Source organism: Miniopterus natalensis, chromosome 13 (assembly GCF_054644295.1).
Source record: "Miniopterus natalensis isolate mMinNat1 chromosome 13, mMinNat1.hap1, whole genome shotgun sequence".
NCBI lineage: Eukaryota > Metazoa > Chordata > Mammalia > Chiroptera > Miniopteridae > Miniopterus > Miniopterus natalensis.
Genome location: NC_142093.1, coordinates 63,281,501 through 63,424,372, shown reverse-complemented (window position 1 = coordinate 63,424,372; position 142,872 = coordinate 63,281,501). Strand labels below are relative to the sequence as shown.

The window sequence follows — 142,872 nt, the reverse complement described above, 5'->3', positions numbered from 1 at the left end:
CGCTGTCTGCTGTTCACTCTGGTCTCTGTCGTGGCAGTGGGATAGCTAGAGACACGTGCTGGCTCTTCCGGGTGTGCGTCTTCCCTGTTCTTTCTAACTTACTTGCAGTGGAAGACTGAGGGCTGCGCCTCATACCCGGCTTTGTCCTAACGCATCGCCTGCGGTTTTAAAAATCCACTTGAGCGTTTTTTATGTTTTTTTGCCCCTTACTGTGTTCTGACTCCCTTTCAAATTTTGAAACATATTCGTACCTGCTTTGTAGTCTATTTTTGATCATTCGATATTTTTATTATTTTTACCAGCCCCATTTTCTCAGTTTTTTTCCGGCGCATGCTTAATAATTGATGTCCTGTGCGTTCTGAAAATTTTGATTGTGAGGTCATGTTTGAAATCTCTCAGCGAACATTTTCGAGAGGGATTTCCTTTGGGGCGCACTCCCCTCTCCCTCAGCCTGGCTGGGCCTTAGGTCCCCTTCCACGGGCGGTGACTTTCCTGAGCACACCCAGCCCGTGGGAGGCGCCCGGAGCCACACGTTCTCATGGAGGCTGCTTCTCTCATGGGGACAGACGGTGGAGAGACAACCATTTCTCTCTGCTATTTGCCTCTGGGGAATTTTTTAAAAATATGGATTTGATAGCAATATACCTTAGTCATTTATTTATTTATTTATTTGTTTATCTTTTAAATATGTTTTTATTGATTTCAGAGAGAGGAAGGGAGAGGGAGAGAGAGATAGAAACATGATGAGAGAATCATTGATAAGCTGCCTCTTATATGCCCCCGACTGGAGATCGAGCCCACAACCCGGGCATGTGCCCTGACCGGTAATCAAAGAACTGTGACCTCCTGGTTCATGAGTTGACACTCAACCACTGAGCCATGCTGGCCGGGCTGGGGATTTTTTTTTCTAGTTCATAGTTCTAGAAAGTTTTAATCCTTTCTGAGTTCTACCTTTACGTGTGAGATGCTTTTACTCTCAGTCTTCATCCTGTGGGGCTCACCGTAGTTCTCCGTCCATTAGCAGATGGGTTCCTGAGTCCATCTGGCAGAAAGACCTGGCTATTGGCTTTTCACATAAAACCATGAAATACATCAATATTTGCATATATATGTATATGATTTCAACCTTCTATCATATAAAATGTGAATGATGACTGTACAAGTAGTCTTTTTTCTTCCCATCCCTCTAGAAGAAAGATTTTTAAGATAAAATTAAGCTCACTGAAGAGATATTCATTGGCTAGTTAAAGAATTAAATGTAAAGAAATAGTGAAAGTAAAAACAATTCTGACTGTAGGTATGGGGTAGGGGGAGCAGTACAGGCAAGTTAAGGGGGAGTTAGTAACTGTGCCTGGCGTTGAGAGTTGAAAGGGAAGTCTGGGTTTGGAGTCACTTTTTTGGGAGCCACAGGGAAGCTCAGACAGCCGACCCCTGCTAACACTGCTCACAGCTCTGGGCCCACATCCTGCTGCCTTGAGCTTTAGTGGGGACACCCTCAGGCTAGGGGAGCGCTAGGCACAGGTTTGCAATACAGTCGTCCCCCTTTATCTGCGAGGGAGATGTTCCCAGACCCCCAGGGGATGCCTGAACCCGAGGATAGTATGAGCCCTATATATACCATGTTTTTCCTACATATATGCATACACACCTTTTTCCTGAAAGGAAGCACTTTACGGCTTCTCTCCGGCATATCTGAATTGCCGGCATCACTATTCCTGTGCTTTGGGGCTGTTGTTAAGTGAAATAAGGGTGAACTGAACACAAGCACTGGCCTAGGCCAGTGAATCCGAGAAAGGGCAAGGCTCCTGGGTGAGGAGCTGAGAGGAGTGCACAGGGGCGAGTCCTGGCCTGGGGGGATGGAGCACCATCTCATCACACTACTCAGAGAGGCGCCCGCTTAAAATTTAAGAATTGTTCATTTCTGAAATTTCATTTAATATTTTCAGACCACAGTTGATCTCGGGTAACTGCAGATAAGGTGGAAGGACTACGGTGGACGAACATTGAAGGACCACGGGGGAGGTGCCCAGGTCTAAGCGTTCACCTCCCCAGAGGGGGTGGAAGTCATGAGCTGGTGAAGCGCCCGACTTGGCAGCTCTGACTCTTGAGAGTCTCAGTGGCTAAAAGTTAGGAGGAGACGAAGAAAGAAAATCAGGGTAGAGAGGGACTGTTTATTGAGTCAAATCCTCTCAAAGAAAAATCTTGTTTTCACTGTGTATATAGTGCATTGTTTTTAAAAAAGAAAACAAAGAGATTTATAGGTAACAGCTAATGTTAATTGTATGTGCCAAGCTTGGTTCTACTTTATATATATCATTTAAAGTTCTACATAACACAATGAAATAAATACAAATATTGTGTCATTTTATAGATCATAAACCAAGGCACAGAGATATTAGGAAACTTGTTAGTGATGCAAGGAGACTTGACTTGGGGTGGTGAACACACAATACGATATAGTATACAGATGGTGTATTGTAGAATTGTATACTTGAAATTTGCATAATCTTATTAACCAATGTCACGCCAACAAATTCAATAAAAAATAAAATAAATTAGGAAATTAGCCAAGGTATGGAAGGAACCTAAGTGTTCATTGATAGACAGCTGGATAAAGAAGAGGTGATACATACATACAAGAGAATAGTACTTGGCTGTACAGAATGACATATTGCCCTTTGAGACACCATGGATAGACCAGGAGGGCATTATGCTGAGTGAAATAAGTTAGACAGAGAAAGACAAGTACCGTATTATTTCACTTATATGTGGAATGTAAAAAATGCAATAAACAAACAAACAAAACAAATAAACTCAGATATGAGTGCCAGGTGGGTACTGGACTTATAAAGGGATCACTTTGTAAGGTATATAAATGTCTAAACACTATGTTGTACACCTGAAACTAATATGACATTGTATGTCCACTGTAATTGAAAACGTAAAACAATTATTTTTAAAATAAAAGAAAAATACCAAGGAAAAAAATAAAAAACTTGCTCAGGGCCACACAGCTGGTAGGAGATGACTTAACTGAACTGTGCCCGAGAGCCTGGCTTCAGGCTAACGAGCTCCCTGAGCTCCATCCTGGGGAGCAAAGGACTCACGGTCTCTGGATTTGCCCCTATTCCTCAGCTTGGAGCTTCCTATGGGTCATTCCCCGCCAGGCCCTGCTTTATGGAAGGGGGCGGTGAGGCGTGGGCAAGGGGACTTGTCCAAGGCTCAGGACCGCTGGGGCTGGACAGCAGTTAGAACTCGGCTCTCCGGCAGGCAAGGGCCGTTCTCTCTTGGCAACAGATAAGGTAGAACAGCAAGAGGATATCTTGTCAAGAATCATCTCAGAAAGGCAGTCTGTGGGAATCAGCAAGAATAATTTTAAAATAAGAATCACTGAGAATACCTGCAGGGACCGTGATTCGTTAGGGCCCCTCCACACTGAGGGAACAGGAGATGAAGTGATGAAATTGAACTTACTTTTTAAGAAGAACCCTTTGTCACAAAATAACAATAGGTTTTGAAGTTGAATAAAGAATTGAGTACAGTCCCACAAGCCTTTTGTTAATTAATAGGTACATTTAGACCTTTGTATTTTTGTGATTTTCATAACTGCAAACACATATGCAGTAAGCTGGAAAGTAAATGTGTTTTTTGTCCATGAAATCTTCCTCTATGAGAACATAGGTATACAAACATTTTTTAAAATCACATTTTCTGGCTCCACACACACCTCTCCAAAGGCACTTGAGGATGGCCCTTCAAGCTGAGCAAGTTGAGCTGACGTGCGGTCCATCCGTCGGCTTCCTCGCACTGGCTCGGCTCCCTCGCAGTGGATCGGGTCCCTCAGACTGATCGGTTCACTTGCAGTGGATTGGATCCCTCAGACTGGATCAGCTCCCTTGCAGTGGATCGGTTCCCTCAGACTGGATCAGTTCCCTTGCAGTGGATCAGGTCCCTCAGACTGGATCAGTTCCCTTGCAGTGGATCGGTTCCCTCAGACTGGATCAGCTCCCTTGCAGTGGATCGGGTCCCTCAGACTGGATCACTTCCCTTGCAGTGGATCGGGTCCCTCAGACTTGGATCAGTTCCCTTGCAGCGGATCGGGTCCCTCAGACTGCATCGGGTCCCTTGCAGTGGATCGGTTCTCTCGCACTGGACCAGGTTCCTCTCACCGGATCAGGTTCCTCACCCTGGACCGGGTCCCTCGCAGCGGGTGCTGGGGTGGGGCGGCCCTTTGGCCCAGAGAGGGCAGGAGCACGAGTGTTCAGTCTGTAGTGACTGAGCCTTCAGTGTCGTGTTCTGCAGATTTTAATGTTTCTATTAGAAGCGATGCATATTCTTGGTAAAATACCTGCAACATATGGAAAAACACAAAGGAGAGGAAACCAAGCCTGGATTACCAGCGATTCCTTCCGTCCCCAGTCGCCACGGCGGTGCCAGGGAAGGGCCTGTCTCTCCAGGCTTTCCCGTGTGGTGTGTGGATAAAACCTTCGTTCTTCTCAAACGTGAAGCAAAAGCCGTAAAGAAAGTGAAGACGGCGGAGCCCGGGAAAGAGTCAGAATAGGAGGTGACAGGCACTACGTGGCACTAAAATGATGATTGTGAAAACCACGTAAGAGCATAGAAAACTACTTGTGACGCAGGTGAAGTCCAAGAGACGTGCATAGAAGAGAAGAGTAGATGAAAATATTGCAAAATGCTCAGAGTGATGGGAGTTAGGTGGCAAGACCATGAAGGACTTTTAAATCTTTTATTTTCCCTATCTTTTGTATTGTGGTTGTCTTTTTATAACAAAAATATTTTTTAAAGTTGTACTAATCAGAACCTTTTGTCCTTTCCTACTGGTTTAGTGACACCAGTTAACTTGTGACAAAGAACAACTGACTTCCACACTGCTCGCCTCACATTTATCAGCACACATCCGACACGCGTATTGACCTGGGACCCTTTAGAAATCGGCACAAACTGAATACAAGCAACATATCAACTTGCCGTATTAAAAACAGTGCCTTCCTTATTTATTGGAAGAACTGAAAAGTGCCCCAAGGTTCACAGAAATGTACAGCCAGGCACTGAGGTGCAGTAAATGAGGAAAGGTGTTGAAGTTTGCGGATCTAAATCCTAGTCTTGGATATGTCCCTACCGTCCCCCGTTTTCTATTTCAAAACGTCAATCATGAGAACATGCCCTGCCTAGCACGCTGACTCGTCACGAGGGTCCAACAAAGAACCCCCAACCTGAACTCAAAGTCACAGGGCCAAGAAGGGGTGGTAGGAGGGGTGCCCTCCCACCAGATGCCATGCCTGCCCCAAGCGGCTTTCTCAGATCCCTCAGGGACAGGGCAAGCACGCCGTCTTTAAACGTGGCCACTTTACTGCCCAGAGCTCTGTCGCTATGAAGGGCTTTCTTAAATCGGGCTCTGGGACTTTACACCCCACTGTCTAGTTCAAACCTGCGGAGGGGGCCTTGGCCTCTAGATTGGCCTGATGACTTCCAGGTGTGCAGACGGCCGGTCCCTCGGCCGAGGGCCGGGGCAGGGGCTGGTGGGCCTCCTCTGGCCACAAGCGGCCTTGTTGTCATTTTCTCTGAGTGTCACGATGGGAGTCGGTTTGGAAAACACTGCTCTGGAGGCAGATCTCAGGAGTGGCCACACTCCCTGGTGTTAGAAGTTACGCTTCTACCAGGGCAGCTGAGCACGCAGTTTCTGATCACACTTAGAATTCACAGAGGGTGTCTTGGTAGTCAGGACCCCCCATCTGTTTGGTTGCGTTTTCCATCAGTGCTTTTGTTTTTTAAAATATATGTATGTGTGTGTGTATATATATATTGATTTCAGAGAGAGGAAGGGAGAGGGAGAGAGATATAGAAACATCAATGATGAGAGAGTCATTGATCGGCTGCCTCTCGCACACCCCCTCCCCGGGGTCGAGCCCACAACCAGGGCATGTACCCTGTCCAGGATTCAAATGGGATCTCCTGGAACCTAGGTCGATGCTCAACCGCTGAGCCACACTGGCCGCGCAGCTTTTGTGTGCCCTGTCTTGTGCTTACAAAATTAGCTTTGGGAAGTAAGAATAGGATTTTAGGTTTGTTTCTGTTACATTTCCTGTTGTTAGACTTGGCCTCTGGTTTCATCCTGATGGGATCTCTTGGGTTCTTGGTTTGCTGAGTCAGTGAATTTGCAGTCCATGTTAACCCCGGGTCTCCCCTCATGAGGAAAGTTGCCGGCTTTGCCCTTATGTTGTGGGAATCTGATCTGAGCCTCCTGGCTCTCTTCCCAACCTCTAGCTTGGCTTGGAGATCCTCTCCTCTCCCGCACCCATGGACCGCGGGAATATCACAGGACCCGCCGATGAAGTTAGAGCAGGCTCTCAGCCAATGTCCTGGGCCCTGGTCAGTGCTTCTTTAATTACAAAATTGCTGGACTTAGTAAAACAGAGGTTTACCACCCTTCCTGAAGGACCCCATAGCATGTAGAGAAAGAGCCCAGGTTAGATTCCGATTATGTACATGCTTGTGCACATGCACACATGCACGCACGCACACGCACACGCAGACACACACATACTGTCCGCTCTTCTTCATGTCCTCCTGCCTCCTCAGTAGTGATGTTTAGGAAACATGGGTTATTCATGGGTCCCAGGGAAAGCCTGGATTTCAACCACATTAAAGATATTCTTAAATGCAAGTCAGTTCTGAATGCGTAAACTCTTCTGTAAAAGTATTCCAGGAAAACACATGAATTTTTTCTGGCCACTAAAGTGTAAATACGGACGTGCTGGAGTTCTGTGAAGACCGCGTCGCTGATGGACGGGGCCCTCGTGACGCTTTCACAGTTGAATATTAACTCGGGGCCTGCCCAGTGCTCTGTGCCCCAGCCCTCACAAGTGACCCTGGGGGTTCGGAGGTTTCCTTAAGGTCTCGCACTGAATGTTCCTTGCTGGCTATACTGTTTTGCCTGAACTCTGTGGGGGACTAAGCAACGGACAGATCCCAGGCAAGTGTTGTGTGCGTGTGTTTGTGTGTGCGTGTGCGTGCGCGTGTGTTTGTGTGTGTGCATGTGTGCGTGCGCTTGTGTGTTAACTGAACTGTGCAGACACCTGACATCTCCTCACTGAGGAGCAGAACAGAGGACGGAAGAAGTTGTGTTGAGTGGAAAAGAGGGTCAGAAAAATCCGTGAAACAAAAGCTCTCCTTCTGTTAGAGGTTCGGAAAGATAATAAGCTGAACGGATTTAAAAATGGGGTCACCGCCCTGGCTGGGTGGCTCAGTTGGCTGCAGCGTTGTCCCAGAGGACCGAAGGTTGCAGGTGAAATCCATGCTTGGGGCGCATACCGGAGGCCGCTGGTGGGTGTCTCCCTCTCACGTCCGTGTCTCTCTCACACCAATGTCTCCCTCTCACGTCCGTGTCTCCCTCTCACCTACCCTTGGGGGAGGGTTTTTTTAAATGGGGTCACAAACACCTGTTTTGGGAGGCGAACACCTGTGATGAGTTCAGCCCTAGGTGAGGCTCCCAGTCCACCTGCACACTTGACAGGAAGCTTCTCAGGGCCAAGGCTTCCTGGTATTTTGTGTTTTTTGTTTTTCTTGCTAAGAGCCCAGAGAAAGTTCCCAGTGGGAGGCCAGAGGGTCTCTCTAGATCAGATGAAACCCCGTTCACCCCCCAGGGGCAGCAGCCCGGGAGGTGCCAGGGTGTTTCAGCCTGGGAGGCCCAAGCCTGGGGACTCAGCAGTGGGCTTTTATTTCTCTACAAGCTGCAAACCTCCGCTGGCTGCAGCTTCTCTCTCCTGCCGGCCTCTTGTGGCTCAAAGCTTCCTGGGCTTTCTCTCTTTCTTTCTTTATGGGAAGAAAGATCCAAAGAGTGCAAAAGGAAAGGAAGAGGAACTGCGGGAGGGTGCGGGGATGAGGGAGGAGCCAGCTGCCTGTCAGAGGACAGGGGCCCCACTCCTGCCCGGGGCCCTCCCTCTGGCCCAGCCGCCACTGCTGTCCGCGGAGGGAGCCTGTGCAAGTGATGCAGACTCCGCTCTCCTGACCCGCACGGAGCAGTTCCGAGGTAATGTGGCTGCATCAGCCTCTAGCACTCTCTCTGTGGTTCTCTGGAAGCCCTCCCCTGTGTGGCGGCTTCTCCCTCAGCCTCCCTGTCCTCAGAAGGGTGCTTCCCAGCTCCGCTGAGCAGAAGCACTGAGCCTCGCTCAGGCCGGGCTCCCCGGCCTCTCGCTATGGCCAGAAGGACCCCACGTGCCGCCTGGTTCTGCCCTGGGCGTACCCATCCTGAGCTCCTTGGAAGGAAGGGTGGGGTGACGGAGGCTGGCTCAGACCAGGGGACCCACCACGGAGCTGCGGGGGGAGCTGGTCTCCCCAGCTTCGAGGCTGCTCCACAGCGGCAGAGGCAGCCAGTTGCCCGGCCTTCCCGGGCCTGCTCAGCTATCCTAGTGAGACCGTCTTCAGCAGCCAGCTGGTTCACCGGGTGGCCCAGGCCTGACGCTCACATTACACGCAGGTCCGCAGTGTCCGCAAACCGCTACAGCAGTGTTGCCCTAAGCTTCCAGAACATTCTGCGTATGCTTATGTTGCTGAAATCTCTGTCCATGGCTGAAGGGGAACATTCTGCCTCTCAATTAAAGCTCATTAATCTACCAATTAGTCACGGGTACTTGGTACGTCCTGGGAATGAGAGACATTCTGAGACCCCTGGAAGGGTGGCCTGGAGGAGGGGGAAACTGCACCGTCCCTGAGCGCAAGCGCCAGTTCCCAGGTAGGACCCGAAGGGCAGGGCCAGGCTGAGCTCCAGCACCGCGGATGGAGGGAGTGCTTACTTTTCCTCTGCCCCAGTTCCTTGCCTGTAAAATGTGTCTGAAGAACTTAACTTTCCTAGGAAACTCTGTGATGCATAGTAAGTGCTCACCTTGCTGTCTCTGTTATTGTTATGGAGAAAAGGCAGGCTCAGAGCAAGGTGAATGCCTGGGGCTGCGTGGGGGGTAATGCCTGAGTGACCCTGGAGAGGACTGGAAGGATGGGGGGGAGTGCTGTGAGTGGGGGCGAGAGGGTAGGACAGAGAGTGACGGGCTGGGGCTTTGAGCCTGCGCAAGCAAAGGCCTGAGCAGGGGCTCCGGCGTCCGTGGGGCTCACCCAGGTTGGGGGAAGGCGCTCCCCAGCGATGAGGGCCTTGGCTGCCTGAGCAGGAGCTTGGCGTGTCCCTCCGGGGCTGCAGGGTTTGGAGTGGCACTGTGATGAGCTGGAGCCTGCGTCCCACTGAGAACGTGACTCTGAATGTGGGACACAGGAGGGGCCCTAGGACAGAAACAGAAAGGTCATGAGACCACACCATCTCTGCTGGCTGGCTTGGGCGTGCTCTCGGGGCGCATGGCCAGGGGGCTCGCGCAGAATTCCCGGTCCTGTGGCATCACGTCCGTAGAAAGACTGGAAGTCAGCAGAAGAGGGAGAGACTGTGAGTCCCAGGCTCGGATGATGGGAGCACAGGCCAGGCCAGGCATGTCGCAAGCCTTGTCCAGGCCGCTGCAAAGTCCTCTGCGCAGAGATGCGGCCAGGGAAGGCGAGAAGGGAGCTTGCCATGCGGAGCGCTGCTGTTTCGCAAGGGCTGGCTCCGCGGAGAGGCCTGGCTGTCTGCCTGGCTCGCAGTTCCCTCGGGTCACTGCTCGGGGCAGAGCCCTCCCAGGCTCTGCCGGCGCCGCCCAGAGCCCCCTTCTTCCGTTTAGCTCTGCAGCCGGGCCGCCTGACAAGATGTCAGGGTCACTCTCGGGCTGCACGAAGCAGAACCAGCCCTTTAGAAGGGAATTAGCCGGAATTAGCCCCTCCCTCAGGGCTGGCTTCAGAGCGCAGGTTTGTTTTTGATCACCATCGTGGGTTCAGCTGGCTCCGTCGGGGAGAGCCTCCTGCAGTCGGCCTTCCCAAAGCCGGGCGTGAACCAAGGAGACGGTAAGACCCTGGGCCCCGGTGGTTGCTCCTGTTTCCTCCTTCCTGTTTACTTGCACATCCACGAAATAGTCAGGGGCACAAAGGGAATCTGATGAAACTGATAATGTCGTGCTGCCTGTTGAAACAAGATTTTTTTTAAAATCTTCACCCGAAGATATTTTTTCCGTTGCTTTTCAGAGAGAGAGAGAGAGAAACATCGATGTGAGAGAGACACACTGATTGGTTGCCTTCCGCACGCGCCCTGACCGGGAGCCGGGGATCAAGCCTGCAACCGAGGTGCGTGCCCTTGGCCGAAATCGAACCCAGGACCCTTCGGTCCGCTGGCCAGCGCTCTAATCACTGAGCCAAATCGGTCAGGGCTGTTGAAACATTTAAAGATTTTCTGAGTTTTGTGTCTGAAAGCCATGTTCAAAGACCACCTCTGATCATGATGTTTGGTTCTGTGGAAGATAAATATATTTTATTACTATCTACTACTTATAAACCATAAATAGTCATGTGGCCTTTGGTAAATCGTGAGGTTTAATTGAAGGGTACTGTAATAAAACCTTTTTTAAATGCTGCTTGTTGCTGATGTTAGAATTAAGATTTAGTCTATCACTTTCCACTCAGCTTCTCCCATCAAGAGGGGCCTGGTCTGGCCGGTGTTTGACTGAGGCGTTGCTTTGCGTTGCGAGCAAACACCCGCTGGTTGCACGTAAAGCTGTGAGGCATTGTGTTAGCAAGACTTGTACCTGCCTCCTTCAATGGGGCCTAAAATGTAACCTTATAAGCAGGAGCCTGCTTTTTCAGAGACTGTACAAACGGGACACCTGTGGCTGTAGGGAAGGCTGTGCCCTCCCCTGGGGGATGAACGCTGTCCTGTATTTCTTATTGGACACCCCGACCTCCGCAGTTTCTATCAATACTATTGTTGTGGGAAAGAAAAAGAAAATGGGACAGAATCTGGCAGACTCAAGGGAGGAAATAAGAAAACAAAATGGAGCGCAAAGTGAGTTTTACCATTAAAATTTTTGTTAGCCCTCACCTGAGGGCATTTCTCCCGTTCCTTTTCAGAGAGAGAGAAACATCGATGTGAGAGAGACAGTGACTGGTTGCCTCCCGCACGCGCCCTGACTGGGAGCGGGGATCGAGCCTGCAGCCGAGGTGCGTGCTCTTGGCTGGAATCGAACCCCAGACCTTCCGTCTGCGAGCCGATGCTCTGACCACTGGGACACACCGGCCAGGGCTGGGGGGATTACCATTTTTTAATTCGACTTAAAACTCTTTGCTCTTACGTAAAATGCTGTGGCTATGAGGGTGGGGAGAGCGGGATAGTGGGGAAGACGTTTGGAAAGATATAGCCAGCGGCCGGCTGGTCTGGGGACGCGCAGGATTCGCCCCAGGTGACTGGGGACCGCGTGGGAGTCAGAGGCCGCGTGCGTTCGCCGTGAATGTGCGGCTCTGTTGGGCACAGAGGGAGGCCAGTGCCGAGGTGGACCTGACCTTCCTGGTCGTGGTGTCGTATTTGAAACGGTGCTAAGGGAGCTTCTCGGATCAGCCCGCAACGGTGACCTCTTAGCCCCCAGACCTCGGGCACCCTCTGCAGCTTCTCAGGAGACGCACTGACTGTGGTCCGGGACGCTGAGACCCGCTTCTACATCACATCCCAGGATTTACACGCACAGCACACGGGCACAGTCAAAACGAAAACCAAAAGAGAATACATGAGGATAAGTTGAAAAGATGGAAAATAACAGCCTGTCATTGTACAGCACAGTGGGACATTTATGTTACTTACAAATTATCCCCCGATAAGCCCAGTACCCACCCGGCACCTGAAAACTGTTCTAAAATAATAGTGAATGTCAATTGTAATAGGAATATTTTCAAAACACAACCCTCCCCCCCCGCTGTGAGGTAACGCTGCTTCCATTTTGGTGGGTGTGTATTTTTCTCTGAACACACTTAGGTTTTGAGAAAACATACCTGTGCTGAACCTGCTGTTTTATCACCTTCTTTCCCTCTCAGCGATTATCGTGAGCTTGCCAGGCTGACAAATCTCTTTCCACAAAAGCTTCTAAATCTCATTATGTAGATAATTTATCATTCTTGTTTGTACGTTTTTTCACTGTTTCCTGTTACTAGCGTTTCCGAGATTAACATCTTGGCAGGAAAACCTTGTGTCCCTCCCGGAGTGTTTCCTTGGGACCAGTTCCCAGAGGTGGAACGTGGGGTGGGTGGGAGAGCACCAGCCTTTCGAAGCCCTTGGTGCTTGCTACTAAATTAACTCGGGAAAACGCTGTGAACCCCCCAGCGTTGCACACCAGCTCCCCGCACTTGACCAGCTCCGGGCTGTAACGTGAGAAAAAGCTCCATCTGATGCCTGGCCGGGCGGCTCTGCTGCTTTAATTGTGTTAAGGAAACCGTGTGTGAGACCTCTGGCCGCTCGTCCTGCGCCTCCGGGCTCAGTGTCTCCTCTTTGCTGCTTGTTTGCAAAGCAGGTGTCTCTTACGGTAACTTGCGCCAACCTAATTTCTGAGCCCTTTGACCTCATTTGTGTCGCTGGGCGAGTCTGCTGAGCGAGGGAATCAGATCAGATGCTTTTGATCTGACTTTTCATGGTTTGAACAACCTAGGGCAAACCTCAGTATTTGCGATTTTATCTCCTTTTTATCTTTAAAATTTAGAGATAAAAACTGACTCTCCACCTCACTCCATGATCGCATTGGGAGCATAAAGAGACAAGAGAGAGGGAAGTTCTTTGAAAAGAAAGTAAAAATACAAAATGTGCTATCGCTGTGGTTACTGTGAAGTTTGTTTACGTTCTTACTTTATAAAGTAAGCGGTTTGGAGAGCTGCGTGCTGGCGAGTGACAGCGTATCCGATGCCAGACCGGGAGCTGCGAGTGTGACCACGTCACTCTCGGTTCCCAGCCGCCAGCGGCGGAGGCGCCCGCAGGGCCCGGCCTCGGGTGCAGCGCGGTTTGCATCAGGCAGTTGACCCGCCTCGGTCACGCACAGGACAGCGCAGTTCTGTTGCATCGTGGCCGTCCCCTCGCTCGGCTGGGACCCCTAGAGAGAGCGCCTCCGAGGCCGGCGCTGGTTTACGTGGGTGCCCCTCTCCAGGGCCTGGCTCGGGGCCTGCCACCCTGGGGGCACGGTTAATGTTTCCTGAGTGAGCCAGCAGAAGGGAGCGAGGAACATTTCCACCTAACTCTGCAAAGACGAGCATCCCGAAAGGGCTTACAGGGGATTTAAACATATAAAGCTTTTCGGGGGGATAAACTGATCACTTTGTTTAGTTCAGTTTGGGTTGGATTCTGTTTCTACTGAGTAAATCTTTAAAGCTCTTAATGGATATTAGGCAAATGAGTGCAAGCCCTGGGTAGAGCGGGGAGCAGGGCCGCAGCTCGGGGATGCCGGTCCCCAGGACCTGGTGTGAGTGTGAAGAGCCAGCCGGTGAATCCAGCTTCACTCTGGCCCTCAGCTCGGGGTTGGGCTGTTAAAATCAGGACCAAGCTGCCATTTAACAGGGGTTTGAGCTTGGGACTGAGTTAATGACGAAGGCGACTGCATGGGAGGCCTGGTTCTAGGTGCCTCAGAGGGGAGGCCGTCACCGCAGTGCTGTCGTCTGATCCTGCAGATTCAGTGAGCGGAGCACAGAGCGTTGGTTTGCCTCGGTCACACCAGTAGTTGGTGCCCAGCTGGGATTTATGACGCAAGCAGTCCTGCTGCGGGGTCCACACACTGGTGCGGGTGGGGCCCACTGAGCTGCGTGGGGTTTGGATGGCTGGTAACGTTTGGGTTGCTCACGTGCGTGTGATGACCGTTTACTGCGTTCCCACTGAGGAACATGCACTTCTGGGCTCTTTACATCATTATTTCTAATCCTTCTAACAAACTTGCAAGATTGGTATCATGATCCCAGCATTATCGCCAGATGAACGGAGACTCTGAGAGGTTCCGTGAGTGGCCCAAAGGTGGCAGCTGGGACAAAGGAGCCATCAGTCTGCGTTGAGTCCACTTGGCATCCTAGCCGTGGCCGCAGTGGGCTGGACAGTTATGTGCTGCTGTGTGGGTCTCTCCCATCCAAAGGTGCGCGAGTCCAGGTCTGCTGCGTCTGGAGGTGCTGGGCCTGGAAACTCAGCCAAGTCATCCCTTTACTCGAGGCAGCGAGAGGCACCGAGCCTGCCTTTCGGAACCTGTGTGGGCCGGTGTGAACGGCTCCTGGCATTGATCTTCAGGCTAGATGCTCCCTGGCAGGACCATCCAATTTATCACGTCAAACCAGACATGATGAGCATTTAAAATACATGGGGACACTTATGTTTCATATCTTGAGCTCCCAATTCTGCACCAAGGAAGTCCCAGGAGTGCTCCGAGGGGCGGGCTGGTGTGCGGGGTGCAGCCGGGGCGTGGGCCCAGCTCCGCTTTCTCCCGGGTGACTTTACCATCTTCTCTTGGCTTAGTTGTTCCAAGTACAAAATGGAGGTGAGAATATAGTTTAAAATGGTATTTTACTTATTTTTCTCATAAACTTGTCAGTAAGATTTTGCAATTAGAATGTTTAATGAATAACACACGGTTTGCTTACTTTTGAGTTGGTACCACACAATGTACGGCTGTTCCGCGAAGCCCAGGTCATTTTGCAGAAGCGCAAGCGTGTCTGTTGGCTAAATTCCCAGAAGCGGAGGTGCAGGGTCGGAGGCCATGTGCGCGAGCAATCCTGGTGTTTATTTCAAGGTTGCCCACCCGCCTCCACCAGGAATGCTCAGGAGGGTGCTCCCTTCTGTGCTTATGAACACAGTGTGCTCGCAAACTGGTTTTCATTACACTTTGGTGACCTTATAGGGGAAGAGCTTATCTCAGTGTTTGTTTGAAATTTCCATATCTCATACTATGACTGAGATTTTTAACTAACGTTTTAAAGATCAGTTTTAGGTTCACAGCAAAATGGAGGGGAAGGTTCAGAGAACTCTGATGTGCTACCTGGCCCCACACCTACAGCCCCCATTGTCAATCTGGCTGCCTCCTTACACCCAGTGGCTCCTTTTGTACAACTGATAAGTCTGGACTGACTCATCACTGTCACCCAGAGTCCGTGGTTTACATCAGGGTTCACCTTGGCGCTCTACATTCAATGGTTTGGACAAATTTATAACGACATGTATCCAAGAAGCATCCCCCGTGCTCCCCTGTTCACCCCTCCTTACTGCCCTGCTCTTATTACTGTCTCTATAGTTTTGTCTTCCAGGTGTCACAAGGTTGGAATCATGAAGCGTGTAGCCCTTTGAGATTGGCTTATTTCACTTAGTGATATGCATTGAATTTTCTTTCTATTTTTTCTTGGCTTGACAGCTCATTTCTTTTTAGCACTGGGTAATATTCTACTGTCTGGATGGACCATGGTTTAATATGCGCCCACTGAAAGATATCTTGGTTGCTTCCAAGTTTTGGAAATTATGAATAAAACTTCGATAAATATCCACGTGGGGGTTTTTGTGTGGACATACGTTTGTGAAAGATCCGAGAGTGGTGGCCGAGTGTCAGGTAAAAGCGCATCCTGCTTTGGGAGACACCCCATGATCTTCCACGTGGCCCCACAGTTTGCTTTCCTGCTGCAGTGAGCGCGGCCTCCTGCTGCTCCAGATCCTTGTCAGCAGCTGTCAGTAGCCGGTGGCCTGGGTGTTGGCCATGCTAACAGGCGTGCAGTGTACTGGTACTATTTTAAAACCATTTGGGATCATAACTTTTGGGTTGTTCAGCGAGTGTTTTTTAAGCCCCGGCTGTGTCCAGCTGTGGGGATGCCAGTGGGGAGTGGGGGCCCGGCTGCTGCCTGAAGGGTCACAGAACCGGCCAGGCAGCAGCACAGGTGGCACACCCAGCCACAGCACGGGTGGCACGCCCGGCCAGAGCACACGTGGCACGCCCGGCCACAGCACGGGTGGCGCGCCCGGCCACAGCACGGGTGGCGCGCCCGGCCACAGCACACGTGGCGCGCCCGGCCACAGCACACGTGGCGCGCCCGGCCACAGCACGTGCCGAGGCCGGTGGCTGCGAAGGCAGTGACCAACGAGACAAGGTGCACCCGGCAGGTGGGGGAGGGTCATCTTCTGCTTTAGAGGGGAAGAAACGGGCAGTCCCCCCTGACTCGGAGGGGACGGAGGGCGGAGCTGGGACCGGCCTTGGGTGCGAGGCCAGGTGGCTCTCTGCTCCAGAGCAGAGCGCAGCTGCTCAGCCTCCAGGTCGGGGGCGCCTCAGGGGGCAGCCTCTGCTGTGCAGGCTCTTTCTCCCTGGTCCCTCCGGGTCCGCTATTACAGAGCTGCTTTGCTTGTCAGTCTGTGGCATTGGCAGGGCCCTGCAGAAAGGGTGCAAACTGGAATGCACCCTCGGGTGCCCGATGGTGAGGCTCTGAGCTGAGATGTGCTTCCATCTTGTGAACAAACCTAGGGACCCAGACAAAGTACTGCTGGTGGGCACTCAGGCCCGCCGCTGGGGCAGACCGGTCATTCATGGTTAAAGCAGAGTGGGGATTAACGTGTGGGTAAGTGTATGAGTGTGAGCCTGTGTGAGGGTGTGAGCATGTGCAAGGGTGCGCGAGTGTATGTGTGTGTGAGTGTGTGTGTGTGAGCATGTGTTAGTGTGTGTGAGCGTGTGAGCCTATGTGAGTGTGTGTGTGAATGTGTTTGAGGGTGTGAATGTGTGAGAGCGTGTGTGTGAGTGTGTGTATGTGTGTATGTGAGCACGAGTGAGCATGTGGGAGTGTATGAGTTTGTGTGAGCATGTGTGTGAGTGTGAGTGTATGTATGTGAGCGTGTGTGAGGGTGTGAGCATGTGCAAGGGTGCATGAGTGTATGTATGTGAGTGTGTATGAGCGTGTGTGAGTGTATGTATGTGTGCGTGTGAGCTGGTGAACGTGTGAGTGAGCGTGAGTGGGTGGCATCTGAATCGAGCGCCCCGGAGCTGCTGGCCCGGAAGAGGTGCGGAGGGTGCAGGCTGTCAGGTGCGGGGACAGAGCTGTGCAGGGCTGGGAGCTGCGGGTCAGGGACACCCCGGAGCTGCGCCTCTTGGTCCGGGGGAGAGGGCAGGGTGTGCTTCTGGACGAAGGGACTCCGCCAGTGCTTTCGGTGCTCACCCTGGAAGGATGGCCCAAGGGAACACAGCAAGTGCCGAGGACGGGTCGGAGGCCTCCCGGGGAAGGGAAGTCCTGAGCATGTGGGTGAGCAAGTGTGCCGGGGCTGACCGCAATGGAAGTGGATGCTTGGGGGTCACAGACATTCCGGCTCTCGGTTTCCTCCCTCCTGTTCCGTCCTGTTGTCCGTGACAGGGGAACGACGAGCTTTAAAGACTAAAGTTTCAGGGAGGGTTTTAGCAAGTTTGACGTCAGAGCCTCCAGACACCTGAGTCAGTGAGAAAGGAATGAAGACATTGCTGCAGGACCGTGCAATGGCGCCTGTGTCTTGTGGAAGTTTCTTCTTTTTAATCATCTGAGGGGAAGTATTGGAAATGAACACACTTATAAATCATGCTTTTTTACCTAAACATGTTGGATCTCTTGACAGCGAGGCCCTTCTTGGCTGGGAGTAGCCGTGTTGTCTTTAGGGACTGTAGTGCCGTCTGCTTATGCCACCGACATATTCCAACATGAGCACAAAACCAACACGTTCCAAAGCCACGAGTTAGCCCCCGAAAGCCTGATGTGGCCCCCCTAGTTCTGTTCCCGGAGCTAGAGGGTAGAAGTTGACGGGGAACCCCGGGGCACTCTCCTTAGGCCTCTCATTACCTGTGATCCGTTTGCTGGCCCTGACCTCGTCCCTCTGGCTGGAGGTCAGCGGTGCCGGGCTGCCCTGCCCGGCGCCCGCAGCCGCCCGTCGCCTCCCGGCCACGTCTGGGTGCTTTCCAGACACTGCCTATTCCTGACACAGGTTTTATGATTTTCAAATTGACCCGAAGGAAATGGAGGCCCAGCGACTGCGGGCTGTTTCTTAAGATCAGATCAAATGAGCAAGGGTCCGGATTTGGACCTGGGCGGCTGGACTCCCAGGTCCCTTTGCATCCCACTGTGCTGGGAGGGCAGGGGACTCCAGGCAGGTGACACGAGCTTCTGGAACGGTTCTCTTTAGGGTGTGGTCGGAGCAGCCAGATCTGTATGATGCTGAAGCTTGTCACAGGGAGATCACAAAGAAGGGTCCCTCCAGAGCCTCTGGGAGGAATTGATGGTTCAGATTGGCATGTTATCTGTTAGCTACTTTGTGTGTTTTTTATCTTCACTTGAAGATATGTTTATTGATTTTTAGAGAGAGGGAGAGAGAGAGAGAAAGAGAGAGAGAGAGAAACATCAGTTGGTTGCCTCCCATACCTGCCCCGACTGGGGACCCAACCCGCAACCTAGGTATGTGCCTTGAGCAGGAGTGAAGCCCAAAACCTTTTGGCGTACAAGGTGGCACCCAACCAACCGAGCCACCTAGTCAGGACTGTAAGTTAATTTTTAAAAATGTATTATGTGCAAGGGTTACTTTCCAGCCTCTGAAATGGCCAGTAGATAAAATTAAGTTAAAATCAATACAAGTGAAATATATATAATAATAAAGTACAAACTCAAGTATAAGAGGGACTCTGTAGACATTTCTCTGGAATGATTGAACAGGCCCTGCCTGAAGCAGGTAGGAGAAACCTGGCTTCACAAATGGCATCACCTGCCTGTTAAAGAATAATCCGTACATCAAAACTATGAGAGATAAGTGTTGGCAAAGGCGTGGAAAAAAGGAAACCCTGGTCACTATCAGGGGGGATGTAAATTGGTCCAGTGACTATGGAAAACAGTATGGAGTTTCCTCAAACACTTAAAAGAGAACTACCATATGGCCCAGCGACCCCATGACTGGGCATTCACCTGAAGGGAATGAAACAGGACCTCAGAGACGCCCGCACTCCCGTGTTCACGGCAACGTCGCTCACAGCAGCCACGGCAGGGAAACAGCCTGAGCGTCTGTTAATGGGTGGATGCGTGAAGGTGTTGTTTGTATAATGCAGTCATGGGGAAGAGGGGAATCCTGCTGTTTGCAACAGCGTGGGTGAAGCGCGAAGGCATTAAGCTAAGTGAAAGACTGAGAGAGACAAGTAATACCACTTATATGTGGAACCTAAGAAAGCTGAGCCCAGAGAAGCAGACAGCAGAATGGCCTTGCCAGGGGCTGGGGGCTGGGCTGGGGCGGGGAGATGATGGTCGAAGGGTTCAACTTCCGGTTATAAGATGAACGAGTTTGGGGCTCCAATGTAAGGGTGGTGATTATAGTTAATAAGACTGCATCATATACTTGAAAGTTGCAGAGAGTGGATCTTAAGTGTTCTCACAGCAAAAAAATAAGTGGTAACGACGTGACACAACAGAGGCAGTAGCTAATGCTATCATATTGCAATTATAAATATCAGCCAACACATGCACACCTTAAACTTGTGCAGTGTTATATGTCAATTATATTTTAATAAAGCTGGAAACAAAACAAGCAAAAAGAGGATAACCTGCAAAGTTATTAGCAAAGATTCACAGGGTTTCTTTCCTGGAGAGAAACTATAGGGTTCATAGTCAGTGGTGATGGATGTGCAGTTAGACTTAGCTGACTTCAAAAACCTCATGCGAACTTTCCATGACCACCTCTTTGAATAAATCTTCCCTGAGGTTTCAGCATTTCTCTAGATTAATTCAGCAGCTGACTGAGCTGACTCAGAAGGAGAAGGGAGATTACATTTTTACTATCATAATCGCACGGGAAATTACACCTAGTATTAATCATCAGGCTTGAATATTTATCATCAACCTCAAATTCTGAGATTTATTTTACTGCAAGATCAGAGTTCTAGACATTTTTCCTGGTTGAAAGTTTTAAGAAGCAGTGTCAGGTAATGTGACGTCAGGTACAGGAACTGGGTTCCCAGGGGAGCCAAAGCCGCCGGCGGGAAGGGGTGGTGAGGAAGGCACTTCCTTCGTGGGGACTGACGTCCTATTCCAGGCAAACCTGCGGCGGTGGGTCAGTCCTGAGCTGAACTCTTCTTTTGCGGGGCCCCAGCCTGCTGGGTCAGCGCAGAAGGGGCGCCTTTGCAGCAGTGAGCGCCCTCGGTTACCGGCAAACCCAACAAGCCTCGCTGACAGCGGTCGCCCTCTGTGCCCCGCGGCTGTCAGTTCTGGCTGTGCCCTGGAGTCACCAGGGGAGCCTAAGGGTGCTGACCACCCCCTCCAGCCGCCCCAAGCTTTTGGTGTGATTGGTCTGGGACAGAGCCTGGGCGCAAGGATTTTACAGAACCAGCGTGGCAGTCCCACTGTGCGCTGGTGTAAGGAGGCGGTGGAGAACCGCTGCCCCAGGAAGGAGACGGCCGTAAATTCCGTAATTACCAAGTAAACAAGAAGCTGCTAGCACAAGGCTGTCCTGAGTGGCTGCCAAATCTGCCTGCTGCGGAATTTAAGTCCGTTTCCCAGAAAACGTTGTCTCTGCAATTTACCAAAAGCTATCTGGTCAGCGTGGTTTGAGTTTCCTAAGGTGCGGGGGGTGTAAATACAGTTGGCTCTTGAGCAACAGGGGCTTAGAGGCGCCGACCGTGCAGCTGGGACCTGAGCGTAACCACGCAGACCTCTGTTGGCGGAAGGAAGCCTTGCCCGCAATATAAACAGCCGATTAACACATACCTTGTATGTTTATGTATTATACACGCATTCTTACAATAAAGGAAGCGAGGGAATAGAAAATGTTACTAAGAAAATTATAATCGAGGGAAAATACATTTACAGTACTTACTGAAAAAAATCCGAGCGTCAGTGGACCTGCGCGGTTCAAACCTGTGCTGTTCACGCGCCAGCTTGGTGTAAACGGGACCACTTCCCTGCATCCGGCACAGATTTGACACCTGATCTGCCCTCCGTGGACTGTGCACCAGGGAGGGCTCAAGCCCCACAGGAGGCGGCTGCCAGTGTGGGGAGGGAGGGGAGGGAGGGGCGCAGGAGGGGCCCTCACCTCTCGCCTGCCCCGGTGGCGGGTGGGAACACCCCGACACCCTGGAACTCACTCTGGAAGGGGTGTACGGGGTGGAGTGGGCCTGGGAGAGGAGGAGGGGGGCTGAGCGGCAGGAGGAAGGACAGCTCTCCAGGTGGAGGGAAGGGGCTGGGCGAGGCCGGTGGAGGGGATGGTGTGTCCCCCGACTCCAGCCAGGGACCCTCAAGGGCCAGGTGGTAAGGGCTCGGAAAGGTGGGACCTGGGCTTCGCCCCGGGGGAGCCCTGCCTGGCAGGCCTTGACCGCCCAGGCTGGAGCACAGGGCACGTCGGGGTGCGCGGCGCTCTTTACGCAGCTAGTGTGCACTGTTCAGGAGGAAAGTGCGTGTGTCGGGCCATCGGGTTTGACAGGGTGGAGGGGAAGCCCGGGCAGGGTAGGCAGGTCAGGTGGGCTTTCCTTGGCCACGCGGGTGCCGCCTCTGAGGGGTCTGGAGGTGCCCTAAGCGCTGCCTTCCTTGTTCACCTCTCCTTTCCGCTAGCACTTGGTCCCTCCCCAGTCCTCCTGAGGAAGACCCTCACCCCACACACATAAACCTTTTCTAAAAAATGTGTTTTTTTTAATTCAAAGAGAGGAAGAGAGAGGGAGAGTTGAAGCACCTGTGATGAGAGAGTCATGGGTCGGCTGCCCCGACGGGATCGAACCCCGACCTCCTAGTTCAGGGGTCGACGCTCAGCCGCTGAGCCACCGGCCGGGCCACGCACATAATCTTGTCTCAGTAACAGCGAAACGCTGAGTCTGAAAAGACTGCGTGGCCATTAAGAGGTTTGATAGTTACCATGATATTTACTTAACAATTTTGGCCATATTGACTCTTCAGTAAATATGGTGGGGGTTTTCTTCTTTTTTTCAAAATAATAAAAATAAAATTTAAAGATCAGCCAGGTTTTGGCATAAATGGCCAACACACTTCTGTAAGTGATGTTCCTGGGTTGATTTTATTGCATCCTTAGGCTCTTCAGTGAATTTTATTTATAACAAAGCCCGTAAGTGCTGCTAGCGACCCAGCCTGAAAGGGGTGTCTGTGTAAGAAACACAAACCTGTAAGAACTTTTGTGAGTTTCTTTGAGCCAAACTGATTGCAGTTGCTGGGAAGCAAACTCTCAATGGGTTGAGAGAATGCTCTGGAAAATGGCAGTCTTTTTATGGCAGTTTTACACCTTATTGTACACGTTACAATTAGAAGAACTTATATGCTTATGCGATAACCTATGGGCCTTGTGGGGAAGGCTTGGGGGTGGGTGGATGTGGGGTGGAGGGGATCAAGGGGGGAAAAGGGGACACCTGTAATACTTTCAAAAATAAAGACATATTTAAAAAAAGTTTATTCAAGTGCCCGCATCTCTAGAAGATGCGGGGGGGGGGGGGGGCGTTTCCCAGTCCTCGAAACCCACCTTATGATCTCAGTGCATGCAAGGCTTTTATGGGGAGGGAGCAGGAAAGCAGAACAGAGACTCTGGAGGGGTGAGGGCAACCCATCCTTCCAAGGAGTAAAGAGAAGGGGGGCTGAGGGAGTCTCGCCCCAAGGATTTCTCTTTCTACTTCAGCATCATCTCTCTCTTCAAACAGGACTTTGTAGTTTCACTGTGGACGTCTATGGATATTTCCTGCCTGGTGCAAGGTGGACATTCCCTTCTCCCCCTACCTGCTGCCCCCTCCCCTTGCCAACAGCCTTCTTTTAAACTTAAAAAAAAAAAAAAAAGGCTAAATAAGAAAGAATAACAGGAGGTTTTATTTACACTCTTAAGATACCAGAAGGTCCCCTGCAGCGGTAACACAGAATGCACAGCCTTTCCATCGCTTAGTTGGACTGTTAATTTGTGGTTAAAAAAGAGCAGACTTCCGTAGGTCCATGAAGTCCATTGGTGATGGATGAGGGAGGCAGGAGAAAGCAAAGCGGGAAACCTCTGGGATTGGATTAAAAAATAAAATAAAGCAATAGACAGGTACTTCTTTTACAGAGGTGGGTACAGGGTCGTTAGCAGCATTTAACATGATAACAATGGCAATAAGGATTTGTGGTCTCTGCCCTGGTGGGTCCTGTGACTTGAGGGGTGTGGAAAAAGGGAAATAATTTGTTATTGCAAAGGCCTGTTCATCGGGTTCGTTATCCTAGATGCACAGCCACAGACGGGCTTAGTGAAGGTGAAGACTGACCTGTGTTAGGGAAAAGTACTGCCCTTGGTCGTGACTACGGCCAGGCTCTAGTGAAAAAGTTTTAATTTCAGATCATCTTTGTGGTTACTTTTGGTCTCTGGTTTGTAACATTAAGGTTGATGGTGTGTGGGCAGCTAAAGAGCATCTCAGATGGTGACTAAAGAAAACTGAATTTATTTAATTAAAAGGGGCTGGGGCTGGGATGTCCAAAGGGAAGGCTACACAGCACTGAGCCAAAGAGTATGGGGCCCCTGACGGCAGCAAAACAGACTCGGACAGTGAGACAGGAGCACAGAAGAGGCAGCAGGGAGCCCGGCTGGGCTGCTCTGGGGCCTTGGGACAGGCTCAGGGGTAAGCCCCGGACGAGCTGCCGCTGCCCAGTGGTCTCCAGGTTGCAAGTCTCCCGGGATCCCCTCGAAGGGAAGAAGGGAGGAGGAGATGGCCCTGGCGTGCTCCCCCGGCGGGAAGCGTGCACTGGGGCCTTTGTCCTGAGCTATTTCTCTCTCTTGCAGGCGGGAATCTTAGGGGAGTCTCAGGGGAGGGTCTCAATAGAGTATTCATCAGCTCTCCAGGTGTGGCCTTTCAGGGTCAGGGTCTCCGCTGATGGGTCGGTGCCAGGAAAGGGGGTCGTTGCTCAGTGTAGCTGGTGCTGAGGCAGCCATGGTGCCACTTGCCTGGTTTTGCTGCTCTTCTGGGCCTAGAGCAGAAATACAACTGAGGCCTGGATGTTATCTTTAGAGAAGAAATGCTCAGGGGTCTAAACCACATGACCATCAATACGCTGGGGGAGGAGAGGTCCCCCTGGGGACAAGGTTCTTGTTTTACCAGTTTTGCCCCTTGCTAGGCATCTGGGGCTTCCTGCCCTGGTGGGTCTCTTTACTTGTGTTCCTGTACCCGGCTCATCTGACACCTTCTATAATTTTACAATTTTATTTACTTATTTAGAAATAATCAGTTTTAGAATAATTTTTTTCTTTAAAATGTATTTCCATATTTCATGCCTTTTATTACCAAACTATATAATTTTTTCCCAATTTAATTAGAATTTTTTTTTTTTTTTTAATATATCTTTATTGATTTCAGAGGGGAAAGGAGAGGGAGAGAGAAAGAGATAGAAACATCAATGATGAGAGAGTCATTGATCGAGCCCGCAACCCGGGCATGTGCCCTGACCAGGAATCGAACCCTGATTGCCTGGATCCTAGGTCAATGCTTAACCACTGAGTAACTAGCATTCCTCAGATTAGCAATATATATTTTTGAGAGGTATATTTCAAATAAAATATAAGACATATTCATTAACAGATTTAAATCCATTTACTAGATTCTCTGTAATAAGAAGCCAAAGGTAGGCAAACTCAGATTAATTGATATTTTAGTATTCTGTTATTAAAAAATATTTAGATATTTAATAATTTTTGTTATTTAACCCAGCAAAACTTCCAAGTGTCAAGTTACCAAAAACTTTGGAAAAATTTATATATATATACTTATTATTAAAAAGCCTTATCAAAAACCCTTTATTTTAGTTAATATTTATTTTTCATGTCTTAATAACTTTATGAAATTTTTATTATTTCCCTAGGCATTGACAAATTTTGTAACTCTCGGACCTCAGGCAGCCATAATATGAAAGTATTTTTTTAGAGAGTGGGTGTGGCCTCCTGCTGCCTCTTCCTGCCCAAGGGCATTTCCGCAGCTCTGGCACTTCTGGGGAAAAAAAATTGGAAGGAAAGGTGGTTAAAAGATTTCTTTTTCTCTTTCTTTCTTTCTTCTTTCTTTTTTTTTTTAGTAGAATGTAATAACATGAAATCTTGCATATAAGAAGAGGTCTCATTCAATTTTAAAATAGAAACAAAATAATGCCTAAAGTAAATAAATGAGTATTCTTAAAAGGAGGGGCTGGGACATTAGCCTTAGAATTTTTATTTTATACAAATGACCTTCGATCTGAGGAGTGCAAAGCCCAGACAGCAGACAGAGGATTTTCTTTGTTCGTGAAACAGCAAAGAGCAAACTAAGTCCCCAAAAGACAAGAAAGCAGCAAAGAACATCTGTAACCAAAGTTGTATTACAGACAGACAAAACTCTCACTAGTTAAGTATTTCAGGCTGTTGATGCTTGAGAGGGAGAGCAGGAAGAGTCCCCTAGATAAAAACAATAACTTGGCAGCTGCTGGGAAGTTCCTGCAATCCCCCTCTAATGGATTCAGCCCACCACAAGCATCTAGGGTCTCCAGAAAAATGGGATATGCCCCCATCTTTAAACAAATTAAACCAAACAATAGACACAAAAGAACAATTAACAGAAACATTTTTATGTACAATATTTACAGGCACATACAACTCATAGACAAGAGCTTCACACCATGTTTCTTATCTGTCCAGCAACAGGAAGCTCAGGATGCCCTGTGTTAAAAAATCCACTGAAGCAGAGCACTGTCTTTCATCCCAGAATGGATTAGATTAAAGGCTCAGAGACCAGGCAAGGACTGCTGGAGGTCTCTTGCCACCTGGACCTGATCAGGTGTACCAGATGAGTGCCAGATGAGAGGCAGTAAATACCCCTTGTGTCCTACACAAAAAATGCTTGATTTAATTTAGGTCTTAGGTGAGATAGCAGGGATTGTTGAGGCTGAGGCTGGGTCTCAAAACAGGAAAATTCTTGGCAGTGCTTCAGATAAAAGAGTCCAGGCCTCAGCCCCATAAACTCCCAATCCAGGCAGCAAGCGGGATCCTTGGTACTTACCCCAAAGAAGTCGCCCACTTACATCCCTTCATGGTTTACCAAAATTTGAAACCAGACACAATAGGTCCGGGTTGCCTGTCGCTATTTTTGCCAATTAAGCAGAGATAAGGTTGAATCATATATGAGTGTTTATTCCAATAATGTCGACAGTATGGGAGAGCAGCAGGATTCGTCCACATAAAATCTGCTCTACTCCTCCCTCACCCCAGAAGCCAGTTCCTTATATTGGTTAGAAGGACAAAGATTACGTGGGGAAGTGAGTAAAAAGGAATAAGAATGGGTATAATGGTTTACAGTTTACAGGACATTTGGGCTGGGGGTTTGCAAAAGGGTGGGGTGCCTCTGGAACCCCTTTGTTTCTGCAACAAGACAGTTAAGGAGGATGGATCACATTCCGAATGTCCAGGGGTGTACAGATCCCAGCCAGGTTAGAATGTGCTTTCTCTAATTAGAACAGAACAATCACTGTTAACAGAACAAGATTAATATTTCTTATAACGATATCTAAGAATTATGGTTAACAGAGCATGATCAACAACTCTGCCCCAACAATTCTTCTCAGAATAACATTGTGAGTGTGAGACACCAAGGCCTGAACCCCTGAGGTTCGATGAGGGCCAGGCCTGGAGGCAAGTGAATTAACAAGACAAAAGCCTGTGTTTCCTTTAAATATTTTCCATTGCTTTTCAGAGAGAGTAGAAGGGAGAGAGAGAGAGAAAGAAAGAGATAGAGAAAAACATCATTGTGACAGAGACACATCAACTGGTTGCTTCCCACATGTGCCTGGACCCCGGGGCCGGGGACTGAGCCTGCAACTGAGGTATGTGCCCTTGGCTGGAATAGAACCCCTGGACCCTTCGGTCCACAGGCTGACACTATAACCACTGGGCTAAAACAGCTAGGGCTGAAGGGCATCGTGAGGGACACTTTGAGGTTAGCCAGATGGCCTTTATAGGTACAATTTAACCTCAAACAAAGCCTTCTTTTTAAAACTTTTATACTTAGGTCAGAGTTTTCTGTGTCAGTTCTCTCTGTCAGTCTCTCTGTCTCTTTCTGTTTCTGTCTATCTGTCTGTCTCTCTCACATACATAATAATAAATTCATGGACAGGAAATAAAGATGTGCCAAATCTTGTAATAACAACCAAATCTAAGAAAAAGATTCTCTAATAAGGACACCCAGTTAGATGGTGATTACAAGTAATTGGAGTTTGGCTTTGCAAGAACCATGGGCTGGTTTAAATAAGCTAACTTAGATCGAGCAAAGAGAGAGAAATCATAGTCAACATTCTGGAGTGCCTCCTGAAACCCAAGGCCGTGGATGCAGCCTGGCTTCTGAAAGGACTAGCTCCAGCCTGGGAGATTGTCTGTTAGAGTCTTCTCTCCACTTTTTGCTTTTTGTCTTTTCCTGAAAACTGACTTTCTTTGATTTTCTGGTTTGTATGTAGTAAAACAGCCACCCACCCTGCATCTCCCAAAAGGAGTTCAAAGCAGAACTGTACCTTCTTTGTTTTGACTCATCAATGACAGAAATTAGCTATGTGTATTTCAAGCTTGATGAAAAATTCTTGGGAGGGAGAATGTGAACGGTCCACCTTTGGGTCCAGTGAATACCCTTGGCCCAATCAGCTAGGTCAAGAGTATCTTTGTAGGCCCCTGCCTATAAGACTGAAGGTAGGGGTCAGAGAAATTGGCTTGCTTCCCTGAAAAATAGAAGCATGCAATACTCAGAGTAAATGCTAACCCAAAGACATCTATATAAATGGAGAAAGAGTGAATGTGGCGTTGAGTTAAATATTGAAGTATATTCAGTCTATTTCCTTAAGGTGACATTGCATTCCAATCTAAGGTGATGCAAAGGATAATATAATATAATGCCAGTTTCATCAAAGCCATTTAACCACAGATGTACCAATGCCATGCTATCCTTATTACATGTAAAGGTGTGTTCACATCTTATTGGAAAGCATTATGAAGCCCACTTTGAGAAGCAAGCTGAGCCTGGCCGGCATGGCTCAGTGGTTGAGCTTCAACCTATGATCCAAGAGATTGATGTTCGATTCCCAGTCAGGGCACATGCTTGGGTTTCAGCTCAGTCCCCAGAAGGGGGCCTGCAAGAGGCAGCCGTTCAGTGGCTCTCTCATTATTGATGTTTCTATGTTTCTATCTCTCTCTCCCTCTCCCTGAAGTCAATAAAAACATATTTTTAAAAAAAAAAAAGAAAAAAGCTGAATTTTCTTACAAATACATTTAGCTTTTTTGGAATGAAGTACTCCCAGAATTCCATGCTTAAGACAAATTTGAGTAAGTCAAAGCAAAATTTACCATTAATGGGCTAAGGGAAATAGTTCTAAATTATATCAATACTTTTCATATATGGGATGACAAAATGTTACTGTTCAAAATAATGTATGCTAATACAATTCCAAGAAAATACAGAAATATGGTAGAGTGTCTTATATGGGTCTTTCTTGGTTGATGGAGATAGAGAAATGAGACTTGGAAGAGGCTGTAGAGGGAGCTGGAGACGAGGAGGGAGAGGAAACGGGGAAAGGGCTGAAGGGGGAGAGGGAGAGGAAAGGGGGTCTGCTGGGTAAGATCGTCCAAGGAAAGCCCTCAGGCGCTGCCCACTCCTGAGACGGAGAAAGCCGAGGCAAGGATGGTGCGGGTGTGGCCACCCGGACAGCTCTCGAGGCTGGTGGCTGGGACGGTCTCCTGGAGGCTCCTCCGTGGCTGCTACCCAGCTACCTAGAACTTACTGCTTATTTAGCGTGGCTACTTTCTGTCTGCACAGCAGCTTGGCAGGGAAACCACAGCAGAGGCTCAGTTCTCTCAACTTCCTTCATCATCTCTGCCTGAAGAACTCTCGCCGGGACTTTGTACAACGTCTCCTTTTCCCTTTGGACGTCACTCTTGGAAACCTTATTGTTTCTTGGACTGAGAGCTCTTGAGGAAGTGAAGGGGAGCGTCTCTGACATGGGCGAAGGGCAGTCACAAAGGTGAATCAGACGCAAGTCACGCTTAGCGGCCCGCACGCACAGTGTAGCACAGGTGAGAAATGGGCCCCGGGGAGACGCGTAAAGGCCGAAGCACCAAGCCTGAAGGCCTTCTAGCTCCACTGTGGCACTGCTGCTCAGGGGTCAAGCCCTTTTAAAAATAAGTAAATAATTAATTAATTTTGTAGTACTTTATTTTATTTTATTTTTAATTATATTTTATTTTTATTGGTGACATTATTACAGATGTCCCTCATTTCCCCCCCTTTGCCGCCCTCCACCCAGACCTGCCCTCGCCACATTGTTGTCAGTGTCCACGGGCTATGCACATATGCTCTTGGGCTAGTCTCTTCACCTTCTTTCATCCTGCCCACCCCACCTCCCTCCCCTCCGCCATCTGTCAGTCTGTACCCTGTATCCATGTCTCTGGTTCTATTTTGTTCGTCAGTTTATTTTGTTCATTAGATTCCACATGTGAGTGAGATCATATGGTATTTGTCTGTCTCTGACTGGTTTATAATCTCTAGGTCCATCCATGCTGTTGCACAAAAGGTAAGAGATCCTTCCTTCATTTTTACAGCTGCGTAGTGTCCATGGTATGAATGTCCCACAGCTTTTCATCCATCAGCTACTGATGGGCACTGGGGCTGTTTCCAGATCTCAGGTATTATAAACAATGCTGCTATGGACATAGGGGTGCATAGATGCTTTCTGATTAGTGTTTCAGGATTCTTAGGATATATTCCCAGAAGTGGGATCACTGGGTCAAATGGTAGTTCAATTTTTAATTTTTTGAGGACACTCCATCCTGTTTTCCACAGTGGCCGCCCCAGTCTGCACCCCACCAGCCGTGTACTAGGTTCCCCTTTCTCCACACCCTCGCCAGCACGTGTCATTTGTTGATTTGTTGATGGAGCCATTCTGACAGGTGTGAGGCGATACTTCATTGTGGTTTTAACTTGCATCTCTCTGATAATTAGTGACTTTGAGCATTTTTTCATATGTCTCTTGGCCTCTGTGTGTCCTCTTTGCAGAAGTGTCTATTCAGCTCCTCTGTCCATTTTCTAATTGGATTGTTTGTCTCCTGGTGTTGACTTGTATAAGTTCTTTATATATTTTGGAGATTGACCTCTTATCAGATGCATCGTTGGTGGATATGTTCTCCCATACAGTGAATTCTCTTTTCATTTTTTTGATGGTTTCCTTTGCTGTGAAAAATTTTTTAGTTTGATGTGGCCCCATTTGTTTATTTTTCCCTTTGTTTTCCTTGCATTAGGAGATATATCTGCAAAAATATTGACACCAGAGATGTCTGAGATTTTACTGCCTATGTCTTATTCTAGGATTTTTATGAGGTCTTGGGTATAACAATCCAAAGCAGAGTTCACATGAATAAAAACAATTTCTGAAGAAAATGCTCTAGTTACCTAGGCTTCAAAAGGAAAGGTGAGCAAAGCTGAGACGGTCTCTCAAGGAGCATGTCTATGAAAAAATACTTCTTTTGTGATGTTTGGGATGCTGCAAGACTTGAAATTTGAAAGGGTTTGTCTAGACGACTGACTCCTTGTGAACGGCCACAACCTGCGGGTGAGGGATGGAATAAGCTCAAGGGTGAATAAGTAGATGTGGATGGAGGACAAGTCGAAGAAAATCGTGTCTTCATCTCAAACCAGGAGCTTTGTTTTGAGGGATGAACTAAAAGGTTTTCAATAGACTTCTTTTTTTTAAAAATCCTCACATGAGGATGTTTCTTCCATTGCTTTTCAGAGAGAGTGGAAAGGCAGAGGAGAGACAGAGAAACATTGATGAGAGACACACATCCAGTGGTTGCCTTCTGCATGCACCCCGACAGGCCAGGGCAACACTATTTTCCTTAATAAATATTTTATAACATTCTCTTTACTATCCTATAATGAAATTCATTGATCACATAACCTACCTATACAAGAAATTAAAAATTCCACTATATTATACTAATCATATTGAGGAGAAATGAGAGTCATTCTATCTTTAGTCTAATATGCACGTAAGTGGGCATGGCTGAACTAGAAGACAGAGAAGCTGTAATATGGGGGCTGTCCCTGCAGATGGAAACAGTCTGTGCCTCTCTGGAGATTCGAAATCATGAATGGCATTGCCTTCGATGATGTAATTTTCTCCTGTGGTGAAAAATCTTTTCTAAAGCTCCAAAAAAAAAAAAAAAGTTCTACTTCCCCTCAATTTTCACGGTAGCTGCATTTCTGGAAAATTCAATACATACTAAAACTGTACACAAAGTACTTTGGGTATCTATGAAAAACAGAGTTAGGCTTCAGGCGCAGATTTTACCTGCATTCTGGACTGGTGGGATGTTTGCAAGTTATGTAGGATGGGGACAATTTTCTGTGCAGCACTGTCCTGGGTATTACAGAGCTTCTAGTCACCTCAACTTCTCTCCACTAAATAAAGCGCGCTCCAAACAGACGACGCCAAGTGCTTCCCCCTGTGCTTAACTTCCTAAGGTCTGCACCACTCTCCACTCCTGGAGACCCACTGTCGCATGGGCTGGAAGGGCCCCGAGGAGTCTCGTCCTGTGGTTTCCAAGTGTTTGTCTAAGGAGCAGTTGGCAGCTCTTTAAACATACAGATTCCCACATACCAGCTAGAGTCTGTTCAGGAGCTAGAGCTTTAGACGGTTGAGGAGACTCGGGCACAGCCAGGTCTGAGGCCCACTGACCCAGCCGTTCCCCTTGATGCATAAGGTAGCTTTTCCTTAACAGGCCAGTGGCGGCTCAGCCTGGGTTTGCAGGAGCAGGGTTTCAGGGCCAGTTTGCTCCCCAGTTCCCTCGTTAGCCCAAAAGGCAGGTGCTGAATGGAGCAGCTGGACCAAGCGCTACCCAGATGCTTCTGGGTCCTGGGCGCGGCTGCCCTGGAGCCCGCCGGCTGGTGAGCTGGGCGCCGCCTTCTCCGCCCTTCTTCGCACGCCCAGGCCCTGCGCTGTCAAGGGGGAGAAGCCCCCTCTCAGGGCTTCATCTTCTGATGTCGCATGGGCTGAGCCAGCTTTCCGCCTGCCTTTAGAAGGACCCAGGGCGGGAAAGTGGTCCTAAAGCTGACGACCTGCACGTCTGCACGGACAGGGCACGTGAGACAAAGTAGACGGCTGAGGGAACACGTAACTGTGTGGAAGAACTGGGGCAAAGAACGTAAAATATTATTAAATGGAAAGGATGAAAATGCTGAAGTCAGGTACCAGGACTGTCACGGTGCAGAGTTAGTGTTTCATTCATTCATTCGTTCATTCATTCACTCAGCAGATAATTTAAAGGCACTGGCACATTCACGCTTTCCTCCAGACAGTGGTAACACAGCACTGAGGAAAACAGGCCCGAACCCTTCCTGCGTGGCGCTCACCTTCTAGAAAGAACAGATAGTTAATGAACAAAGTCACAGAGTAACACTGTTAGACGGTGACACATGCCATGAGGCACCAGCTGGGGAGGGCCATGTGGCACATACGTGGGGGTGCACTTGTGCGTGTGACATCTAACCGCCTGCAGTGCTGATTTGGCAAGAGGAGAGACTGCTTTGGCAGTAGTGATCTGGAGTTTAGCAGTGAGGGGGGCGGGAAAGAGAGTCTGCAGTTGTCAAGACAGGAAATGATTCAAGCCTGGGTAAAACGTTTTAACAATGAAAAACAAAGAGCAACAGAACCTCTCTGGCCATGGTAATAATTAAATTTCTGCATTTACGTAAGGATGTTGAGAAACTTCTGGTTGCAGTTGACCTTTTGTTTCCTTCAAGTCCCTCGTTACCTCTGAGTGCTATTAGATTTCAGTTCCTGGTAGCCCTTCACGATACCGACCGAGCTCACTGTCCCATCACAAGAGCAAGCTGTGTACACTTGTCCCACTTGGTTCCTGTAGACTTGAGTGTTTGTGCAGAAACACCCTGCTTTTTCAATGGGTTTTGGTTGGTGTTTTTGGAATGGGGAATTTATCAGCTGCGGGAACCACTGTGACTCTTTTAGCCAGAAATACTGATCCACTCTTTACCAGAAAATACCCTGTTCCAAAATGACATCACACTAGAAGTTTATGCCTAATAAAACTTCTGAAATATTTGCTTATTTGCATAATGTTATGCGGTTACAAATACTGTCTGGGCCATTGATTATCTGTAATTTTCTCAATAACTTGCTGGTGTAACTGGGCAGGGATTTTTAAAGCTATTTGGAGGTTCAGAAAGCTTGAGTAAGTTACCCAAATAAAACAGACGTGTGACAAATAACGATCACCTCTACCACTCTCGATGTCAGACAGTGATTAAATGCGTTTTAACATATTAACCTATTCAGTCCTCACAACAATCCGATAACGTAAAGACTATTAGTAACATTACTTTCCTGTCAAGGAGACTAAGACAGAGAGAAGTTAAGCTGCTCAGGACTACAGGGCTAGTAGCAGCTCCTAGAATCTCAGGGTGTTCTTTGCTTCAGACGGTGACACCACAACAGTGACAGGAGCAGCGTGAGCGGGACCCACAGTTAGCTTCGGGGAGTGAGCGGCGCCCCGGTTTGGTTATTTAACTCACTGGATAATCTGAGGTAAGCGCCTTAAATTGTCTGGAATGTGTGCTTCTATCTGTGAAACGAGGTAGGGATACTGTTCTTCGTGTGGTGAGCATGAAACACGATGTCCTACTAAAGAATCTAACTCATTCCAGACACGTAATAGGTGCTTGGTATTTATACGCCTTCGTCCTACATAAAAGATCAATTATTAGGTCTGGGTCAGGTGAATAGTTAGGCATGTTTTGGAGAAATAAATTGGAAATGGCAGAAGTGGTTTTGCATGCCCTCTGAAAGATTCAAAGGGGCCTGTGCTACCTAAAAGAGCAGTTAAGACCTCAGCGAGGAGCTAGGGCATGATTCACAGGCTGCTGCCTGCGAAATACCACCTCTAAGCCTGGTAACAGGTGAAGCTTGGTAGTGGGGCGATTTTCCCGTCAGCCTTCTTGATGTGCTTGGTGCTTGCTCCTGGGAAGACTCTCCTGTGAACCACACAGTGGTCTTCACAGGCCTGCAAAAGATGTATGTAGAATAGCAGTTCTCAAACTTATGGTCTAAGGACACTTTTATACTCTTAAATTATTGAAATTATTGAGGGCTTTAAAAAGATTTGTTTCCATGGTTAAATGGAAATAAAAACAAATTTAAAAGTGAATTTTTATTGATAATTTAAAATAACAATAAATTCATTACCTTTACCATAAATAACACTCCATTTATAAAATATGTATTTTGAAAACAAAATAATTTAGGAAAGTGCATTGCTTTACATTGACATGGAAATCTCTTCAACATCTGTGTCCGCAGAAGATGCATGTTCGCTGCTTCTGCCCTCGGCTTTTGAGATGTGTGTGTTGCGAGGCCTCTGACATGTGCACCGTGGGCGAAGGAACTCTGTCTGAGCTATTACTAAAGTGGTTTTGTCTTGTGGACCCTTGAAAGGCTCTCAGGGACCTTTGAGGGACACTTGTGCAGAATACCTTTTCTCTTTCACATTTTCAAACATTCTTAGAATTTCCCCTCGACTTCTCCCTCCTCGTGGCTGTGTGCAGCCAGCCAGTCACAGCCGCTAGTAATTCATTCTTCTGAGGTCTTGGGCTTGGCAAACCTGGAGGTAGAGGACTGTGTTCTTCGGACTTCACGTGTCTCCTTCCCTGCCCCTCCCCTTCCTTCCCTGCCTTCTCCTGCTTACCTGCTCTTCCCTCCCCCGTCCTTGTGACACACCTGGGGCCTTTCCATCCGGCCTGGGCCTCACAGCCGGTCCCTCTTCCTCCAGGACGGCTGCCCGGCTGTCCAACTGACAGCACCCACAGTTTACTTCCTCAAAAGTCTTGGTCTTGCCTAACATTTATTAATTCTGGGCTATGTTTTATAAGTATTTCAAAAACTTTCCAAGCAAAATTCAAAGAAAAATTTTTTGAGGCATGTAAAAAAAGTTAGGCATGTTCACGGCCGGCTTTGGAAACTATGTAGCGGAAATCTGCTGCCAGCCAGGACTGAACGTAGGGCCTGGATTTGCTTTCTCCCAGACACAGCCCCTGAAACTGAATAAAGTACATGGAACTAGAGTGTTTAAGATGTTTAAACCAGCCATTGAGGTTCAGTGGTTCCTAAGAAACAGGAACCAACAGAGGTGAGCCCTATGATTGCCCCTGCTTGCTGACTTGAAAGGGTGTCCAGGACACCGAAGAGTTTACAGCCATTTCCACAGTGAGGGGACCCAGGCACACTCGAGACAGAGCTGAGAGAGCTAAGGGAGCTAGAAGGGGCTCCAGGTCGCTGGAAGGGTGCCGGAGCGGAGAGAGTGGCAACCACAGAGGACCTCAGCTCTGCAGAGGGTCCCCTTTAGAATTCAGCAGTGTAGCAATCAGTGCAGATGTGTGAGAAGGTGACCCAAGGCCAAAAAAAAAACTAAAGAATTAGGTAAAATAGTAGACAGTACAGTAGGCCAGGAATAATTTCCATTCTTACCTGCCAGACTGGAAAACCTCACAATCCACAGGCATTCAAAAGAAGCCTGAGAAAGATCCTGCTCTGGCACTCAGCGTGAGCCCCAGAACACAGCTGCTGTGGCCTGCAAACAAGCCATCAGAGTAACACTCAAGCAGTGTTTCTAAGAACTCAGCTGTGTTCCCAAACACAAAAACATCCAGCATCCAAAAAGTTAAACTCCACAACACTTGACATGTAATGCAAAATTACCATGGCCCTGGCTGGTGTGGCTCAGTGGTAAGAGTGTCATGGGTTCGATTCCCGGTCAAGGGCATGTACCTGGGTTGCAGGTTCAATACCCCGGCCCCGGTAGGGCATGAGTTGGAGGCAACCATTGATGTGTCTCTCTTACATCTATGTTTCTCTCTCTCTCCCTTCCTCGATCCTCCCTTCTACTCTCTCTAAAAGCTAATGGAAAAAATACCCTCCGGTTCAGATTAACAACAACAACAAAATTACCATGTGTGCAAAGAGCAAGAAAGTAAGGAGAAAAATCAAAACCAACTAAAAACACATACGTATTATTAGCAGATGAGGACATTAGAACAGTTATTATAATTGTATTTTATATGTTCAAAGAGCTACATAGATAAATGAAAGATGAAAAAAAAAAAGATCCACCTGTAATTTTTTTTTCCTTTTTTTTTTTTCTCATTCTCACCCGAGGATATTTTTCCCATTGCTTTTCAGAGAGAGTGGAAGGGGGAGAGAGAGAGAGAAAGAAACATGGGTGTGAGAGAGACACATCGACTGGTCGCCTCCCGCGCACACCCTGACTGGGGCCGGGGGTGAAGCCTGCAGCTGAGGCACATGCCTTTCGCCAGAACTGAACCCTGAACCCTTCAGTCTGTGGGCCAATGCTCTAACCACCGAGCCAAACCTGCCAGGGCCCCACTGGTAACTTAGAGATGAAAACCACAATATTTGATATAAAAAATATACTGGATGAGATGAACAACAGATTAGACATGCAGAAGATAGATGAATGAATTTAAAGACAAAGCAATACAAACTATCAAAATGAAACAGGAGGAAAAACAAACAAACAAAGCATCAGTAAACTGCAGGACAATTTCAAGCAGCCAAGTAATCCAAGCCCCCAAAACGAAGGGAGGGAAGGTGACAGAAGAAATATTAGAAACGAATGGCCCAAACTTTTCAAATTGGATGAAAATTGTAAACCCACAGATCCAGGAAGCTCAGTGACCCCCAAGAAACACAAAGAAAATTACACCAAGTTTCATCATAATCAAATTCCTTAAAGTGATAAAGAAAAAAATCTTAAAAGCAGCCAGAGAAAAAAACATACCTGCAGAGGAATCAGTATGACAAGACAGGAGACTTCTCACGGGAACAATGCAAGCCAGAAGACTCTGGAGCCTTCTTTCTAAAGTACTGAAAGAAAAAACCTGCCAACCTAGAAATCTATGCACAGTAAAAATATCCTTTAAAAATAAGGCAAAATCAAAGTGTTTCAAACATAAAAATCTGAATTCCTGACCTGCAGACCTCCACTACAAAAATATTCAATGGAATCCTTTGGCAGAAGGAAAATGAAAAAGCTCTGGATATATCCAAAGAACAAAGAGCACTAGAAATGGCAATAAAATTATTACTTAAATTTCAAAGAAGATGAACTCTTTAAGTAGAAGTAATAATAATGTAATGTTAGGCTGATAACATATGTAAAAATAAAATGAGTGACAAAAATAGCACAAAGGCCAGGAAGGGAGAAGGGAGGTAGAGTATTGTCAGGCTCTCATCTGTGAACTGATATGTCACATATGCAGAAATTCTCAGCACTAAATGCCTAATTAAAAAAGCAGAAAAGTGCCAAATCAATGACGACAGCCTCCAGCTTAAGTAACTAGTAAAGAAGAATAAATTACACCCAAAGCGAGCAGGGCATGAGAAAAAGAGCAAAGCAGAAGGCAATTAAGTAGAAAACAGAAACACAATAGAAACGGCTAGTGACACCAAAAGCTGATTCCTTGAGATCAATAAAATTGACAAGTGAATATTGAACAAGAATGATGAAGAATTACCTACCAGGAATTAGGTGATATCACTGCACTACCCTACAAATATTAAAAAATAATAACAGAACATTAGGAAAAATTATGCAAAAAAAAAATTGAAACTGAAGTGAAATGGACAAATTCTTTTCTTATTTTTATTTATTTATTTATTTATTTATTTATTTATTTTTATTTTCCATCACCAATTATCCAAATATTATGCAAAATATTTACTCCTTTCATTTTCTGGAAGAGTTTTTGCAGAATGGATATTAGTTCTTCCTAGGTGTTTGGTGGAATTCATTAGCCTAGGAAGTTGTTTGGGCCTGAAGTTTTCTTTGTGAGATTTTTAACTACAAATTCAATTTCTTCAATAGAGGGCTATTCAGGGTATCTATTTCTTCTTGACTTAGGTGCCTTTCAAAGGATTTGTCCACAGTAAATATTTTCCAGCTCATGAGTTCTGCCCAACTCCATGAGGCTAGCATTGCTCACATATCAAAACCAAACAGGAGATGACAAGAAAAGCAGACTGCAGACCAGGATTCCTCAGGAGGGGTGGGTTAGCAGGGCTGACTTAGCTGAGCAACGAGAGACAGGCTGCATGACATGGTTGATTGAGAGGAAAGGGGAAGGTGTGAAGACGATTTTTGCTCAGGTATAAATTTCAAAAGAGCAGATTGTCTATTTTGGATGGAAACTAGCTTGCGAGAGAGTGACACCTGTTCCAGACTTTAGAGCAACAATATCCAGAGGTGGAGACATTCAAGGCTGTGCTGTTCAATGTGGAAGCCATTAATGATGTGTGGCTAGTGCAGCTCAGGAACTGGATTTTTAACTTTATTTAAGTATAAATAATTTAAACAGCTTCATGTTTCTAAAAGTACATGAATCAGATAACATAAATCTGGAGGAATGTGCCTTCAGAGAGCCCACGCCTAAGTCACACTCAAGGGAACTTCTCTGTTTCCTGACCAAAAGTCTGGTCCAGTCTGGATTCTGAATCTTTTATGCCATTACTGGGGCATTGAGATCTCAGGCTCCTACTATTGCACTCCAGGCTCAGTAGAATTGGCCTCCTCTGAGGACAATGCCAGCTGTGTTCTGGACTGTAAGCTGCACTCTTCAGCTGATCTAACTATCCCAGAGTAGGAACAGATCAGCACCCACCATCCAAGCTCTCAATTCAGTGATTTGCTTATGAGGACGTGAGAGGCCAAGAAATCACTGCTACTATGGCCTCTTCTCCCAACCCTTGAGCCAAGGCTCAGAACTGTCCCCGCTCCCACCCTCCGTCAGGGCAGCCACGGATAAATTATTGTTGGGCAGCAGTTCTCGTACTGCTGAGTTGTTGCCAAATTGCTCTGAGAAGAGGAGAGAAAGGAATAGTTGAGTGTGAACATAATCTTTGGACATTAGGTAAATGCATCGACAAATAAGACGTTCCTGAGTCTGACCAGATTTTCCCTCCTGCCTCTGTTGTCAGAAGTAGTGACCTGCTCTCTCCTCTTCAACTGGTTTTGCCAGTGGAGGCTGATTTCTCGTGGGTGGTCCTATTTCTTGGAAAGTCATCAAATAACGACTCTAGAAATTAAATTATTCTCGCAGTTAGCATTTGCTGGAAAGAACAAGGTTATAGTTATTTTTTTCATTCTAAAAATGTTTGCCTAAAAATGCTAAGTATGTTTAAAGCCAAATCCATATGACCATCTCCTAAGTCTCATTTTTCCTTTATTTCCTGGTGAGACAGTCATGGGAATAATTTTAAGAAAGTCCTCTGTAACTGGGCTGTGCTTAGAGGCGATGCTGGAGAAGGTGTCGTTTTAATCTGAGAGACCATGCAGGCTAGGCTGACTCTATGTGGTACAGCTGGGCCATGGAAAATCATGACACATTTCTGAGTATGAAACACACTGACTTAAAACAGCAACCTGTTATTATCTGTTATGGTTTTGTGGGCTGAGGGACTCAGCTGGGTGGTTTTCCCGTGGGGCCTGCCCCATGGACACAATCAGAGAGTGGCTGGTTAAGGCTGACCCCAAGACGGAGCCCTCTCATGACTCGAGTTGGCCAGGCTGACAGCTGGGGCTGCGGACTGCAATGCCTGCAGGTGGCTGGGGGTGCAGAATGGGTGGCAGTCTCAGCACAGTAAGGCTTCCTGCTGGCAGCCCCAGGCACCGAGAGAGTGTCCCGAGAGAGTGTCACCACCGAGAGAGTGTTCCAAGAAACCTGGGGAGGAGCTGGAAGGCTTTTTCATGCTCTGGACTCGGAAGGCCCAGAAAGTCAATCCCACCTCGTTCGTTGGTCGAAATTGGTTGAGTAAGTCACTGGGGCCACCCCAGGTTCAAGGGGAGAGAAATTAGACTTCACTTCTTAGACAGAGGAGTAAAGAATTTGCAGCCATCTTTAACCTACCACAGCGATGACATTAAAAGGAAACCACTTAGAGAAAATAAATTGATGGCTTTATTCAGAAAGAATCAGAGAGTTAGAAAGTGCATTTGGAAAAGGGAAAGTGGCAAAACTTAGAGACAAATTACAGAACCAATAAAGGTGAAATGTGTAGGAATATAGGGAAAGAATTTTATATTTTAAAATTACTTTAAGGAAGGCAGTGCTCTTACTAGGTGGCTTGCAAATGACTAAGCACAAAGGTTCTGGTAGGCATTCCTGGGCAGCGTGGGCATGCTCAGAAGCCTTTCGGAGGGTTTGGTTATTGGAGCTTTACCGCTCATGTGGCAAAGCAATCGTCACATCAGGGAGCCGGCAGCAGACAGGGCTGCAGGCCGTCTGTGGGTGCAGCGGTTCTTGGAAGCTCCCTGCGCTCCTGGGCCGGCTGGTGCGCAGCTCCAGTGTCAGTGGGAAAAGCCAGCCGCAGGAGGCCCTTCCCAGCACCGGCCTCACCGAGTGTGAGTAAAGCTGCAGTTAGCGCAGCAAGTTGGCTGGGCTGCCCGCCATGCCCGTCCTGTCTTCCACCCCCCCAAAGGAGGTTAAGAAATAGGGTATTGCCCATGGCAGTTTTATCTTGATTTACACTTTCTCAGCCACTCTCATCTCCAGGCCACAGGAGACTTTCTCATTTGTTGAGATCTTGCAGTCAGAGGAGTCTGAGTAGAAAGCTGATCATAGAAACCCACATCCAACTGCTTAGAGAAAGGGAGAGTGTGGAGCTGATTAAAACTGAGAAGTTTCCATGATGAAAACTAATAAAAGGCTTAAAAAGTGGTTATTTGGAGGTCAGCACATGGAAAATGTGTGAAAAGAGCAGAAAACTAGGCTGCGAAGGAAGTCCATCTAGGACAGTGGTTTAAAACGACCTCAGGGAACACTGTGGTTCTGTGAGCAGTTACTGGCAGTTCCATAAATAGCAAAAAATAGCTGTAGCAAGAATCACAGAGGCCCTGTGGGTAAAAATGTAATTTCTTTATTTTCCACAATTAAAGTCAACTTATCTCATGAATCTTCATTTCCATCTGGTGCCAGGAAAAAAGTCTTGCTGATTCAGTTGTTTAGTCTCCACTGTTACTCTACTCTTTGGGGTAACAGCACAATCTATTCAAAAATCTTCCCTCTCCAACCCCCTTTTTGTCTCTGGATGGTAACTGGAGTTCTTCGGAAGTGGTGGAGGAGAAGGGCCTGGGCAAGGCTTAAGCCGGGTTCTGGCATCGGGGAGCGGTTCTGTCCGTAGGTCATCTCTGGACTTACTAACCTCGGCTGGCATCACGCTTGCCCTACAGTCCTCAGCTACAGGGGCTCAGGGCTACACCCTGGGAGCCCAGCTATGCTCCTCTCTTCCAGGATTCCCCTCAGGAGGAGGCCAGGGTTCTCCTGCTTGATGTGGTGAAGAATGGGGGGCCGGGCCACCTCTCAGACACCTTCCAGGGTTGATGAACACCAGTCACCTCCCCTCTGCGTATCTCCCCACCCGTTGGTCAACTCTGCACCTTTGAGTGGGAAAACAGTAATTCCACACCCGCATACATTCTCCTGACTCGGTGGTTTCTCACAGTTTGCCGCACACATCCGTCACTGTCTTCGTGAAGTGGTATGTTTTACACTGAGGCACACACCCACATTTGGAGCATTTGTGTGGTGCTGAGACCAGGGATCAGAGCGACGGAGCAGGGACACGCTGCCCCTCAGGAAGCCTCCATCCCAGGGGGCGGAGCAGGTAGCTGGACACCTGAGTTTCCTAGGCAACTCCTTCGGGAGGAGAGAGGGAAAGTGGTCTGCACGGCTGAGTGAGGAACTCGAGGTCTCTGAGAGAAGGGTGCTTATAGGTGAGCAGGGAAGGTCTTCAAATCCCATTCCCATTTGTGGGGTGTTTGAGAGGCCCACCTGAGTCTAGGGCTCATGTGTTTAGCAGGGCATTTGGGGTAGGGGTGAGTGGGAGGTGTCAGAATGTAAAGAAATGAAAGGAGAGTATAATTTCATTTCCACATCATTGCACAAGTCAATTTTACTTTCTACTTGTAAACTACTCAGAAACCTTCCATTACATAAATGGTAAGACCAACTTCTCTTCCCCAACATAGGGCTTCTGGGCAAGGTCTGCAGCGTGGAGCCAGGCCCACCTGCTCTGGACACAGGAGCTGAAGGAGCTCCAGGTGGAGGGTCAGGATAAAGGCATCACTGGGAGGGGTAGGAACAGCTGTTCACAGCCGGGGCTGCACAGTGGAGCTGCCTGGGAGCTTCGCAGACCCCCAGGGCTGTGACTCAGCCCCAGGATTCTGATGTGATTGATCCCGCACCCTCTGGCCAAGTCTCCCAAGTTTCTAAGGTGAGTTAAGGTCGTAAGAACTAGCACTCTAAATAGGGATAGGAAGAGAGGGAACTTCTGATGAATTCTCATAATATTATGTCACCGGCTTCAGATTTGAGCTTGTTCCCCTGAGAAAGAGGAACCATTCAAGCTCTGGAACCAGATACAAATAAACAGGGAATTGTCATTATGCCAGCCACAGGGCAGTGTGAGGGCTGGTGAATTGCGCTTTCCTCCAGCCCAGGCTTCTCTGGGGCAGCCGGGTCACCTCAGTTCTTGCGTTTCTGCTGGGACCTCAAGGGAGCGGCAGGGGAACCAGCCCTGGGGCAGCCTGGGGGGCGCAGGAGGGACGGTGCTTCTGGGAAGGAGGCGATCGTCACCCCGCGCCCCGGAAGGCGGCCAGCAGCCAGAGGACGCGCAGGAAGAGCAGGTTTGGGCTCCTGGCTGCTGGGCTGCGGCTACGGCTGCGGCCAGGGCTCCGGCGTCTTCCCCACCCCGGGGACTTGGAGGTGTGACCCTGGCCACGCATTGCACGTCTCTGAGTAAGAACTCATTTGCAAACTGAGTCCATGGGCTACGTGGGTTTTAAGCTGAAAGGAACAGCCGGTCTGGCCACGATGCCAGACGTCAGGGCCGCGCCGTCGGCGCGTCGGCCCAACCCGTCCAGGGCGTCGGCGCGTCGGTCCAACCCGTCCAGGCCCCGCCATCGGCGCGTCGGCCCAACCCGTCCGGGCGTCGGCGCGTCGGCCCAACCCGTCCAGGGCGTCGCCGTCGGCGAGTCAGCCCAACCCGTCCGGGCGTCGGCGCGTCGGCCCAACCCGTCGGGGCCCCGCCGTCGGGCGGCCGGGCCGCGGTCTGGGCGAGAAGCCCCGGCGCGGTTGGGCGGACACGCCGCCGCCCCGAGCGCGCACCGGGAGCGCGCGGCCTCCCGGCCCCCACCGAGCGCCGCCCCGCCGCCGGGAATGGGCGGAGCCGGGAGCGGGGCGAGGGCGGGGCGCGCGGCGGGCTCCCGGGGGCGCCGGCCCCGCCTCGCGGCCTCCGCTGCGCCCGCCCCCGCGCGGGGCTGGGCTGGCCGGGAGTCGCGCCCCGCAGTCCCCGGAGCCGGCCGCGCCGCTCGTGCCGCCGCCCAGCCGCTCGGAGGAGGGATCGCGGCCGGCCGGGCCCCGGAGCGCGGGGATGTGACGGCCGCGCCGCCCCGAGCGCCCTCGCTCGGCCCCCGGTGCCCCGCAGGACGCTGCGCCCGCACGGCCCGCGGCGCGCCAGGTAGGAGCGCGGACGGTCAGGGCCGGGCGCGTGGGAGGCGTCCTCTCCGAGCCCCCCTCGGTCTGCACCGTTAGGGTGGGGGCTGAGGCTGCGGTGCTGCCGACCCGTTTCTGTTCCCGTTTGGAGCGGGGCGGGGGCGGCCGGGCCGGGGGCGTGCGTGCCGGCCGTCCGGGTGCGCGGGGTGCGCCGCGTGTCGGCCGCTTGCAGCGCTGTGCCCGGCCGAGTGGAGCGGGTTCGGGAGGGGCCCTCCCGGGGCTCAGGGGTTCCCCTCCCAGGGGTTAGGCTCGGAAGGGTCGGACGAACGCCCCGCGCGCACGGGGGGAGGGCAGCTTGCGGGCCTCCAGGTCGGGGCGGCGCGGGAGGTATCGCCGCGGACGCCGGGGCACTCGCGGCTTGCGGCAGCCCTGCCGGCACTTTGCAGCTCGTAGGGCTCCTGTGTCTTCCCAGACTCTTTAGGTGAACGGAGGCCGGAGCTTAGCCAGGGGCCAGCTTGTTGGGGACCCGCACCCAGAGCAAGCGAGTGCCCTGCCTGCCAACCCCACGCCTTCCCCTCTGTGGCAGGAAGCCGCCAGCCTCGCTGCCTGCCAGGCTTTCCCTGCCCAGCCGGCAGGGAGGAATGCTGCCCAGCAGGGTGTGTGAACTCCTGCCCGACAGCTGTCCGCAGTGTTTCCTGGGCGCAGGGGGTGCTCCTCGGATGGGCTCGTTCAGTGGTTTTAGCTCGAGAGCATGGAAACCGGCTGAGGGCCACTGATGGGGGGGAGGGCGAGCCCAGCTCCTGTCCATGCCGTGCCAGGCTCCTGGAGGGTGAAGTCAGAACGGAACTCCTCCGTGCCCACTGATGACCATGGAGAGGCAGGAGGGTGCAGGGGCCGCGGGGCACCCTCTTCCTCCCTAATTTCCTACACAGCTATGGGAATCTTTTTCTCTCTTGACTCCTTTAATTTCTTACTTATTTAATACCCTATTTATTATTTCACTTAATATTCTATATTCATATCCTCTGTTATGTTGTGTGCTGGACAAAAGTGTAGGGCCTTTGGGAAGGGGACTTGGTGGGAGGAGGGTGTGGAGCCCTGGCTGGTCTCCAGCCTTATTTGGTCAGCTGACATTCCACTGTGTGTGGAGCATCCCGTCCACTCTTGGATGCCCTCCATGTGCTTCCAGAAAGGATAATTGACCGGAGTTCTCACAGGGCTAAACCCTTCATGTCTAACAGGCTCCACTGAGCCCTGTGTGGCGTGATGTGGCACAGGCTTCCCTTGCAGCTTTGGAACACTCAGCGTCGTTCGAGTGATTTCTTCCCTCTTGGTGAAACATTTTTGGTAGTATATTCACTTATTTATTTAACAGACGCTTACGGAGTATCGGCTGTGTGCTGGGTACTGTTCGAAGTGCTGAAGATGATAGAGCCGTGACTAAGACAGATGAAAGTCCTGCCTGCTACTGGACAGGGGTGCTCAGGGGGTGTCACAGGACGTCTGCAGTCTCTCGGCATAAGGGGGTGCTATGAAATTTGCCCCTTTGAACAGGGTGAGGGCACACTGACTGCTCACAGCAGGATGCTGCTCAGCACCCCCAGTGGAGAGGTGGAGAAGAGGGGGGACAAGAACAGCAGGGCTGTTGAGATACTTTGTGCTTGGCTGTGCACTCACGAGGCGGATGGGACCGTGTGCCTGGGATGCACCCGTGGGAGGTGGGTGTGCCCTGGAAGCAGATAGAGATGTGGAGAGAACGTCCCTTTTTCAGAGTGGCAAAGCTGGACAATGGCAGTGTAACTGCCGCAGCCTCGGGGCAGGGAGGTGCGGAGGCGATGGTGGTGGTGCTACCGGACAGGCCCCCTGTGAACTTGCCGCTTTAAAGGACAGCCTCATCAGGGGCACTGTGGCTCACTGGCCAGGCCCAGCCCCATCTTCCCACCTGCTACTGTCCTCAGGCACTCAGTTTGCCTTTTCCTCTCATTGAGGCTGTCAGGTGGCCTGGCAGGATCTGCACTGTCAGCAGCCTTGTTGCCCACTGCGCCAGGGCCGAGCCCAGCTCATGAGAAAAGGCAGACACCCTGGCACCAGAGTGATCCCACTAAGTGTGAGAGGCCTGGGGTTACTCAAGGCCCCTGGTCACCTGCACGCCTTCATGTTCTTCGGGTTCTGCACCGTGTCTTCTTTTCATGCACATGGCAGAATAACGGGCAACTTTTCATCCCTACCTACTCTGGAAAGGATTTATAAGATGCTGTGAGTTAAACACAGGATGAAACAAGACATGGAGACAAAGAGTAGAGACTAAGTGGAGCCTGAGTTTAGAAATTAATACAGTCGCTCCCCCCCATCCAGAGTTTTACTCTCCACGGTTTCAGTTACCCATGATCAACCAGAGTCTGAAAATATTAAATGAAAAATTCCAGAAATAAGTTTTAAGTTTTAAGTTGTGTGCTGTCCTGAGAAGCGTGATGAAATCTCGCACATCCCACTCCGTCCTCCTGGGACTGGACGGGAATCGTGCCTTTGTCAGCGTCTCCACGCTGTGGACGCTCCCTGTCCCTCAGTCACTGCTCAGATGGACTGTTGCAGTACCGCAGTGCATGTGTTCAGGTCACCCTTATTTTCCTTAATAACGGCCCCAAAGTGCAAGAATAGTGCTGCTGGCAATTTGGATGTGCCAGAGAGAAGCCGTACAGCGCTTCCTTTGAGTGAAAAGGTGAGTATGTACAGGAAAAAGCATAGTATGTATAGGGTTTGGTCCTATCCATGGTTTCCGGCATTCCCTGGGGGTCGTGGAAAGTATCCCCGATGGATACGGGAGACCTACTGTACAATGTAAACCTCATTGAACTATATACTTATAAAGTTGCCATGCGGAGCTGCATATTCGAAGGTGAGCCCGGTGCCCCTCCCAGCCTGTACCTTGGACCACACAGCAAACAGCGCAGCATGTCCAGTGCTGTGCCCAGGCACGGGTATTTTTAAAGCCCCCAAGTGCTTCTAACATGTAGCCAGGGTTGACAGCACCGATGCATACTCCTGCAGGCAGTGGAGAGAGGCCTGCTGCACAGTGGTCCGTGTTGCGGGCAAGAGAAGTGAAGGCGTCTCTGGGACAGAGAAGCCAGAACTTCCTCCTGAAGGTCCCCAATGAAGAGCAAGCTTGAGACTGTCTCTTGAAGTGACTCCCAGTGAAAGTGGAGTTTGGTGACAGGGTGCTAATGGGTGGGGGTCGAGGCACCGTGGGCTCCTCATATCTGGCTTCCCAAACTGCAGAACTCAGGGAGCCCTGCACATGCAGCCAGTGACTCCTGACCAAGACTCTCATGAAGAGTCTGGTGCTGCCAGGTTAGTTCAGGCTGTGCACCGTGTTCAAAGCCCAGTATCCCCTTTAATGCAAATATTTAAAACACCTTTTTTAAAATTCTGAAGTAATATAATGAAACTTACCTACAACATAATTTCCAAATAATTAATGTACTAGCTAGATGTAAAAAATATATGAAGGTAATTTGTATTAAAAGGGTATATTTTGGTGTGTGGATGCTGGGGCAGAGCCTGCTAGAACCTGCTGAAATCAGCCCCTGCTTTGTGGCCTGTGGGACAGCACAGGACAGCTACCACTGCCCTCAGAGCGGATGGGTCCTGCCTCCCGGAGATCCAGGCACCACTGAGTGATGAGTGGCTCTCGGTCAAGGTCTCAGTGATAGTCAAAGGCCAGTCTCTCAATGCTCACGGTAGCTGCATTGCTGGGAAATTCAGTGTGTATGAAAAGTGCGCCAACAATACACACATATTTTATGTAAATGTGGGATGGGTTAGGTGCTGGGCTCAGAAATGAAAGAGGACATTTTTCGTTGGCACGAATGGCTGTGTGGTGCCTGGAAGTTGTGCAGGGTGAGGGACAGTGTTTCCTGGGCAGAACTGCCTCCCATTGCTCTGGAGATCCAGCATCCCTGGGCTCCCAGCACCGAAGGCCTTCTCTGCCCACTGGCTCCGAAATGCTCCCTCAGGGCCTCACTGGCCCTTAGAGAACCACAGCTTTGCTCTCACACTTGGTGGGAAGTGAGTAAGCCCCAGTGCACGTGCGCCCGGAGAGGCAGGTTCAGCCGGGGTGGGAGCTCGCTGTGCCTCGCACACTCACATCAGCTGTCCAAGGATCATGAAGACGGTGATAGAAATTAGAACAGCGGGGTGTGTGCAGTGGGGGTGTTAACTAAGGGTCACTGGGGAGCTTTAGGGGGGATGGGACTGGTTTATATCCTGAAAGAATATTCCTGGTGTATACAGTTGTCACAGTTAATGGAATTGTACACTTAAGATCTGTTGTGTGTTTACTGTATGCGTATTTTACCTCCATACAAACCCCATAGAAATGAAAACCATTAAAAATTCTTTTGGAGAAAGCCTAGTCCTCTGAGACCCTACTTATAGATCATTCTGTTCCCACCTGACTGGACGCAGTGCTCAGGGACATTCTCTCAGTCAACTTTTTGACAAGTCTGGTGTGGCAGGACTCAGCGTCAGAGCCTCGGGCTAGTGCCTCCACTGGAGCTGTGCTGCAGGCAGAGGGAGCTGTGCTGCAGGCAGAGGGAGCGGGGAGGGCAGGCAGAGGGAGCAGGGAGGGCAGGCAGAGGGAGCAGGGAGGGCAGGCAGAGGGAGCGGGGAGGGCAGGCAGAGGGAGCGGGGAGGGCAGGCAGAGGGAGCTGGAAGGGCAGGCAGAGGGAGCGGGGAGGGCAGGCAGAGGGAGCGGGGAGGGCAGGCAGAGGGAGCGGGGAGGGCAGGCAGAGGGAGCGGGGAGGGCAGGCAGAGGGAGCCGGGAGGGCAGGCAGAGGGAGCAGGGAGGGCAGGCAGAGGGAGCGGGGAGGGCAGGCAGAGGGAGCTGGAAGGGCAGGCAGAGGGAGCGGGGAGGGCAGGCAGAGGGAGCTGGAAGGGCAGGCAGAGGGAGCAGGGAGGGCAGGCAGAGGGAGCTGTGCTGCAGGCTGGAGGGAGCGGGAAGGGCAGGCAGAGGGAGCGGGGAGGGCAGGCAGAGGGAGCGGGGAGGGCAGGCAGAGGGAGCAGGGAGGGCAGGCAGAGGGAGCGGGAAGGGCAGGCAGAGGGAGCGGGAAGGGCAGGCAGAGGGAGCGGGAAGGGCAGGCAGAGGGAGCGGGAAGGGCAGGCAGAGGGAGCGGGGAGGGCAGGCAGAGGGAGCTGTGCTGCAGGCAGAGGGAGCAGGGAGGGCAGGCAGAGGGAGCTGTGCTGCAGGCAGAGGGAGCTGTGCTGCAGGCAGAGGGAGCAGGGAGGGCAGGCAGAGGGAGCGGGGAGGGCAGGCAGAGGGAGCAGGGAGGGCAGGCAGAGGGAGCAGGGAGGGCAGGCAGAGGGAGCTGTGCTGCAGGCAGAGGGAGCTGTGCTGCAGGCAGAGGGAGCGGGGAGGGCAGGCAGAGGGAGCTGGGAGGGCAGGCAGAGGGAGCGGGAAGGGCAGGCAGAGGGAGCAGGGAGGGCAGGCAGAGCATTTACAGAGGACAGAAGTCAGGAGACAAGAGCCGTCTCATCTCTGGGTTTGGTTCCCGTTGTCCAGGAGCCCTAGGAGGTTGGAAGGGGCAAAACGGGGAGCTTGTTGAGCTCCAACCTAGTGGCTAAGAGGTTGGGGTGAGGCGCACTCTGTCTGTAGCTGTCTTGTGACAGGTGACAACAATTACATTCCTCTCTGCTTCTTTTCCCTGTCCCCTTAAAACCCTGTGACGCCCCCGAGCAGATGGGCCGGGCCTCCTGCCAGCTGGACACTTAGATGTCATAGCATCACCGACAAGCTCTGCACTGCCCCTGCCTTCCCTTGTACCCGGTGCATGAGGGCCTTGGTGATTAAAAAGCGTTTGTTGCTTCATTTTTATGGGTAAATAAGTCACACAAATCTACCGTGAGCTGGGCTTTGGATCCATCTGCTGATCGGAAAGCTGTCAAGCTTTTTGTGTTTCTTGGGGCGTCAGGATTTCTGGGTGTGCGTGTTTCTTGGCCTCTGATGGGCAGTGGTTTTGCTGCTTGTAGTTCTGTGGAGCTTCATCTCAGGGAGCGTCTCCGAGAGCCACGGTGAACGCACAGGTGTCCGTGTGGAGGGCTGTGTGTGCCCATCTCTGCAGAGCGGAAGCAGCCAGGTCACACATGGAGGCTCCTCCGGGCTCACTCCCACGTTGTCCTTCCGTCCCGGGAGCTGCCTCTGTGGTCAGGGTTGGGTGCTCTGCCTGCCTGGCCCCGCAGGGTGAGTGTGTGGGGCCCGGCCCTTCTGTTTCTTGCGACTGGGACGGGTTGCAGTGACTCGGGTGTTGATGGAGGACCGTGCCTGTCAGCTCTCCTACCAAAGGGCTTCTCTCGGGACACGCAGAGCGAGTGCTCAGCTGAGCAGTTCAGGCACCTCCCCGAAAGGGCTGTTTCTTTGGTGCCTCATGTTTCATCTCTTGGACATTTTTCTTTCCTCTTCATAATATTGCCATACTTTTTCTAATATAAAAATGATATCTCCCCCCAGAAAGTCTGTGGGTAAGATCAGTACCCCAGGAAGAGAGAGAGAGACTCTGAGTTCCCTGGCTACCTATAATTTCTCTTGTTGGTAAGTACAGAATTCTCATGTTTTCTGTAATCGTGTGGTCCTTTGGCTTTGTAAGGAAGTGTTTTTACACCTTGTCTTTAAAACTGACAGTTTTGGCCTTAACACTATTGTGTTAAAAGGTGAAGACCATCATTTTGGGTTTTGTTTTAATACCGTGACCTGCTCTCCATACGTGTTTCCACTGGTTCTCAGGAGGACGTGGGGGTTGTTACATGTGAGCTGAAGAGCCTGCTTTTGTCCTCGCTTTGTCCAGGGCTCACCCTCAGTCACTTCTCAGTGATAGTCAGTTAGCTGGAGCCTCGTTCTCTGAATACATCTGCACCCATGTCAAGCACACACGCGTACTTGTGTTATCAGTGTTGGGGCGAGAACTTGAATTGCGCTGTTTACTTCGGGGCACTCATTGTGCAGAGTGAGCTGGTGGGTGGAATGTGGAAAGTGCCACTAGGGTTTCCTTTCCGTTGCAGAAGGTGGGCTCTGCTGCTTCTGGTCTCTGGAAGGAGTCACCTGCTGCTGTCTTATCCCTCCTCTCGGGTTTCTGCAGAGGCTTGGCTGCTGCAAAACTTCCCCTAGACCCAGGCAAGAGAGGCCCCAGCCAGGCCCTGAGGGCTCTGCCCTGCTTCTCAGCCAGCCACGTGCCTTGGCGTGGCCGGGAGTCTGGAGGGCAAGAGGATGTGCCCACTTGGAACCTGTGCCCACCAGCACCTCCCTCTTGACCATGATCCACGTCCCCAGTGGGACAGCTGGAATTCCCTGCCCGAACAGCCTGGACTCTGAGTGCAGGGCCTCTGCGGGCTCCTTCCTGGTCGTCTCCGTGGATCCACGGTCTGTGAGCTTCTGATATGCCCAGTGGCCAGGGCCTCGCTGGGGTGATGGATGTGGACAGGAGGGTTGGGATGTCTACCTCTGCATGCTAAGTGCCCCTCACAATATGGGATGGAGCTGGAAGTGGGCTGTGGAGTTAGGCTTGGAGGTTGCTGTAGATAGAAACAGCGTGAGACACTGCTCTGTCAGACGCACTGGGACAGTGCCACCAGCGCCAGGGGCCTCAGCTGCCACTGTCCCCACAAGTACAGCTACGCTGCTCCTGCATCCTCATGGTGTTGAGGGTGTCCCATGGATGCCACCTCGGTCGCGTGCCTGGCTTCTGTCTTGGAAGGCAAGATTCCCAATGTGGGGAATCCCTCAGGAACAAGAAGATGTTATAGGTGCCGTGTGTTCATAGTGGGAACAAATGCGCCCTCCCCTGCACTGGGGCCCTGAGTCTTGAGGAGGCTGCTTGGGTCCTTGTGCCCCTCTGCTCCCCAGCTGTCACTTTTCATGTCATGCACTGGGTGTGCAGAGTGACAGGAGGGGCTTCTGTTTGGGGCCAGTATGTTCATTGTTAATTCTTTTACCTAATCTCTGCTTTTGTAATTTAGTTCCCATTGAAATTTATCATTCTGGGTCTAGTAGGAATTGCTCCATGTCTCAAATGTGCATTTTCATCTTTAATAAACAAGTAGCTTCATATGTAAGTTCCATGGACCACATGGTCATTTGTTCCACACCGACGTTTCTGAAATGTCATAATCACCAAGAAGTACTGGGAGCCATACCTGGACAGTCCACACGGCGCTTTCCATGTGATTGCCCCAGAAGGCGGGCTCCTGTGCTCACAGCTGCTCTCCTGCAGGGAGCAGACCGGGCAGGTGGAGGTGGAATCGCTACCTGAGCTGGGTGTCGTACGTACCTCGGCCACCACCTGGCCGCTGCATGTCAGCAGAAGCTGCTCTAGAGGGGGTGTTAGGGCGTCGGGAAACTCATGGGTAACGTAGGTATCATTGCATCTCAAGTAGGAAGAGGGAGCAGTGTGTTATGCTGGTTAATTTACTGGGGAGTTAATCTTCTCCCCTTTAATCATTTTATTTTGTGTGGAAGATTCATCTGTAAAAATCACACAGTGAAATGAATCTGTGACTTTTTATTATCGTCCGTATTTTCTAAAATTATATTTTGAATTTTACTATAAACCAATTTTAAAAGTCACGGTGGACTTTGCAAAGTTGCCTCTGAAGAAGGGAGGTTTTGCTCCCCCGCGTTCCTTCTGGCATCGGTAGCTTCCCTCTCTAGGCCTCCGGTGCTCCCCTCAGCCTCCCAGCCTGGGGCCCTGAGCCCTCCCCTGACTCCTTAGTTTTCTCCCTTCTCCAGTGTGGCTCCTGACCGCCTTCAGACGCCAGGTAGGGCGCCCCTGCGTTTCTGCTCTCTGGCTTACACTCCCACCCTGCGCTCTGACTTACACTCCCACCCTGCGCTCTGACTTACACTCCCACCCTGCGCTCTGGCTTACACTCCCACCCTGCGCTCTGGCTTACACTCCCACCCTGCGCTCTGACTTACACTCCCACCCTGCGCTCTGACTTACACTCCCACCCTGCGCTCTGACTTACACTCCCCACCCTGCGCTCTGACTTACACTCCGCACCCTGCGCTCTGACTTACACTCCCACCCTGCGCTCTGGCTTACACTCCCACCCTGCGCTCTGGCTTACACTCCCCACCCTGCGCTCTGACTTACACTCCGCACCCTGCGCTCTGACTTACACTCAGCACCCTGCGCTCTGGCTTACACTCCGCACCCTGCGCTCTGACTTACACTCCCACCCTGCGCTCTGACTTACACTCCGCACCCTGCGCTCTGACTTACACTCAGCACCCTGCGCTCTGGCTTACACTCCCCACCCTGCGCTCTGACTTACACTCCGCACCCTGCGCTCTGACTTACACTCAGCACCCTGCGCTCTGGCTTACACTCCGCACCCTGCGCTCTGACTTACACTCCCACCCTGCGCTCTGACTTACACTCCCACCCTGCGCTCTGACTTACACTCAGCACCCTGCGCTCTGGCTTACACTCCGCACCCTGCGCTCTGGCTTACACTCCCACCCTGCGCTCTGGCTTACACTCCCACCCTGCGCTCTGGCTTACACTCCCACCCTGCGCTCTGACTTACACTCAGCACCCTGCGCTCTGGCTTACACTCCCACCCTGCGCTCTGGCTTACACTCAGCACCCTGCGCTCTGGCTTACACTCCCACCCTGCGCTCTGATTTACACTCCCACCCTGCGCTCTGGCTTACACTCAGCACCCTGCGCTCTGGCTTACACTCCCACCCTGCGCTCTGACTTACACTCAGCACCCTGCGCTCTGGCTTACACTCCGCACCCTGCGCTCTGACTTACACTCAGCACCCTGCGCTCTGGCTTACACTCAGCACCCTGCGCTCTGACTTACACTCAGCACCCTGCGCTCTGACTTACACTCAGCACCCTGCGCTCTGGCTTACACTCAGCACCCTGCGCTCTGGCTTACACTCAGCACCCTGCGCTCTGGCTTACACTCAGCACCCTGCGCTCTGACTTACACTCCCACCCTGCGCTCTGACTTACACTCAGCACCCTGCGCTCTGGCTTACACTCCGCACCCTGCGCTCTGGCTTACACTCCGCACCCTGCGCTCTGGCTTACACTCCCACCCTGCGCTCTGGCTTACACTCAGCACCCTGCGCTCTGGCTTACACTCCGCACCCTGCGCTCTGGCTTACACTCAGCACCCTGCGCTCTGACTTACACTCAGCACCCTGCGCTCTGGCTTACACTCAGCACCCATACTGCATCCTTTGCGCCTTGACTCTGGGCCAGAGTTTTGCCCCTACGTAGCCTAATGCCAAAATGGTGGGGGGATCCCTCCCCCTCCCTCCCTCTTACTGTCCCCCTCCCATGTGAGATGTGTCTGACGGAGCTCCCCTCAGGGGTGTGGGAAAGGAGAGGGACTTTTCTCCCCTGGCCCAGCTGGGGAAGGCCAGCAACCAGGGAGCCACCCGCTGATGCCAGGGGGAGACCTATGTGACTTGGCACGCCTGGCTGGGGAGGAAGTGGTGTCTGCAGGGGCCCCTGGGACAGGCTTCTGATCCGAATCTGCTCAGAGCTGGGCAGGGTCGCAGAAGGAGCTGGCCCCTAGCATGCATAGAAGTGAACGACAGCCCCGGGAAACGCGGCGAGGCAGAATGGCACTGCAAGTGCAGACGGGCAAGCGAAGAGCCCAGAAGCAGCGGCCAGCGGGAGAAGGCAGAGGAGCGGGGTGGCCCTCAGCCCCGGAAGTCAGTGGGGGGGGAGGCAGGTGCTGCCCAGCCGCCCAGTGAGATGGAGACGGCCCTTTGCGTGAGGGCTGAGCTCGTGGTGGCCTGGGCGGGGTGTCTCAGCGGCCGGGGCGCAGGAGGCCGCTGGCAGTGCTGCTGAGCAGTGGAGGGGAAGTGGGGGAAGCGAATATAAAATTTCTTGCAAAGAAGAAGAGGGAAAGTGAAGTGTTTAGGGGACGCAGGGTGTCAGCTCCTCTGTAAAGGTGGCCTTCCAGATAAATTCGTTCCTCCTGCCCATCCTTCCCCCCCACCTGTTGATTTCTCTGACGTTCTCCCAGTGACTCCTGTCAGCAGCAGGCCTTTCTGGGACACACTGTGGGAGGTCGGGGGACACTGGGTGGAGGTGCGAGGACTCGGTGTCCTCTCCGATTTCGTGGTGTGTCGTGAGTCATGCTGATGAGCCACTGTCCTCTGGAACGGTAATGTTAGGCTGCGTCCCTTCTTATAAGTCTGAGTGAATAGTAGGGAGTAGTTGGCTCACTTTGTGGAAGCAGAACGTTGGGCGGGCAGTTCTGTGGACAGGAGTTCAAGGCTTAGGCCTTGCAAGCTTTCGAAGGCTTCAGGAAGTGATCCAGACCTCAAAAATTAGGGGGCCCCGGATACCAGCAGTGAACTGCCGAAGCAGCCTGCGGGACGCGCGGGGCAGGCACAGCTCGCCCTCGCCGAAGGTGCTTCAGGCTGTGTTCCTTGCGGTGCGGCACCGCCCGCTTGGCGTGGGAAAGGCGGGCGCCGAGGGCTGTGCTCAGAGGGCCTGTGGCTTTGCTTCGCACCGGCACCGCGTGTGTTCCTCCGAGCTCTGTTCTCCAGGTGCATCAGGCTGCAGGGTCCCCAGAGGTATTTGATTCGTTTCTGCATCTCTGTGTCCAGAAAAGTACCAGGTCTGTGCCTTTAATCAAAAAGACCTGGTGCGGTCTTTTTGTATTCCTCACCTGTGACTTTGTTTTTTGAAACTGTGGGATGTACACTCCTTAAACAAATGACTCATTTTGTAAGCTTTGTTTTTTTTTGATGCCTGTTGAGATGTGTGTGGCAATCGGTGACTTTAAGGTTCTTCATTCAAACTTATGCCACATGTGCTCTTCTTTCCCCAGGCAGACGTGCCCCCAAAGATGGTGACTCTCTCCTGAGCAGCAGGACCACTTCCTACAAGAGGCCTTCCTACCAGAAAAGGAGGTAGCAGGTTGGCTTGCCCCAGGGCCCCACCATCCGCTGAAGTCCTGCACCCTCAGCTCAGGTGGTCCCGGAAAACCTCCCATGGTACACAAAAAATATTTTATTTTTTCGTTACATTTTTCTTTGGGATAACTCCATGGTTTTATCAGGTTTCTGAAGGTGTCTGCAACCCCATTGAGAGCCACTGCTCACTCGTTCCCCAGGGCTCCTCTCCCCAGAGCTGCAGCTGCACCCAGTATGCTCACGGCTCCCCAGCCAGTGTCCGCTCTCTCCAGCCCCAGCATGTCCCAAGGCCTGCTGTCCGGCCCACTTCACCCTCACCTCACACTCAAAGCCTGGCTTTCAGGTGGAGGCAGTACTGCTCACCTAGTCCCAGGAGACTGAGGCCCAGTGCTGCCAGGAGGGACACCCTCTGGGCGGCTCCTCGGGCTGTCCGGATGCCAGAACCTTCCCTCCTTCCCTGGGCCTGCCCTGTGCTGGTCCCAGCTGAGCCGATCAGGGCTGGTGAGCCCCAGAACCCTCAGATGTGGCCCCTTTCTCTGTTGCTCTCACTGCTGGCTGGCTCACCCTGCATCTTCTCTCCTTGTACCCTGCCCCGCTGCTTCAAATCTTTCAGTGATTTTTTTTGGCCACCTGAGCAGTGTAGCTCCAGTGCCTCAGAAGACCCTCCCTATCTATCCGGCCACTTTCAGCCTCTCCAGCTTTGTCTGGTGGCACCACCTTCGATTTATGCTCCAAACAGTCTCGTCTGTGCCTTCCCTAGCACCCCAACACCTCTTGGGAGCCCTCCTCCAGGCTGAGTCAGGGCCTGTCTCCCTCAGGCCCTGGGCGTGTCTGCTCCCATGGACACTCCCCCATACTCCCCACCAGCTGATGAGCTTCTTGAGACAGGCCCTGGGTCATCATTTCTATTTTTTCCCCAGAGCCAAGCGTAGATGCAGGCATGCGGTAGATTTTCAATAGATAATTGCTGAACTTGGCAGTGAATGAAAAAAGAAGTGAGTGAACGTCTGAGGGCATTTTATCAAAGCCTGTATTTGTCATCAGAGCACGGGGTGATTTGTTATGGTAACTTTGGAGTTTGACCATTTGCCAGAAGCTTTTCTTGGCCCTTAAGTGAGAACAACTCAGTCCTCACAACAACCGTCAGAGAACCGCTGTCTCAGTCCCTGTTTTGTCAAATGGGGGAGCTGAGACACGGAGGCTGGGTGCTGTCAGTGGGCTTGTGGGGCGCAGCGTGTGGCTGAGAAGAAGGCTCTCCTTCGGCATTTTACTTTGTTTATGTAATTTTTTTTACATAATTAAAAAAATTTTGTCTTTGGCACTGGCACTCTGCCTGGCATACATAGAACACAGATGTGGAGGCACTTGGGACCTGGCCAGCCTCCCAGCACCCGGCAGGACGAAGGCTGGCAGCTTTGGCTTCACCCTTGGAATTTCTGTCCTTTTGGGGAACAGCAGGGTTTGTTTCGTCTCGGGAGCCTCGCGCGTCCCATTTACACTGTCCTTACTGTCTCTGGTCACGCAACCCCGACCCCCATCGTGTGTCTGCTCCGGGCGTTGCCGCTGGGGTGGGTGGAGGGTGAGCTCGTCTGCTCGCTGTTCCCCTTCGGCCCGCGCGCCCCGACCGAGGGCGCCCAGTGCCGAGCTCAGGGCTGCGGGCTGCGGTGCGGGGCTTTCTGCCCTCCTGGTGCAGGGCAGTGCCGGGCTTGTCTTGGGGTGGGCAGCAAGTGTGCTGGACAGTTTGGGTTGGGGCCTATTGAGTAAGGTACTTGGGCCCTCGAACAGAGGTGTGCAAAAGTTCCATGGGGGTCCAAGACTGGAACTTACCGCACATGCAGGTCCCCATTCAGGGCATGTACAGGGACGCTGAGAAAGGAAGAGGGGATGCTGAGCGTTAACTTCATTTGGGCTTAAGAAGTTTAGAAAGGTAGGTGACATTGAGTTTTTTCTTTTTCACATGCGATTGTTGTTATTTTAGTGACATTTTTGTAGATAAGGCAATGGTATGATCTCCTCCAGCATGAAACAAGGGCCTAATCTGTTAACACCCCTGCCATGTATGTGGACAAAGCGTCATGTAAGTAAAGTAAGTTACCAGGACCGCAGTTTAATACATAAGCGCGTGGCTGACCTGTGCCTGTTGTAGCTGACGCTGTGCTGGTGTGGCCACCTAAGCCACACGGGGGAAGGGGAACTGCGGAGGCTTTGCTTTTGTTTTTTACTTCGTGATACAATTAATGAATGCTCATTAGAGAAATTTTAGATGAAATCTCCAAAGAAGGGAAAACCTACCCAACCACAAGAACCAAATCAATTTTAACATGTTGATATTTTTTTTAGTCTTTTTGGTGCATTTTCATGCAGCTATATAATTTTATACAAATAATTCAGTGTCTTACCTTATAAGATGAAGGTTTGAACTTTGAGCTGGACCTGGACACGTGGAGGGGCTTTTGAGAGTGGATCTTGTTAGTGGGGTACATTTCAGGTAGGGACCAAATCCACGTAAGTAGCCATAAGCTGGTTTAGAGTCTAGTAAATTGACTGCTTTGGATGCAATGTAGATAAGATGTTTGGGAAATTTAAATGGTATTCAAGACTAGAAATGAATATTGGGACAGGTGATGCAAGTTTTACTAATCTTAAGCTATTTGAGTTTGTCCCCAGTTCTGTTAAAAATCTTTATTCCCCTTTCCCTTCCCCCACCCTCATTTCCTACCCAGAAGCATGGTCATATTAATGATGTAGAGAGACTAGCTAATCAGTGTGACTTGGGGATGAAGATAGGGACAGGTCTGTAGTTTTAGAGATTTTCTGGAATATGACATTTTTTTCTTTATTTTTATTGTTGACATTCTTACAGATAACCCCATTTCTGCTCTAATATTTATTATTTCCTTTCTTATACTTACTTGGGCTTTGAGTGTAATGTTAGATTGTTTATTTGAGTTTTTTCATGTCTCCTGAGGTAGGCCTGTAATGCTATGAATTTCCCTCTTAGGACTGCTTTCACTGTGTCCCACAGATTTGAGGTTGTTGTGTTCTCATTTTCATTTGTTTCCAGGTAACTTTTGATTTCTTTCTCAATCTCATTGTTAACCCATTCATTGTTTAGTAACATATTATTTAGCCTCCATGTCTTTGTGTGTTTTGCGGTTTCTTCTTGGGATTGATTTCAAGTTTTATAGCATTATGTTTGGAGAAAATGCTTGCTGTGATTTCAGTCTTCTTAAATTTGTTGAGACTTGTTCTATGCCCTAACATGTGGTTTATCCTAGAAAATATTCCATGTGTACTTGAAAATGTATATTCTGCTACTTTTGGGTGGAATGCTCCGAGGGTATCAATTAAATCCATTTGATCTAGTGTGTCATTCAAGGCCACTGTTTCCTTGTTGATTTTCTGTTTGGAAGACCTATCCATTGATGTCAATGGGGTGTTAAAATCCTCTGCTATAACTGTATTACTGTCAATCTCTCCCTTTATGTCCATCAAGATTTGCTTTACATATTTAGGTGCTCCTAGGTTGGATGCATAAATATTTACAAGGGTTATATCCTCTTGTGGGATTGTTCCCTTTATCATTATGTAGTGTCTTTCTTTGTCTCTTACTGTAGCCTTGGTTTAAAATCTATTTGTCAGATATAAGTATCGCTACACCAACTTTTTTTCCTTTCCATTTGTATGAAATATCTTTTTCCATCCCTTTATTTTTAGTCTGAGTGTGTCTTTCATTCTGAGGTGGGTCTCTTGAAGACAGCATATACATGGGCCTTGTTTTCTTATCCATTCAACTATGTTATGCTGTTTGTTTAGAGTATTTAAGCCAGTTACATTTAAAGTAATTATTGATAGGTATGTATTTATTGCTGTTTTATTTTTTAACTACATTCCTTTGTTTTGTTTTGTTTTGTTTTGTTTTGTTTTCTTCTACTTCTTAAAGCAAGTCCTTTAACGTTTCTTGTAATACTGTTTTGGTGGTAACAAACTCCTTTAGCTTTTGGTTGTCTGGAAATCTCTTTATTTCTCCTTCAATTTTAAATAATAGCTTTGGTGGGTAAAGCAGCCTTGGTTTCAGGTCCTTGTTTTTCATCACTTTGAATATTTCATGCCAAATCTTTCTGGCTTGAAATGTTTCTCTTCACAAATCAGCTGGAAGTCATATGGGTGCTCCCTTGTAGGTAACTGACTGCTTTTGTCTTGCTGCTTTTAAAATTCTCTCTTTGTATTTAACCTTTGCCATTTTAATTAATTATGTGGGTCTCTTTGGGTTCATCTTGTTTGGAACTCTCTGCACTTCCTGGACTTGTGTGTCATTTTCTTTCAGCAGGTTAGGGTCATTTTGGTCACTATTTCTTCAAATAGGTTCTCAATCCCTTGCTCCCTCTCTTCTCCTTCTGATTTCCCCCGTGATGCAAATGTTATGCTTCATGTTGTCCCAAAGTTCCCTTAAACTGTCCTAATTTAAATTTTTTTTTTTTCCTTTTTAGCTGCTGTGATTGGGTGTGTTTTTTTCTACCTTGTCTTCCAAATCACTGATTCGATCCTCTGCTTCATACACCCTACTCTTTATTCCTTCCAGTGTATTCTTGTTGTCAGATATGGTATTCTTCATTTCTGACTGGTTCTTTTCATGGTCTCTATGTCCTTTTTCATGCTGTTGTGGTTCTCACTAAGTTTCTTGAGCATCCTTATAACCATTACTTGGAACGCTATATCTGATAGACTGCTTGCCTCCATGTCATTTAGCTCTTTTTCTGGAGATTCCTTCTGTTCTTTTATTTGGGACCTGTTTCTTTGTCTCCCCATTTTAGCTGCCTCTTTGTGTTAGTTTCTATGTATTAGACAGATCTGCTGTGACTCTCAGTCTTTGTAGTTTAGCCTTATGTATTAGGTGTCCTGTGGAACCCAGTGGTGCATTCTCCTTGATATCCTGAGCTGGATGCGCTAAGAATGTTGTGTGGGTTATGTGGGCCCTGCTGCTATTGAATCTTGATTGCTGTTGGACTGTTCATGCATGGGATTGACCCTCAGGCTGGCTGACCATGAGACTCAACCCTGACCTAGGTGTGTGAGCTGCTGCGCAGGTGCTAACCATATATATATATATTTAAGAAGAAGAAAAGAAGAAAGAATTAAAAGGATAAGAAAAGAAAAAAAATTAAAAAAGGAAAAAAAATGAAGAAACAGAAAGAAAAATTTTAAATAAAAAAGTGGAATTCATCTCAGGAGAATTTAGGGCCTGCTGTGATTTCCCTTTGGATATGCTGTTTGTGAAACTTCTAGGATCCTGCCCTAGTGTTTTTTGAAGCTGGCCACTGGGTGTATTGGCTCTGGTCACTTTGGGAAGGACTCTGGTGCTGGCCAGTGTCAGATGCTGTCTTGTGCCTGGCAACCTGTTTGAAGCTACAAGCAATCCACAGTTTGTGGCTGCCTCTTCTGGGCTTTGCTACACATGGGAAGGACCAAACTGCTCCAAGGCCAGCTTTTACTAGTAGTGGGCCCCGGGGTGGGTCAGCAATTGTACCAAGGCACCCTGCAATGTGCCTCCACCTTCTTCTACCTGCCAGCTGCCTGTTAGGCTTATTCACTGAAAGCCTCTCGTGGAATAGGGAGGATGGCACTAGTGGCTCTCCTGTGAGGGGGAGTTGCCATTCAGACCTCAGGAAAGGTGACTTTCCTGAACCAGATGACTGAGTCTGTCCTGGATTTTGACCTGACCTCAGCAGGGTGAAGCCTCTAGTAGTAAGGCGTGTGGGGCCTCTAGAGCCCAGAGATTGGGTATGCCAGAAACCAGGAGGGTGTTTCTGTCAGATCTCTCATGAAAGGGAAGCACCAGTCAGGTTCATGGGAAAAGTGCAGGTGTCACCCTGCCCCAAACCCAGTCCCTGATACCCCTTGAGATTGCCCAGACTTCTACTCCCTGCCTGTGCTGCTGACTCCTCAGCGGGGCTTAAGATCCACAGGGTGGGATGAGAGGGATTCCTGAGGGTGGGGTAATTGCTTCCCCTCAGGCTAATGCCGCTTGGAAAGGATTGCTCCACCCAAGAAAGATGGCTACTGTGATATCTGAGAATGACTCAGTACAGGTTTCCTGGCAGCTGTCCCCCCATAACTCTCCCCAGAGCCACAAACCACAGACTCTCCTCAGGTGACTCTAATCAACACCACCCTCCCTCCTTAAAGTTTGCCGTTTGAAAGGGGGCCTGTGTCTCCAGCGGACTCCACCTGTCCTTGGTGGACAGAAACCCTGCCACTTTTTATAGCTGGAGGCTATGTGGATGCCTTTTCACAGCTCTGGTGCTCTGGGGTGGGGAGCCTGGCCTGGGATTTAGGCCTCACACTTCTTAGAAGAAAGCCCCCGCAGCTGACATATCCCTCTTGTCCTCAGCTGCTGTCATGGGAGTGAGGCCAGCCTCTTTTGCATCTCCACCCTTCCAGTCTCAGTGTGCCTTTTTCTGCAAATCCTTGATTATAAGACTCCTCTTCAGCTAGTCCTCAGTTGGTTATTCAGGGTAATTGTTCCCCATTTTAGTTGTATTTCCAGTTTGGTTTTGGGAGGAGGTGAGCTCAAGATTCATGTACTCTATTGCCATCTTGAAAGTCTCTGAAATAATCACATTTTTAATTTTTGTTTTTCTTTCATTCCTGTTTCTCTAGGAGAATATGAAAGTGTTACTCAGGCTTCTTTATTTCATAACTCAACTGATATCTTCTCTGGAGGCTGGTAAGTTAAGCATTTCTGTGTGTTATCATCTGCTAATAGAATCTATTATTTAGAATACATGAAGACCTTATCTGTCAGAGCCATTTTTCTTACCTTTTCTGTTGAATCCCAGGACACAGAGCTTCCAGGTTATAGAACTGTACTGATGAGTATTCTTTTCAGCATCTTCTCATTCTCTCATTTACATATTTGGAAACAGGTCCAGTGAGGTTAAGAGCCCAAGGTCATGTCACTAGTTTCAGAGCAGGAGTTAAATCCAGGTCTCCAGTGTCTAGTCTAGGTCTCTCCCACTGTGTTGCTGATTGAAGGGTGTGATACAGGAAACCCTGGCTTTTGTTAGGAAGAGGAATTAACTGCAGTCGTTATGAATCCAGGTGAAAATGATCAAGAGGCAGCTCTTTGTTTCTTTCTTTATTCATTTTCCTCTTTCCCTTTCCCCCTTACTGCAAATGCATTTAGCCCCTGCCATGTGCCAAACACTAGGTGCTGAAGATACAGAAGTGAATAATCCAGAGAGAAATATCTGCCTGCAGGTAGATTGCATTAAAGTAGGGTTAGATAATTAAATATTTATTATGTCATATGGTGATAAGTGTAGAGGAAAAACCAGCAGGAAAGGAAGATATAAAGCTTTAGAATTGGGGGCGGGTGGCAGAAAGTTAAATTATTTGATAAGGCTCACTAAGAAGCTGACTTTTGAGTCAAACTTGAAGGAGGGAGCCATACAGATACAAAGTTGGGGATGGGGAAGCATTCGAGGCAGCATGTGCTAAGGCCCTGAGGCCAACAGTTCTGGCATGTTCCAGGAACTAAGATACCATTATAGTTGGAGCAGAGTAACAGATGAAGGAGGTGATAAGAGATGAGGTCATTTGGGTAATAATATATGTCAAATGCAGATATGCTAAGCAAGAGGATGTCTGAAAGTTGTTTATTTGACTTAGTAACTTAAAAGTCATAAGTGACATTAATCAGAACAATTTTCGCGGAGTGGTGGGGCAAACCCCAGATAAATAGGAGTATATATCTAGCTGAGACCTTACTTTAGGTTTATTCTTTTTATTACTGCTATTGCTTTTGCTACTGCTAGCCCCATTATCTAAATACTTACGAGTCGTTGTTCTGCACAGGTTCCATGCTAAGTGCCTAGCCACTTTTATTTCAATTCTGTTTTTTTAGCAGCATTATTGAGGTTATAATTGACATGTAATAAATGACACGTTTGAAGTTTACAGTTTGGTGTGTTGACATATCCACCCCTAAAATCATCATCACAATCAAGAGAATGAAAATGTAGCTGTTTCTTCCTGAAGTTTCGTGTTCATCTTTGTTTCCTGTAGTGTATGGCAACCTAAGTCTCTGCTTAGTCATCTAATGATTGGTCAGAAATTGCCTTAGACACAGTAAGTCTTCTACCTTTTGCTGAAGGACCGTGTGTGTATTGAAGTATGCCTTCAACACTTAGGCTGTTCACAACTCTGTCTTAGTCTTCACTTCCTGCTTGTGCATGACCTTAAGGTCATCCATATTTCAGAGATTGGTGCCTTCTCTAGTCTTCCCTGGGCATATACACAGTCTTTCATACATATGCACCCTTCTGGATTATCCAGAATATATTAGAGCTTTTCAAATCTGATGGCCATTTAGTTCCCCAGATTTTCCTTTTCCTTTTGTCCAGATTCTTGTTTGTCTCAATTTGGTATCACAGCTTCAGGCAGCTGCAGTGTTAAACAGTTGCCACTGATTGATTTTTTAAACAAACACTCTAGAGATAGGGCTTTTCCTGTGGAGCTCTGAGTCAGGGCAATAACAACACCACTCTGTGAGTGTGACTTTTCCACAGAGTTGCCAGTGAGGTCAAATTGTGGCAGTGCTCAGGAATGGGACTTTTTCTTTTCAAATAATTGTTTAAAAATATGTTTTTATTGATTTTAGAGAGAGAGGAAAGGAAAGGGAAAGAGAGAGAGAAACATCAATGAGAGAGAAACATCAACATTCATTGGCTGCCTCCTGCACAGCCATTATTGGGGATTGAGGCTGTAGCCTGGGCGTGTGTCCTGACCTGGAATCGAACCATTGCATGGATTGACGCTCAACCACTGAGCCACATTGGCTGGGCAGGAACGGGACTTCTTGAGGGGCTCCGAACCTGGTCTGCTCTTGTGCTGGTTTTCACAATTTGTAGTAGAGCTGGAAAGAGAGGAGAATGAAAGTGGTTTAAATTATAAAGCCACAAATCCTGCAACTCTCCTGAGATGCAGCTGCTGCTGGTGTGGTTTTTTAAAATAAATGTTCTGATTGTTGCAACCCTTTGATTTTGAAAATTTTCTAGTCTTTTTGTTTTTTTAATGGAGGAGTAAATTTATGGAAACCCTCACTCTGCCATTCTGGAAATTCTGCCTCAAAAGCTCAGAAGTTTGTTTTGTTTGTTTACATGGGGATATCCAGTTTATTAAAAAGGCTATCTTTTCTCCACTCAGTTTCCTTTGTGCCTTTGTAAAATATCAGTTGAATATGTTTGTGCAACTTATTTCTGGGACCTCTATTCTGTTCAATGACCTATTTATCGTTATGCCAACACTACAATGTCTTAATTCATGTGGCTTTATAATAAATGTTGAAATAAGGCAGTGTCTTTCAGCTTTGTTCTTTTAAAAATCAAAGTTGTTTTGACTAATTATATATCAATTTTACAATCAGATTATTAATTTGTACAAAAAGTCCTGCTCAGATTTTGATGGGGTTTGAGTTGAATGTAACCTAGTTTGGGGAAAACTAGCATCTTAATGATATTGAGTGTTCTGATCCATGAACAGAATATGTGTTTCTTCATTTATTTAGATCTTGTTTAATTTATTTAAGCACTATTTTATAATTTTCATTGGATAGGTTTGATGCATCTTTTGTCAAATTTATCCATAATATCCTATTCATATCTTTTAAAGCCATTATAACAGATATTTTTAAAAATTCAGTTTTTAATTGTTTTTAGCTAGTATATGCAAACCCATTCAATCTTGCATATTCATCTTACATTACAATTTACTGATCCTTCTAGGTCTCTTGTAGGTTTCATAGTATATTGCCCGTAGATGATTGTGTTGTCTGCAAATAAAGCCATTTTACTGTCTCCTTCAATCTAGATGCCATTTATTTTTTTCCTTGACTTAATGTACTAATTAGATATTCCAGTATAATGTTGAAGAGAAGTGAGTAGAGTGGACATCCTAACCTTACTCCTAATTTTACAATATATGGAGCTATAGGTATTTCATAGCTGTCGTTTATTAGATTCAGGAAGTTCATCTCTATTCCTAGTTTGCTGAGAGATTTTATTAGGAATGGATGTTGGATTTTGTCAGTTGCCTTTTCTGTATCTTTTGAGATGATTATATAGTTTTTCTTTTAAACTCTGTTAGTATATGGAATTTCATTGATTTTTTTTTTAATGTGAATACAACTTTGCATTTCTAGGATGTTACATACATCATAGTGTACTATCCATTTTTTATATAATGTCGGATTCAGTTTGCTAAACTGTTTTAAAGAAAGTTTGCATCTATGTTCATGATGAAGATGGGCTTATGGTTGTTTTTTTTTCTTGTAATGTCTTTAGTTTTAGTATTAGAGTAACGTTGACCTCATAGAGTGAATTGGGACATGTTACTGACTCTTCCGTTTTCTGCAAGAGTTTGCGTAAAATTGGTGTTGTTTCTTCCATAAATATATCAGTGACGCTCTCTAGGCCCCACATTTTCTTTGTTGGAAGGTTTCAGCTGCAAATTTATTTTCTTTGATATCTGTAAGGTTATTTCTTTAATGTCTGTAAGGTTATATTTAGGTTATTTCTTTCTTTTTGAGGGAGCTCTTACAGTCTATGCCTTTTAAGGAATTTGCTTGTTTCACATAAGTTGTTGAATTTATTGGCATAAATTTGTTCTTAGTATTTCCTTATTACTTCTTTGAGAGATGTCACCTTTCTTTTTTTCCTAATCAGTCTGGCTGGAGATTTTATCAATCATATTGATTTTCCGAAAGAGCTAGCTTTTGATATCTTTAATTTTTCTCTCTTATTTTTCTGTTTTCCACTTCACTGATTTTTTGTGTGTTAATCCTCACCTGAGGATATTCTCTCCATTGATTTTTTTTTTTTTTTAAAGAGAGTGTGAAGGAGGGAGTTGGGCGGGGAGAGAGAGACATTGATTTGAGAGAGACACAATGACTAGTTGCCTCCCCCCGTGCCCCAACCTGGGCCAGGAGTGAACCTGCAACCCAGGTACATGCCCTTGACTGAGAATCGGACCTGTGACCCTTCAGTGTGTGGGTGGGCGCTCCAACCACTGAGCCACACTGGCCAGGGCTCATTGATTATCTCTTGGATTTATATTATTTTTTATCTTCTGCTTACTTTGGGTGCAATTTTTTTCTCATTTATTAAGTGGAAACTGAAGTAATCAGTTTGATATCTTTTTTCTTATATAGGCATTTAGTGCTGTCAGTTTTCCTCTATGCACTGTTTTCATTGCATACCATCAGTTTATTTTTTAAATTTATCTTTATTGTTGAAAGTATTATAGATGCCCCCCTTTTTCTCCCCACTGACCCCCTCCACCCCACTCCCACCCCTCCTCCCCAGGCCATACCATCAGTTTTGACATGCTGTGTTTTCCTTACATTCAGTCAAAATGTACTTAGACTTTCTAAGCTCTACGTGGTTTGACTCAGTGGTTAGAGCATCAGCCCAAGGACTGAAGGGTCCCTTGTTTGATTCCAGCCAAGCGCACGTTTCTTGGCTGCAGGCTCGATCCCCAGCCCTGGTCAGGGCCTGTGCATACGGGAGGCAACCAATCCATGTGTCTCTCTCATATCGATGTTTCTCTCTCTTCCACTTTCTCTGAAAAGCAATGGAAAAATATCCTCATGTGAGGATTAATAAGAAATTTTAAAAAATTCTTTTTAATCTCTCTTTTTATTTCTTCTTTGACTCATGGGTTATTTAGAAGTGTGTGTTTTAGTTTTAGTTTATTTTTTATGAATAATACGTTTTATGATTGCCTTCTGCACACTGTGGAAGTTACGTTCAAATCTGAACATACTTTATAGAGCTGATAAATTAGAACAGTATGGCTTCCCAGCTAACAGTGTATTTTATATTCATTTGAAACATTTTCTCAAACATATTGGGAATTCCTGGATAGCTTTCTGTTATTGATTTCCAATTGAATCCCATTGCCACCAGAGAACATACTTTGTCTAATTTGAATCCTTTTAAATGTATCAATTACTGGGTTATAAGCAAGAATGTTGTATATCTTGGTAAGTTTGTTGTGTTTATTTAAAAAATGTATATTCTGCAATTGTTGGGTAGAATTTTCTATAAATATCAATTATGCCAAATTTGTTGTTCTGATCACCTGTATCATTACTGATATTTATCTAATTGTGCTACTTGTTCTGTCGGTTACTGTGAGTAGGGTATGGGAACCTCTGACTATCCCTGTGGGTTTTCTAGCTCTCCTACGGTCTAGGATTGCTGTGTCCTTCTTGGTGAATGACTTCCTTATCATAATAAAATCTACTTTGGTTGTTAACAATATAATAACCATTTAAACTTTCTTTTGATTAACCCTGGTAACATGGTTAACATGGTATAGTCTCCCCTCTTTTTTTTTTACTTTTGACGTATTTGTATCTTTATATTTAAAGCGTGTGCGCGCATGTGCGTGTGTGCGTGTGTGTGTGAGGTAGCACACAGTTACAGCCTTCTGACTTGATCTAATCTGACTCTCTCTGCCTTTTGGTTGGGGTTTTTAGACCATTACAAGTTTTAAGTATGATTATTAGTAGGTTTGGATTTAATTTCAGGATCTTACTATTTTAGTTTCTATTTGTCCCATCAATTCTTTGTTATTTTTTCCTTTTTTTTGGTGCCTTTTGGATTGATTGGGGAGTTTCATGATTCATTTTATCTCCTGTGTTGGCTCACACCTAGTAGGTGTTTTTGTTTTTGTTTTTGTTTTTGTTTTTGTTTTTGTTTTTGTTTTATATATGTGCTCTTGGGGCCCTGGCCCCTGAGGCTCAGTTGGTCTGAGCATTGCCCCGTGCACGAGAAGGTGGTGGATTGATTCCTGGTCAGGGAGCATGCCCAGGTTGCAGGTTCTGATCCCTGGTTGGGGCGTGGGAAGCAACCAGTCAATGTTTCACATCGATGCCTCTCTCTCTCTTTCTCTCTCCCTTCCTCTCTCTGAATCAATTAAAAAAAATAAGTGCTCTGCGGCTTCTCATACCCATATTTTATTTATCACTGTTTATCTACTATTTCATATGTAGTATAAAAAACTTAAAACATTCTAGAACTTAGCCCTGTTGTTCCCATACATTTTACTACTTTATATGTTATAAATCTCACAATACACTATTTTTACTTTAAGCATGCAGTTGTTTTAAGAGATCTACATAATAAGAAACATTATTTTATAATTACCCATGTAATAAACATTTCTGGTATATTTATTCCTTTGTGTAGGTTCATTTTTCATCTGATATTATTTTCCTTATTTCTGAAGGACTTCTTATATTTTTCTGACAGTGTAGGTCTACTGATGATGAATTTTTATAGCTTATATAAATATGAAAAAAAGTTTTATTTTGCCTTTATTTTTGAAAGATACTTTCACTGAACATAGAATTCTAGGTTGATTTTTTTCTTTCAGTATTTACCTTTCTTCCACTTTCTTCCGGCTTGCATTGTTTCCAGCAAGAAGTCTACATCCTTTTTTTCTGTGTTTGATGGAGTTTTCTTCATGTTTCTTTTGCTTGGGGTTCATTGTGATTTTGGGGTCTGTGAATTCCTCTTTTTCATTAAATCTTGAAGAACTTCAATCTATATGCCTTCAAATACTTTTTCTGTTTCACTGACCTTTCCTCTTCTCCAAGGATTCCTATAACATATATTGAAGTTGTCCTGCAGTTAACCAATGCCTGTTACTTTTGTTCTTTTATTTTTTTCTCTGTGTTTAATTGTAAATAGTTTCTAGTGTTATGTCTTAAAATTCACTAATCGTTTCTTCTGCAATGTCAAAGCTGCCATTAATCACATCCATTGTTTTTCTTAAGTCAACATTGCAGTTTCCATCTCTAGAAATTTGTTTTTAAAAAAGCTCTCATGTCTCTTCTCAACATGTTTGATCTAGTATCTTGAACAAGTAGGACACAATAATAATAACTTTTAACTTTTACTTTTTTTATCTAATAATTCTCTCTCTGTTATTTCTGTATTAATTATTTTCTCCTCATTATTGGTTATATTATCATGGTTCTTTGCATGCCTAGTAATTTTTGTTTAGATGTTAGACATTGTTATTTTTACCATGTTGGGTGCTGGATATTTTTGTATTACTAAAAATGTTCTTGAGTTCTGTCACAGGTTTATCACTTGAAAATAGTTCATCATTTCAGATCTTGCTTTTAAACTTTATTAGTCATGATCAGAAGAAGATTTATTGTAGGCTTATTTGCCCCATCTATTGAGTCAAAACCCTTCTGGGCATTCTACCCAGTTCCCCATGATCAATGAGGTTTTTCCATTCCAGCTGTTAACAGCAACTATTTCCAGAATTATGTGTTCTCCAGGTATTATTTACTCTAATCCTTTTGGCAATTCTCACTCTGGCCTTGGGTAGTTTTTCTTATATACTTACATTAATAAATACTCAGCTGAAAACTTGAGAGAGACTCTCTGTAGGTCAACAAAGTGCTTGCTCCCTCTTCCTCCCCCCTCTTCCTCCCCTCCTCCCCCCCTTCTCCTCTCCCTTTCCCTCTCCCTCATGTGCAGTGCTAATCTCTCTGGTACTCTGCCCTGCAAACTTTTGGTTTACCTGGATTCCCAGCTCCATTTCATCAACTCAGAGAACACTGGACTTTGCCTATGTTTCCTCCTTGAAATGTCATGGCCTCGAATCTCTCTACACAGTAATTTGGGAAAATCATAGGGTTCACCTCCTTTGATTCCTACCTTTCTGATATTTTTATTTTTTGTTCCCTGATGTTCAAAGTCTTGAACATTATTGTTTCATGTACTTTGTCTATTTTTTAGCTGTTCAGGTGGGAGGGTATATCCAGTCCCTGATACTCCATCTTATACTAAAGCAGATCTCTCACCTGCTACATCTCCACCAGATTTTAGATGAATTCAGAAGGGATGAGAGGTTAAATAACTTGCTCAGGGGTCTCAGGTAGTAAGTAACACAGCTGAATTTGAATGTAAATCTTTCAGACTTCCCAAATAATGCTGTTAATCGTAAGGCTGTTAAAACTCTTGTATTTAATATGAATTGATGTTTTGAATAGTTGATATGTTATTATGTAGATATTACATTAAGAAACATTGACAGATTTCTCACAGAATTTGCTTTTCCTTCTTCCCTTTTAAAGGTAAATGTGAGGAACGTGAAGAACGAATAATTTTAGTTTCTTCTGCATATGAAATTGATGTTCGTTCATGTCCTCTTAACCCAAATGAAAACAAAGGCACTATAAATTGGTATAAAAATGACAGCAAGACATCCATATCTACAGAAAGAGACTCCAGGATTCATCAGCACAAAGATAAACTTTGGTTTGTTCCAGCTAAGGTCGAGGATTCAGGACATTACTATTGTGCAGTACGGTAAGGAAGGAATTAACGTGTTAACAAACATGTTCTGTGTACCTACAATAGTTAAAGACAGAAAAATCCTTTAATAGTGCTTAATTCACCTATTTTGATTTATTTTAGAAATTCAACTTACTGCCTCAAGATTAAAATAACTGCAAAGTTTGTACAACATGAACCTAACTTGTGTTACAGTGCACAAGCTATATTTACCCAGAAACTACCTATTGCAGGAGATGGACAACTTGTGTGTCCTTATTTGGATTATTTTAAAGATGAAAACAATAAGTTACCCAAAGTACAGTGGTATAAGGTAATATATTAAATATGGTATTTTGCTTTCCAGCGTTGTAAAATAGCTTTCTGCCATAGATAATATGTTGAATCTGCAAAGTACTTTTTCATTTGGCCTATTGTTTGGTTTTGAGTGGTTAAACTTAATAGGAAATTTTTTTTAAAGTTGTAAGACTACATATATTTAATTTACAGCTTAACCAAAAGCTTACTTAAGAAGATACAGTTGGAGAAGAGTATAGTATGAATAAAAAAAGTTTAAAGATAAGACTGAGTATAAATTTAGGATTTTTTAGAGATAACTATTTATTACAAAATGTATTTTTTTTGGTTTTGTTAGTTCTCACATGAGGATATTTTTTCCATTTTTTTTTTTTTTAAGAGAGAGAGTGGAAGCGGGGGAGAGAGAAACATCGATGTGAGAGAGATACTTTGTTCAGTTGCCTCCTCCATTTGCCCCAACTGGGGCTGCAACCTAGGTATTTGCCCTTGACTGGGAATCGAACCCACAACCCTTCGGTGTGTGCGCAGATGCTCTAACCACTGAACCACACAGGCCAGGGCACCAAATATATTCTTGTGTGTTTTATTAAAAATATCAAGTGGTCCTTAAATAGCTTAACAGTTTCTTTTTTTAAAATCCTCACCTAAGGATATGTTTTTATTGATTTTAGAGAGAGAAAAGGAGAGGGAAAGAGAGAGAAAAACGTTGATATGAGAAAGAAGCATCGCTTGGTTGCCTCTGGTACGCACCCCAATGGGGAATTGAGCCTGCAACCTGGCTCTGTGCTCTGACTGCGAATCAAACCTGTCACCTTTTGGTGCACAGGGTGACGCTCGAACCAGCTGAGCCGCACCGGCCCGGGCGGTCGTTTCTATAACTGTCCAGCACTCCATGGGACACATCAGGTTTGGGTGCCTTTGATCTACCTGGTTCGTTGGAGCTTCCTTGGGGAGTCATGCTGTGGAGGGTTAGAAACACAGAATCAATATCTGTGAAAGGAAGTACAGCATTACAAACGAGAGTGTGAGCATTCTTACCTCAAATGTGTGTGTTTTTAAATCACCAAATAAATTTGCCTTCAAAGTACAAAGCTCATAGGCTTAAGAATTTAATATCTTAGGAGTATGATTATGACTTTTGCCATAAAAGTTACAATATTAAAACTTGTATGCAAGGAACCTTTCTTTTCATATATGTTTATATTTATACATATGTATATATTAATATATTTTAAAGATATAATATACATATTATATATGTATAAAATATTCGCTGATATGAAAAATAAATGGAATTTTTTTCCTGGCAGCCTGGAGAAAATTATTAATTGGTTTTCAATACTTCCTTCCTGTCGCTCTTGTCTAGGATTGCAAACCTCTACTTCTTGACAACATAAACTTTATTGGAGAATCAAACAAGCTCATCATCGTGAACGTGACTGAAGCACATAAAGGGAACTATACTTGCCACGCGTCCTACACACTCCTGGGAGAGCAGTATCGCATCACCCGGGCTGTAGGGCTTTTAACTCTAGGTGAGTCGCAGCTTCAGTCCCGGACTTCAGGGCCGGGAGGGCCCAGAGGCCAGGATTCTAATGTCGCCCTCAGTGTCTACGGAGGGATAAAGCCCTGAGCAGCTGGGTGGCTTTTGTCGCTAAATGCTATGTAAATGGCTCTCTCTCCTGCTCCAGATGCCGTGCTCATTACAGACAACGCGAGCTGGCGCGTTTCCCCCGAACCAGGAGGCTCCTTCCTTGCGATGGCTAAACATGGCTCTTCCAGAGAGCTCTGTAAATAGCATATGATGATTATTCTTGTTAATTTCCTGAGGCTCTCAATTCTCTGTTAGCCTTGTTTCATATTAAACACTATTTTACAACAAAATGCGTTCTTACAAATTACTTGGGGATGGGAAGAATGCTCAGCCTTTCTGTAAATATCAGATTTTGTAAGCTTTCAGTAATATGCAAAGAGTTAGGCTAACCAGAAGTTTGAAAGTTAAAGGGGTCTCTATTAATAATTATGCTGGGACAACAGGCATAGCAACCAGACCAGCAGATGTATCTTCATCTCCGTTTCTATTCCCTTGTGTAGACATAATGTACTTAATCAAGGGTGAGGTCATTTTTTATTTCCTTCTAAAGGCAGGTTCAGAACTATTTATTGAGCATCTACTATGTGCCAGGAACTGTTCCAGGCATATGCTGGATTAGCAAACAAAAGAGACAGTATCTTGCATGGATGGAACTTGCTTTTTTATTTTTTTTTTGACTTCTTGACATTCAAGTTTATCATTTCTCATGGTTGGCCACAGGTACCCCTTGAAGCCAATCTTTTTGTAAATAAAAGTCAGACAAATTTCTGGAGATCCTTAATACTTTGTGCCTGTTTTAATAAATTATGCCAAATTGCTTGAAATTCTACTCTTGAGTCACTATTGAAGGTTCTGAGTATAAGCAGGTCCGGCACTGAAGGTCTCCGGGGAATGATGCTTCGCCAGGGAAGCACCTTTCTGCTGTTTTCCCTGATCTGACTTAGGAGAGTCATGGTCCGGAGCCCAGGCCTTGTGTCGCGTGTGGTTTTGTGTGGCACCGAGCTCCATGGGCTCAGAGGGCGCAGGCTCTGGAGCGGGATTCGCTGCCTTGCTGGCCTTCGTGTCGGCTTCCTTCCCTCGCTTGTTGCCTCTGTCTCCTGCCATAAGTGCTTCAGGCATTGAGGGAATATCTGGCTACATGCTGTGTAGTATATTTTGGTATATTGAGGTAAATGTTGTTATCACTTGGGGTTCTGATCTGTACGAGTCTGAGAGCCTGTGGGTGCTTTTCTTTCAGAGGAGAATAGGCCCACGAGGCCCGTGATCGTGAGTCCTGTGAATGAGACGATGGAAGTGGTGGTGGGTAAGTACCCCCCAATCAGGATATGCTGAAATAATTACTCTGAATTCAAGACTCAGATAAATTTTACCTTTACAACACACGACCTGAGCTGTTTACGGAATATATCTGTAAGTAGAGAGAAAGTGGTAAAGATTGTGTCTTAAATGTTTGTTTGGATTTCTTGCCTCTGATGGTGCAAATCTAACCATGTCTGATTTGGCCATCCTTGCTTTCCTGTGGAAACTTATCACCCACGAAAACACCAGCCAAAGGCCAATTTCAATAGACCTAGGAATGAGAAATGTAACTTTTTTGGCGCACGGTGAATTTCTGATGACGGCATTTAAGCTTTTAGGCAGAAGAGTGAGACTGTAGGTAAAAAGGATGGTCACTTAGAAAAATACTTTTTCAAGTTAGTTAATAATTTTTTATTTTAAGAATAAAGAAACCTTATAAGCAACACTGGACAGTGCAGTAGCCTCCAGCCACAGGTAGTTATGCACATGTGCGTTTAAATTAGTAAATTAGTTTAGTTCAATTGAAAACTAGTTTCTCAGTCAAGGGCGTTAGCCAGGGGTGACCAGTGACTGCAGTATTGACACAGATACAGGCCGTTTTCACCATCACTGACGGTCCCGTTAGAAACCACTGGTCTACACATAAAACAGATTTTTGTGCCAGAGGATCGAGAATCACGTGGGCACACAGAGTTCTTTTCTGTAATAGCAGCCGCGTGGGGACAGCGAGCGGTGGGCAGGGATTAGGAGACAAGACCTTGTGACCCGTGGCTTCTGTTACTTTGTTATTCATGGTAGACGGTGGGTGAAGACGTTCTTAGGTATAAACTGACAGTGATGGGAAGCTCAGAACTGCGTGCGGGCCAACAGAATCAACAGCAGTATTTCCCAGCCTTTGTTTCCCCTTTAGAGCCTAGAAAGGGATTTTGTCCCCGGCCCTCGACCCTTTCTCAGAACGTGATACCACAGGCACCCTGTGTATCTGTCGACTGCGGCACTTTGAGGGGCCACAAACTGCTGCAGCAGCTAAGAGATTCTTGGGCCCTTTAACCAATAAAACAATGAAAGTGTCATATGCCCGCAATAAAATGTACATGGATATTTTCCTGATGTGGTGATAGTGGGGGATTTTAGAAAAAAATATGACCAAACAAAAAATAAAAAACATCTGGACCAAAGAATTTCCATAAACAAAAATGAAATAAAAGCAAGTAACACTGAAGGGTTTTTGGACTGGTTTTCATGTGTGATATAAAGAACTCCTGCACGTCAGTGAGTTAATACGACAACGCCTTACTAACGGACAGTAGGGATGAAAAGCCGCCCTTAAAGGCAGATGAACACTAAGCTTATAAAAATATGTTAATTTGCCATTAATTGAAGAAATGCAGGTGAAATCGTGGGCAGGATTTTCTCCCTCTCTGAGCTGGCGCTGACTGGCGCGGGGTGCGGGGCGGGCAGGCACTGTGCCCTGCGGGCGGTGCGGGGCCGCAGTCCCGTTTGGGAGAGGGCTTGGCTTTTCAGCTGTATCTCCTTTAACTGAATTCTACTTCGGGATTTTTATTCAAAGTAGTACTTCAGGGAATGTACAGTGTTGATGTACAGGAATGTTCATTGAAATAGTGACCATAGTAATGAAAAATCAGGAACAAGTCGTGTTTAGCAGTAGGAAGATAATTAGTCATATTATACCTGTATTGTGGAAGACTGCCCGGCCGTGAAAGAGCCTGTTTTGAAAGGCTAACCGCGTGAGCCAGCATTCCCAACACAGTAATAATTACAGACAGTAAATAATAACGCCTCGTTTTAAATTGTATAAGTACACAGAGAAGGTAAGGAATGTTATTGATCGTGGTTATCTCTGGGTGGTAGGTTTAAGGGTGATTTTTCTTTTTCTTTGTGCTTCCTATAATTTAAAATTTTTATTTAATAGCCATTTGTTAATATAAATAGATCACAGAAAAATTAGTGTTATGATTAAAAATATATTGTTTTGCAGGATCCCAGCTGCAGTTGATATGCAATGTCACTGGCCAGCTCACCGACTATGTCTACTGGAAGTGGAACAAGTCCATGATTGATGATGACCCCGTGCTGGTGGAAGACTATAGACTGTAAGTGCTGAGAGTGGCTATGCAGTAGAGAAGTTTTGGTGTTAAATTGCATGTTATACTTTATACAGCCTTGATGGCTTAACCTAATAGCAGAAGGTACTTGGCAGGCGATAGGTTCTTAACCCTTTGCTGCCCATATTGAGTTTTGCTAAGCTAAACAGGATTTATAACATCTTGTACATTTAAGATACAAATACATGTCATTGTGGTGCAAATTCAGGACCACTTGGAAGGCTTTCTGTTAAATCAATTGTCTGTGTTGCAACATTCCAATGAAGCAATCTTCATGTTATTCCATTTTTTAAGTAGTCTACAAAGGACACATAAAATGGGGTCAAGAATCATGCCCTCCACTGCTGACGTCCCCGGTGGCTTCCTGAAACCTCTCTAGGGATAAACTCCTGATTTCATGCATTACCTTCAAACCCGTTGTCACCTGCCTACTCTACTCTTGTTCCACATCTCCTCTGTGCCCCATGGAGACCAGAATGCATATGTCATGTTTTTCTTCTTGGAAGCTGGTCACTGTTATTCCATTTCTCTACTACTGAGTCTTTTACTGATAGTGGACTTAGTTCTATAACATCTCAGATCAGTGTTGCCAGCAGTCTGGTTATTGTGCCTGTACTTAGGGTTGGTGAGTATCTCTGCTGCAGTTTACGCAACAAAGAAAGAGATAAACCATGCAGATGTATCTTATTTGCTGTTAATACAGTTCACTTAAAACAACTTTATTTGCTCTTTCTCTCTCTTTTGAACAGAGTGGAAAATCCTTCCTCCAAAAAAAGGAATACAATCATCATGATGCTTAATATTTCAGAAGTGAAAAGTAAATTTTATCTATATCCATTTACCTGTGTAGCCAAGAATACATATGGTATAAGTGCAGCATATATCCAATTAATACACCCAGGTACACAACAAAACTGTTTATTGGAAATGTAATTTTGTTTTACCGTGGTAAGATTCTGTGACCTTGAGGTTTGCAATGCTGTTTCCCCTGCCCAGAATGCTCTTGGATTCCTGTCAGCCTGGATAACATCCTTCCTTTTTCACTTCTTGGCTGAACTATTTCCTCTGCCAGGGAGCTTTTCTGTCCTGCTCTCTGCCAAAGCAGATGAGGTCAAGGCCTCTGTTATGTGCTTCCATAGCACTGTATATCCCTGCTACAGTATATTTATCATACTTAGTTGTCTTTACTTGACTGTAAATTTTGTGGTGCTGCAGACCATTCATCTTACTAATTATTCTACTTCCAGAACTAGTAGCTATTTAAGTCTGGTCATGGTACGTACCTAATGAATATTTTTAGGTGAATGATGGATTCTCAGGGGAAGTCTAAATATCCACTTTCCCGAGAGAAGACCAGAAGTTATTGATTTTCATAAGTTGTATAATCTTAAGACACAGTATTGGGAGTATTTGTGAAATACTTTAAGATTATCTGTAATTAAATTAAAATAGGGTATTTATGAATGTGTACATGAAAGAATCTAAACGGACGAACTATTAGAATTAATAAATGAATTTAGCAAGATAACTAGTCTATATTACACATATATATGTAGTATTTCTATGTATGTCTATAAATACCAACAACAAAGCAGTAGAAATTAAAAGATAACATTTACAGTAGCATCAAAAATTATCAAAGACATAGAAATAATCTAGCAAGAGCTGTTCAAGACCTCTGTAATACAAACTAAAACAAACAGACATTATTGAGGTAAACTGGAGAAGACCTCAATAGATGGATATACAATGTTCATGGATTGAAAGAATCAATATCATAAAGATGTTGGTTGTCCCCAAGTGAACCTATAGATTCAAAACCATTCCACTCAGAATCTCAGCACTGTTTGTGCAAGTATGGGTGTATGTGTGTGTGTGTGGGGGGGTGTTGTTGGGGGCAGGCTTATTGTAAAAGTCATATGGAAATATAAAGAGCCAAGAATAGTCAAGATGGCCTTGAATAAAAATGACAAGTCTGGAAGATTTATACTATAGATACTATGATCTTTATGGAGCTACAGTTGTGAAGACTGTAAGCATAAACAGTCCATTGAGCCAATTGGCTATTGGTCTGGAAAATGATATATCTTGATTTCTACATCATACCCAAATCAATTGCAGATGGATCAAAGACCTAAATTGCAAAAATAAAATAAGAGAGCCCTTAGATTCTCTTTTCTTGATGCCTACGTGTCCCCTGACATTTTCAAGTCCCCTTTTTCTCCCATCTTCTTTTCTACCCCTTCTCCTTACCTCCCCTTCACCTTCCTCCCCTGCTCCCTCTGTAATCGGCCATTGGATGAATGATTAGCCAGTGAAGCCTGGAGAACGTGGAAGTGTGAAACATTCTGTGTGGCATCCGTAGCCCCTTTTTTCTTTCCCTAGCCTTCACCTTTTCCCACCCTACTCTTCCACCTCTAGGAACTTCTGCTGGCTTTTGAGTGACTTTGACTGATTATACTATGGAGTGCTCTATCCTATGGTCTTTGTTATTTTTCTGAGAGATTGTATATTATACTACTTTGGTGGAAACTTAGTACAGTGCACTGTAGTTTTTTTTTTTTACATAGTATCCATTCTAGATGGCTTTGTACATTACTATCCATTATTGATAATGAAGGGTTAATACTCTCTGAGGTTTGGGACTGCAGGCCAGTCCTAAATATGGTTTCTCTGGGATGATGGTATTTAATTTGTTATGCACAAATTTTTAATTCTTTTGGTTCTAATAAATTTTCCCTCTCTTTTCTGCTACAGTCCCCAATTTCCAGAAGCACATGATTGGTATATTTGTCATGTTAACAGTAGTCATTACGGGCTCTGTTCTCATCTATAAAGTCTTCAAGGTTGACATAGTACTTTGGTACAGGGATTCTTGCTATGATTTTCTCCCGAAAAAAGGTACAGTTTTGTATTCTATGTAGTACTTTCTTGTCGAAGAGGGGATAGTTAAGAGATATAGAAGATAAGTAAGAGGGTTTTTACTTAAATTTTAGAATGAAATGTGACATATATACTAATAGTAGTTATTCTTATATATAATTATAGTTTTGTAACTAAACAGACTGAAAAGCATTGTTTTCCAAGTTACTGCTTTAGTGTTCGTAACGGTGGGATAAACAGCATTTAGAGCGTTTGTTTATAAGTCCAGTTATTTGAAGCCTCTGGTGAGGACCTGTCTGGTGCTGTCCAGAATGCAGGTCGCCCAAAATTTGCCATCAAATCAAAGAAAGTACTCGATTCATGCATCAGGGAAGCACTGTCTCTTTTGTTTAAACCCTGGGAAAACTGAGTCCTGCCGTAGTATCTAAAGGGAGAACGGTAGAGTGCAGCCCTGTGGTGTTCAGGGAGGAAGGTAAGAGTTGGGAGGTAGCTCCCACACAGAGAGGCAAAGAGCTCTACACTTGAGTCATCCGTCAAATACTGTAAGAGCAACTTGGCAGTAAAACAGGGTGAATGGCGACTTGTAAGAGTAGAGCACTTTACAAAGGCGTGCTGTGGTTGGTATCGCAGCTTCATTCATGCCATCGTGTGAAAAGAATTAACAATTCATTCAGAAATGCATGTTTGCAATATTGACTTTAGCAAACCTCTTATTTTTCCTTGTGGTTCTAAAATATCACATTTTCCCTTTAGCCTCAGATGGAAAGACCTATGATGCATACATACTATATCCAAAGACCCTTGGGGAAGGGTCCACCTCTAACTCAGCTATTTTCGTGTTTAAAGTCTTGCCCGAGGTCTTAGAAAAGCAGTGTGGATATAAGCTGTTCATTTATGGAAGGGATGACTACCCTGGGGAAGGTATGGACATACAGGGAAAGTGCAAATCTTATTTGAGACTAATTTAATTATTACTTTGATTGGGTTAAGTTGGGTTTCATCTTTCTAGAAGAATGGCATAGGCTCACATATTTGACAATTTTAAGACCTTCTTCAGTGGTGCTTAATGATGATTTTCGCATTATTTAATGCAAAGTATATATTTTTCTCATATTTTGTTGAAGAACAACAATTAACTAAGTTGTATTTCATTTTGGAAAACTTAATGACTAGTTAGGTCTGAAAATTGCTTTACAACCAATACAATAAAATAGGAGAGGTCTAACAGCAGATTTTAACATTTCTACTGGAAGTGTGCTGAGTCCTAAGTGACATGTTCAGCTTTTGTGGGTCAGCTTTTTGAGCTGGTCTCTGAAGTGGGAACCTCCTTTAATCTTGAGCAAGGCAAGAAAAAGGAGTGTTGGGGGCCGGGGTAGGGGAGGGAGCTTCTGGGCTCTGGTTCTGGAGAGAATGATTATAAACAGGCACTTTACTTTGTGTTTCTCAGATGTTGTTGAGGTCACTAATGAAAACATAAAGCAAAGCAGAAGACTGATTATCATTTTGGTGCGAGAGGCGTCAGGCTTTGGCTGGCTTAGCAGTTCTTCTGAAGAGCAGCTGGTGATGCACAACGCTCTCATTCAGGGTGGGATGAAAGTCGTCCTGCTGGAGCTGGAGAGGATCCCCGATGAGGAGAAGATGCCAGAATCCATCAAGTTCATCAAGCGGAAGCACGGGGCCATCCGCTGGTCCGGGGACTTCACGGAGGAGAGGTCCCAGTCTGCGTCGACGAGGTTCTGGAAGAAGGTCCGCTACCACATGCCTGCCCAGCAGCAGCCCGCTTCGTCCAAGCCCCACCCGCTGTTCCCGGCCGCCAGGCCGGATTCCAAGGAGAAGCTGCAGAGGGAGATCCCCGTGCCCCTCGGGTAGCGGGAGCAGCTCGCCAGGACGCCCTCGGGTGACTCCTGTCCTACGGTGCTGCGGGCTGGGCTGGGCCTCCGAGACTGGCACAGCCACAGAGTGCACCTGCACAGTCCCTTATCCCCAAGGTCACCTGGAATCAGGCTGGTAAGGGAACAGGACGTGGTGACAATAGCAGGCCTGGGCAATTCAAAGCGAGGCGTTGGGGGTCCTTTAAAAAAGCAGCAGATGCCCTCTGAATGTTTGAACTGTTCAGGAAAGGCACTGGGAGAGCAAATGAAAAGAAAGAACATTCAGAAAATATGAATAATCCAGAGACAGTTGTACGGAGTCATTTACTGTCCAAGGCTGAGGCTGGGGCCCAGACTGGGGACTCCAGGACCCTCGAGTGGCCAGCGACGTCCGAAGGCTGGTGCTGCTCAGGAAAAGCAGAAGCACCGGAGAGCCACCACCTGCCCTGCATTTTTCATCCACAACCAGCAGCAGTTTCCAAAGACTGAGTTTCCTTCTGTAGGCCTTTAAAACTATCATTTCAATGAGCAAAGGGATTCTCCAGGATCCTAAGGATTTGAAATAACCTTCGCTTTCTGCTGGAGAGAGAATTTCAAAAGCAAGGGTATCAGAGAATCGATCTCCTCTCAACATGTCCCCCCCGAGTCGCCATTCTGTCCCCCTACCTTCTTCTGCGTTTCACTGGGCTCATTACTTCTTTGGAAGGACAACTTCCAAGACACTTCCTCCCTCCATGGGGTCACGCATGGCCCAGAGATTAACCGTCCTTCGTAAAGCACTGCCCTCCTCTCGCCCGCTCTTGCTGCAGCGCCTCCCTCCCTGGGCTCTCCGGGGTCAGGAGCCAAAGCCCAGGTCCTCCGTTAGCATGTCACTGGTGCTCCCGACCCCCAGTCTATCCAGCCAGCCTCAGCCTCTCCTGCTACGTGAATTCCTAGGTCGGCCCCTGTGCCTTCGAACCTGCCCAGGGCCCCTCCGTCCCTGCCTCCAGCCTGCCTGCCGCCTGTGGCCAGAACGCCTTCTGGGCTTTTCCCACGCTGACCGGAACTCACCACTTACTCCAACTCTGTTGTCCCAGAAGGCTGGTGGCACCGCAGCTGGCTGGCACTGGGCGCAGGCTGCAGGGCTCTCGTCCGCAGTGCCTCCACCAGTGATCTGCACGTGAGACGTAGGTCTGCGTAGTTGTTCATTTACAAATGTCCACAGATTGCCTTCTTTCGTGTTTGCAGCCACCTTGATTCGGTAGAGAGCCAGCGACCTGCTGTGAGGCGATGACTCAGTGCTGGGCTGGCACCTCCCTGCTGGCTTCCCAGACAGTGCTCTGAAGATTTTATCTCAGGTCCACGTGTGTCCCTTCCGCGCCTACCCTGCCTTTTGTGGGGAGAAATGACAGTTTTCTAGGATGGTGGCTGATTTTAGGCATGTGTCTAATTAAGGAACCAAATTCCAAACTTTTAAAGTAGGCATTTACAAAAATTATGTTAGATTTTATGAACAGATTTCTGCCTTCATATATTCTTCCCCAAAAGGTAAATGCCTCTTGGTAAATTAAAAATGAGAGCAAGTTGGGTTTTTCTGATACAGAAAAATATTTTTATAAACTTGATAGTAGTCCTCAGGATAATTAGAGAAAAACACATGGAAACCTCAAAGCCTTGTTTGTGTTGCCTGAAGTCTTGTGAACACAGACAGGCCTGGGTTTTGTATTTTTAATATTTAATATTATAGGTGAACACAGACTTTTATTTGGTACTTTTGTCCTCAAAAGTTGTCAGAAGTAGAGAGAACAGAGTTTAAGACCACCTCTTCCCACCCGTTTCCTCTTGGGTCCAGTCTGACAGCCGTGGGCAGTGGCGCTGTTTTGGAGCCGCTGTTTTTAAAGAAAGTGCCTCGTTTTTATCCGCAGCCCAGGAGACTAGCCAGGAGTCTGGGGGGAGGAGGCCCTGTCATCTCCCCAAAGCCTGGTCGGATGCTTTACATCGCGCTGGGCAGTCTTAGTCGGTCACCCGTGAAATATATTTATTTGCATGTGAAGCTCTAAGCCAATTCTGAGACTGAGCGTTAGCGGCAGAATTGGCCAGAAACTGAGGAGGTGGGAGAACCACCAGGATTTAGGGACAAGAATCACGGGACATGCCTGGGCTGAGGGGGGCTCCGGTAGGAAAGTGGGGTGTCACTGCTGCTCCCACTCTGGGGGAGGATTCCAGAGGAAGGAGCGACACTCCTAGTTCCCTGGCAACTTCCTTTGTCTTATTGTTTTCCCTAAAAGCCTCTTCTAAGCCCTTCCTTTCAGGACTTCCCCATTAATTAGGTTTAACTGCATTTTCGATGGCGTTTTTGTCCTCGTGAGCATTTGAGGGAAGTGTGCAGGCGCTGAGGGCCCCTTGCAGGCCACCGGTGCGCTGAGGGCCCCTTGCAGGCCACCGGTGCGCTGAGGGCCCCTTGCAGGCCACCGGTGCGCTGAGGGCCCCTTGCAGGCCATTGGTGCTGGCTCAGCACAAACTGTTTCTCATTCTTCTGACTCTCATTTCCAATCAAAGGAAAGGTATTGAGCCAATTTTTTAAAGGACTTTTTTGATAAGTTATATATGTAATGGTTAATGATGAAGAGCTTTTTACAAACTTGTGTGTATAATTCTGCAGCAGATACCAAATATTTTTATATAATAAAAACACCAATTCATGTACAGCATGTATCCTGATCAGTGGACTGCACTTGTTTTCTAATAAAATTATCAAAAGCTGGCCTGGGTGTTCTCATGAAGCCTTCTTTGCCCGCCCTCTCCTGGCCTGACCCGCAGGGCCCGGGGCTGCTGTGGGGAGAGGACACCTGCCGGGGAGGTCAGGCCGGCCGCCGAGCCGTGAGCCCTGCCTCCCGTGTTTGGCCTCAGCCGTGCTCCGTTTGCTTGCTTCTAACTGGATTATAACGTATGTGTTATTATTATTATTAACCCTCTGCCTGTCCAGCAAATAAGGACATTTGCATAGACTTCGACATTTTACAAAGGTTTCTAATTTCCTCCTTGGGCCCAGGGGTAAGCACAGCTGGCAACCTTGGTGTGAGGAACGGGCGCCCAGAGCACCAGCTGCGCTCGGGGCCTCCACCCACCCAGGCGGGTCCAGCGAGCAGGCGGTGCGGGGCCCACGCTCCGCTGGGAGTCAGAACCGACGCTGCTCCAGCCCGGCTTCCTGGCTGGCAGAGTGGGAAACGTCTAATTCACAGCCTCGCGTAAGGGCCAAAAGGATGAAACGGTGACAAACGGCCTAGCGCACTGCAGTCCCCGGAAAGCGGTGGCCCTCGGAGTAGCAACCCCGTGAAGAAACTTGGTTATCTCCAGTCACCGCAGTCTGCAGACAGAATGGGTAGGAGGAGATGCAACCAGGAGAGGCCGTGGGCCCCAGGGCAGGGAGCAGAGCAGTCCCCACGCTGCGGGCAAGCTAGAAGCGGCCAACGCGGCTGTGCGGCCCGAGGCTGCGAGCTCTGGCCCTCCGCCCAGGGCCCCTCCGTCCCGACCTTCACTGACCTCGGCCAGCCCCCAGCTTACAGGATGGCTAATGGTCTAAATAAAAGCAGAGAGATTTAACGCATTCCTGAGAGATTTTTCAATAAAAATTAAAAGCCTAAGAACATGAAAATGTGAGAAGCAGCTCTTCAGGAAGCTCACCTCTCAGAGTTTCTCGCTGGGACAATTCAGAGAGCTCTGCACTGTAGTATTTTGGTTATTTTACCAGCGAATGTATTTTTTAACAAACAGAAAAATCAATACTCGCAGCCATTTAAAAGTCCTGTTTTTGTCGTGAGGGCTTTTATTCCCCTTTTTGCCAGACATCTTTTTCTCAGAACAGCTTTTATTTTTTTTGTTGTCGTCTTTGGAATAATTTCTCCAACTGGTGCCAATGGGTGGGAAGAGGCCTGAGTATAAATTCAGGCACCATCACAGTTCTGAACTGGAGCAAAGCACTTGGCTATTCTGAACCTCAGTTTTCCAACCTGTAACATAGGACTTCATGTGTCTTAAGGCTTTATATGTGACAAAGCCCCTGTACAGTAACTAAGGTAGAATCTCAAAACTAGATTTGTTTTTTTAATTTTTTTAATTTTAATTTTTAATTTTTGTTTAAAATATCACAGATGTCCCTTTTTCTCCCCAATGACCCGTTCCACCCCGCCCCATCCCTTCCCCAGTCCCCCTCCCCACCATAGTCCTTGGGTTGTGCATATATGCATATAAATCCTTTGGTTACTCTCTCCCCCTCCACCCACCCGCCCTCCTCCATCCCTCTGACATTCGCCAGTCTGATCTGTGCTTCCATGTCACTGAATCTAGTAAGCAGCTGTAAAGAAGAAGGATCTCGTGCCCTTTGGGACAGCATAGATGGACCCGGAGAACATTATGCTGAGTGAAATAAGCCAGGCAGAGGAAGACAAACACATGATCTTGCTTATATGTGGAATCTAAAGAACTTAATAAACTGATGAACAGAAAAGATATGTTTTCTTAATGTTAGCTCTTGGTCAGTAGAGATAAAACAAAAAAATTCATTTATCCAAAAATGTATATTTTTCAAAATCTAGGGTTTTGGGTGTGGAGGGAGAGTAGGGCATATAATCTTGGTGTTAACTGTAAAAATGATAGCTTTTAATATAATTTTAGCAAGTCAAACCTGTCTTGGTATTTTTGACGTAGTGGGTTTCCCAAATATTAACTGAAGTATAATCATTACACAATTATAAAATCAGAGATTTCCTCAAGCTAATTTGTCAGAAGACAATCTTCTCACTTTTTAAAAAATATATATATCTTTATTGATTTCAGAGAGAGGAAAGGAGAGGGAGAGAGAGACAGAAACATCAATGATGAGAGAGTCATTGATCGGCTGCCTCCTGCTGGAGATCGAGCCCACAACCCGGGCATGTGCCCTGACCGGGAATCGAACCCTGATCCCCTGGACCCTAGGTCGATGCTCAGCCGCTGAGCCATGCCCGGCTGGGAAATCTCACTTTTGAGGCCAGAATCTATGAGTGGTGGATGTGGCCTGTGGAGGCTGCAGAGAGGGTGGCAGGCAGGAAGACACCCTTCTGGGCTCTGAAGGGGAAAATTGTCTCCTTTTTACTAAAAACGCACAAATGAATCATGATGGTGAAAAGAAGTAACATACAAAAAATAGATTTCACTTGAAACATGTACGTGGGGAGATGGGTGGGAAGGAACTTTTTTGTGTGCAATAATATTTGTATTATAACCAAAATATGAAGGTGTGTGTGAGATATTTAGGGAGAGCAAGAGTTACAGGAAACAGATGACGCTATTTGAAATAAACATTAACCTTTCATATACAAACATGCCCATCTTAATACACATTGCTCAGATTTCCTGCAGGAAAGTTGTGGCTGATTCGAAGACATCAGTCCTGTATGTACACCTTGACCCTAAGCACAAACATGTACACAGCAGTTCCTAACGTTTATAGCAATTATACCGTGGGGATCTACTCACGGGATCCTGTTGGCTTCTCTTGCACTGTGCTCAACCCGCTGGGAGATTAATTTACTCAAAAAGAAAGTCAACGAAGCTTGTTTTCCTTAGAACATTTGACCTGGAAGTGACCCCAAGTGTCACCTAGTTCATGCTCCAAGTCAGGGACAGGCTACATTGGCACCGCTCACAGTGTCATTAGTTTTCTTTCCTTAAACACATCCTGAGAACGAGACCCTCAGGCTCCTTCAGTGAGAGGGTGTTGCAAGTTCAGCAGCCCTGAGGGAACCCACTTCTGCTTCTGCCCATGCCCAGTCTGCCCACCGCTCTTTTCTCTCCTCAGCCATCCTACACTGCTTATACCCTGCTGCTTCTGAAACAGTCTAGAGTCTCCACCTTCATGGCTGTGGATGGTAGCCGTCTGTCGAGCACTTCTTATTGTCACATGATACTCCACAGTCCTGCCATCTACACTAGACTCAATTGCCTCTGAATTCTTACTGGGCCGCAACTCCGCCCTCAAATCCCAAAATGTAGGGGAATATTTTGGCTCTCAAGTTTACTTTTGGGTTGTTTAAAAAGTGCCTACCAGCCTGGCTGGAGTGGCTTAGCAGTTGAGCATCGACCTAGGATCCAGGAGATCGTGGTTCGATTCCCGGTCAGGGCACATGCCCGGGTTGCGGGCTCGATCCCCAGTGAGGGGCATGCAGGAGGCAGCCATCTCTCATCACTGATGTTTCTATCTCTCCCTCTCCCTTCCTCTCTCTGAAATCAATAAAGCACATATATATATTTTACAAAGTGCCTACCAGGTGCCTAACATTATACTAGACAGTGAGAAAATAAAGTAAGAGAAACAAATCTAGCCATAGAGAGTAGTGTGAAGAGAAGGTTGTTCTTGGATGGGAGAACATCAGGAATGAAGAAAGTTGACTTAAGAGGCACTATTTTGCAGGGGAACTGGGAAGGAGTAAAAGGCTAGAGTGGTGGCTGTCAGGAAGCTGGTATAGTAATCCCTCTGTGAGCTGATTGCATTAGAAACATTTTTCTTTTTTTCTTTTATATGTCTTTATTGATTCCAGAGAGAGGATAATTTTGCTGGGTAGAATATTCTTGGTTGGTGATTTGTATCTCAATATTTTGAATGTATCATTCTACTCTGTCTCCTGTAAAGTTTCTGCTAAGAAATCTGGGAAAAGCCTGATGGTGTTTCCTTTGTAGTTGCTGTCTCCCCCCTCCACCTCCCCACAACCCCAGCTGCTTTAAGAATCCTTTTTCTATCATTGCCTTTTGACAGTTTTAATACAACATATCTTGGAGAAGGTGTTTTTGGGTTGAGATAATGAAGTGTTCTGTTGGCTTCTCGAACTTGTGTGTCCATTTGCTTACCCAGGTTTGGGAAGTTTTCACTTGTTACTTCTTCGAATAGGCCCTCTGTTCCCTTCTCCCTCACTTCTCCTGCTGGGATGCTCGTTATCCTTATGTTGCCCTTCCCAATGGAGTCAGATAGCTCTCCCGGATTCTTTCACTTTTGAAAACGTCTCAGCTTGCTCTCCCAGTCCACATGAGTCAATCCAGATTTCTATCTTTGAGCTCACAAATTCTGTCTTTTATATGATCTGCTTCATCTCATTTATTGAGTTCTACAGCTTCAAAATTTCTGTTTAGTTCTTTCTTAGAGTTTCGGTATCTTGGTAAAGTACTCCTCTTCCTTAATTTTATTCCTGAGCTCATTAAACCACTTTTCTGAATTTCGTGTATCCTGTTGAGTTTCTTTATTATTGCTATTTTGAATGCTCGATCATTTATATCACAGTTTTCCATGGCTCTGAGTTTGGTTTCTGGAAAATTGTCATTTTCTTTTTGTGATACTGTGTTACCTTGTTTGTTCATAGTGTGTTGCTCCTCTGCCAGGGTGTTTGAAGTAGTGAAACACTTTTCTTATTTAGGTACCTTTTTTTTTTAAATTTTATTTTTGTTTAAAATATTACAGATGTCCCTTTGTCTCCCCAATGACCCATTCCACCCTGTCCCCTCCCCCTCCCCAGTCCCTCTCCATGCCATTGTCCATGTCCTTGGGTTGTGCATATACGAATATAAAGTCTTAGGTTACTCTCTCTCCCTCCACCCACACGCCCTCCTCCATCCCTCTGACATTCATCAGACTGATCTGTGCTTCTGTGTCATTGAATCTATTCTGTTCATCAGTTTATTAAGTTCTTTACATTCCACATATAAGCTAGATCATGTGATGTTTGTCTTTTTCTGCCTGGCTTATTTCACTTAGCATAATTTTCTCCAGCTCCATCCATACTGTCCCAAAGGGTACGAAATCCTTCTTCTTTACAGCTGCGTAGTATTCCATGGTGTAAATGTCCCACAGCTTTTTTATCCACTCATCTACTGATGGGCACTTGGGCTGTTTCCAGATCTTAGCTATTGTAAACTGCGCTGCTATAGACATAGGAGTGCATATATTCTTTCTGATTGTTGTTTCAGGACTCTTAGGATATATTCCCAGAAGTGGGATCACTGCGTCAAAAGGCAGCTCCATTTTTAAGTTTTTGAGGAACCTCCATACTGTTTTCCACAATGGCTGCACCAGTCTGCATTCCCACCAGCAGTATGCTGTGGATCTCCTTTCTCCACACCCTGGCCAGCAGGAGTCGTTTGTTGATTTGTTGATGGCAGCCATTCTCACAGGTGTGAAGTGATACCTCATTGTGGTTTTAATTTGCATCTCTGAGGATTAGTGACACTGAACATTTTCTCATGTGTCTCCTGGCCATTTGTATGTCCTCTTTGGAGAAGTGTCTATTCAGGTCCTTTGTCCATTTCTTAATTGGGTTGTTTGTCTTCCTCTTGCTGAGTACTATGAGTTCTTTGTATACTTTGGAAATTAGCCCCTTAGCAGATACATCCTTGTTTTTAACAATTCAGTAGATTGATAAAGGTCTTTTTGTTTGTTTCCCAGTAGGTGGTGCTAGAGTGCAACTTTTTGTTTTCTCCTATCCCTGTGCGGCTTGCTTCTCTGAGGTTCCTGGATGCCTGGGTGACCAGGATGATAGGTATGTCTGGGTTGTCTTGGTCTTAGGGCACCACCACTATAGTGGAAGGCGGATGTGGCAGGTGTGTGTGTGGAGGACCTGGGTTTGCAAGTCTGCCATGCTTCTGCCTGGTTTCCTATGACCACAGGTGGCATCTCTGCCACTGCTACCAGGCTCTCTGGTGATGTGAGCACCACCGCAGTCAAAGGAAGGAGCCAGGTTTTTGTCTGCTGACACTTCTCTGCCCTCGGCACCATTCACTGGGCTGTGGTGTGGGGGCTGCACACCAACTCCTTTTCTATCATGTTCCCTGGGGCTGCAGCTGAGCCAAGGTAACTGGGGATACAGCCTTCATCTCTGTCCTGCCCCCTGTTCTGCCCCCACTATATGTGCCAAAACACCCACTTTAGATATACTGATGTGTGGATCTTTCAGGTCACTGAGTGTGCTGAGCAGAGGAAACTTTGTTGGGTTAAAAATGTCCAACTAGTTGTAGATTGAAGGGGAGACACAGAAGGGTCATCTCACTTCCCCATGATGGCACTAATGTCATTCTACCTGTTCTATTGTTGATGGCAACTTGGGTAAATCCCAGTTTTTTAATATTATGAACACTACTGCCAGGAATACTCTAGCAAAGGTCTTTTTTGTGAGTATGTGTATGCATTTCTATTTGGTGTAGCCCTCAAGGTGGGTTTGCTGAGTTAGCTCTAGTAGGTAACCCACACAGTTTTCCTAAGCACTGTTATAAGTGACAGCTTCAGGGGTTCTACAATCCCTGCCATGCTTGGTATTGTCAGTCTTTGTAACCAGCCATTTTAGTGGGGTTTTAATGGTCAACATGATATTTTTAAAAGGTAAATTAGATTATATCTCTTTTATGCTTTAAATGGTCTAACCGTTTTTAGTGTTGCCTGGAATGAAATCCAACCTTCTTGTTATCGCCCACTGGCTCGACTTCCTCCTGCCTCGGTGGCTTTATTTACTTGACACTCCTGCTTACTCGCTGTGTTCTACTGGCTTCATTGCTGTTACTTTGAATTTTCCAAACTTTCTTCTTTCAGAGACTTTTTTGCTGCTTCTACGAGGAGACGTCTTTCCCTGGTGTCTACCTGATGGGCTCTTGATCACCCTCGGGCCTCAGCTACACTGTCACGCTGTGGTGAAGCCTCCCCAACATCCGCTCCATCATGTCATCACATTTTATGCCTTTCGTGGTTCTCACGAACCTGAAATCATCTCTTTAAATTTTCTTACTCAGTGTCCCGCGTGCACCTTCCGCTCCCCACTCCACAGGCTGCACACTAGACTGTAAGCTCTGAGAGGCTGTGTCCGCCACGGCTTGGTTTCTGGCACGCAGAATGCCGCCCGGGACATAGCAGGAAGGGTGAATGAATGAACTGACGAGTGGGAGGTGAGGGAGAGATTAGATCTCAACCTCAGGAAACCAAATGCTTTTCGCACCACCCTTCTGTCACTCCTGCTGCTGCTGCTTCCATCTCTAAAGTTCATTCAGTTCAGCAACAAAAGTATCCTATGGAGCGTCTGCTATGTACTCTCAAGTGTCTCAGGAAAAATGTAAGGATGTTAGAGCCTTAAAGGTGTAAAGATCTTGGTAGAGCCCCAACCTCCTACCCCAGCCTAATAGTTGTTGGTGAAACATTTGATCAGGACATGTAAACATATTTCTTCTTCATTCTCACTGTAAACTTTCTCTTCAGGGTTGGGAAATCAGCCGATATTTAGTTAGAACAAATAAAAGTTACTATGCATTATACAGAATATACATTTGTGTATGTAATTTTTAATAAAAATCTTTGCCCCGCTACTCTTCTGAATACATATTTCATCCTGGCTTAAGGATCAAACAGCTTGAAGGTAAAATTCAACAAATCTGAGCTCAGTAAGGCCTCCTTAACACAGGTGGTCACTTCACACCTGTCTCAGGAGGAGGTAATGAATCTGTAGAAGAAGTTGCTTCACTTTACAATAAACATAATCCAACTGAGAGAGTTCATTACCCATTGCTTGTGACTAATAGCATAAGCTTCTAAGGACATTCCCATCACACAAATATATGCAATCGGAAAGACTGTGACAAGGAGGAGTTGGTGGGAAGATGATAAAGGATTCTGAGTTCATCGAGGATCTATTAACTTCAGATACTCTGCAAAGGAAGTTTTACAAATGTCACCTCTGAAAAGTGGGTCTAATCACCTCTATCTTGCAAATAAGAGGTGCTGCTGGGCTTGAGTTCCTGTCAGGGAGAGGTCAAGGAGGCATATTTGTGCCTCCCTTTGAAGGCAACCAAATGGGACATCAGAGGTAGAATTTACTGAGTTCTCTACAAATTAATGAGAGGAAGGCAAACGGAGCAAGTAAAAGGGCAAACATATGAGAGGAATTTCATACAGAGAACACAGGAGTGGCCAAAGACGTCCCCCTGAACAGTAAATAGGGGAATGCAAAATAAAATCAGAAGAAAGCTTTTACGTCATTGGACTGACAAGGCTAGCAACGTGTAAAAGTGTGACATCACCAAATTTTGGCAGGCACATGAGCGTGAAACCCTTACCCTCTAAAGGACACGTGGAGAAAATTTGGGATTTTCTAATATAATTGAAGATGCGCTTACCCAATGATCCTGCAACTTCACTCACTAGCCAACTCCTCACAAACCCACACAGAGGACATTGCAAAAACCTGCACCACAGCACTACTTTTAAGAGCAACAGATAAATTTGAAACACATGTCCAAAGGAGATGGGTGCATGAATGTGGTGTATTTATGCAGTGGGGTACTGCACCGTGGTGACCTCGAGTGAACGGGTGCTACCCTTCTCAAAGTGTTAGAATCTCCCAGATATTATGTTGAGTGAGAAAAAGCCAGTTATACAAGTGTAGAGTATAATTACATGAAGACTAAAAAATCCTACACAAGAATACTTTATATTGCTTAAAGCGCACACACATACATACCAGGATACGAAGCACGAAAAGCTGAGGATAGTGAGTCTAGGGGGTGGGAGAGGCGCATAGAGAAAAACTGCTAATTGTTATTTCTGCCGCTGGGTCTTGCTTACATAACCTATGACTTGTTCTGAGTTATTTAGCTCTTAATTATTGCATGATGCACATTAAAAAAATACCAAAAGTGAAAATTAGAGAGAAAAAAATAGTTATTCAATTTAGGAAGTTTCAGCATAAAACAGCATTTCCTTGTGATCATAACAAAGCAAACCTGAGCTTTTGACCTGCACCCTCCATAAATAAATTCTGACTGACTTCCTTCCCCATTCTCCTTGCAAAGGATGCTATCCAGTTCCTCCGATTTTTCAAGGTAACCCATAGTAAATTTTGGTTTTGGGTTTCTAATTGTAAAGTTCACAGTCCCCAAGTGTTAGGTCCGTAGCCTCACTAGCAAAGTGAATGTCAGAAATATCCAATAGGAGAGAGATGCTGAAGGGGGCTGGGACAGCCCCTCCTAACTTCATAAACTTTGGGGCACCTGTACTGATGAGACTCAGCACACATGCTGATCCTCAAGCCAAGAAACAAGACAGAGCACAAGTCTGGCTCTTCATAAGGTGGAAACTGGAAAAGACAAAGACAAAATGATTTGGAGACAGCTTTCAGCACTACTTACAACAATGGCATTTTCTTATAGTAACATCTTTGTTTTGTTTGGGGTGGGGGCATAAACCTTGTAACATGTATGCACAGAGGAAACTCAGCGCTGAGGTTAGGGGGCATCCATCGGTTGCCTCCCTTACATGGCCCCAGGCGGGGATTGGGCCCCCTGCAACCTTTTTCAGCGCATGAAACAATGCTCCAACCAACTGAGCCACCGGCCAGGGCAGGAATCTCTTGAATGATGATTACATTTTATATTTTCTTCTAAGCCTCAATGCCCTGAGGGGTATTTCTGGGGTGTCACCTGTTGGCCAGGGCAGCAGGTCCCTACTGATAGCCCCCAGTGGCCAGGTTTCAGATTGAAGCAGTCTTTGTGCTCCAGGAATCTGAGCCTCACCGTGGGATGCTCCCTTTCCAAGTTTAACGAGCATGACTCCAGCAGATAAATAACGTTTCTTTTTTTTTAAAAAAAAAAATATATATGTTTTTACTGATTTCAGAGAGAGGAAGGGAGAAGGAGAGGGAGAACCGTCGATGAGGAGAGTCCTGGATGGGCTGTCTCCTGCAGGTGCCCTCCTGGGGACCCGGCTACAAGCCAGGCACTGCCCAGGCCTGGCACAGAAGGGCCACCGCCAGGTTCCCAGGGCGACGCCCAGCCGCCGAGACACACCGCGGGCGCGTGACCCCTCTTACAGCCACCGGGGAGGTTTCCGCTTTGGGGTGTTCACCATAGACGGGCAGGGCAACTGCTCACAGGGCTGGGAAGGAAGGAACACTTCTCTTACGGGGACAACTCCGGGCAGGCGGCGGACGCCGCTGGTGAGCTGCTTTCCGAAGACTGGGCGGCAGCCTCGGACCCAGCGTCTGCTGCGCTCGGGCCCCGGGGTGGCCCCGGGGCGGACGCCGCCCGACCTGGAAGGGCCCCAGGTTCAGTCGCTGGGCGCGGCGGCCCTGCTCCCCAGGACTCCTGCGCGCCCCGACGCCCCGACGCCCCGACGCGGGGCGGGGAGTCCGCGCGGTGCCGAGCGCGCGGGCGCCCAGGGAGGCGCGCAGGGCGGGGGGACGGGGGCAGGCTGCGCGCGGCCGGGAGGCGGGGCCGGGACTCGGGGCGGGGCGGCCTCGGGGAGCCCGCGCGTCCCCAGGTGAGCAGGCGCGGGGGGCGCGGGGTCAGACGGCCGCCTGCGGGCCGCGAGGTCCAGGACGCGCCACGCCGGCGGGACGGGAGCCGGGACGCGCGCCGGGGACCTTGGCGAGGGGGCCGGGCGGGGCCGGGGGCGGGGCCCGGGGCGGGCTGGGGGCGGGCCGGGGGCGGGCCGGGATGCTGCCCTGCGGCCTCGGGACGGCGGAGGGGCTGCGAGCGCGTGCCCAGGGGAAGCGGCGGGGACCCTGCCCTGCAGCCCTCGCGCCCTTTCCGCTCCCCACGGGCGCTCCGGCCGAGCTCCCGCGAGCGGCCCGGGGACAGGAGGGGCCGGGGGCGCCGCGGGGCGCGTGCAGCGGGGCCCCGCTTGGTCCGAGGCCCAGCTGGGGCCTCTGAGGCTGGGGCGCAGACGCCGGCCCCCTTCCTCGCGGCCGCCATGGGGACGGCGTCCCTGCTGCTGTGCGGCGTGGCCGCGGCCCTCCCGCTTTTAGTCGGAGCAGGTACGTCGGGCGGGCCCTGGCCCCGGCCCCCCCACGCGCCCCGCGGCTCTGCGAGCCCGCCCCGCCCCGGGCCCTGGGCCCCGACCCGCTTCCCGGGGCCCGGCGGGGCTCTGGGCAGGGGAGCCTCGCTCGGGGGGCTGGCGCCGGCCCCGCGGGTCCCCGTCGAGCCCGAGGTGACCTTGGAGAGGAGGGGGATTGTGCACATTTGCAAGTCAAGGCTCGAATTCAGGCGCTCGGGTGTGATGGGGTCAGTATGACCCCAGGGAAAAGCAGAGGAGGCACCGCGGGAACACGTTTCTCCCAGGGAGAAGCTGAGCGGCTTCGTAGACGGGAGCTTGATGGGGAGCGCACTTTCCAACAGCCCCTTACGGGCCGAGGGGCACCTTCTGTGCAGGAGAGGACCTGGCTGGGGGCAGAAAGCGGGCGGGCCGGGCACCGCAGGTGTCCTCTGGGGGGTCTGGGGGGCCCGGGGGGGGGGCCCTTCCCGGTGTCCAAGACGGCGGCACAGCCGCTCCGCCCGGGGCGCCTTAGGAGGACTCGGCACTGCTCCCAGGAAACCCCCGCGGAGGAAACTCTCACACCAAAGTGGGCGCGAAATCCGGACACTTGTTACAGCTGTTAACAAACCGGGCGGGAGCCCCCCCCCCCCGCGACTGCCCTCCCCTCTCCCGGCGGGAGCCCCCCCCCCGCCTGACTGCCCTCCCCTCTCCCGGCGGGAGCCCCCCCCCCCGCCTGACTGCCCTCCCCTCTCCCGGCGGGTGCCCCCCCCCCGCGTGACTGCCCTCCCCTCTCCCGGCGGGTGCCCCCCCGCGTGACTGCCCTCCCCTCTCCCGGCGGGTGCCCCCCCGCGTGACTGCCCTCCCCTCTCCCGGCGGGTGCCCCCCCCCGCGTGACTGCCCTCCCCTCTCCCGGCGGGTGCCCCCCCCCGCGTGACTGCCCTCCCCTCTCCCGGCGGGTGCCCCCCCGCGTGACTGCCCTCCCCTCTCCCGGCGGGTGCCCCCCCGCGTGACTGCCCTCCCCTCTCCCGGCGGGTGCCCCCCCCCGCGTGACTGCCCTCCCCTCTCCCGGCGGGAGCCCCCCCCCCCGCGTGACTGCCCTCCCCTCTCCCGGCGGGAGCCCCCCCCCCCCGCCTGACTGCCCTCCCCTCTCCCGGCGGGAGCCCCCCCCCCCGCGTGACTGCCCTCCCCTCTCCCGGCGGGAGGCCCCCCCCCCCCCGCGTGACTGCCCTCCCCTCTCCCGGCGGGAGGCCCCCCCCCCCCCGCGTGACTGCCCTCCCCTCTCCCGGCGGGTGCCCCCCCCCCCCGCGTGACTGCCCTCCCCTCTCCCGGCGGGTGCCCCCCCCCCCGCGTGACTGCCCTCCCCTCTCCCGGCGGGTGCCCCCCCCCCCCCGCGTGACTGCCCTCCCCTCTCCCGGCGGGTGCCCCCCCCCCGCGTGACTGCCCTCCCCTCTCCCGGCGGGTGCCCCCCCCCCCGCGTGACTGCCCTCCCCTCTCCCGGCGGGTGCCCCCCCCCCGCGTGACTGCCCTCCCCTCTCCCGGCGGGTGCCCCCCCCCCGCGTGACTGCCCTCCCCTCTCCCGGCGGGTGCCCCCCCCCGCGTGACTGCCCTCCCCTCTCCCGGCGGGTGCCCCCCCCCGCGTGACTGCCCTCCCCTCTCCCGGCGGGTGCCCCCCCGCGTGACTGCCCTCCCCTCTCCCGGCGGGTGCCCCCCGCGTGACTGCCCTCCCCTCTCCAGGCGGGTGCCCCCCCGCGTGACTGCCCTCCCCTCTCCCGGCGGGAGCCCCCCCCCGCGTGACTGCCCTCCCCTCTCCAGGCGGGTGCCCCCCGCGTGACTGCCCTCCCCTCTCCAGGTGGGTGCCCGGGCGCCCGAGCGCTGACCGAGACGCCCTCGCCCGGCCAGCCTTTCGCCTTCAACTGCTCTCAGGCGCCGCCGACCTCCGCGGAGGCGCAGGCGACTTGGCATAAGTATCCTGGCGGAATTCCAGTGTCCCAAAGCAGGTCGTCTAGGATTTACCAAGACCAGACCTGGATTTTGTTTCTCCCGGTGGCACCGGGGGACTCTGGGATCTACCAGTGTGTGATAAAGTAAGTTCCTCACCCAAACGAGAACTAAGGCGCTCTCACGGATACATCATAATTACATGTATATAACTCTTTTAGGAAAATCCTTAGTAAGTCCTTAAGTGTAGAAAACTCAAGAAGAATAAGATGTAGTTCTCCAGTTGTTTAAGACAATTTCCAATGCACGCATTTTAAACCAGAGCAGATTTGTACATCAGTTGTTGGAACGTGAAATGCAGCTTTTCCCATGGTAAGGGCGCCACGCCGGCCAGCTTCCAAAGCTGGGTATCCCAGTGTGACCCTGGCTGCTTGCCTTCTCTGCATGCCAGAGGTTCCTGGGACAGGTGGCACAAAGAGAGGGACCCGTCTCCTTTGAGCACCTTTCTGGAAGGCATCTGCGGTGGAAATTGAACAGTGACTAAGCACCAGAGGTGTTCCAGACCCGATGCTAAGCCCTAGAAAGTAATACTGTGTGAATGAATGACACAGGTCTGGTGGGGCTGCAGTGAACTGGAAAACACAGGCCCCACCGAAGGCGGCAGTCTATTCAGCTGAAGTCTATTTTCTAATTTTTCAAGGAAACCTGAAAAGTAGAGAGAGAGTGTGTGTGTGTGTAACTTTTCAGTAAGTTTTGTGTGCGTTGCCTAAATAAAACACATCTGTGGACCAAATTTTGCCTGAAGGCCCCAATTTTGTCACCTTCCCTTACTAACATGCATGACTTGAACAAATTATTGACCTCCCTGAGGCTTGGTTTTCTTTTCTGCAAAATGGAAACTATGCCAGCCTGATAGGGTTGAAGTGAAAATTACCTGAGATCATGTGTGAAGTTGGTACCTCTGAAATGAAGTTGCATTCTCCCCTCCTCATTGCATTTCCGTGGTACTTGCTGACCCCTTTCTGTGTCCCAGGATGGCCTGTGTCCCACTCTGATTCATGCCAGATTCCTCATTTCCATATGTCGGATAGACTTGAGGGACAAAATTACTTAGTGGTACCCCAGTAGAAGAGGCCATTAGCCCATTTGCCTGGCCTGTTTCCACAATTTCACTCCCTACGTCGATCAAGCTGCTCATGTCTTAGGGAGATTTGCTCTCCCGTTTTTGCTCTTGGCTATAAATTAACTAGGGGTGGAGATTGTATGTCACACAAATTCACCTGGAAATCTAGACTGGATTCAAAATGTTTAAAACTGGGAGCTGGGAAATGGGAAAATAATCTTTCATAGAAAGTAAACAGATATTGTCTGTCATAGAATAAAATAGACATGAACTGTCACAAAATTTTAACATAGATGTGATACATATTTAGTAAACTTTATTTTTACTTTGAAATAATTTCAAATTCACATAAAATTTGCAAGAATAGTGTAGAGAACTCTCATTTATCTTTTAACTAGGTTCCCCATTATTTAATGTTTTGCCGCATTTACCTTATCTGCATATGTGAATATCACACACGATATTTTTCTAAGTCATCTCTTCCCAGATTGTGTGGGTTGCATGCATCATGTCCCTTGACCCCTTACTATTTCAATATGCATTTCCTATCAACAAGAATATGTCCTCACATAATCCCGGTATAGTTAACACATTTAGGAAATTTTGCTGTCTTACAGTATTTTTTATCTAACCCTCAATCCATACTCTAATTTTATCAACCCTCTCAGTGATGATCAATACCAGTTGTTTCCTTTCTTTTCTGGTAGAGAGTCTAATTCATGTCTTGTCATGTCTTGTTAAGCTCTTTTCACTTGGAACAGCTCCTCAGTCTGCTCTTCATGACATTGACATCTTGAAGGAGTCCAGGCAATTATTTATATTTATCCCTCAGTTTGGGTTTGCAGATATTTCTCCATGAGCCTCCTGGGGCGGAATACTATGAAAGCAGTCCATGTCCCCAGACAGGAGAGGCATGGTGTCCGCCTGCCCCTCGGTGATGTTCATTTTGATCACTTGGTTAGGTGTTGTCCAGTGTTTCCACTGTGTAGGTACTTTTCCCTTTTGAAACTGACGATTTGTGAGATGTGCTTTGTGTGAAGCAGAGGGTTTGCACAGTACTTGCGGATGATTTGGACCCATTTGAAGATGAGCGGAATCGTTTGATTTTGCAATTGTTTGAGTTCATGAGGTTTCAATCTGTTATTTTCTTACAGTGATACAAATATGTGTCCCCAAATCCATCTAAACCTAACGGTGCTTGAAAAACATTGGTGCAACTCTTCCAGAGACAGTCAAATGAATGTACCTGGTGATTACAAACAAATATTGCATGTTGGGAAAGATGAGAGCCTGACATGTCATCTGAATTTCCCGAAGAGTTTTGATGTGGACTCAATAAAGTGGTATAAGGTAAAAAAGGGATTTTCCTGTTAATACTTTCTCTTCTTTTCTTTAAAAGCCACTTGCTTTTCCGATTTAAGTTGTATTTTTAAGGCAAAATTGGTAAAGAGATTGTGTACCTAAGATTTGTTAGCTAATTGCTATTGATAATCTTATCGGCTAATTATTTATTTTTAAATTTATGGTTATTATAGCTTTGTAATATTTTATTATTTGTATCTGTCCCTTCTGCACAGGTGTCCTTTATTTTTAGGCTGTCCTTGGTTCTTTTTTTCTAACAGATTAATTAATTAGTCTGTTCAAATGGGCCCTACATGTGCAGGAGTCAATGATCACGCAGAATAAAAAGTCACCTGCTGGGAAGTCTCCTGCCCAGTCCTGACCCCTGTTTGCCCTGGGCCTTGGTGCCTCCCCCAACAATTGGCTACTCTTATTAGCTCCATTAAGTGTGATGCTTGCTTTAGGGTTAAATGGTCTTTACCAGCTTAAGGAAGTTCTAGTGTGCTTGCAATCTTATTGTGAATGGGTGTTAAAGTTTCTAACTGTCTTTTCTACTCCTCTACTGTACTGAATTACGAGACTGATTGGTGAGTGCTGTACCAGTGTTGCATTCCTGGAATAATCTGAGTTGGTGTGTAACCCTTTTTACATGTTGCCAGATTTGTCTACAATTTTTTTCATCTAGATCAGAAAGAGGTTGGTCTGTAATTTTTGTTTCCTAGTTGGTCCCTTTTAAATTTTGGTATAAAGGATATGTTGACCTTATAAAATAACTTGGGAAGTAACCCTTACTTCCCTCTAGGAATGTTTACAACTGATTTTATTTCTTCTTTTACATGCTTTTAGAGTTTAGTGGTAAAGTTATATAAGACTGGGACTTCCTTTGGGGGAGGTTTTTAAATTATAGATTCAGTGTCTTAATTATAGGGCACTTCAGATGCCCTGGTTCTTCTCATAGCAGATTTAGCACATTGTGCTTGTTTAGAAATTGTCATTTTTATCTATGCAATTTTTAAATGACTGAGCTAAAATTGTTCAAAATATACTTATTACCTTTTCAGTGTTTGTAGGATTTATAGTGATGCCTTCTTTTTCGTGTCTGGTGTAATATATTTCCATTTCTCCCTCCCTCTCTCTCTCCCTCTCCCTCTTTTTGTTTTGTTTTGTTTTGTTGATAACTCCTGCCAGGGGTTTATCAACTTGAATAGTTTTTCCAAAGCCCTGGCTTTGTTAATTCTGTTTCATTAATTTCTGCTCTCATTTAGTTTTACCCCTCTGTTTTCTTGGGCTTTAATTTTGCTGCTAATAACTTTATGAGATGGCTATTTCGGTCATAATTATAACCTTTCTTCTTTTCTACTCTATGCATTGAAAGTTGTTATTTTCCTTGCAACTTGGTTTTTGCTGCTTTCTACACTTGTGATGTTATATTCTCACCATTCAGTTAAAAGTATTTCCTAATTTCTAATGTTATTTCTTCTTTGAACTCTGGATTATTTTTAAGAATTGCCTGATTTGCGATGTAGTGGGTTTTAAAGCTGCGTCTCTGTGCGTGGTGCTGAGTCTCTGCAGGGCGGCAGAGGCCCCTGTGTGCTGTAAATACACTGAGAGTTGGCGAGACAGGCTCCAAGGCCCCACATAGGCTCTACTTTTGTCCATGCCCCACGCTTATTCAAAAGAACCTAAGTGCTGCAGTGTGGGCTTCGTGGTTGTGTTACTCAAGTTGACAAATGTACTTTCCCCCTCTTTTCGTTCAGTTTCATTTCGTTTCGTTTCTTTTCATTGCTTAAGAAGATGTGCAGAAATAACCCAGCACGGTTGTAGCGCTTTGAGGTGGTGTCGCCTGTTTCTGAAGCCCAGCTTCGGGCTTCCCAGGATATAGTGCTATACATTCCCCTCTGGCTTCCTTAGACCCCTCCTCAGGTCTCTTGCCTCCCCCTTGCAGCCTTGCAGCAACCACCTCCTGGCATCATGAAGTGTTATGACCTTTTAGGGTCTTGACAGTAGACTCTCTGGCAAGTTTTTCCTCTTGATCTGCACCTGTTGTGGTCATAGGTGGAAAGCAGTTGACATTTGTGGAGAGGCAGAGTTTTAGAATCAACTCTGCCACTACCCCAGTGTCAAGATACAGATGTATTGAGCCTTAATTTTCTCACTTAAAAAATGAGAGTTTAGCCTACATGATTTCAGGAGGCTTTCCAAACCTCAAGGCCACTAGCCTGAGGGCAAAACTTATTCTCTCCCATTCCAGTGTGATCAGACTTTGAGAACTGGGTGATGGTTCGGTTTAAGAAGTGTTATAATACTTATAATTATTCAAAATAAATTTTAATTTCTGTAAGATCTGGGAATGAAATCAGAGCTCTGATGATTGGTCCTAAGTGGGCATCAATTTTACCCTTATGGGCCTTTTTAAAAAGCAGATGCTTGGCTTCATTCTCTACTACTGAATCAGATTATGTGTGAGTGAGACTCAGACATGTTTAATTTTAAAATAACTACTTGGTTTGAGAAGATTAGAGGATGCTAGGAAGCAAGGAGGAGGGACCATTCTGCAGTGTCCACCTGCTCAGATCCAGTGACCTCAGTTATGGTTCTGTTTTTGCCACTAACTAGTTATCTTGTGTCACTCCTTGGGCCTCAGTGTTTTCACCTATAAAATGAGAGGGTTGGAATAAATTATAAAAATATTTAGAGCTTATTATCTGCCTGGTGCTGTGCCAGGCACTGAGGATCTGATGATGAAAGAGAATCCTTGACTTAAAAAAGTAGTTTACCAGAGGAGGCATGCAAGTAAACCAAAAACTTTATTATAGTGTGAGGTGAACTTAAAGAAGACAAAATTAGATCAGTCAAGCAATGTCCGGGGAAATGCTTCCTGGAGGAGGTGACTGTTGAACTGTGTTTAAAGAATGAATAACAGTTACCTGCTGGGGAAGGGACGGAAGGATGGGAATTCAAGGACACAGTATGTGAAAAGGTATCACTGAGAAAGGGAATGGTGTTGGGGACACTAGTTAGAGTTTAGGGTACATGTAAGAGTGGGCTAAGGTGATGTTAGGAAGTAGGAGACCTCTCCTGCTAACCTACACGTAGCTTTCCCCACTTACAGTATTTTAACAGCTAACCACACCACCAGGATCATGACACGATCAACTTTATATTTTAAGGAAGTCTCCATGGAGATACTGGAGTGAATAAATTGGAAGGGCTTGATAATGGCGACATGTTGATTATTTAGACTATTTTAGAATTTAGTTAAGAAATGGGGATCATTTAAAAAAGTGTATGGGCCTTCCAGTCAAGACGGCTGCGTAGGTAAGCGTGGCCACCTCCCACAACCACATCAAAATTACAGCTAAACCACAGAACAACCGTCATTCAGAGCCGCCTGAAATGTGGCTGAACAGAAGTCCTACAACTAGAGATTTAAAGAAGCCACATCGAGACTGGTAGGAGGAGCAGAGTCACGGAAGCAGCTGTCTGATACCCAAATGTGACTTTTTTTTAATCGGGAGGGGTTTCTTGGCTGCAGAGGTCCCATGAGGAGCAAGGGGTCCCAGCCCCACACCAGACCCTTCAGTCCAGGGTTCCAGTGCCAGGAAGAGAGATCCCCATAACTTCTGGTTGTAAAAACCAGTAGGGATTGTGACTGAGAGACACAGAGGGTGCTGGAGTCCAAGGCAGCGCCTCTTAAAGGGCCCGTCCACAGTTTAACTCAGATTCACTCCCTCTGACCTCTAGCACTGGGGCAGCAGCTTAAAAGGATCCAGGGACATACAGGGAGGAAATAAATTGTCTGGCATCAGGGCAAGAACTGGGGAGCAGTTTTCTCCTAGACAGAAGAGCTGGCAGAAGCCATTGTTCCTTTGCTGAAACCTCCCCACCACAGAGCTCACTGGCAGTTGCCATATCTGAGTCTCCATCAACCTGGCTCACACTATTCACCCTACCCTGGTAACTCCTTGAGGCCCTGCCGCACCCAGTCTGCAAACCCACTCAAGCTATTTGCAATGGCTTTCCATATGAATGGCCTGTCCGAGCTCAGGCTTCAGACTTTCCTAAAAACTCTCAGAAAAGCAGCAGCTGGCCTCAGTGTGCCCCATACCATTTAATAAGGGGTCCCAGGCTCAGCACTAGCAGCAGCTTGCCAAGGTTCATGGCTTGGCCTCTCCTGGAAACCTCCAAGCCCAACACAAGTAGCAAACATCTACCAATTGTTCCGTAGCTCATACCAGGTGGCCCCAGGCAGGGCACGTACAGTAGCTGATTTTGCACCTTGTGGGAGGCCGGAAAGCCAGTGCACCTGGTGGTCAACTTCGGACTACACCATATTACAACCCTATCATATCCACAAGTGACACACTCAAGGGGCAGACTTGGTGAACACCAAAGCCCCACTGAAGCAAGTCCAGCTCCATGGGCATCTCCCGCACAGCAGCTCTTCCGCTGTAGACACAGCCAATGGGTCTGGGGGTTAGTTCCTCCCATTGAAGCTAACAGCAATCAAGCCTCAACTACAACAGGACAGTGCACACAGCCCACAGAGGGGCACACACAGAGTACCCAGCTCAGGTGACTGGGGAGGCTGAGCCACTGGGCCCTAGAGGACACCTACTACACAAGGCCACTCTACCAATTCCAGGAGACATAGCATCTCTACCTAATACATAGAAACAAGCACAGGGAAGCAGCCAAAATGCAGAGACGAAACATGTCACAAAGGAAAGAATAGAAGAAATCTCCAGAAAAAGAACTAAATGAAATGGAGCCAAGCAAACTACTAGATACAGAGTTTAAAACAATGGTTATATGGATGCTCAAGGAACTTAATGAGAACTTCAAGAAACTTAGTGAGAACTTCAAAGAGACAAAAAAGGACCAGTCAGAAATGAAGGACACATGAACTGAAATGCAGAATAATTTACAGGGAATCAGTGGTAGAGCAGAAGACGCCAAGAATCAAATCAGCTATTTGGAAAATGAGGAAGCAAAAAACACCCAACCAGAAGAGCAAAAGGATGAAAGAATCCAGAAATATGAAAATAGTGTAAGAGCCTCTGGGACAACTTCAAGTAGCCCAACATTCACATTATGGGAGTGCCAGAAGGAGAAGAAAGAGAGCAAGAAATTGAAAACCTATTTAATAATCTCAGAAAAATTCCCTAACTTGGTGAAGGAAATAAACATACAGGTCCAGGAGGCACACAGAGTCCCAAACAAGAGGAACCCAAAGAGGCCCATAGCAAGACACATCATCATTAAAATGCCAAAGGTTAAAAACAAAGAGGGAATCTTCAAAGCAGCAAGAGAAAAGCAGTTAGTTACCTACAACGGAGCTCCCATACAACTGTCAGCTGATTTCTCAACAGAAACTTTGCAGCCATAAGGGAGTGGCAAGAAATATTCAAAGTGATGAAAAGCAAGGACTTACAACCAGATTACTATACCCAGCAAAGCTATCATTTGGAGCTGAAGGTTAGATAAAGAGCTTCCCAGACAAGAAAAAGCTAAAGGAGTTCATCACCACCACACCAGCACTACAGGAAATGTTGAAGGGTCTTCTTTAAGAGGAAGAAGAAAAGGATAAAAAATATGAGCCATAAAGGGCAATAAATACATATCCATCAACAATTGAATCTAAAATATCAAAATAAATGAACAAGGAATCTAATGAACAAAATAAACTGATGAATAAAGTAGAACCAGAGGCATGGAAACATGGAACAGATGGACAAATCTCAGAGGGAAGAGGCTGGTGGGGAGGGGCAGAAAGAGATTAACCAAGAACTCACATGTGTACATACATTACCCATGGACACAGACAACAGGGTGGTGAAGATCTGGGGCAGGGCAGGACCCGAGTGGACAGGGCTAATGGGGGTGGAAGGAAGGGGAGACATCTATATACTCTCAACAGGAAAGATTTAAAAAACAAAAACAATAAATAAAAATAAAAAAGTGTATGAAGTAGAACTGGTAGAATGAAGGCAAAGAAGGAGGTGGGTAAGTGGAGGTCAGTCACTTGTGAAAACCTCTGTTTTCTCTGTGAATTGGAAGATGTGGACATTTGAAAAAGCAATGTAAGTGAACAGGTGAGAGAACGTTGTAGGAGATGCGAAGAATTCCTTAGGTGAAGACCATGAATTGGCAGTAGTACAAAGACCCATACTTAGGTGACTATCTCCTGCGGTGCTCATCTGGCTGTGAGAGGGGTGGCAGGATGGACTTGGGCTTGGGTTTGCAGGGTGAATATGCTGGAAGGCTAAAGGGCTACAGGGTTTAGTGATTGAAAGGGGGGTGATTAAAATGATGGCCACATGAGTCTAGATTGGGTTGGAAAGGAAATAATGCCCAAAGGAAACTGGAAATTAGGTGAAAATAAAGGATTAATGGGACTGAGTCAAGTTATGATGAAAAAATGGGTCAGAAGGATAGAAAGTTCAGGTGGACTATATGGCAGATGTGGTGGTGAGCACTCGCTGTCCATGGTGGGCCTCTTTACACTATGGAGACTATAAAGCTGGAAAACACACCCTGCACCTTCCAGAGGCGCCTGCAGCTAAGGGTCTGGGTGCAGCTCAGTTTCTCCACTGGCCTCACTGAAGGCTGACGCCCTTCTTCCTGGACTGCACAGCCACAGGGACTTTGCAGCGATGTTGCAGGGTCCAGCCCTGGGTTTGTGCTTATGTCTTCTGAATTATTTGTTGGGGTGGCTGTACCAGATGTGGCATGACTTCACACACTACAGCTGCAGAAGTGGCCATTACTGGTCTCTGACTTGAAGTGGGCTATTTCCAAATCTTGATCCCACCGTCATGATTGTGGTGGAGGCAGTAGCTATCATGTGAGCTAGTTCTTCAGTGTGATTCTGGACTAGACCTCACTCCCAGTACTTCTTAATATTGTGTAAGCACCTAATATCCTGTATTGAATCTTTTTCTGCCTAAAATAGCTAGAATGCTTTTTGTTTCTTGCAACTAAATCCAGTCTGAGCTATATGACCTCACAGTTTTAAAGATTAAATGAAATAATCTATCCACTAAGTATTTAGTTGAGTGTGGTACATAGTACCTTCTCTAATAAACATTATTAGATATTATTATTTAGTAAAAATGAAGAAATGAGGTGGCACAATAAAAATGGTAATCAGAATGGTATATTTGTTTTTAAGAGTTTAGAGATAGTAGCTATGGACAATGACAAACTCCAAGTTGTGGTTGGGAGAACTGACGACTCGGAGGAATAAAGGCTGTCCTCGAGATTGAAGGGGTTATGGGAAGGCTTGGGTACTAAAGCACCCATTCTCATGGATAGTTAAGGAAGTGCCTGCACTCAGAAAAACAGTATGTCTCCATTTTTTTAAGTTCCAAATTACTCTTCATTGATTTCTGCTTCACCACTCTGCTGAATCTGTTCTTGCTGAGGTTACTACTGGCTTTCTAGCTGCCAAATCTAACATGTTTTCAGTCCTGAGCCTGATCTCCTAGTGGCACTCATCAGGGCTGGACGTTCCGGTCAGCTAAGAACTCCCCCTCTTTCTGTCTGAGCCCTACTCATATTTTTATCTCTCCCCCCTTCCCCCAGTCCTTCCTTAGTAATCGTCACTGGATCCTCACCCTCTACATTGGGGTCTTAGATTTTTGGGTTTCAATTTCAGCCATGGCGATTTTCTATTCTTACCTTGATGACATTCAAATGGGGATGGCTCCCAACTCTCTTTCTCCCACTTTGCTCTTTCTCTCAACCTCCAGATACTTTGCCCAATAGCCCAATATTTTCTACTCAGACATTCCTACCCCCACAACTCAACCATGGCCTCCATGTTCAGAGCCGCTTTTTACCTTGGCCCCAAATCTGAGTGTTCTTTTGTATTTTCTTTACATTCTCTCTCCTATCTAACGATACCTTTGCATAGCCCAGCTGGAGTCACGGAAGTCTTGTTCCCGCTCCGTATTCCTCATTTGTCACTAAATCTGTGGATCAGGATTGCTTGAAGTCATTCTTTCTGTGTCCTGTTCTTGCTGTTATCACTGTACTGCTTAGTTCATGCTCTATTTAGCCTTAGTTTATGGAAATAACTTTCTCAATGTTTTCCCTAGTTTCTGGATTGCCCCATCTTTAACCCTTTCCCACCTAACCAGGTAGATTACCCTCGGATCATCTTATCCCCCATTTAAAAGGCTGCTGGTGCTCACCGCCTGCCCATGGCTTTCTGTGGCCGGCCCCTGCCTGGCTCCCTGATACCGCCTTCAGCACTCGCACAGCCATCATCTCAGCCAGAGGCTCTGGGCTACTCGAGGCCCTAGAACCAGTGTACATGCTGGGCCAGATGTTGGCTACTGTAATTATGAATATTTTTATTTTGAACTTTATTAGTGAGCTATCACCAAGAATTGTTAAATAAAAAGCAAAGCCTTCTGAGAATTTAGACTCTAAAATAATGCTCCAGTGGGTTATAGTAGAGGCCGTCCTAGTTATAGTAAAAGGGTAGAATGGCTCTTAAGCTAGCAAGGCCAAAGGTAATACAGTTAAATGTTTGTACACCCTGAAAGAGAGAATGAATCCATTGAAAAGGGGCCTGGTCAATAACGGAATTGTAGACGGTGAGGCCCTGATACTGTGCCAATTTAAGCCCATCTAGGGAAGAGGTTTCCACCACCCAAAGATTTGCTTTTTTTTTGGTTTCTACTCTGAGGAAGGCGACATCACATTACCAGAGCCTGATGTCGTCTTCACGCATCTGGCTCTTATGAATTCCCATTCCTTTGGTAAGCCAGCGTCTGGTTATAATTCAGTTCCCCATGTAGAGGAGCAATGTAAGGCGTCTAGGAAGCTACAATTTCCATGTAAGTCAGCAAATGCTTGTTCTGGCATTACTGAGTTTCACCCGAGATTGATTTAACACTGACCCGATGGCAGAGAATGGGCTCTAAAACTGGGGCAATTAAATCGTTATTTATAAATGAAGGGTTTGCGTGCTTGTCTTCTCTGTGATCGTGATTGTGAGCTCTCTGAGACCAGGGACTGCATCTTCTCCCTGCAGAACCAGGGCCTCTCAGTGCTAGCAAAGAGCAGGAACTTATATGTTGGATGGCTAATGTTGAACGGATTCAGTTGTCCAAGAAGTCACCCTGTAGAGTGGAGCTTCCTGAAGAAAGGGGAAAAGATACAGGAGAAGTGTCTGTGAGATGGAAGAAGTGGTAACTAACGGAGAATGTGAGCTTCAGATAGCAGGGTGAATGGTGAGACTTGCCCTCTGGGTGGCTGCTGAGGCTGAGAGGTGAGAAAGGACTCCCTGAGACTAAGCGGCCTCCAGTGGGTTTGGTGTGCTGCTGCTCTTGTTATTGCCGTGGCGAGGGGAGGGGAGAAGCGGCGTGGCGGGCATAACAGGGCCTGTGACACAGTGGGAGCAGTCCTGGAGTCGTTGGCAAGGGGCTTGGCGCCATGAGATGGTGGCCCCCTGGGAGTGATGGGCCCCTGGGTGGAACACCTTCCTGCCGGTTCACGGCCTCCTGAAGTCGCCTGCAGCCCGGCCACAGTCTTCCTCCCTGAAGCCTTCCTCCCAGCCTGCCTGGGTCTCTGTCCTTCAGCTCCCGTTAGACTGACTCTTTATAGCACTCACCTGTGCCCTCGGACGTTCTCTGCCAACCTTTCTTCCTTGGGTAATGCGCCACCTACCTTCCAGGGGCCACGCAGGCGCCGCGGGCCGCCTCAGTGTATAGAATGCTGCGGACCAGAAACGCAGCCGACGCCCAAAATGCTGTTGGAATTGACTTTTATTTACTTTTGGCATTTAGGACTGTAAGAAAGTTAAAGGAGGGAGGTTTACTCACTGGAAACTAAAGCTTTCTGTGAGCGACGTCTCTGCAGAAGACGGCGGGGACTACGCCTGTGAGGCCCGGCTGAGCCGCGCGGGCAGGCAGTACAGCGTGTCCCACAGGATCGCCGTGAGCGTCGGTAAGTGCGGCCGCCTCCCGGCTCTGCCCGCCCCGGGCCCTCGCGAGAGGAGTGAGCTGGGTCTGGATTTTCCCGGACGTTGGCAGGCTCCCAAACTTGTCATTAGTAGAATCAGAGGGTGGAAAGAATGAGGCAGAAGGACACGAGCAGTTTAATTTCCTCATCTGAGAAAACACAATACTCAAAACTCTTGGTCAACTGTCATTGGAAAAAACAAACACCAAAACTTGGTTTGTTTATGAAAATTAAGTGAGATCATGTATGTAGAGTAGTAGTTCCCGGGGGGCCCCGCCAAGAATAGGTATTTAGCAAGCGGTGGGCATTGTGAAAATCACTGTTCCCCTGAGCCTCGCGGGTGGCTCCTCGGCGCCTGCGGCTCTCACCTCTCCTGCCTCGGGCGCTGCAGACTTCAGTGTCTCTGGAATCGGTCCAGGATGCCTAAAGCCCATGGATTTTAGTTCCCAACCCAGAACCGCTGGTTTTCTTGAGCATAGGACCTGGGCATTTTAAAGCAGACTCTTAGGGGTAGAAGAAACCCCGAATAATAATGTAGCTCAAGCTGTTAATTTTATAGAGGTCCAGGAGGAGAGAGACTTCTGAAGCTTACAAAGCTGGTGAGTGACAGAAACAGCGCGAGACTCAGGCCTTCGGGGCCCCGGACAGCATGTTTCCTTCTAAACACATTCAGCAAGGAGTTTCTGCTGTGTTGACTTTGGCTTTTTTTCTCTCCCCCCAGTAGAGAGTTGTTTTCTATATTGACCCATCTAAATGGGAAGAACTGAAGGCTAAATACATCTTCATTTTAAATGAAGTGTATTGCGGTGGCACTGGTTAGTAATATTTTAAAGTTTTCGGTGGCCAGTTCTGCGATACATCACCGGCATGTATATCTTTGGCTCGGACCTCCGTGGCTGTCACTGGCTTCTGTCAGACTTCATGTACTGGGCATCCTGAGAGACTCCTTGATGGGTGTGGCTCTCTGAGGAGATGTGTCCAGCATGGGTGGCTTCCTGCTTCCCACCTGGAGCCCCTGAATTATGAAAATTAATTGCATTAGTTGTTATGACTTTTGTGCTTTGGGTTTTATGCTAAGTGATATTACTCTGAAAGTAGCACTTTCTTTGTCTTGTTCACAGTTGAGTCCCTAACACCGAACCCAGTGCCTGGCCTACACCAGGCGCAGATTATGTATAAGCTGAGTGACCGACTGCTACTATGCCTTAGTTTTATCAGTAGCAGAGGAAATTCTTTGAAAGGCGAAATGCCAGAGGCAACTGAAGAATACCACAAGAGGTCACTGAGTCCAAGAGTCTGCATTTCGTGTCACTGAAATAAACATTCATTTTCGATCTATTATATGCCCCAAATTGTTAAAATCCGATAAATAAAAAAATTAAAACACAGCACATCGTTTTATCTGTTGAGAAGCTCTCAGCCTGGTGGGAGTGGAGCTAGAGGTCATCTTAGCATCATGTGGTAAGGACAGAGTCCGAGAGGGTGTGGGGCGCGGGAGAAGATTCAGAAGCAGCCACAGTGAGTGGTCCGGAAGGCTTCTCAGAGGAAATGTCTTCTCGGCTGAATTTTGACGGACGAGTAGGATTTACAGAAATAAAGAAAGGTGAGGAGGGGCAGAGAGAATAGCAGAGGCAAAGCAGAGACGCGTCTACCGTCGCAGCATATGTTGGATGTAAAATTAATCTTGTTAGCGTGTCCGTGAGCATGAGGTGAGCAGTGGTGGGAGCGGAGGCCAGGAGTCAAAGGGGCAAGGTCGAGGGGGCCGGGGATGCCGGCTTTCCCAGGCACCTCTGAAGAGCCCTGGGAAGAGTGCAGGCAGAGTGAGGAGGCTGCGTGTGGTGGGTGACAGCTTTGAGATGGTTTGGGCAGGAGCTGAAGAGGGTCTGGAGGCCTGGACCATTTAGACTGCTCCTTCGATGTCCCGAAGAGTGCGACAATCTGACCTGGGACGGAGGCGGCAGGGATTCTTCTTCAGGCAGTGTTTTAGCGACTTTTTACCCAGTGCCCACCAAGGCCAGCCCTGTGCTCAGCAGCGAGAACATGCCGGTGGGGAGAGCCGCCGGGCCCACCGCTCTGATGGAGCTTTGAAGGCTGAGCAGGGAGGAGGCAGGGACTCCTCAGACCGTCTGCTAACAAGCAATAACCAAGGAGATTAATGCAGCGAAGGAAAGGAAGATACGAGGTCAGACAGGCGAGGGTCTGCTGAAGAGACGGTGGATCAGGGAAAGCTTCTGATAGCAGGAATGCTGGTGGTCGGGAAGCACTGACTGAGTGATGGCGTGGGCGAGGCTGGATGCGACCGAGGGTGCAGCCACCGTGAAGGCCCCGGCACGGGACCGGCAGTGCATGTCTGCGGGGCGGGAGGCGGATAGGCCGGCTGGAGTTACGCTGCGAGAGGAGATCACGGCAGGCTGCGGAGTTGGAGAGGTAGTCAGGCGCCGAGATTAGGTAGGAATATGCAGTCGGAAGCAGCGTGGCGTTCACCCCGGGAGCAGTGGGCAGCAGATGAGCGTCTTACGTTCTGACGGCTCGCTCCGGCTGCGGGCACGGTGGCGCCTGCGGAGACGGGAGCGGTGCTTCGCGGGCAGATGAAGCGGCGCAGGGGGGGTAGCAAGTAGACCCAGGCAGCACGGTGGCCGGGGGACGGAGTGCTGCGGGGGTCGGCTAGACCGCGTGTGGGGGGAGGAGGTGGCAAGGCCAAGGAAACCAGGCTTTGGGGCATGTGCACCACCCAACTGGGTGGTGATATTATTCAGTGAAATGAGATAACTTTGGAGGAAAACTTGAGTTTAAGAGTGTGATCTTGAGTTTGGTCATAGATACGCTGAATACTCGGTGCTTCTGAGACACTCGAGTGGAGATATCTTAGAGAAAGAACTGGACATACCGCTTACAAGGGCGCTGGCCTTTGGACGGCAGTTGAAGAGCCGGATGTCTATGAGAGTGCCCAGGGAAAGTCGAGAGTAGAAAGTAGAGTTTAGGGGTAAAGAGTCACAGACTGAGCGCTGCTGAGAGGTAAAATTAGTCTGACTTGGGGATTGATCATTTCAAGAGGGTAGGAGAAAAGCTGTTGCCTAGAATGACTTCCAGATTTTAGATGTGCGTGGTCAGTTTGCAGGTGGTACCTCATCTTGCTGGTGATGACTGTTGTTTGGGAATGTACTGAATTTGAAGTTTATAGAAGGTGCAGACCTTATTGCCATCATAGAGGATATGTGTTTGTACTTTCCTAGCTTCCTTTTTTTAATAACTTTTCCACATCCCACCAAATGTATAGGAAGAATATGGGACGCAGAAGGTGACTGTTAAGCTTTGGTGGACAGATGAGGAAGGGAATAGTACAGGAACACAGAGGGGCGGGGGTCACTGTAAGGTGGCCAGTTATAAAATGGGCGGAGGAATGAAAGAGCTGAAGACCAGCAGGAGGGGAGAGGAAGGAAGAGCGTGGAAAAGCAGGATGGAGCATGGAGGGGCGGGTCTGAGGACAGAGCATTAGGTCATTATTTCTCTCTGTCTAGGACCTAGGCCAAATATACTTTAAAAGAAGTATATTTGGATTATTAGGTATTGAGATTTTATTACACAATCTCATCAGTTTATATTTATACCAAATATATAACTACAAAGCAAACTCCCTGGGTAGGCCAGCTTTTAGGTTTTTTCCTTAACAATTCAATTATTTTTGGTTTAAAAACATGCATTTATAGATTGATATTTTGTCACACTGTGAGTTCTGTTTTTTTCTTGACAAGTGTTTTTTGAGGGTCTGCTCTGTGCCATTTTTAAATGCTATTATCACATTAAAGTAGTTGGGAGTGTATCATGTGATTCTAATTCAATTTCATGTGGTTATGATTTTTTAGCAGAAAATTTTGGAGATGGAAGAAGAATCCCTAGCATAATTTATCCAATAAACAATACAATTGAAGCACAACTTGGTGAGTAAAGTCATGAAAGTCACTGAAATCACTCAGGGCAGAAATCGGTATGTTCATAGATCCTAGTGAATTCCTTGAATTTCAAGGATGAAGACAAATTCCAGACACACCCAGTTTTCCAGTTTAGATGTACCTGAGCTCATCAGGAGAGGCATCAAAATAAAACCCCGGAGAGCTGAACCCTGGGGAAGCTGTGGTTTCAAAAGCCTGGCGGTGAGCACTGTGGGACGAAATGGGTGCTTTTCAACCATGCGCCGCAAGAATGTCTGAAATATGCAGTGCCTGACTGTTCAGTCGGGGCCACGGACCTCTTTTCCCTTAAATTGTCAAATTAAAAAATGACCACAGCCAACCCAACAGCAGTCATCTGATGTGAACAAATCAAAATTATGCCTATTTTTTGTCAGATTATCAAAAAATATAATTTTTGGTGTGCCACAGAAATTTGGTAATTAGTTTATGTGCCACGAGATGAAAAAGGTTGAAAATTGCTGATCTAAATGATTAATGTAAATCTGTTTTTGCAAAGGCAATGAAAATGTAAAAATAATTCCTGAAAGAGATGATATATAAAACTAATGTAATGTTGGTCAAGAATCTTGAATTATATAATCTTCTGGAAATTATATTAAAGGAGTAGAGAGAGTTATCATGTTATGGTCCTTATTTTACATAGAAAGGGATCAGTAAACATGCCCCAGTTTGTGATCTAAGTGGAGAAAAGGGCTCAGATTAGTGTGTTAAATTTAAAGGCAATCACTAGTGAAATAAAAACATGCTGAATACCTTCTGAAGAAAAAAAGTAAATTAAACAAAGTCTTGTTAAAGGAGAAATGCTCAGGTTGAGTCAAATACTAAAATCTGGTTACATGCTATTCTCAAGAGACATAGGTCTAAAAATACATGACCTAGAAGGTTAAATATAAATCCATATTAACACAAATAAATCAGGTTGGCAATATTAGTCTTTCAATCTGATAAATATCTTTCAATGCAAATAATTAAATGACAAATTGAATCCTTTGATACTAATAAAAATTACAATACCTCTCAAAATAAAAAAATTATGTGCATCAGAATATTTGAAGCTGAAACTCTCCGGTATATAAAAACCATACAATAAGACAATACAATTGTTTCAATTATAGTGGGATGTTTTAACATACTCTGGATTTGACTAATTTGTTAGTCAAAGAAGGATCTGAAAGATTCTAGTAATATGATAAGAATAATGTATTAAATAGATCACACTAATAAACATCCTTGAAAAACTCAGAGTCCCAGAAGAGGAAATCAACAAATATAGCTTCTACTTATTTGCGTTGCTGGTTACATTTAATTCACAGTCATAGTTACAGATTATTTAGAAAATAATGACAGTGAAAGCATGTCAGTCTTCATGGAATGAGACCGATCTTGAATCTAAACAAGATATAGATATCATCAATAGTAGGTGTAGAAATAATTAAACTGCGAAATCTAACCATTTAACTCTGTATTTAAAAAAAGGCAACTAAATAACCCATGGCAGAAAATAACAAAGATACAAGTAAAAAAATAGTGAACTTATTAAATGATAAGTTCCAGAGTTGGTTCTGTGATGGAGGGCTCGGGGCCGGGGGGGGGGGGGGGGGGGGGGTTGGGGTGGGTGGAGAAGATAGAGAAACCTCCAGCAAATATAATCCCCCAAAGGCAGAGAAACGCAAATGTAAAAGAAAGAAATGAGAAAGCTTATAAAGCAATAAGTGGAAAGGAGATAACAACTGTTTAAGAGGCTACGGACCTACATGTTTTAGTAAAGGCCTTGTAAACTTTCAAGGAAATAATATTGCCCATAATAGAGGATAACTGTCTACATATCACTCACCATGTGACTTCTCTAGTGGATTCACAAACACTTAGAAAAGGTAAGTATATTTGTTATTGACTCTCTTTATTAACTTGTTCCCCCTTCCTGTCTTTGAAAATTCTAGTCAGTGTGTTTAGACAGTAAAGATACAAGAGATGTAAACCTTGAAAGAGGAAGGGGGGTAAACATACAATTATTTTAAACGATTTTTGTGTAGCTACTTGGAAAGTCTAAGAAAGTGCTCTAAAAAAGCTATGATCACTAGCAATTTTTCAGTAAGGTATTCTAATATAAAATAAACTTTCAAAGCTAATAGCATTTTCGTATGCCTAAAATAATCATGTCTTATGTACTTGGGGAAAATGGAGTTCAAAATTGCAATGAAATAGCAAAATATTAAGGAATAAAAGGAAGAAATTTGAAAGACCTGCCTACATAAAAAAAAAAAAAAAATTGCAACATTTTAAGCAAAGACATTCAAGAAGACAAGTCCTAGTGATTTCCTGGCCACGTTGCTAAATGGGCCCACTCTACCAAAAGTAGGTTGTTTCTCCCAGATCAATGTGCGAGTTTAATATAACACCAATTAAATTTCACTGCATGTCCTGCAACATTTCTAAAATCCATGTCAAAAATGCTGGCAAGAGTTAGCAAAGAAATAATTGAATAGAAGTGATATACTATATATTAAAGTATATTATAAAGCTATGAGAAATAACTATTGATATTTGCATATGTATAGACAGATTGACGCAACATAAACACAATAAACAGATGCTAGAATATACAGAAATTTAGTAAAAGAGATTTGGGGCATTAAAAATGTGTAAGGAAAGAGAAATATAATATATATGTGATGTGTATAACTCGTTAAATTTGAAAAATATGTAGTTTATTCTTTACCTTAATATCAGACACAAACATACATTTTTGATGAATTAAAGAAATATATATATATAAGATCACAAAAGTGACATAAAAAAAATAAAGAAATTTTTATCTAATGTCAGGATGATATACTTTTGAAGCATAAAATCAGTGGAAGAAATCACAAAAGATAAAAAAATTAGAATAGCATAAAAATGTAAACGGCCATACAGATGAAAAATGGTGAAGATCGTGAGACCCCTTGTCCCTCACGACGTCTGTCCAGTAAAGTAGATGAGCAGTGACCGCAGGAGCGTAATTTCGATCATCAAAAGATATCCAAGCCTCAAAAACAAGGTGCATTTGTTCACCAGGTCACTTTTGGTAGAAGTTTTATTTAATGTTTGCAAATGCGATTTGTCTAGGCTCCGCCCTTGTTGTGAACTGCAACATAACAGACACGAGGGATAACACAAACCTTCGGTGCTGGAAAGTCGGGACCACCTTGGTGGATGTTTACTACCAGGAGTCCAGGCGGATCCAAGAGGGAAATGAGTAGGTATTTCGCGTTTCTGGTCTCGCCGTGCCGGCTCCGTCCAGTGACTTGGGGAGCGGCTGCCTCCCGTGTTCTCCTTGCCCCCGTCGCTCCTTTGGCTTTGGCTTTCAAAGCTCCTCTCAGTGCTGTGTGAGGGAGCAGCTGGTCCAGAGGAGCGTGAGCGCTCAGATTGTCAGCCCCTGCCAGGTGCTAGCGCCGAGGCGAAACGTGAAGCGGGGCCCGCGGGCAGCTGCTGCGAAAACCGGCCTCATTCCTGGTCAGGCACAAGGGGAGCCACGGCCTCCCAGCCTTAAGGAGCAAGACCGGGGCCCTCGGGGGACTCTCGGGGAGACAGTGCACGGCCATTAGCTGACCGTGTGAGCCCAGTTCCTGAGGGTCTGAATCGTGTGGTGGAAAACGGGACTCATAAAGTCAGAGGGCAGAAGTACTTGTGCTGGGCCTGGCCGTGGAGATGCTGAGGCTGAGTGGACGGGGAGAGGGAAGGTGCTGAGGGCGGAGGAGGGTTCTGTAGTGAGTGGAACCACGCTTCCTTTCCCACTGTCCCCGCGATAGTGCAGGTTTGGAACTACCCAATGCACACACCTCACTAGCTGCTCAGTGGAGTATCCACAGGGTAAAATGGTAGCCAAAGTGTCTCTAGGAAAAAACTTTACTCCCCAGACTAAAGGTTATAAAATATGTTGGGCAAAATATGACTCTGGCATGAATGAATTGCTCTTTTCTTTTACAGAACCCAAGTTTCTTCTAAGGAGGAGAACTTTTACACCGTGAGCATAAGCTTTTCAGAAGTGAGAATGGAAGATTACGGCCACCCCTTCACGTGTCACGCTGGCGTGTCTGCGGCCTACTTTATTCTAAGACCCCCAGGTAACGTTCCCGTGGGTTAAATCCTGTTCAGAGAGCTCAACACGATGGCAAGGAAACCCACGTGGAGGACAGGTGCCATGGCTGCTGGGGGCCGCAGCAGTGGGGTTTCACAGACCCGCCCAGCAGGACACCACGGGCAGAGCGGGGTGGCCTGACAAGGCTGGGTGCGCGGTGCCTCGCGTGCTGCGCTTGGGGACTCCCGGGGTAACGTACACAAGGCTCTCCGCACCGAGATTCTAGAAAACAACTGTTCCTTTACTAAGCCTGACTGCTCAGCGTTTATACTCGTGCTTGTGAGTTTCAGCCTTTAGGTTGTTTGTAAACTAATCTGTAGGGGCTGAATTGTGATACCGAGCGGAGGCCTTTGGACTCACGTACACAAACCGCGCTCTCAGCCTTGTGCAGAGCGTGCCCATGGCCATTGCAGGCAACGGGACCGGAGGGCGCAGAGCGATGGGTGTGATCATGATCTGAGCAGCTGCAGCTTCTAACGTGCCGGGGAAGGCTTTGAGGAGCCTTGTAAAATGGGATGCATGGCTTACCGAGGCAGGTTTTTCTCTTGATTCTATTAATATCAACTTTTTTCCTTGGCTAGCTATAGCAAGTGAGAGAGGGCTTGAATTTGCCAGCGCCCCTTTTGATGATCAGTGGACCTCATGTTTGCATGTATCTAGCTAAAGTCTTACCGGAAAGGTTTTTCTAGAACCTAACATAAAACATTAGTCCAGTGGATGCTGTATGAAGCTATGGAATGTGCCTTGGCCCCGGCCAAGTCCCTGACCTCATGAGCATCCATTACCTCCCTTAGAATAACAATGAACAGGGGTCTGTCCATAGCAGCTTGCAGTCCTGGCCTCCCTTCCACGACCTGGAGGCCCCCGTCACTCCGTCACAGCCGCTCTAACTGTGAAAGAGCACGCAGCACCTCCTCCCTGCTCCGAGACCCACGGGGACCCCCTGGGGCTGCAGCAGGTGGAAGAAGCCGTGGGCTTGTCAGCCACCACTGTCCATTTCCACTGTTCTCAAGGGCTTTCTTTTGTCATAGAAAGTAATTTTTGATGGTTTTTCTCCCAATCAATCTTGTGCATCTTTTTTTCTTTTTTTAAATTTATCTTTACTGTTGAGAGTATTACAGATGCCCCCCTTTTCCCCCATGGATCCCCTCCACCCCACATCTGCGCCCCCAGGCCTGCCCCACACTATTGTCTGTGTCCGTGGGTTATGCATATAGGCACATAAATCCTTTGGTTCTTCTCTCTCTCGGTGGCACATCTGGGTGACTCTTGAGGCTCTGTCATCAGCGCTGCTCTCTGCATTCTCACCCTGATCATCTCCCTACCCTCATGGCTTCAGCTGTCTTCTCTGCAGGTGCGATTCCACCTCTCCAACCCTGTTCCCCTTCCCTGGGGCAACCCCGCACTCCCAGCTGCTTACGGGGCTGGTTTTGGACTTTATACGAGAGGATTATGTGGTCTCTTTTCTTTCCGTGCTCTTCTTTAGTTTACGGGGTTCATTGCAGCAGCATGCAGCTGTAGCTCATTGTGATTGCTGAGCCCTGTTCACCGAATGCCTACAGCACGGGTGGTCTTGTCTGCTAGGACCGCGTCATCACTTCAGTTGTTCCCAGTCTGGAGCTGTGAAGAAGTGACGCTGCTGTGGAGATCCCAGGATGTGTGAGCTGCTTCTCAAGGAGAAGCACTCCCTGTGACGTATCATTAGGAGCAGGATTGCCACAGAGGGTCCTCAGGGTCCGCCCCAGAGGAGAGAGGGGAGCAGACTGTGGGAAGCCCTGCAGCCTGCAGAGACTTGAAGGGCTTATAACTGAAATCTGCCTCGACCTAGAAGTGTGAGCTCTCTGTTTAGGAACCTTCACCCAAAATGACGAGCATTGATTTCCTTTTTTTCTTTTCTTTTTAATGTTGACACTGTTACAGATGTCCCCTATTTTCCTCCCATTTGCTCATGTCCACCCGGCACCACCCCCAGCCTTCACCACGGTTGTCTGTGTCCATGGACTATACATATATGTTCTTTGGCTAAACTCTTCACCTACAGCTACCCCTCCCCCCAGCCCCCTCTAAGACCTGTCAGTGTGTTCAGTGTATCCAGGCCTCTGGATCTGTTTTGTTTGTCACTTTATTTTGTTCATTAGATTCCACATATGAGTGAGGTCATGTGGTATGATCAGTCTTTCCCTGACTGGCTTGTTTCACTTAGCATAATACTCTCCAGGTCCATCCACACTATTGCAAAGGGTGAGAGTTCCTTCTTTACAGCTGCGTAGTATCCATGGTGTAAACGTAACACTGTTTTCTGTCCACTCATCTACTGATGGGCACCTGGGCTGTTTCCAGGTCTTAACTATTGTAAACTGCGCTGCTGTGAACATCGGGGTGCATAAGTTCTTTCTGATTAGTGTTTCGGGATTCTTAGGATATATCCCCAGAAGTGGGATCACTGGGTCAAATGGCAGCTCCATTTCTAATTTTTTTTTGAGGAAACTCCACACTGTCTTCCACAGTAGCTGCCCAGTCTGCACTCCCACCAGCAGTGCACCAGGTTCCCCTTTCTCCACACCCTCGCCAGCACATGTCGTTTGTTGACTTATTGATGGAGCCATTCTGGCAGGTGTGAGGTGACACCTCATTGTAGTTTCAGTTTTCATCTCTCTGAGGATTAGCGACGTTCAGCATTTTTTTTATATACTACTGGCCATCTGTATGTCCTGTTTGGAGAAGTGCCCATTCAGGTCCTTTGACAGTTTTAAATTGGATTATTTGTCTTCCTGGTTTTGAGTTGTATAAGTTCTTTATGTATTTTGGAAATTAAACCTTTATCAGATGTATCATTGGTGAATATGTTCTCTCATAGAGTATGTTCCCTTTTCTATGTGTTGATGGTTTCTTTTGCTGTGCAGAAGCTTTTTAGTTTGATGTCGTCCCATTTGTTTATTTTTTCCCTTCTTCCCTTGTCCTCAGAGACAGATTGGCAAAAATATTGCTATGCAGAGATATCTGAGATTTTATTGGCTATATTTTCATCCAGGGTTTTTATAGTTTTGAGACTTACATTTAAGTCTTTTATCCATTTTGAGTTTATTTTTGTGTATGGTGTAAGTTGATGGTCTAGTTTCATTTTTTTTGCATGTAACTGTCCAATTTTCCCACCACCATTTATTGAAGAGACTGTCTTCACTCCATTGTATGCTCCTGCCTCCTTTGTCAAATATTAATTGACCATAAAGACATGGGTTGATTTCTGGGCTCTCTGTTGTTCCACTGATCCATATGCCTGTTCTTATGCCAGGACCAGGCTGTTTTGATTACAGTGGCTTTGTAGTAAAGTTTGACATCAAATATTGTGATCCTTACAACTTTGTTCTTTTTCTTAATATTGCTATTGCTATTTGTGTGATGTATCACATTTATTGACTTGTGAGGCTATTCGGGTCTTTTTTGGTTCTATATAAATTTTTGGAGTATTTGTTCTAGATCTTGGAAATATGCCATTGGTATGAGTTATGTTGAATTTATAAATTGCTTTGGGTCATATGGACATTTTCATGATGTTAATTATTCCAGTCCATGAGCATGGTATATTCTTCCATTTGTTTATATCTTCCTCTATCTCTTTTTTCAGTGTCCTGTAGTTTTCTGAGTACAGGTCTTTTATCTCCTTGGTTAAGTTTATTCTTAGGTAGCTATTTTTTTTGTTTTTTTTTTGTTACAATAGTAAATGGAATTGTTTTCCTAGTTTCTCTTTCTGATAATTCATTATTAGTGTATAAAATGCCACCAATTTATGTATGTTAATTTTGTATCCTGTTATTTTTTTAATTCATATATTAGGGCTAGTAGATTTTGGTGGAGTCTTTAGGGTTTTCTAAGTACGATACCATGGCATTGGCAAATAATGACAATTTTACTTCCTCCTTCCCGGTTTGGATGCCATTTATTTCTTATTCTTGTCTGATTGCTGTTGCTAAGTCTTCCGGTACTATCTTGAATAAGTGGTGAAAGCAGACATCACTGTTTTTGTTCCTAATCTTAAGGGGAACACTTTTGGTTTTTGCCCAATGACTATAATGGTAGCTGTAGGTTTGTCAGTTATGGCCTTTATTATGTTGAGGTTTGATCCCACTATTCCCACTTTGCTGAGAGTTTTTATCATAAATGGGGCCTGGATTTTATCGAATGCTTTTTCTGCATCTATTGATATGATCATGAGACTTTTATTTTTCATTTTTTGTGTGATATATCACATTTATTGACTTGCGAATATTTTACCAAACTTGCATCCCTGGAATAAATCTCACTTGATCATGCTGTATGATCTTTTTAATGTATTGCTGGATCCGATTTGCTAATATTTTATTGAGGATTTTAACATCTATGTTCATTAGGGATATTGGCCTATGATTTTCTCTTTGTAGTGTACTTATCTGATTTTGGAGTTGGATAATGCTGGCCTTGTAAAAAGAGCTTGGAAATCTTCTGTCCTTTTGAATTTTTTGGAATAGTTCTAAGAAGATAGGTCTTAGTTCTTTGAATGTTTGGTAAAACTCACCTGGTCCAAAGTTTATGTTTTCTGGAAGTTTTTTAAATTCTTGCTTCAATTTCATTAGTTTTTTGGTCTGTTCAGGTTTTCTGATTCTTCTTGATTGACTTTTAGAAGATTGTATATTTCTAGAAATTTGTCCATTTTGCCCAGGTTGTACAATATGTGGGCATATGTAGTTTGCATATTTTCTCTCAGTTCTTTGTATTTCTGTGATGTCAGTTGTTACTTCACCTCTTTTATTTCTAATTTTATTTATTTGGGTCCTCTTTCTTTGTTTCTTGGTGAGTCTGGCAAAATGTTTATCAACCTTGTTTATCTTTTCAAAGAATCAGCTCTTGGTTTCATTGATCTTTTGTGTTTTTTGTTTGTTCTCTATGTCGTTTATTTCCAATCTCATCTTTATTATTTCCTTCCTTCTACTTCCTCTGGACTTTGCTTGTTGTTCTTTTTCTAGTTAATTTAGGCATAGGGCTTGATTGTTTATTTGAGATTTTTCTTGCTTCTTGAGCTAGGCCTCTAATGCTATGAACTTCCCTCTCAAGACTGCTTTCACTGTGTCATATAGATTTGGGGTTGTTTGTTCATTTTCATTTGTTTCAAAGTAATTTTTTATTTCTTGATCTCACTGGTAACCCATTCATTGTTTAATAACATGTTATTTAGCATCCATTTGTTTGAATTTTTTTGAATTTTTTTTATTGCAGTTGATTTCTAGTTTCATGCCATTGTGATCTGAGAAGATACTTGATATAATTTCAATCTTCTTGAATTTGTTGACTTATTTTGTGTCCTAATATGTAGTCTATCTTTGAGAATGTTCATTGTATACTTGAGGAGAATGTATATCTGCTGCTTTGGGATGAAATGTTATCTAAATATTAATTAGGCCCATCTGATCTAGTGTGTCATTTAGGGTCACTAATTTTTTGTCTGGAAGAGCTATCCAGTGATGTCATTGGGGTTAAAGTCTCCTGCTATGATTGTATTGCTATCGATCTCTACCTTAAAGTCCATCAAGAGTTGTGTTTTTTTTTTAAATTACATATAGATATTTAAGTGCTTCTATGTTGGGTGTTTATATGTTTAGCAGGGTTATATCCTCTGGTTAGATAGATCCCATTAATATTATGTAGTGATCTTCTTTGTTTCATTTATGGTCTTTGTTTTGAAGTTTATTTTGTCAGATATAAGTATTGCTATCCCAGCTTTTTGTTTTGTTTCTATTTGCATGGAATATTTTTGTTGTTGTTAATTCTCACCTGAGGATGTTTTTTCCATTGACTTTTAAAGTGAGTGGAAGGAGGGGGGAGAAAGAGAGAGAGAGAAAGATCAATTTGAGAGAGACACAGTGATTGGTTGCCTTCTGCACATGACCTGACCTGAAATAGGTCTCAAACCTGCAACCCATGTACATGCCCTTGACTGGGAACTGAACCTGTGACCCTTTGGTGCATGGGCTGACACTCTAACCACTGAACCACACCCACCAGGGCATGCCTGAAATATTTTTCTCCAATTCCTTCACTCTCATTCAGTCTCATCCTGTGTGTCTTTTGTTCTGAGGTGGGTCTCTTATAGACAGCATATATATGGGTCATGTTTTTTTATACTTTCAGCTACCCTGTGTCTTTTGATTGGAGTATTTGATCCATTTAAATTTAAGATTATTATTGATAGGTACTTATTTATTGCAATTTTTTCTGTATGCCTATGTTCCTCTCTCTATATATATTTCTTTTTCTCCTTACAACATTCCCTTTAGCATTTCTTGCAATGCTGGTTTGGTGGTAATGAACTCCTTTAGCCTTTTTTTTGTCTGGGAAGTTCTTTATTTCACCTTCAATTTTAAATGATAGCCTTGCTGGATAGAGTAGTCTTGGATGTAGGCCCTGCTATCAGACTTTGAGTACATCATGCTGTTCCCTTCTAGCTGAAATGTTTCTGTTGAGAAATCGCCTGGCAGCCTTATAAGAAAACTTCCTTGTAGTTAACTAACTGTCTCTGTTGCTGCCTTTAACATTCTCTCCTTGTTCTTAACCTTTGCCATCTTAATTATGATGTGTCTGGGCCTGGGCCTCTTTGGATTCTTCTTATGTGGGACTGTCTGTGACTCCTGAACTTGTATGACTTTTTCCTTCACCAGGTTAAAGAAGTTTTCTGTCACTATTTCTTCATACAGGTTCTCTATCCCTTGCTCACTTTGTTATGTTTCATGTTGTTCCAGAGTTGTCTTAAACTATATTCATGCTTTTTATTAATTTTTTCTTTTTGCTCCTCTGATTGGGTGTTTTTTCTACCTTGTCTTCTAAATCACTGATTCAATCTCTGCTTCATCCACCCTACTGTTTATTGATTACTGTTCCTTGCTTCCATTTCATTTAGCTCTTTTTTCTGGAGATTCCTCCTATTCTTTCACTTGGGGTCTCTTTCTCTGTATCTCCATTTTGGCTGCCTCTTTGTGGTTTTGTTTCTATATGTTAGATAGATCTGCTGTGACTCCATTCTTGGTGGGGTAGCCTTCTGTAGTAGGTGCCCTGTGGGACCCAGTGATGCAGTCTCCTTGATCTCCTGACCTGGGTGCTCCAGGAATGTCCCTTTGTGTTGTGTGGGCCTCCTGTTGTGACTGGGTCCTGACCACTGTTGGCCCATTGTGCGTGGGCCCGGCCCTTGGGCTGGCTGGCTGCGAGGCTCAGCCTTGACCACGTCATGCAAACTGCTGTACAGGTGCTGACCGAACAACGTAAGAAAAAACCAAACCAAACCAAAAACACCCCAACAACAAAGGCAACACCAAAAGAATAAGAAAATAAAAAATAATAAAAGACAAGAGACAGAAAGAAAGAAAAAAAAGAAAAGAAATAGAACATGAGAGGAAAGAAGAAAGAGATGAAATTTAAAGAAATAAAAAATAAAATAAAGAGAAGGAAAATAAAACTGAATAGAATAAGAAATAAAAGACTGAAAAAGAAAGAAAAGAGAGAAAAAAGAGAAGAAAACAAAATAGAGAAGAAAATACAGAAGCCCCCGGGAGACACAGTCCGTCAGGCCCAGGCTCTGCACATCTCCCTGGCACCTCCATGGGGCCCAAGGACCCAGCAGGACGGGGAAGATTGTTGTTCCTATGTAGCACTTAGATTTATGCACGTGGCTCATCACAGAGCAGGATGGCCTGACAGTCCCTGCCCTGCTCCCTGCCCCTGCCCAGTGACACTGCAGGAGCGGCTGACCCAGTAGTTCAGCAGGATGTGCTCAGGTGGGCAAGACCCATCCTCTTTCCCAAGCCACACAGTTTAGTCCCTGACTGGCTTTCTACCCAAAGTCCTTCCAGAGAATAGAGAGCCCCCCAAAGTCACTGCTGAGTGTACTAAGCAGACCCCTCCCCAGGATCAGCAGAGCAGCTTGGCCTGTCCAGCAGTCACAGACCCGAGTCAACTCCCAGGCTGGTGCTGCAGCAGTGAGAGCGCTCCTCCCCTGGAACAGAGTCCTCACTGATTCCCACCCCGTGCTACATGGATTGGGGACCCCTGGGGGGCTGAGATCCCCGCTCCCAGGGGGAGGGAGCTCGCAGCCAGATAGCCCCTGCACCTGCGTGAGGGGGCTCACCTTCTCCATGTCTTCACCCCTCCTACCACCTCCTGCTGTCTTCCTCCAGCTCCTTGGTTATAATATTTCAGATCAGCAAACTTCAACTGGTGTTCAACTGATTGTTCTCTAATGTAGCTGCAAGTCTGGTCCGGGGCTGGGAGCAAGCGCTGGAGCATCCAGCCGCTGAGAAGGAATCTTGGAATCCCTCGGGGAATAGTGGTTCGTGCCAGCCCTGACTTGCATGAACTCATGCTGGCTGCCTGGAAGCACTGAGTCCGAGGCAGAGTCCAGGCTCAGAGGAATAATGCTGTTACCAGTCAGCACCTGCCAATCGTGCAGGCGGGAGGAGGGCTCCTTTGTTTCCTCTGCCCTAGGTCAGTGAAGAAATCTGAGCTTACCGAACCCATCTTTGCGTCTGTCCGTACTTGTCTCACACCGCACATGCAATTATTTTTGGACACGTGCATTTTGTTTTGTTTACCCTGAGTTCTCAGAAACATTACCCTCTGCAATCTAAACCTCCTGTTGGTTTACTTGGGCCAGAGGTAAGGTTACAGCCTCTCCATTTGATGTCCTAATTTTTGTTGAAGACACATCCCAGTTGAGTCTTGTGTAGTTTGTCTGGAGCAGGGTCGCTAGGATGGTGTTTGGATTGGGTGTGCCCTTCTGTGAATTTCTTTTAGTCACTTATTCTCAGTGACTGTCCGAGTTTAAGGCTGGCAGTGGCCATGTGGACCAAAGGGCCAGCACCACCCCAAAAAGGCCGTCTGCAGGCATCTGATGTCTCCTGTGAGCTTCCCATGTATTTCAGTTTCAAAGCTTATGCTCCCTTTGAATTCATGTGTTGTCTGTTTCCAATTTCATCTTTTGGCTCATTTATAAAACAGAGGCTATCAACACTCCTGAATGCAATGAATGATCAACTCGAGAACTTCAGACTGTCGCTCCTGTCTGCTTACCAAGGGCTTCTGAGTCTCATAAATTGTGTGGCGTGGTCTCCTTATCATGACCATTTTCAATACTGAGACTGAGATGTACATTAAGGATTCCCAGACATAGGCCCTCCCAAAGGGAGGGGTGGCCTTGGTGTTCCAAGAGCTGGGAAGGGGCAAAGACACGTGAGGATGGGAGGGAAGGGAGCATCCATCTAGGAGTTAGAAAGTAGAGGTTCAAAGAAGAGCTTGGGATCCGAGTGGGCACCAGCGTGCAGAGCAGATCCTCTGGGCTGTGCTGGCACTTAATCAATGGGTTGACACCGTTTTGGCACAGAGTGCTTACAGACAGTGAGCTTCACTGTGCCATGCACTTGAAGATGTGCAGCAGTAGCTGTGGATTCCTTTGGCTTCAAAATGTTTGCAACACAGTGTGGCCTAGGGCAGGTTGTGATAAGCTCTTTAATGAGTTTTTTAAAGTGAAAGCGCTCTTGAAATTCAGAGAAAAGTGAACCCCTCTCCCTAGTGGGGACCAGAGGACCAAGGAGGGGCCGTGAAGGAAGCGGTGTGTGTGGTGGGTTCTAAGAATTAGGAGGGTTTCCCTTCCTCATCTCTCCTTCCCCTTTCCCAGTTCTGTCCTTCGTGGGCCTCCTTCCTTGGCGGCTCAGGTTTGGGCTGTGGTGGGAAGAAAGCTGTGCTGTTCCTCTGGGCAGACACGCAGGAAGGGGCAAGTTCGCGGGCGTGGAGTTCCAGAGGAACTGGTTCTGCTCTTGGCACCGCCTGCCCACAGCTTTTTCCATACTTGCTCTGCAGGGTGCTGACCAAGCAGAGCAGGACCAACCCTTCTCTCAGACAGGAACCCAGCCCCGCTCTGCTGGCACCGGGAGGTGGGGGCGGGAGTTCGGCTCTTGGCCAGTCTGTAGAGCCAACAGAGATGGCTTCGAAGGCAACTGAGGGCTCTGTATTTACAGCACCCGTCCTGCTGCTCAGTTTTGTGTGACCGGGGAAACAGTTATGACAACATTATAATCACCTGGAGAGCTTTCCCATAGTGTGCGAGGCCCACATCTGGAGAGCTGATGAGTGGCCTGGGCCGTGGTGGTCCTCAGGCCATTGGAGTCCTGCTCTATCTCCTGTTGAGCTCGAGGGTCCTGCAGAATTCCCTCCTCAGGCTCCCAAGAGCACGTTGTTTCCTAAAATTCACGAGTCAGATCAGATCATTCTACTCTCATACCTACTATTTAACTATGAAGAAATATTTAGGCAGCATCCCCACTGACATCTACTGCATCTCCATGTAGCGTTTGTAATATGACAGGTATAAGGGAAGTGCAGCTCCGACGCTTTGTTATCGTCACTTGACTTTGCTGTCATTTGCAGTGCCAGACTTTCGCGCTCACTTGATCGGAGGGCTGCTGGCCTTGGCGGGTGCGGCAGTGTTCGTCGTGTGCGTCTGCAGCGTCCTTAGGATCGACATTGCACTCTGGTATCGGAGTGCCTTCCATTCTGCTGAGACTGTAGAAGGTGAGTGTGGGGGACCCTGCAAATGCCTCATCTTGGTATCGCTCATGTGTGGAGCCATTGCAAATGCACTTCTTCGGATTTGACTAGCTTGCCTTTTATGTTGTTGGCAAATTCAGAGGAAGGCATCTCCCTGGAACTTTCCATACTTCTGAGAAATGATTTTCCTGAGGCCACCAGCGTTGTTCAGTCCAGTCAGGCTTGCAGGCTGGTTGTGACTGAGTGAATAAATCTGGGTGCCACAGCAACCGTTCTAGAACAGGTCTCACACCTACCCGTATAAGCGAAAGAAGAAAATTTCTCCTTGAGCAAAGTGCTCTTCATCCGTGAAACACCCTCAGCCCAGTGGATGCGTGGACGGGATGGATGCCGTGGGCACCCTGCTGCGGGGGGTGCAGCACCCGGGACTCACTGCCTGAAAACTTTAAGTCTCAGCGCTTGAGTCTGAAGAGAGACAGGCCCGAGTTTGATCTGAGCTCTCACTTACTCTGTGTGACCTTAGAAAGGTACTTCACGTTTTCTCTCCCTTGTCGTGGAAGGAGGGAAGGAAGGAAGCGCACAGGTCGGGGGCTGTCCCACAGCGCTGTGCGGCCGCGGGCTGAAGCCCTCCGCACTGGGCAGGGATCTGGGGCACGGGCGGGCTCCCTCGGGCCTGGTCTGAAGCTGCCTCTGCTGCTCTGTCCAGAGTCTTCAGCTTGTCCCTGGGGCCGGCGTCCTGGGTCGCTGTCCAGCTCAGAAATGCTGGGTGCCATCCTGAAGCTGAGGGGCGAGTGTCCCCCGCGTTGTGCTTTTAACTGGGATTCACGGGGTGGGCCAAAGTGGGCTTACAGCTGTGAGTGCGCGAAACACAGAGTTTATCCCTGTATTAATATTTATTAATTATTGATTTATTTTCCATATGAAAATATGGAAACCTACTTTTGCCCCATCCTGTGTGCTCGTCTCAGACAGGCTGTGACCTCCCCAGGCCTCGAATGAAGTAATACCTCTGCTTTGGGTCCCCTACCTGGACGGAGTTACCAGGAGGCTCAAAGGCGCCCGCGCAGCTCACATGCGCGGAGAGACAGCTCTGCCTTTCAGACCCAGGCCGTGCGGTGCTGACAAGGGCAGGAGTGCAGGAAGGGGTCGGGCAGGCTTTAGGAGCCCGTTACCGAGAAGGGCACTGTTTGCACTAAGTGCCTGCTTTGCATAGAAAATAACATGCACAGGCTGTGGCCCGCGTGTTTGATAAAGCATAGATGTCCTAGCTGGGACTTTATTCTACATTAAATTTTAGAATTTAAACTTGGCAGCCCATGAACAACAGAAAAACCAATTTTTTTATGATGACAGAGTTCCGTTGTGGAATCTGGCTGTGGGCATGCGGTGCAGCCTGCGAGCCTCTGGTGCGGGGACAGCCAGCTGGACGAGGGTTCTGCCTGGGGACGCAGTCCCTGCAAGTCTCGCTCAGCTGCCGGGACTGAGCCCAACCTGGGTCTGGCTGGGGAGAGACCCCCTGCACCACCACTCTCCCTGCTGACACAGATTCCAGTGATTCCCCACTTTCCGTCTGCTGGCTGACAGCAGCTACATAGACGTAGGCGGTGTTCCCGGAATTCTGGCCCCGTGAGGTGACATTTGTCACTCCTGACTCACTGCAGCTCTGGGAGCATGAGTAATGAGGGGGTGACGTTGCCTGTTAGTGAGGTCAAGCTTAGCAGGAAGAGCAGAAGGGAGTACTGACTCACCCGGGGCTGGGGGCTGAGCAGAGGGGAGACTCCGGGAGCCCCACCCTCTGCTAGCCGGGGCCACGGCCAGATTCAGAACCGGTGGGCTGAGGGTTTGGAGACGGGAACCTACAGCCAGCCAGTGGTCCTCTCCCGGTTCTTCTTTAATCCAGAAAAGTCTGCGCACTTTGTGACTGAGTTCCGGACAGCTTGGTCTATGAGCGCTCTCCTGTGGCACCCTTCGGCGTGCTGGCCTCACAGAGAACTAGTGAGGACACTGGAAGATGAGTCCCCGACACTGCGTCCAGGCCTCCTTCCCGGGGGACAGCTTCTGGGTGTTGGGAACGTGAAGTAATGGGTGGCAAACATGACGAGAAAGAGAGGAAAGGTGTCTTTCTGGCGATAAAGCACTTATCCCATAGATTAGTCAGGCTTTATGTGTGATTAATAGTTATGCGTGTATAACTCACAGTTTTTTGTTTTCTTAAATGTTTTTATTTCAGAGAGAGGAGGGGAAAGGGAGAGGGGGAGAGGAAGGGAGAGAGATGGAAACTGGAGTGATAAGTCATTGATCGGCTGCCTCCTGCAGGCCCCTAGTGGGGATCGGGCTCAAAACCCGGGCATGTGCCTGACCAGGGATCGAACCCTGACCTCCTGGTTCATGAGTTCACACTCAACCGCTGAGCCACGCCGGCTGGGCTGGGCTGTACCTCACAGTTTTATTAAGAGTCATCCACAGGCCTAGCTAAAGCCCACAAGCTCTGTGTCTTCTCCATTCAGTCACAGGAGGTGCTTTAACAGTTCTCCAGCCAGGTGTGCAGGTGCGTGCAAAGCACACAGACCAATTTACAAACCTCCGGCGATGTGTATATACCTCACCTTATTCCAAATAAATTTGAGGAGAAAGTTCACGTAGAACAGAACAGTTAAAAACAAAACCAAAAACAGGTACAGTGAACATAGGGAAACAGAGAGAGTACCGATGCCCCTCTTAAAAACGGAGGACAGGGTACCGATGCCCCTCTTAAAAACGGAGGGCGCAGAGCTCTGTCACTTAGGAGAAGGGAGGCTTCACTTAGTAAAAATGTCTCCTTTGGTTCCCTCCCTCCTTCCCCCTCCCTCCCTCCTTCCCCCTCCCCCCTCCCTCCCTCCCTCCTTCCCCCTCCCCCCTCCCTCCCCCCCCCTTACATCAGAGGCATGGGGAAGAGAAGCGGACTGAGAGAAGAGAGACTCCTGCAGGGCCTGGGAAGGAGATGACCATAACCTGACGTTGGTTGCAGTTTAGAGAGCAGGAAATACTGCATTTACTGGGGAGGCTCCAGAGGACCAACCCACCAACCTTTATTATGAAAGGATAAATATTATCATATTTTTAATTAATTTAATTAATTTATTTTAAATATATCTTTATTGCTTTCAGAGAGAGGAGGGGAGAGAGAGAGAAATAGAAACCTCAGTGATGAGAGTCATTGATCGGCTGCCTCCTGCGGGCCCCTGACTGGGGATCGAGCCGCAACCCGGGCATGTGCCCTGACCCGGAATCAAATCTCCTGGATCCGAGGTCGCTGCTCAACCGCTGAGCCACACCTGGCTGGGCTTTTTTTTCTTCTTCATATTTTTAAATAGGAAAATTTAATTTCCTCAAAAGTTTAGAAATGTTATTTTCAAACTACAGAAAATCAAAGAGAAAAAAATCCCCAAAGAAGCCAGAGGCAAAAAGTCACTTTACCTATAGATATAAATTATGCTCAACTTCTCAGGAACCACACAAGCAAGAAGAGAGGGGAGTGAGATATTTTAAGGGGTGAAGGAATGAGGTGCCTGTTAAAGGAAACACTTGCAGTGCATGGCACCAGGCCAGCCCCACGGGCACTCGAAAGTCATTGGACCCAAGCAGGAAGGACAGCATGGTAGCAACTCCGATCTTCACCGTGCTAACGCAGGACAGGTTTGGCAGGAATCATTCCGCGAGCTCCCCGACTTCTCTTTCAGATGGGAAGCTGTACGATGCGTACGTCTTGTACCCCAAGCCTCCACACGGACGCCAGTGCCCCACCGTGGCCACGCTGGCCCTGCAGGCTCTGCCCGAGGTGCTGGAGAGGCAGTGTGGATACAAGTTATTCATACTTGGCAGGGATGAATTTCCTGGACAAGGTATGTTCTAAGTGAGGTAGAAAAACAACAAATGAATTAAAAAATAAAGGAAACTTTCTCTTCCTTCACTTTACAGATGGTAGGGACCCTGCTTTCCTTCCTCACAGAACCATGGGAGTCTTCTACCTCCCAGCTCTCGACCCTGAGCGCAGGAGGTCAGAGCCTGGCCCTCTTCTCCCATTAGGCTCATTCCTGCAACGGGATAACAGGCCTGGATGAAATGAGGAGACTCACTTTGAGCAAGGAAATGGCTAAACTCACATAATCAGGGGGCGAGCCACATAGCCTTGGCCAAGAGACTGAAAGTGGTCACTTGCCCTGATGTCCTTGAAACTAACTCCTATTTTCTGACAGTTTGAATATGTAAATAAGCTCATGTTTAAAGCTGATTTTCTAAACCTCAACCCCCTAATCCTCTGCTACGTAAATAAAACAGGTACAGTATTTACTTCTCTCATTTAATAGCAATGTAGCTTTGGGCTGTGCAGTTGACTCATCGGTCAAATGGGGGTAAGAATGCTTTTCTGACTTGGTTGAGAGTATTAAATGAGTTTAAACCTGAGCAGGGACCAGTATGTATTTGACCCTCAATGGATGAATGTTCCCCCCTTTGCTATAAAGTCGATGGTTGAAATTTGAAATAAGCACCCTTTTCTAGTCACCAGGAAACCAAGATCACTACTTTATTGCATTTGGTAGTGGCTTTAAAAGCTTTCTAGGGACTTTGGATTTATAGGCTACTCATACCCACAGTTACACCACAGCTATATCTCGTTCCAGAGCTTTTCAAGTTATGAAATCGTCTTTTAAGAGGAAATAAAAATTCAGCCCAGTGCCTGCTGAAAGCACGTGGGAGAGCTCAGATGTCATGAGCATATCAACATTCATTCATTCACTTGCTCAGATATTTATTGAGCACTTGCTCTGTGCCAGGTAATATTCTAGGCTCTAGAAATATTAAAACAAACCAGAAAGGAAAAGAGTCTGCTCTGGGCGAGGGTGTTGTCTACTCTTATATTCTAAGTATAAGGAGGGTGTAAGACTCGGTCTTTAATACTCAACCCACCAACTTTTATCCATAGCTGGATATTTTGAGAGCTCTCCTCTCCCTGTCACCAGAAGCCATCGGGGTATGTTACCTGGTTTCCAGTTAGTCCTATAAATCCTGGTCATTTAAATAACTATAAAGCACAAGAGGAAAACACGAATAAAGATTAAAATGACATTTGAGCCAACTACATTTTTCTTATCCTTTTAAAATCTTTTTTTTTTTAAAAAAAAATATGTTCATCATCTTATGCCAGACCTTCAGCTGAGTCTGGAGATACAAAGCTCAGGATGGTGAGACCCTTGTTCTGAGCAGCTCTTGCCCTCTGTGGGCTGAGGAAAGGGACATATCAACAGCTAACCATCAAAACGTGATTCACGAACATGAAGGACCAATTTTTTAGGGAAAGTAAGGAAGTTTTCACAGAAGAGATGACAAATGTTAAAAAAACCTCTTGTTAATTCCTTCCCGAATCATGTCTATTTTAATGCTCCTTCTTAGTGCCCATTTCTAATGATTCCCCAGAGCATTAAGATCGGCACTGTTTTATTCATGAGATCTGCGTCTTTCTCTTCTTGCAGCTGTGGCCAATGTCATTGACGAAAATGTTAAGCTGTGCAGGAGACTGATCATCATAGTTCCTGAATCGCTGAGCTTTGACCTATTAAAGAACATGCCAGAAGAACAGATTGCAGTCTATAATGCTCTCATCCAGGATGGGATGAAGGTCATTCTGATTGAGGTGGAGAGAGTCAAGAACTATACATCCATGCCGGAGTCAATCCAGTATATCAAACAGAAGCATGGGTCAGTCCAGTGGAGCAGGGACTTCACGGAGGAGTCATGGTGTGCAAAAGCTAAGTTCTGGAAAAAAGTGAGATATCGCATGCCACCCAAAAGGTTTCCACCACCTTCTCTTGCCAGCTGCTGAAATGCACGCCCTGTGACCTCACAGCTGACAAGTGGGAGGCCAACACGGAGTTCTCTGCCCCACGATGGAGAGTTTGTCCTCATGCAGTGGCTTGCAGCTGGACACTGGCCATGTTCAGCCGTCTGCTTCAAGTTTGTCCTGTGTACTTGTGAGAGGGACTGTGTTTGTTTGTTTGTTTTGATCAAATACTTCTTTAGGGAAAGACATCACCTCTCGAGAAGGCCCTCATTAACTTATTGGCTCTGAACACCCATGAATATTTGCTGAGTATGGAGTAGATTTAGCATTTGAGCCACTGAAAAATGGGACACAGGGAGCTGTAGAGCTATAGTTCAGATGCCAAGACATTAGTACATGGTGTGGCACCTGTGAGGCCAGAGATGGGAGGCTGAGCAGTCAGGGGATGTCAGGAAGGCAGTCTGTGGGCTTAGAGAGGGCCAGCAAGGATAACGGCAGTTTTTATGCCTGACCAGTGTGCACAGGGCCCTGGTCCTCAGAGCATATTTGCTGTGTCTATGAGCCCTTCTCACTCCTCTAGTACAAATAGCCTTGACCACAGTCTTACCAGGTTGATGCTGGAAGCAACTTAGAGGTCACCTAGACCAGTGGGGTTAACAGTGGTGACACTGGAATTGCCCATTAATCACCCTCCTGGTGAGCCCCATGCTTTGAAAGACTTTACCTGTCCAACCAAAATAAGTTATAATTCACTCATTTTTCCAGCTGGCTTGTGTCAGCCAGAATTCTGAGCAGCATGTGAGAGGCATGGTTATCACCTTGAGATGATGTCATTATAATAAGTCCAAGTAAAACATAGTAATCATTCAGTTAGCCAGCGCACCCTCATCATAGCTCAATGTATGATTTAACAAGTCACAAAGACTTTTGATAATAAAAATTAGCTGTAAACTCTTATAACAACTTTAAAGACTCTAACTTGAGGGGCTTGGATACATATAGTCCAACACTCATTCTGTGGTAGATGACACTGAGCTTTAAAAAGTGGCCTGCTAGCACACAAAATTAATAATTCAGAAATTGGTAACATTTTATACACCAGTCATGAACTATCAGAAAAACTAAGAGAACAATCTAATTTACAATTGCAACAAAAAAATAAGGTACCTGGGAATCAATTTAACTGAGGAGGTAAAAGACCTATGCTCAGAAAATTATAAGACACTGAAGAAAGAAACTGATGAAAATACAAATAAGTGGAAGCATATACCATGCTCATGGATAGGATTAATTAACATTGTTAAAATGTGCATACTACCCAAAGCAATCTACAGATTCAACACAATCCTTATTAAAATACCAATGGTATATTTCACAGATCTAGAAGAAATATTCCAAAATTTTATATGGAACAACAAAAGACCCTGAATAGCCACAGCAGTCTTGAGAAAGAACAAAGTTGAAGGTACCTGATATCAAACTACACTACAAGGTCGTAGTAATCAAAACAGCATGGTACTGGCATAAAAACAGACATATAGATCAATGCAACAGAATAGAGAGCCCAGAAATCAACACACGGCTTAGGTCAATTCATATTTGACAAAGGAGGCAAGAACATGAAATGGGCTAAAGACCACCTATTCAATAAATGGTGGTGGGAAAATTGGACAGATACATGCAAAAAAATGAAACTAGACCACCAACTTACACCATAGACAAAAATAAACTCAAAATGGATAAAAGACTTAAATGTAAGCCATGAAACATAAAAGTCCCAAAAGAAAACCTTGGACATTTCTTGTAGCAATATTATTTCTGATACATCTCCTAGGGCAAGGGAAACAAAAGTAAACAAGTGGGACTACATCAAACTAAAAAGCTTCTGCACCTCAAAGGAAACCCTCAACAAAATGAAAAGATACCCTACTGAATGGGAGAGCATATTCGCCAGTGATACATCTAATAAGAGGTTAATATCCAAAATTTATAAAGAACTTACACAACACCCAAAAAACAATTCAATTAAAAAAATGAGCAAAGGACCTGAATAAACACTTCTCCAAAGAGAACACACAGATGGCCAAGAGACATATGAAAAAATGCTCAAAGTCACTATCAGAAAAATGCAAATAAAAACCACAATGAGGTATTACCTCACAGCTATAAGAATGTTTACCATCAATAAATCAACAAACAAGTGCTGGGAAGGGTGTGGAGAAAGGGGAACCCTTGTGCACTGCTGGTGGGAATGCAGACTGGTGCAGCCACTGTGGAAAACAGTATGGAGCTTCCTCAAAAAATTAAAAGTGGAGCTGTCTTATGACTCAGCTATTCCACTTCTGGGAATATATCCGAAGAATCCCAAAACACTGATTTGAAATACATGCACCCTTATGTTCACTGCAGCATTATTTACAGTAGCCAAGATTTGGAAACAGCCGAAGTGCCCATCGGTAGATGAGTGCATTTTTTATCCAAAAAGCCATGGTACATTTACACAATGGAATACTACGTGGCTATAAAAAAGGAAATCTTACTTTTTGCCACAGCATAGAGGGAACTGAAGATTATTATGCTCAATGAAATAAGCAGTCAGAGAAAGACAAATATCATATGCTCTCACGTATATGTGAAATCTAATGAACAAAATAAACTGACAGACAATAGAAACAGACTCTTAGATACAGAGAACAAACTGACAGCTAGCTGTCAGAGGGAAGGAGGGTTGGGGGCTGGGTGAAATAGGTGGAAGGATGAAGCAAAAAAATAAAGTTGTTGGCCTGCTATGGTCAGAATGTTTGTGTCCCACCAAATCCACCTGTTGGAATCCTAACACCCAAACTGCATGGTATTAGTTGATGGGGCCTCAGGAGGTGATCAGGTCATAAGGGAGGAGCCTCACGAATGGGGTTAGTTCTCTTACAGAAGAGGCCCCAGAGAGCTCCCTTGGCCCTTCTGCCACGTGAGGACACAGTGAGAAGTCTGCCGCCGGGGAGAGGGCCCTCACCCTCATCTTCGACTTCCAGTTTCCTGAACTGGAGAAATAAACTTCAGCTGTGTGTAGGCCACCTAGTCAACTGTATTTTGTTTAGCAGTCTGAACAGACTAAGGCATGGCCCCGATTGGCAGCCGGGGCTGGAAGGCATCAGCCCATGGGCAGGACAGGAGATGGAGGCAGGGCGAGGGCAGTGGGAGGGGCAGGCTGTATTGGAGGAACAGGGTCAGGTCTGCCGGGCCTTTCCGCACAGGCTGGATGGTGTGGTATGCCTGGTGGGGTCTTCAGTGATGAGACGCACATGCTGGACTTTCAGAACTTATGTCCAGGGCGACCTACTGTTGTCCATTTGTTTTCCATCAACCGCAGGTCCTGACTTGACTTCTAGCGACTCTTTATTATTTGCTCTGTAAAAAATTTTAAATAGTGGTAAAATATATATAACACAAAATTTATCATCTCTACTGTTTATAAGTGTATATAGTTCAATGTCATCGAGCACATTACAGTGTTGTGCAGCCAGCAGCGCCAGGGCTCTCTCATCTTCCCAAATGGACACACTAAGGGCGCGTGTCCCTCTCCCTGCAAATCCTAGCAGCTCTACCTTCTGTGTCTATGAATTTGACTGCTCTGGGTACCTCATAGTGGAATCCTTTTGTGACTGGCTTATTTCAGGTAGCAGAATGGCCTCAAGGCTCATCCATACATTTGCTTTTTGTTTTATTACTCTTATCTAGTCCTACCCTCCCCCCTTCCTTTCTGCCCCACTGAAGGGCACAGTGAGAAAAGAACAGAAATACTCTCTTACTGCAAGGGCAAGAGCCAGCTCCCAGAAGTAACAAGCTCATTAGTAAGAAGCTCCAACTAGTAGTCATTTCTTTGCACCTTGGTTTATGTGGGGATCACAATTTCTCATGGAAAATGAACCAGTTTAAGTAAAAGGTGTTACTCATGGTGGACCCAAGAGCAAAGCTCTGGCCACTAATGTGAGCCTCAGTCTGTCCCCCTGGCCTCCTCGGGCTCTTCTCTGCTTGGTCCCCTGGGTGTCTGCGGTGCTGGAGCAGGCTCAGCGCCAGGATGTCTGAACTGCGCTTTGCTCTCTGCTTGGTCTCTTTTATGGGACGAGAAGGGATAACAGCAGTGGCAACAACAAAAGTGGCACCCCCAGGAGCACAGCCCCCCAAAAGACCCCAAGAACCCCCCCCAGGAGCACCGCCCCCCAGGAGGACACCCCCCAGGAGCACACACCTCCAGGCAGCCATGCGAAGATTCAGGCCCCGGTGCTGAACTTAGATCCCCAGGTTTTAGCTGAAGTGCTGGCATCCACCACCAATGGCCCTCATCTTTTTTTTAAACTACAGACTACAGGATTAAATGCATTTTACATTCCAACCCAGTATCCACATATCTACATAGAATGCGAAAAAAAAAAAAGTGTTTTATATTTTGTTTTACTTTAGTCTTGTCCAACTTTTCCATGTGGGTCACAGCCCACCAACTTGTTTAATGATAAACTGTGTGCTTCTAAAGCAATTTGAAACCACGTCGCCAGCGTCAGAGCCTGTGCCGTTCGCTCTCCGTTTTCTTCCATCAGCAAGGCTTTTTCAGGAACTGATGACTCTCCGTTCATTTAACTTCCGAGTGGATTAACTAGTTGAAGCGGGCACAGAACTGCAGGCGTCTCCCAACGGCAGTGCGCGGAGCAGTTTGCTGTCCCCGCTGAAGGTCGGCATCCGCAGGACCCGGGAGGCCCTGAGGCCGGGACCCGGGGGGAGAAGCGGTTCCCGCCGCGAGACCGGGAGGAGCGCGGCCAGCAGCCCCTCCCTCGGCGGAAAGGCGGGCGGTGCCTCCCCGCGGGCGGCTGCGCCCCCTGCTGGCGGCGGGACGCGCTCGCCGCCCCCGCCCTGTCCACGCCGGGCGCACCTGGGCGACACCTGGCCTCCGCCGGCGCGCCGGCCCGCCAAGGTCTCCGCAAGGTCAAGGTGATGTTCTTCCCGGGCCGTGGGCCGGGGGCGACAGCGCCCCTTCCTAAGTCGCCTGTGTTCCCGGTCCTTGCTTCAAGGACTGGCCATCAGCTGCCCCAGCTCTGCGCGTCCTGTTTCCCCGCGAGACGGGGCTGCGGGCGGCGCGGGTCCCACAGAAGCGGCCCCGACGCCGCCTCGGGACTCCAGCCCCAGCTCCACGCCTGCGAGGGCGCAGGCGGGCTGGCAAAGGGCGACTCCTTCCCCTCGGGCGAGCCCGACTCCGCGGCTTCGCTCCTTCGTCCGTGCGAAGGGGCTAAACGTCCTGCGGCCCGGGAGGAACGGCACCTGCCCAGGAGGAACCACACCTGCCGGGAGGAACCGCACCTGCCGGGAGGAACGGCACCTGCCGGGAGGAACGGCACCTGCCGGGAGGAACCGCACCTGCCCGGAGGAACCGCACCTGCCGGGAGGACTGAAGCTCAGCGGAGGCTGGCGGCTGTCGCGGGGACCGCCTTTCGGGGAAGCCTGCGGCGGGCCCGCAGGGAGGAGTCGGTCTCCGCCCCTCGGCCTTCGCGGTGCTCCCTGGCCGTGCCTCTCGCCCAACGTGGCATCTGCTCGCACACCTGCGTCCACAGGCCAATCAGATCACAAGAAGCCGGCCAATCAGGACAGTGCTATGCAGGCCAATCAGATGGCGCACATTTGGATTCCTCATTTGCATAAAAGGGACCAATGGGGAGGGAACTGTCTCTATAAAAATCAGCCGCCCGTGTCCACGCAGCGCGCCCTTGGTTTCCGCTGGTCCCCGTGTTTCCCTGGTTTGCAAACTGTTCACTTGAATAAAGTCTCTCGGTTCCCTGGCTCCTGCTGGTGCGGGGCGGGCGCAGCCACCTGCTGACGGCGCCGCGCTGCAGGGTAACCAGTCACGGGAGAGGCTGTGGCGCGTAGCGAGAGGTCGGCGCACGCTCGCTCCTTATGGTTACTGTGCAGTAACATGGCCATTTTCACTGTACCGTCATTTTTACTGTGATTATCTTGCGCTTATTGCATTAATGCTGTGATGACAACTAACATTTACTGAGCGCTTGCCTCGCTGGCGGCCTGCCCTGCGCGCCGGGAGCACATCGGTCCTGCCCTGGCCTCGGACGCGGGCGCGCTGAGCCCTGCGGGGGGGGGGGGGGAGGCCAGCGTGGAGGCTGCTCGGGGCGCGGGGCGGCTGCTCGGGGCGCGGGGCGGCTGCTCGGGGCGCGGGGAGGCTGCTCGGGGCGCGGGGAGGCTGCTCGGGGTGCGGGGCCTGCGCTCCGGGCGCCTGATCTCCGCTCCACCAGCCACGGGCCCCATCTCCAGCGTCCAGGCGAGGACAGCGCTTCCTCGGCAGGCTGGCTGTCTTAAATGCGCTATGTAAAAAGTACTTTGGGCCGTAGACAAAGATCTAGTTATAGCATTAGTGTGACTGTGGTACGCCCAGGATTACCTCACTGAGTTAATTTATAGAGTAGTTACACTTTAAGAAAAACCTGATTCTATAAAAAATGTAAGTTCACGAATTGATAGATTGATTACATTTTTTGTTTTTAAAGGAAAGAATTGATTTTAGGGCTTATTTAATGAGTGATTTTCAAAATTTATATGAACTAAATAAACATGAAAACACAAAATACTAGAAAATGTAGATATAAACTACATTGGATCAGAACAAAGGAAAGGAAAAATTTATATATTTTAGTACAAATCATAAGTAAAATAAAAAAGCATAAAATAAACTGAAAAAATGTGGGCAAAATTAGGGAAGGGTTTACATATTTAATGCACACTAGAAAAAAATGAAAAGATATGAACAGGAAGTTTTCAAAATGCCTAGTCAATGAGAAAATGTATATAACATCACAAATCCTGCTATCCTACTAGTTAAGACATTTACAGTGTGCTAAACTCGGTGCTGACCTCTTGAAGCACAGCCTGCCTGCCGGTCCGTGAGCCCCGCCAGCGCCCCTGGGAGATGCCTGTCTCAGCTTAAGACAAAAAGGGACCTGAAGGCGCCTGCGGGTCAGCAGCGCGGGCTCCCAAGCCTGTGAGCCCCGTGAGGCGGCAGGTGCCCGAGCAGACCCGCAGTTCCCCGAAACGCTCTGCAGGGGGCGGCCTAGCCTTGCCCCGCCCGTTCCCAGAGGCTGCCAAAGGAAACTGATTTCGCGCAAGGGTAAGAGCCCGCCCGGAACAGCACACCCGGGGCCGCCGCCTTCCTAGCCTCAGATGCAGCGATCGCCCCGCAGACGCGATGCACCGCCTCTGGCTTCCTCCTGAGCAGCCGGAGGGCGTTTCCTGGAGATGGTCCCCCAGGGAAGGGAGCACCCCCGGGGCACCCCGGGGCAGATGAGGCGCCCCCAGCGCCCCGGTTCCCTGCGAGGCTTCTGCAGGGCGCGGGGCGCTGCCCGCAGGGAAGCCCCTTGATGGTAACTGGGCTGGTGGGCACTTCTGGGCGTTTCATTTCTTAAAAGGGAAGACAGAGGAGGCGGTGGGAGCAAGCCGCGCCTGCAGCGGGGAGGCTGCGGGGCAGGCCCTGGGGGTCCCCAGCCGTGCCCGCACCCCCGCCCGCGGGGCGCACCTCCCACGAAGCGGCTGGAGGGCAGCGTCACAGGGCAGGCGCCGGCCCTGGAGGTGGCGGGTGGCCATGTGCCTCTGCCTCACCCGCGGAACTGTGCCCCGAAGCACGGTGCATTTCTGTGTATATTTTACCATAATAAAAAACCTTGAAATTGGCCTGACTGTGCCCTTAAATTTCTATGCGCTGCTGATGAGACAAATGGGAGGGCGATCTTGGTCGTGTGCTTATCACAGTCTTATTTACGTCCAGCTCTGATGCAGGACCTTTGCTGCGTGTCATTCTGCGCTCACGCTTTTGAGACCAGCATGTCGCTGAACCTCAAGTATCGTTGATTCTATGTCCCCAGAAAGTGTGCTACTGACTTGAGTGGTTCCTGCCACCTATTACTTGACCTGGCGTCTCAGATCTGGTTTCTGTGTAGGTGGCGGCTACCTAGCCACCTGGCGGGACTCGGGAACACTGTGTCGCTCCCAAACCATCTCCACCTGCCTACTACTCTACGAGTCTCTAAAATGAAATAAAACGTATTTAGTGTATGCAGAATCAGCAAGAGTAGTTTCTTAAAATGAAGATGTTCCCAGCAGCTGAGGTGGAGCGCAGATACCAAACGGAGGCCTTGCCACAGGCGGGGCCAAAGCGGATGGCAGCAGTGGGCTCGGCGCGAGGGCCTGCGAGGGACGCCCTGGGGACGGCGCGTTCTCTGTAATCAGGAGGGAGCGGGGCAGAGCTGAAGGAATGTAGGTGTTTTGTACAAACACATAAACGTCACAGGGAACTAAACCTGGTATTTTCAGATGGTCCTTCTGATGTCTACAGGCTTAATGTTTTGTTGAACATCTACTGTGTGCCGGGCACTTACCATACAAACCCTCACACACCCTTCTGAGGCACATTTTGCAGATGCGGAAGCCAAGCTTCAGAGAGTTTAAAGACCTTTGTCAAACACACGCTAGTATTTGAACCCAGAATGAGCTGACTCTGAAGTTCAGTGCCAGGATTCCCCCAAGTGGTGGCTTCCTTCCTGCCGCGGCCTGTTCCTAGAAGCGCGTAGGTGTGTGGTGGGCCACACTTCTGGTCTGAACATGCATTTCTTACTGTCCTTTTGATTCCATTAGAAAACTTGTTCTATGCATATGGACCCTCTGGGCTAGGCCCGGCTTGGTCCCTCCCAGCACGGCAGGGTCTGCACACAATCTGAAGGTGCCTCGTGACCCAGGATGAACCTCTCGAGGTTGTTTTCGGCTGCAGTAAACCGGGGAATGGTCTGCCCCCACCTCTCAGCCCTGAAGGAGGCCTGCCAGCAGCGATTTCCTTTTCACAAGCAGAGACGTTGTCAGAACCAAGACAGAGTCACGCCACAGTGAAGAGCTGCAGAGATAAGCACTACCGGAGAAGAGAGGGAGCTGGAAAGAGCAAGGGGACCTAGGACATAGACCCTGGATCCAGCTGTGCCTGAATTTCCTTGGAATTCTCAAGTTCAGGAGTCAAATCTTCCTCTTTTCAACTTAAGTTGGGTTTCTGGGTTTTTTTTGTTTGTTTGCAGCTTAAAGGATTCTGATACATATGCCTCCTCAATATTTTCATGTTCCCTTCAGGCTTTCTTTCCTATTGATATTAATCATAAGCGGTGAGAATTTTTCTTCAGAATAATGTTGACAGTTTCTCCCCTTGAAAGAGATAAAAGAGCTATATTGGGTTTGGGGGTCCTATGATGAGTGTGTTTTGGTTTAAAATAAAAAATGGTTCAATAGCTGAGAAGCAACTTTTTATGTATCTATGTGGTGTAACCTAGCCAAATAAATGCTTCTGATAGTAGGTAAAATGAAATTAAAGTTGAATGGAGCACTTCCCTAACCCTCCCGCATGCCTC

The 142,872-nt window shown here is 47.4% G+C and overlaps 2 protein-coding genes across 3 annotated transcripts; both read left to right on the top strand.

Moving 5' to 3' along the window:
- The first annotated feature begins 43,396 nt into the window (after nt 1–43,396).
- IL1R1 (interleukin 1 receptor type 1) lies at nt 43,397–83,540 on the top strand. 2 transcript variants are annotated; one of them, XM_087823737.1, is made up of 13 exons: nt 43,397–43,434; nt 55,263–55,428; nt 62,008–62,074; nt 70,508–70,742; nt 70,851–71,040; nt 72,391–72,559; nt 73,856–73,921; nt 75,917–76,031; nt 76,793–76,944; nt 78,801–78,944; nt 79,680–79,847; nt 80,374–83,214; nt 83,273–83,540. In XM_087823737.1, exons 2-12 carry the CDS (start codon nt 55,426–55,428, stop codon nt 80,793–80,795), a joined length of 1,731 nt encoding a protein of 576 aa, XP_087679863.1. In that variant the 5' UTR covers nt 43,397–43,434; nt 55,263–55,425; the 3' UTR covers nt 80,796–83,214; nt 83,273–83,540. The 2 variants fall into 2 exon arrangements, with proteins under 2 accessions (XP_087679863.1, XP_087679864.1); XM_087823738.1 differs by lacking the exon at nt 43,397–43,434 and having other exon boundaries at nt 55,102–55,428.
- A 10,985-nt stretch (nt 83,541–94,525) lies between these two features.
- IL36R (interleukin 36 receptor) lies at nt 94,526–133,543 on the top strand. Its single transcript, XM_087823736.1, has 10 exons — nt 94,526–94,590; nt 96,439–96,673; nt 98,805–99,000; nt 108,792–108,951; nt 112,830–112,904; nt 116,046–116,175; nt 116,907–117,043; nt 127,501–127,644; nt 131,340–131,501; nt 133,131–133,543. The coding sequence occupies exons 1-10, from the start codon at nt 94,527–94,529 to the stop codon at nt 133,478–133,480; spliced, it is 1,653 nt and encodes a 550-aa protein (XP_087679862.1). The 5' UTR covers nt 94,526; the 3' UTR covers nt 133,481–133,543.
- Nucleotides 133,544–142,872: the final 9,329 nt, after the last annotated feature.

Excerpts from the sequence above, each read along its gene's own strand:
- IL1R1 (XM_087823737.1), top strand. Across the intron at positions 71,041-72,390 it reads CCAAAGTACAGTGGTATAAG|GATTGCAAACCTCTACTTCT; the intron begins GTAATATATTAA and ends GCTCTTGTCTAG. Across the intron at positions 79,848-80,373 it reads GGATGACTACCCTGGGGAAG|ATGTTGTTGAGGTCACTAAT; the intron begins GTATGGACATAC and ends TGTGTTTCTCAG.
- IL36R (XM_087823736.1), top strand. The coding sequence starts at position 94,527 with ATGGGGACGGCGTCCCTGCTGCTGTGCGGCGTGGCCGCGGCCCTCCCG. Across the intron at positions 112,905-116,045 it reads TACAATTGAAGCACAACTTG|GCTCCGCCCTTGTTGTGAAC; the intron begins GTGAGTAAAGTC and ends CGATTTGTCTAG. Across the intron at positions 127,645-131,339 it reads TTCTGCTGAGACTGTAGAAG|ATGGGAAGCTGTACGATGCG; the intron begins GTGAGTGTGGGG and ends CTTCTCTTTCAG.